Raw genomic sequence first — 114,584 nt, forward strand, 5'->3', positions numbered from 1 at the left:
AAGTGACTCGATCTCATATATTTGGATTTAAATATTTCAGGATTTGTTTCTGATTTTTAAAGGCTCTTTTCAAATCAAAAAGAACTGTAGGGGAAGCAAGGGTCCATGGTGGCGTATCCGGAATTGAATTTTCTTTGATATCTTCGAATTCAAAGTCAGTTTCATGCATAGAAGATTTTATGCGAAATCCAAAAGGTTTGATTTGTTTTGGTTTATTCTCATATGAATCAAAGTATTTGGGCTTAAAAATAATTTTAGGAGCAGGGTTGGATTTGTTGGCAGTCACCCTTAAAGCGTAATGAAAGCTTTTCTCGGCGTGTGTAAAGAGAGGGTTCGTTTGTCTCAACATACAAGCTTTCAACAGGCGATGTTCTAAATGCACCGAGAGCAATACGAAGACTTTGATTATGGATGGTATCTAACATTTGTAAATAAGATTTTCTTGCCGAACCATAAACAACGCAACCGTAATCTAACTTGGATCGAATCAAAGCTCTATACAGTCTTAATAAAACCTGGCGATCGGCTCCCCAATCAGAATTTGCAATTACCTTTAAGAGATTCAATGATTACAATCATTTGGCTTTCAAATATTTTATATGTGGTATAAAAGAAAGCTTTTTATCAAAGATAACACAAAAAAAAGTTTGCTTCGTCAACAACAGGTATTTTGGTACCATTTAGGAAAAGCTCAGGGTCACAGTGTTGTTTCCGTATTTGACAAAAGTGGACACACTGAGGTTTATACTTGAAAAATGTAAAACCATTATTCATGGCCCAAATTTGAACTTTATTCAAACACTGCTGTAACTGGCGTTCAACTGTACGCATATTTTTCGAACGATAACAAATCAAAAAATCATCGACATATAATGAGCAATCTGTCCCTCGTAACAAACATTTCACAACATTACTGATTTTAATGCTAAAAAGTGTAACAGATAAAATAGAACCTTGCGGAACGCCCTCTTCCTGCTCAAAAGAGTCAGAAAGGGTAGAACCAACACGAACTTTAAAAGTGCGATCTGATAAGAACTCGGAGATAAATAGTGGAAGACTACCTTTTAAACCTAAGTCGTCAAGGTCCTTCATAACCATATTTCCATGTGGTATTATAAGCCTTTTCTAAATCGAAAAAGACAGATACAAGATGTTCTTTCTTGACAAATGCATCACGAATAAAATTTTCCAGTCGAACAAGGTGATCAGTTGTGCTACGCTGTTTGCGAAAACCAATTTGAAAGTTTGTTATAAGGCCTTGAGATTCTAAATACCAAACTAATCTAGAATTAATCATACGTTCTCATGTTTTACATAAGCAATTAGTTAGAGAGATCGGTCTATAATTACTGGGATCGGTGTTATCTTTCCCAGGTTTCGTTATGGGGATAATTATAGCTTCTCTTCAAGAATCTGGAAAAATTCTAGTTTTCCACGTGATGTTGTAAATTTCGAGGAGGAGCTCCAATGATTCTGGCGGTAAATGTTTTAAAAGTTGATAGTGGATTTGGTCAGGACCAGCTGCAGTATCGTGGCATTTCTCAAGAGAGTCAAGTAATTCTGTAAGTGAAAAAGGTTTATTATAATCTTCATCATTATTTGAACTAAAATGTAAAAGGTTATTTTCTTCAGTTGATTTAACGTTTTGGAAAAGGCGATCATAATTATTTGATGAAGAGTTTTTTGAAAAATTATCACCAAGAGTGTTTGCAATATCTTCTTTTGTGGATGCTATCGACTGATCCGATTTGGTTAAATGACCAAAGTTTGAGGATTGTCTTTTATCACTTATTTTGCGAATCATATCCCAAACTGTTTTAACTGATGATCTGGAATTTAGTTTAGAAACATATGATTGCCAGGACTTTCTCTTTGCTTGTTTAATTGTTCTGCGCGCTTTTGCTCTCAAAATTTTAACTGATTGTAGATTTTCCTTAGTTGGCCTTATATAACTTCTTTTAATCGCAGCTCTACGTTTTCTAACAGCGGTCTTATAATCGTCATCATACCACGGTTTATTTTTATGTTTACCATTCTTTGAAGTTTTCGGAATAGACTTGTCAGCAATATCGGATAAAATAACAGAAAACCGATCAACAGGATCATAAAAATTTGTGAAATTCTCTAGAGTCAAATCATTTTTACACAGAGTCTGAAATTGCTTCCAATCGGCTTTATTAAATTTAAGATATGAAGGGTTGTCTGAAGGCGGTTTAGAAGAAGTATTTGAAATAACAATTGAAAAATGGTCACTGCCGTGCAAGTCATCTAGTACTTTCCATTCAAAATCGAGAAAAATGTTTGACTGACAAATTGTCAGATCAAGTGAAGAAAGGTTACCTATTGCAGGATGAAGATATGTTTTTGATTTATCGTTGAATAAACAGAGGGCATTTCTTTCAATAAATGTTTCAATAATTTGACCTCTAGTGTTGCTGTCAGAACAGCCCCAAAACTCATGATGACCATTAAAATCCCCCATAAGGAAAAAGCGCTGTGGTAATTGTTTTATAAGATGGTCCAGATCTTCAAGATAAAGTTTGAACTTAAGGTATATATATCGAGCAAAAAGTAATCGGTCGATGCAATGTAACATTTAATGCAACTGATTGAATATTAGAATTTAGAACAAATTTTCTATGTGGACATGTATTATTTATAATAGATGTCCCACCAGAAGCTCTTTCTGCATTAGAATTAATAAAGTTATACACTGAATGATTTTTTAAAGATATATTGTCGGTTTCCTTTAAAAATGTTTCACTAAGGCACATAAGTGAAGGATTATATTTTGACAAGATGAGCAGAACTTCATTAAAATTAGCTTTAAGTCCACGACAATTCCATTGAATAATTTTACTGGACATTTAGATATTGTTTAAAATGGTAACAAAAAATGAACGACTGGAAATTTGAACAATAGATTAGTGCTGCATTGACTCGGAAGGTTGGACCCTTTTGATTTTTCCTTCCTTTGTGCTAGTTACACTGGGCGGGGAATGTCGTTAAGACTTCCCGCCAAACGTTACCCTGTAGAACATTGTTATGGCGCCCAGTCAAGTGTCGCCTCGCCGACTGTCGCCCCGACAAACATCGCCCTGCCGAACGTTGTCCCGCCAAATGTGCCTCGCTGAATGTTGCTCCACCAAACGTTTCCCCGCCGGCTATCGCCCTGCTGAATGTCTCTCTGCCAAACGTCGCCCTACTAAACGTTACATTTGTATGAAAATGATTATTAGCCTGATTTTTTTTTCTTCACTAATTTAAAGTTGGTCAAATTTGATGTATTTTTATTGTTTTATAACATTATTATATATGAATTATAATAACTGCCCTTTAATATGAAATTTATTTAAAAAGCTGAGTATTCTGTTTGAAATAACGTTTTAATCCTCCATATTCTCTTGTTGAATTTCAGTATTCCTCAAGGAGGGCCCTCGAATTCCCACCCTTACCTGTACCAAACTCTAGTACTCTAGTCTTCACATAAATTCTAAATATTTAAATAAACAAGCAGTTTTCTTTTCATATTTTTTCATTCCAACGTGTTTTTTTTCTTACGGAAACTCCTGTTCGGGTTTTCATTTATTTCTATACTACAAAATATCTACGTTTAGTGTAGATGTCAACTTTGAGTGAGCGATTTCTTCACAAACTGACATACTACTCCCAAAACAGAAACATGATAAGATTTGTAAAGACATTATTTCACTTTTGTTTGTTTTAATCATGGAGCTCAATTACATCTTTATAGCCATTCAAACGTGCTAAATCAGCTGACACATGAAACTATTAGTGGAGATAGCTAAGTTATTTATTATTTGGTTCCGGTGAAATTTGTACTGATAAAACTAAAAACAAGGTTTAATATCTGAGAGGTAAAGCCACATTCCAAACACGCAGCCTTCCTACGCCGTAATCCATAGTTCGCGGACGTGCATACAATTAGCACACATGTACGCGCGCGCGCGCACACACGTACACACACACACAAACAAACACACAGGAGGACAGAACGACAAAAAAAGGAACACAGTGGGATACAGCCTTGTAACGGTCAGTGGCAAATCCGCCATTGGAGAGCTTAAACATGTTTATGGTGCGCCTAACGTCACTCTTAACCCCTACCGTGTTCAAAAGTCACAGGACATTGTAAATAAAAGTTATTCCCTCCATATAAATCCCTAACACATGCAATGGCAACAAAATGCATGGTATGTAAAACACAAAAATGCAAACCTTTAGAACCAAAAACGCATGTACTCAAGGCATTTAGAAGACAGAACATCAAGAGAAACACCCTTAAGGTCCCGATGACACAGGCCAGAAGACAGATATTAGAGTATCTCAGCAACGTTAATTTAAACAAATGTGTTCAACCTTGTATCTTACTTGAAAGATTAACCTGTGCAAAGATTGGTTGCATTCCTCGTACTGTGTATATTTCCATCTGATATGCCGAATTATTTTTGTCTTTAGAATGGCAGTTATGTATTATGTACCGCAGTAGGTCGAACATTTTAGGGGAATTGACCAATTAGTTGCAAAGAAACTGAAAAATACCTAGACGTATACGTCTTGTTCCTGTGCAAATTAGTTTCGGTTTGAAAAGTGCGCTTGATTACAATAGAAGAGAAAACGCTTATAAACTTAAAGAAAAGTCTACAAAAAATCATCAGTGTTAAATAAAATATTGATGATACCCGATACACTTACTGATAGTTCTGATACGCTTACATATAACGTCATTTTGAATGTTTAGGCGTAAAAAAATGTTTGTTTCTAGTATCAAGACCTACCCTACACTTTTGGCCCGACCCTGAATGTTTTTATGGCCTTAGACCGTTTTTTCAACTTTGATAAAATAACAATACATTAATACGATAGTTAGATTTATGAAATAAACATAAAACCTGATGCATGGTGGTATTACGTAAATAATATTTCTGTGAAATGTGTTAATGTTCTAAAACTCCTTACCTGTAGGCATCGTGTTTTAGTAAATAAGTGTCTTTTAGGCAACTAAATTTCTCTGTGAAAATAAGTCCTAAATATATCAAAATGTTGTGACCTGATTTAAACCGGAAAACGTGGCTCTAAAAGAGATCGATCTGGTAACGCTCACGCAGTCTATACACGAAGCCGCCTTTTCTTAGAAGAACCAGTACTTGCCTCATAGTTAGATGGGAAAATTCCAGTCCGTTACTAGGAATCTAACCCAAGACCTCTGGATTGACAGTCAAAGTGTGTTACCACTTTACCACAGGGATGCTTTATCTTTGTTTTACTTATATGTTTATGATAACATCTGTGTTATGTAATGTTTTATGATATTAGATAGGTTGTTACGTGAACTTTTCATAAATTATAAGAGTAATTAATTAGTTATTCCAGCCTTTTAAAACATAATATTTAAGTCTAATAATAGTTTATTGTTTTCGTTATCAAGGCATATGCGCAATCACTGCAATGATATGAAGAAGTTGAATAACATATACTTATGGGCAACAAACTGTAGCAACATCAGCAAACGGCCCGCTATATAACATGTTTCAGACTGTTATTTTGAACACATGTGAGCCTGATTCTATTTGTTTTCAGACTGTTCTAAATAAATTAGGATATTAAGCAGACATAAAAATATATAAAGATAGACAGATAATGTTTTGCCAAAAAAAGATAATGACAACGCGATTGGTAACACTGATAGATGCTCCCTGTAACTACTGTAGCAGAAGGAACTTTAAGGGGACCCCTTCGTCGATATTAAATGATATTAAAGGTATACTTACTTCATGCGTTTTAAAGTACAACAAAGATGTAAACATATAAATATAATGTGAAATAATCTAACGATATGAACAAAATGTTGATAACGATAACCTTCATTTACCTTAAGGGCAATGTCAGACCTATTTCATCATGAGCGTCTTTTACTCTATTTTGATAGCTGGTTTCAAGAGCTCTTCCAGCTACAGTGAAAATTGTATGAACTGTAATGTAACGTGTTTTTATTTTAGATCTTATCTAATCCGTGTTTCGCGTTACAAGTGGATTATATTTGACTGCATTGACTAAGCAAATATATTGCTTTGAAATGTGATGAAATATAAACCTATTTTCACATACACGACTTTGTCTCCTTTTCATATGGTGGGTGTGTATTTTGTATTTTTGGTGGTATATATGCACACCCATGTCTTGTTTCAAATGCTTTTATTATAAGGCTCCGGTTACTTGTATTTCATAATCTCCCGTACATAAAGGGAAATAATGTCTTGATTATATCAGTGGTTAAAAGCAGGCAGTGAATACTCAAATAAAAAAGTAAACCTCTGAAAAGAACTTGAAATAAATAAAGAAAAGGCGTCTTAACAACAATTTGTAAACTTTTTTTAGATCATTATGTTAATCGGACACAAACGGATTCTGATATAATCTGAGGTTCATCATCGCATCATATTTGAGATATAGGTTTAACAGCTGAACTATATCTACCCTGATTAAGATGTTTGAAAGAAAAATCGTATAAAATATACAAATAATTACTGTGAGTTTACAACAAAAGTAATCTGGTTCATATTCGTACTTTAAAGATATTACAATACTTTTAATCAAATATATAGTACACTACCCGTAATTTAGTTGTCTTGTAGACCGTGTTCAATGACAAATCTTGTTTTTTGAGCATGCCTCTTGTATATTCATAGAATCGGACTTGATGTTTCTCATTACTTCTTGTCTTATATTTTTGTGGAACTAATGATTTCCAGATTATTTAATAAAAATGCAAGGACTTTGGCTTACCTTATTGAAAATGGATTTCAATTTCAACAACATATCTCTTTTATGCTTCGTCAATGCCTGCTAATCTTTATCCTGTATCATATTCTCCGTGTCGATGTCCATGTTAAAAACAGATGATTCTGAGAATGAACACTTACTTATATTTAGGTAACATAAAACCACTAATTTTGTATTGCAGGTTTTAATTATCTACTATAAGGCGTAATGTGGCAAGCTGTAAATAAATTACTATGGGTCTGTCCGGATAAAACATGAAACTATCCGAGCGAACGATAAAAATAAACATTTTGTTATCGTCCAATCGCATGTGAGACAATTTTCAACTCCTGATTTTAATCTGTGTTAATTTGAATTTATATGTTCTTGAATTTTATCATTGATAAAATTTGAATATTGTTAATTATTAAATAAAACGGGCACATATATTTTATCATAATTATTAAAAGGTTTAACCTGACAACAATAGAAGATTTCGACATAATGTATCTTAACAAGTGAAATTATATGTGTCTCTGAGTTGTATTTTTACTAGCTTTATGGATAAAATTTTATTAAAACTTTGACAATACCAATCGCACATCTGTGAAAACATGACAAAAGGCTCCGAAGTGTTGTTATGTTCTATTTATAATACTCGAGTAATGATGCTTTATAATATTATGAGATACCGATATTCAATTTGCAAACAAACTTATTTAGTCAAAGTATTTTTATTGTTTCAAAATATGTCTCAGTTAATTTTACATAAGTCTACTGTACATCGTGAACATTATTGCCACCAAGAGCATTGCCGATAACAACAAATGCCGTTTTTATTTTCAATAAAATCGACAAACGCATAAGCACGGAACTAGTGTGATGTAAGTCTGATCAGTTGGTCCAGTCTGGGTAATTCGAATTCAAACGTGCTTCCTAATTTTACTATAGGCAGTTACTTTGTCTATTGCATTACTGAAGTCCTTTAAAGTAATTTTGCATTATGTTTCAAATTTTGCTTTAATATAAAAGTTTTCTTTCGTTACTGTAGGCAAAAGATCATCAAACATTTTCTCAGGTGTACTTGAAAGATAGGTAGGATTGTCGCCTTTGTTATTATTTTCCATATTGTCTGGCTGACAAGTCGTTCCATTAACCCTTAACAACAAGTTTACAAGATATTAGATTTTATACATTTTGTTTGACTGGTTGCGCTTCAGAACTATTGCTGAACAAGAGAGAGTTAATGTTTCTTGGGAAGTCTCAGACGAACCGATACCAACACCAGAATTAGAGCAATTGCTCTTTAATTGTCTTGCAAAATTGTTTTGATGCAAACATCATGGTCCAAAGCTAAACATTTATCAAATAACTATAGACAAAATGTGCGCATCTTACTTGATTTAGGGTCTCAACGTACATCACAGCACGATTACCGCAATATCTTTACATTGAGAAGAAATGCAAACAAGAAAGAAAACTTGTAACCTGTGAAACTGAAAAGAGTAAACTGCTCAAAACCAAATTCCGCGCAGATTGGTCTACAGCTAAAGGACGGAGAAGACATGATCCTTACTGCAAACATTGTGCTAAACATTGCCGTAGAAAGGATGTAATCCTGAGATACCGGAAGTTTGTCCAGTAAAACCTTTGGGTAGCACTGGCCGGAATGTTTGACGAATGCGCATTAAGACCATCCCATACAATAAAGCACTAATGAAGGAAAACAAAACGTTTAATGTGAAATCAAGTCAAAAGTGACTGAAGCGGGGACAAATAAAACAAACGAACAAACAATTTGTTTTTCGACAAAATATAACCAGGTAAATCATAATTTATTTATTTATTTGAGTTTTACGGCGCACGAACACAGTATAGGTTACATGGCGCCAAAACAAGACTACAAATTTTGGTTTCACATCTCATTTACATCGAAATAAAAACATGAGGTACATGTATGGAATCAAAATTTGCATACTTGCTGGAATCACAGAGTTACAGCAAAACCAAGTGTTAAGACCCTATTAGTCGCCTCTTACGATCATGCAAGGGTAAGGCAGTGGTTCCAATTCTTTTCATACATAAATCGTCCCAGAACCACATGGGGCAGGTAAATCATAATGTATATCCGTTCAGTTCGTCTCTTGAAATTGACTTTGAACGATTTTTGTCTCCTCCAAGTAACAGGACTTACCCTAAGATTTATTGAAAACTGAAAGGCGAAAAGGTCGATCCAGTTTTTACAACTTAAAAGGAATTTCACGGAACTAAAAATTATGACACGTGTGCAAAGAAATAATTATAAAGATATCTTCAGCTCTAGTGCAGCAAACAAAAGGCAGAACTTATAATCACAACTTGGATTACACACATATAAAGAAGGAGTGTTACGTTGAAAATGACGTTTAGAACACGCATACTTATACGTGTGGACCAGATTTCCAATGTTACTACACGGAAATAGTAAATTTACTCATTTGATCATTGAAAAGGAAGCAAAAATTGATCGCTGCATAGTGGTGCTTTATAGACATTGAATTTGATTCGACAAAAGTATTCCATTTCTTACGGCAGATCGACGGTTAGAAAAGTATTAAATCAGAGCTTGACATGTCGTCAGACTGAAGGTCCTTGCCATTAATGGCTCAATTTCCACAAACACGAGTCACAGAATCGCCTCCTACTGCACACTCGGGAATAAACTATCTTGGTCCATTATATGTTAGGGGGGCAAAAGCAAACAGAAAAGTATTTTAAGCTTATTCAAGTGCTTGGTTATCCGAGCCTTACACCTAGAGCTACCAGTAGTACCCAGCATGACAACCGTTGCCTCTCTGAACTGTCTGAGAAGATTCATTTTAAGCAAAAGAACACCTATTGATATAGTTTTTGACAATGGAAAGTACTTCAAATTAGCCAAAAAAGCAACTAATTAGTCTGGAGAAATATTGAAAAGAGTTTTGAAATTTAAAATTATTCTACGAGTCTAGGAATTGGATATGTATCATCGAACAGTTGGTTTTATGAACGCTTAGTGAGTATTGTAAAGAAATCCCTCAGCAAATTGACCAGAAGAAGGTTACTGAGTAAATACTAGTTAAACGCAGAAGTTAAAGAAGCTGAAGCTGTGGTCAGTTGCAGACCCCTAGTCTATATTGGAGATGACATCAATTCAAATCTCGCGATAACACCAAGCACTTTATTTGCCTTAATCCTAAATCTAATCAATCTCTAATGAACCTATGAGAAAGGAACTCATTTGGTACTTTAACAACGAAAAGCTCAATCAAATGCTACTCGGCTAATAGTAGGATTGTTATATGATAAGTCTGGCACATAATTTCGCTTGTTTGACACTTCTGGAATTTAGGTTCGATTTTAGAAACCTACCCACTAATTTGCATAATCTGAAATGCATATGTCCCAGTTGAACTTTGTATAGATGTTTGGATGAAAATCAAACAAGTGACTATTCGTGCGAGTCACTGGCGGATACAACAAAATTATTCTCGATTGAATTGAGAGAGAGAGAGAGAGAGAGAGAGAGAGAGAGAGACAGACAGAGACAGAGCTTCACCTGCAAAAACATGTTTGACAAAAAGCTCGCCCAATTTCTAAGAAAATGGTGGAAAAAAGTTTAGTCCTTCTGTGAGCATTTTAGTGTTGATTAAAAATAACCTCCCACGAGTATGTTAGGCAAAAATTAATCTTCGGTGTTAATGCATATATTCATTTCGCAAAAGATAGGCGACCACTAGGTCGTCCATTATGCTTGTAATACCCGATAGAATCAAAAAATTCACAGCGTATATCATGTCGACAAGTAGCAACGCATTAAAGAATGTATAAAAATTGTATAAAATACTAGAGTGCGAAGTGTTTTCAATGGAAATTACCTATATATTAACATGTATATGATGTTCAGAAGGAAATATGTATATTGTGTAACAGAATTTAAAAGTTTATTATAAATAGAAATGATATGGAGCAGACGGATCTATGATAATCATGTTTTTTTTTCTGCGGCGGGACGGTGGCATATGCGAAAAATTATTTAAAGTGTAGTTATATTTACAGTAGTATTATATTAGCAGTAATATTTGCAGTGCTTTGTCCTTTAAAAGCTTGAATTTCACGTACAAATCAATGATTAGTGTTTCAGATAATCTAACCTTCCTCCTTAGTAATTGTAATGTAAGCTTTTCTGTGTCATTTAGTGCTTTGGTACTCTTAGATGAAAAATATATACCTCAATTACCAAGAAAAGTGACTTACGTTTCTTATTTCTTATTGCAACACGTTTTGTTGTTTGTTGTTTTATTTTGTTGTTGTTGTTGTTGTTGTTGTTTTCACAAAGCACAGGAATTTGAAGAATCGTGTTTATAAAATACATCAAACGGATAAATTTTGGAACTGAAAACAATTGTGAACCTGAATGCATTCGTCGTAGCAAGTTGGTGCAGCATCTCAGACATACTCTGATGTATCCGATAATGACCGCTCGTTTTAACACGAACAACATCCCGCTCCCACCCCAAACACATTATAGTCTGTCAACTCGTCTATGAGAACATTCACCTCGGCCGTGATCAAACTTTCGATTGCTCGATCGGAAGTTTAGCGCTCTACCTAATGATCTGTTGGGGGCTTCCATCTTTGTTTTTTGCCTGTGTTGAAGTATTTTTATGTTTATGAATAACCTTTGTCTCATTTAGGAACAATTTAAAAAGATAAAATATAAGTAATACTATGATATTTGTTTTATTGAATATTTGTGTTAGTTCAATGAATTACAATTCGAAATACATACTACAACAGAGTTAAAATATATTTCATACTGGGCACGACTTGTTGAAGCAATATATATATATCGTTTTTTCTACGATATGGCAGATAAATGTAAAATGTTTTTACAGTTAGGTTACTTGCTTACAAAAGAAACGAACTGAAAGTTATAAGATATATACAGCGTGTGCACTAAACTGGCGATCTGCAATCAATACGTCAGTTACAGCTAGAATATATAAAATTGTTCCTTTTTATTCACTTTTAAGGCAGACAACGATTGAACTTTGGCGGCAGCAAAATAAGCACTACCGTGCAGTGATATATGGGTGTTTTTTATTCCATATAGTCTAGTGCTTACTGTCAATTATTACATCACAGTTATCCACAGTGAACAGGTGTATTAACCTTTTACCTCCTAACCACAATATCAAAGTACACACGAATCGTCATGAATGTCTACAATTTCATAAAACAATTGTCATTTGATGCTAGTTAAAGCTTTAAGTTTTGTAATATTTTAGGAAAATGAGGGATCTATAGAATTTTCAATGCATACTGACATTCACTAATCATACTGTGACAGTATTAATCAAATTATATAATATCAAAACAGCAAATCCTTAACTTGCAATATCTCGGCTCATGACAAATTTATACTAATTTGAACTTCCTGTGTTGTCTGAAGCTGCAAGAGAACAGAAGCAAACTAAAACATTAACATTCTGACGTCATTCTGTTCATGTCAGATTATGAAATTTCAATTTTCAAACTTTTAACAATGAATACGGCCCTAAGCCTGTGTGCATCAACACTTCATTTGTTGATGGACCTTTTGTCTTCTGAATTATAAGATGTATTTCCGCTATTACCTTCTGACGCTATTCGTTTCTCATTGAATATTACACGGTAAACAGACTTTACTTTTTGCAGTGGTGTATCACAAGTATCTGAAATGTATCACGCTTTAATAAGAAATTAAAATTTGTATATCACATCAAATAGCTGGCATATGTATTTCGAAGCGTATCATAAACTTTTTTCAATTTAGTTATTTCTTTGTCTTTCTTTGTAAGGGAAATACTTTTTCATATCTGAAAATTTCAATCATATTATCAACTAAGTATCACGTATCAAACACTTTGAAAGTTGCAAACAAAGTTATTCTTTCCTTATTCTGTTTCATGAGCAGTAAATGATATTTCAATGTTCCATACCTAATCTGTCCTCTGGTGGACAATGGTCTTGACCTAGAACTTCCTGTTTAGACTCTGTGAGAATCTTCATTAATTCTCCAGGAGTTAAAATCCCTTCATCCTCCGTAAGTAGTGAACCTAAAGAAATATATTTGGTCTATAGTACACATTCATTCAACGATAACATTTGTTCAGCTAAATCTTTATACCTCTTTCGTTTGCCAAGTTAAAAATATAAGACGGCAATTAATTAAGAAAAATAAAATATTTTCACATGTGAATCTTAACAAGGAATGCAGTTAACTAAAAGGTATGTGATCACTGAATATAATGCATATATAAATTTGACATACCGCATATAATTGTAGCTAAAGGATAACCTTCACATAAAGTTGCATTTTTTCCACGTTAACTTTGTTTTCTGAAGTGAAATATTTGTTTTCTTGTTTAAACAAGTCCTCTACAGTTTCTAATTCTACGCTGTTGTTCCGAGCATCCTTATCATGTGATACATTGTCGTCATACTCGCTGACTGATACACCATCTGGACACTCAGTTGTCAGGTAAATTAACTTGAGAATAGAACGTTCAGCAAGAGGACCGAGAACTAATCTTCCATATGATTTCTGTAAACTGTTTACTTCATTGTTTGAACAAAATATGAGTTTAATCTTTGGACATTTTTCGTTCAGTTCATGAATAAAATATAAAAGGTAGTCTTTTAGGTCTGATTCAATGATTTTATCAACATTATCCAAGAAGATCATTATTTGCTTCTTGCAAGATTTAACACTTTCAATAACTGCATTTACAACTTGTCTAAACAGTCTTTCTTTGATTCACAGGACATATTAATATCACAACGTTTACATATATCACACACAATGCTTTCTTCAGGGAATTTACTTTTGAAATATGTCCATTTCGTATGTAAGCCGGTAAAGCTAAACAGATCATTGAACCATTTGTAATGTACGTACGACGAGGTGATATCATCCAGTTCAAAATCTTCATTTGACATGTAGCACCACTTTCATTCATATTCCGAAACAATTCGACGAGAAACCTTGACTTTCCAATCTTGTGCATCCTGTATATCCCGATCGTTTTGTATGTCTGTTATAATTCTCGGACCATTTTCATTTCGTTGTCTCTCCCTACAAAAGCCAGGTCCCAACTGACATCCAAATATTTGCTAGCGTCCGCGTCCATTCTATATTTGTAGCCTGTTTTTGTTACCAAACACGCAGAAATCAAGAATCATTTTCAAATGGCTACTTTGTAACAGGGACGTTGTGCTTAGTTCACGGATAAGATAAGCTTATCAGTTTTCGAAAACACGGGCATAATATGTGGTTCTTTATCACTTTGGATGAGTTGTCATTTTCTGATAACTACAAATACGTAATAAGTGAGTATTAGCTGGCAGATTTTGTAAATTTGATCACAATTCATTTGTACGGTGTATTTGCAGAATATGCTCTGACGTGGCAAAGGTTGTTTATTTTTTTGTTTTTTCATGGATGAAATTGTTCATAAATGATTGGAATAGCAGCTCTGTATATGTTTGTTATATTATATCCCTTAACATTTGCTAGAAATGATGCTAAACCCACACTTGCGTTTTTAATGGCCTTAAGTATATAAGCTAGTCTAAGATCAGTGTTTCCAGGGTGGTTATGTCAGTTGTGCCATGACTATCCGTTTGGTAGTAATATCAACTAATTCGTTATTCGTTGTTGACTTAGGAAAGAAGGCATGATCACTTGATGATTTATACCGTTTTATTTTCATTAAATGAGAACTGAAAAAAGGGCTGAAAACGCAAGTTATTGTGAAGGGCGGACCGCGGATACTGTATGTTTCACCAGTCTTTGACAGCTGGGGAATAAAAAATACCTCTCCAGTGGCGGTAGTTTTGTTCAGATTCAACAACTAGGAAACAATTATAAGAACAAAAGAGGAGCTTAAGCTGGCAGATTTTGCTCAGGCTCGTTTGTCGTTCATTTATGTACATAGAAAACTTGGTCCGAATCATCCATTTACATAGAATAGATTTTAAACAGTATTATGTTCCTAAATGAATAAAAGGGATGTGTGAAACAACAGGTTAAGCACAATATGCAGACGACACAAAGGTTGAATTTTGGCATACCATTTCAAATACAAATATGTCAACGTTTAAATGGTCAACTTATATTTAAGTATATCAAGAAGTTCTTGAATAATTACTTGAGCGAAGAAATACATATGTGGTTGAAGGAAATATGATATCCTTTCTTGAAGTAAAGCCAAATCATAACAAATTTTTCTTTCATACTGAATGTGAACGATATGGAACATAATGGAATACTAGTAGTTCTTACGAGCCAAGCGAACGTACTTTTTGTGATTATTCTAGGATATCCTTTAACTGAGGCAAGGTTATAACATTTTATTGCAAGCTGACTTTGGCTAGAAGGTAGTAGGCTATGTTGTATACTGGACTATATTTTGAGGGCGAAGCGAGCTAAATGTCTTTTGAGATCTTAGAATATATTTTCTTGGACTTACTGTCTTTATAACTGAGACCGGACTACATGTATTAGTTTATATATGTGGTGTAATTTTAAAATCTGCCAGCCTCACCCCTGATTTTCTAATTGTCATCGCCTTAAATATAGATATGAATAGTTTGATGGCTTCATGTCGTATATGAAATATGGCTGTGACCACAGGTTTGTGCAAACATCATACTAGGAGTCAGAACTATGGGCTGAAAACCAGAGGCCGAGCGGAAGAAAAAACACATATATTCGATCACAGCGGAATATTTCATACGCAAATAAAATGCTTTGAATGTTTTCAATATTAAACATGGCGATGGTCGACTCAGCTGTGTCGTGAATATAAGACTTGGTATTAATAGTAGCTAATGATACGTTACTCGTTATTTTGAAAAAAAAAAAACACTTTTGACCGAAGTACATAACACATGTGCGTAGTCATGTACATATTCATTAAAGCCGAAATGTCTATTAGAAAGTTTTGACGGTATACATATATTGCATATGAGTAATATTAAAGCAGTGATGCGGCATGTATCAGCTGTTATTTCTAAATGATTCACTTCAACTCGCATGGCGCATGTTAAAGAATAAAATCTGAAATATATGGTTTTATTTTAAAATGTATACACTATAGTACGAACATTATCATTGTATGATTTATATGATAATTTGAATTAAGTCAAAGTTTTTGTGGAGATGTTGTGTAAACCTAATTCTCTAGTAAAATGTTTGCGCATTTATTTATTTGTCGTATTAATAAGAAGATGAGAAATATGTATAATAAAACGTTCCTTTAATTTCTTTTGTCAGAAAGCAGAAGTACCTATCTCAGTTTCAACGCTCAAATCGGGAAACTGAGATATTATATTACTGCATTCCATGTAAAACTATAGAAAAGGTGGTTCACTTAATTTTTCAGGACTTGATTTTAATTGCCATTAGTACACTTAAGGTGGTTCGCGGGGTTCCTACGAAAATTTCGAAGTATGTGATATAAGACTGATATTAGGTCTGTATGTACTAACATCCCCTGTCTTTCCTTTGGAAAAAAAAGAAAATCGTTCCGAGTCCACATTTCCTTTGAAGAGCGCCACCTGGCGGCATATGTATTTTTCAAGGGGAAATCGCCGTTTTACTGTAATAATCTCATTAAGATTAATGTTAATTTTTTCAAACTCAGGAATATAGCTAAATTCAATGTTATTGTTTACATGTTGCGTTTTGTAAATTATTTCATTTGGAAAATGCTTAAATAAAGAGATATCCGTAGTAGGGGAGAGGAAAAATAGCGAAAATATTCAGTGTATTTCATGGCCGTTTAGCCGAAATAAAATAAAACGGAACGCACTTTCGACATGGTTCACTGTTGTACAATACAAAAAGTTTCGATTATAGAATTTTGGCGGCAAATTGGGATCATTCTTATTTGATGAAGATTTTATTCCAAAATCGAAGTATGGTATTCCAGTGCTGAATGTAATATAAAAAAAGTAACCACTATGATTTCATCTCGTGCATTTCTTTTGGTGTTTCAAAAATTTTAAAAGACGGATAAAACTAAGAAATAAATAAAACCACCATTTACACGTACTTTGAAATGTCTTCGCCAGAATGCTGAAAACAAAATATTTGACTAGTATTTAGTGTAAAAGTGCATTTTGACGCAGATGCGAATACTGCCAATTTCAGAAAAGCTCGCCATTTAAATGCTCACTTCCGCGATGTCTTTCTAATGACGTTTCTCCAACAATAACGATTTTTTCAAAATTAATTTCACCAGAAAATGATATTTCGGCCTGGTTAATAATGTTAACTTAAATTTAGTAGTATAACTTTAATTTGTATAAAGTCGTGTAAAATTATTATATGCATATTATTCTGATGGTAGAAAATCGAATTGACGGATGTAAAATATATTTCAGTTCATTAAAAAAATAAGCGCCAAATTCCTATTCTTCCTTCTAGTGAAGTTATCTAGAACAGACTCGCTGTTCAGTACATTTTCCCGGTAAACGATTAACAGCCCAAGTCCCGACAGCGTGTCAGTGGTCAGAGACGACTTTTCTAACCAAAACTATGCTCCTTTAGTTTAGAACAAACTATTCACAAACGGCTCGGAATATAAAGAAAGGTCTATATAAGTTGATAAACGTTACGAATCGGAGTCGGGGAGAAGAGCGGGGCTGACATTTTGGAAGGACTTGACTAGGCAGGACGAAATTTGTTATTCACAAATTAATAACATGAACTTATTTGTTGTATACAAAATTTGCATTCACTATACATTTTGTATGGAAAGACAAATGCGTTAATTTTCATAGAAAACAACTTTAGAGCAATAATATCAATGAGGACCCTTTCTGCGATATTGCACGCGTAATCTGACGTCCTTCACCAAAAAACATGAACAGAATGGTCACGTTCCAAACATTATTTCAGAATTGGACGCCAAAACTTTGAAAAAGAACATTTAATTATAGCTTTAACTATTTTTTTTCTGGTGTCAAAGATCACAGAGCACGACTGTATGAATTTTCACTGGAGTTAAAATATTTCAAACAAAAACCAGGAACTGTATTTCTATCGGAAGGCGAATTATAGTTGAACGTGGGCGGGCCTTTTTGACTGTTCTGTTATAGGAAGACGGAAATATTAATATCTTGACATTTATTTTGATTTTCTGATACTCCTAGAAAACAAATCAGTTATTTTTGTAGCAAGCTATCGTAAAATGTAAATATATTAAGAACTAAATGCTATATTTTTGTGCGTTCATATGGGTATGAACCACACTGGAAGGCCAAGTATCGCTTGTGCGATTCATGAATTTGCAGGAAGTCCCAATGTGCTTTATACCTGTACAAACGCACAGAAATTATTATTCAATTCTTAAGTAAAGTATACATATGTTCATGCGTGTTACAACAGAATTTATACAAATTACCTTGTAGTAAATACTCAAAAATGCCTATGAACTGATCAGACTGCTGAGGGCAAACTTTGACTTATGCACAATTTAAAAACAGACAAAATGATGGAGCTATTTCAACAGATTCTTATTTCATTTTTCATCTAAATTTACGATAAATTCTCTTTTAGATATTGCAGTTATAGGAAAATGTTGTAAGCGTTATATTGATTTCTAGACCAAAGTATTGTTTGCCATCTGTTGCATGTTTTTGATATCACAATCGACTTCCTTTCAAAACTTCAAACAATGTCCGTGAAATGAATCACACATTATTGGAAACAATAAAGTAAATAAAGGTACAGAGACAAAAGTCTTGTGACAGGTGTTAAGGCTGAAATATAAGATCTATATCACGAAACAATAATAAAGAAATTGTCCAGACGATATTAGTAATTAAATATTAACTGGTTCTGAGTATTTATTGCACAGATGAATAGATAGATAGATAGACAGATAATTTATTCAAACAAAAGGCAATATGCACATATGTATATCCTAGGTTTCTAAATTTGTTTCTGGTTCTTATTACATGTGTAAATGTTTAGTTCTGCTCAACTCGGGGCTAGAGGGCTTGCACTTCCACTACCGTCAATCAAACCGAACCTGCAACATTTTCATTTATGTCGTGTTGGGTGACCTGTGGTATTCCACTTTTTTATTTTAAAGAAATCGAGGTATTACCATATTTCAAACTTATTAAGGTGTAGGATGTATAATTATTCCGTGCGTTACATGCCATGAATATACTACCACTTTAGATTCCCTACAGTTTGTTAACTCAGCACCGGTAATAGTGATTAGAACATTCTACCTATTCCTCTGACCCGTGACATTCCGTGCAAATCATAGTTGTAAATACATGTACACTACTGACTAGTGCACAAATTAAATCCACTAGGGCTAATGCAGCTTAATATATTATGTTATTATTAAGTTTTATTTATTAATAACTCCCTTACATCTTTAAACGATATTTCAGCAAATAACTTTTTATTTACACTGCAGTAAGTTCTTTGATTTTTATGCCTCCGAAGGTAGACATATTAAAATCACACCGTCCGACCGTAACTTTGTAAATTCTTGTCCGGGCGGTAACTCTGCCATCCATGAAGGGATTTTGAAATAGCTTGGCATAAATATTTACCTTAATGACGTTTCATGCGTAAGACCCAGCTAGAGCCCTAGCTCCAAGATCAAGGTCACACTTAGAAGTCAAACGTTAATAGGGTCTGTTTCGTGTCCGGTATATAGCTCTGTCATCCATGAAGGGATTTTAAAACAAGTTGGCATAAATGTTTACCATAATGAGACAACGTGTCACGCACAAGACCCAGACCCCTAGCTCCAAGATCAAGGTCACACTTAGAAGTCAAGTCAAAGGTTAATAGGGTCTGTTTCGTGTCCGGTTTGTAACTCTGCTATTCATCAAGGGATTTCGAAATTACCTGGCATAAATATTCCCAATAACGAGGAAACATGTCCTGCACAAGATCCAGACCCCTAGCTCTAAGGTCAATGTTACATTTAGAGGTTAAAGGTTAACATAGTCGGTTTCTTGTCCGTTCCATAACTCTTCCTCGATGAAGAGATTTTAAAATTGCTTGGCATAAACGTTCCCTATATTAAGAAGACGTGTCAGACGCAAGACCAAGACCCTAGCTTCAAGGCCAAGGTCACACTTAGAAGTCAAATGTTAACATTATATGTTTCTTGTCCGATCAATAAATCTGCTATTCATCAAGGGATATTAAAATTTATTGTCACAATTGTTCCATATAATGAGTTGGTGTGTCATGCTCAAGACCCAGCCCCTAGCTTCAAGGTCAAGGTTACCTTTAGAGAACTTCTTTTATGTGGTCACAAAATGATTCATACCTAAACTATTCTGGCATTTTTGCGCAGATAAGTGTAGCATTCTTGAGCACACGGGGGCGTTTGTCACTAATAGTGACAGCTCTTGTTTGAGGTTCAATTTTAGTGTTTTGAGAGTTATGTATACTTGTAATTTTTCCTATAAAATGTTACGGTCAGTAGTGGCTGTTTGTCAAGTTACCGTAAATACGCACCACAAAATAACTGTACTCTTTTGTATTTCTATGATGGTAATTATACATTCTTTGCATGGAGAAAATGAGAAATAACAAGTATTTAGTTAAAATTGACAGTGACATATATAAGTCCATGACAATATGTTTAATGTCTAAATATATTATTAAATTAATGCAGCAGTATGCACGGTACTTCATGTATTTGGTGAGTTTAGACCGCACTTCCTTTCTACAGTGTAAGATAATTATTATTCTATTTATATAAAACTAACTGAGAAGAGAATGACTGAATAAGTTTGCAGATGAAGCTCTGAAAACACATTAATTCAAGGAGAGCCTAAATTGTCCCAGTACTTTTAGAATGATTTACACCAAGTTCATGTGGGAGGAATAAGTAGGTTAATAGGTCGTGGTGGGTCTTTAACAATTCAAGTAATTTCTTGAATACCGATGGTTCAAAAATACTATACCCTACTTATTAACGGTTAATGCGCATGCGATAATGTTACGCGCTGACAGACTTGTCATAGTGCACTACTGCGGGAAATATAAAGTGATAGTATTGGACTGGGAAATTCATGTCATGAATAATTTTGATTGATGTATTTTTTCTGCAATAAATTTTGGGAGATGAATGTAAGGGCATAGAAAGAAGGCGGCTTTATACTACCCTGATATATGATTTCTATGTAGAAATTAATGAATTAATAGTTTATATGACTGAAATTGAATGTTATACTATGGCAATGAGGATAACAAAGTCCAAATGTTAATTTATGAACATGTTCTTTTTGCTCTCGTTGATTCTCTTTGATTATGGGATAGATGACTTATGTTTATTTAGGAAATAATGCTTGGGAATTCGAAGTTGTTACAGACACGCTTGCTTATCCTTCCAAATTTTACCAGTGATGGACAATTGCCATTAAGAAGATCGTTCTTATGGTCAGTACCAGCTATAGTATATATGCATCCGAAATCATATGTGTATTTAGAATTTTAAATGCATTTAGATTTAAATATGTATTTACAATAACAAGTGCAAGTGGAGCAAGAAAAAACAATAAAATTTATAAATTTTTATCGAAATTTTGATAAAAGAGCAACAGCAATCTGCCGTCACAAATATTATTAGTCAAGGAGCAAGACAACAACATACTCATATGCTATGACATTATCTCTACACCCATACCCATTCCTGATCAGTTTTATATTGCTTCTACAGAGTTTTCAGCTGTTTTTTTTTAAATGTTACTCGGCCGAGTAACTGAGTATGCCACGCTACGCGCATGGTGGTCATTGTGTTCAGTAAGTATGTCTTTACTCGTCGATCGTTTAGCGGTAGCCATTGATACTGGAATACTAACACAGAGTACAATATAGATAGAGGATATAGGTCTTGCAGTGCTGCTTTAAATAATGGTATCTGGCAAGCTGAATGGAATATCTGTCTCAATGGCGCCCGCCCACCTATGGAAAATCAGGTGGCAACAGTGTTTGATTAAATATTTCAACGAGATTATTATGTTTCCAAGTAATACTCTGAACCGCTTTCAAAACGCCCCACTTATATAGAATTGTATGCATTATAAATAAGACACACACTACAAAAAATGAAAGTCACAAGATGACACAAAATTCGTAAAAGTAAGGAACTTTGCCTTAAATGCTGATCAAATCAGCGAATATTTTTCATCAAAATGGTTTTAAATGCATTTGTCATTAACTATTAAACATTAACATTGAATTTCAGGTGTAAACCAAAGGGCTCTCTTTACGGCTATTTCTTTATAGATTTGGAAAAACAGCGTAAAATTTTGAATCCTTTGAAATATTTTGCCAAAATAAAATATCATTTCATGTTAAATAAAATCAACCGTCCTGTAGAATGTTGTATTTCGAAATTTCTATTGTCGTAAATTAACCTCGTATCACTTAACTTTACTTACGCTACCGGTAGCCTTTTCGCAATAACTTTAAAACTACCTAAAAGTTCCAGGGAATTTAGAACAATGTATAAAATAACGTTTGATACAAAATGAACAATGAAATAAGGCTAAAATAGCAGATTTTATCACTAATCCGATGAAACCCTAGTTTTTTCAAAGTCGCAAATAGCCAATAATTATGCTACAGTAGTTACTAGCGCGAATGTTAACGGTTTTCATTAGAAATATTCTTGCAAATTTAAAATAAATTGAATCCTGATAGTACGTGACTGAAATACTGGAGATTTTTGAATACATGTATTCAAATATGCATAAGTCGAGCTTTAAACAAACTTTAAAATTGATAATTTTAATACACACACGACATCGTTTCACGAGACAGAATATCACGTGTCATGTGGTTGAAAATTTTATATTTCATAATGTCCAAAGATAATGATAACAATTTACATGTTTATTAAATGTACTGAGAACTAACTATATTGGTAGCAATCAAATAATTTTTTTTTAAATTAGGAATGTTGACTTTCACGTCATGAATTGTATTTATTGGAAATAATTGCAACTTTGCAAATCATCGGGGCTTCATCAAATAAAATACAAAAGGTTCAAATTACGGAAATGTTTTTTGTTAGTTAGTTTTCCTTCAAACAATGCCTGATACTCCTTTAACCGTCCTGAAACTTTCACGGAATTATCTTTGGACGACGGTAGTTGTAACATTATAGCGAAAAGACTACTGGTAGCGTTAGAGAATTTTTGTTAAGTGTATGCCCCGAGAACGCTTTACCTAACTTCATCATTTAGGCTCAGGTTCCCATGTAAAACGTCTGGATAAGGCGGACCATCTGACTGACATCCGGTCATATTTAAACTTGGCGGTGAAGAAACTTTTCAAGAAAGATAAATCTTCCCCTATACTTAATATGTACTTCATTACATTGAAAGCGCGACAAAGAATGCTGTTAAGAATTCTTCTGAAAGAAAGGAAATATATCGGTATATACCCCCTCCCCCTTCAGTTTTTATTGCATTTTTAGACTTTTTTTGTTTTTAATTTTTGAGGACCATGTGTACGCAACTGCGTTTTTTGCGTATAGGTAGCTACGCGCCTGACATGTATTAGTCAAAATAATTCGACGTTCGGATTGTTTTATATTTGTGACGGGAAATCTATGCGTCAAACTTTGAAGGACCAAAATAATGGAGGATAAATCACAGAACATGTAAAGTTATTGGTTTTATCGTTTGTGCATATTAGTGCATATTAGTGTGTCAGCACGGTAAACGTTAATCGTGTACAGTACATACATAGGTTTAAATCACCAGAAAATTCGTAATGTTGGATATTCTTTGATAATTTTTACACAAGTCAATGAGGAATTGAATCCCCTTTCGATGCATGTAAGTTTTATTTGAATTTATGGCCATTTCATGAAATAATCGGCACTTAAACTTATAGCATTTAAATCGTCAGGCAGCGATGAAAATTTCATCGGAAATTGTTCAATTATTTTGGTCTTTCAAGTGTTTGACGCGAGTAGGGATATTGCCCATTTGAAAAAAATATCTCGGTATTTCCTGATGATCACTTCAAATTAGTTGGACTAATATGTGTAGTGCCCTTCTGTTTCAAAAGGCACATAGTTCTGTTGCAGCTTGTTGCAAATAATAGAACATTTGGCTCTTGTTACATAGAGAATGGAAATCTATGACCATGCACACGATTTTGTAATAAAAAGTTTATTGCGCAGGCGCCACTCGATGCATTGCTATTTTAACTGATATTACTTTACTGAATATGCTTTCAGGTTACTATAATACAATAGCACTAAGTCTAGTTCAGTAAGTCATTTCTTCTACACATGAGTATCGGACCACAACGCACGCTGAGTGCGACTGGGTAAATCGCGTGCAGTCTTAGCACTTTTTATTTTTAGACTGCTTCAAAAATTGCTAAATGGTGCAGATAAACACGCAGCCAATTTTCATTAAACATATACGCATATACGCATTTCCTTTCCTGGGTATGAATTTACGCAACAATCGTCGGTACAAAATACAAAGTGATGCGGTCATTATAACTATACGTCCATCTGAGTCTGATTACTACTTCCAGTCTTCCATTTTATACATATATTTTCTCTCAAACTGTAGAATACCAAACCAAAGAATTAACATCGATAAGAAAAGATTCCATATGAAAAGATACATTATTTCATAGAAATCCGTCAAATGATTACTGCCTACTGAAAACATGTGGTATGCGATGTCATAAAAACTTTAGTCAAACAAAAAAAAAGTAGAGTTAAAAATAAGCTGTTAGTCGAACCCATCGACATAAATCTATTTGGAAGTTCTATGTCGACTTCAGTCTGGCATTACTGCAACTATGTACCCATGTTGTTTCTAGATTTCGAATTGTAGTAACCATCCATCGTGTGATCGCCCTTGTACTCGAGTGGTTAGTCGCTGACTTGAAATAACTGCAACCTGTGGGGGATGGGTTCGAGCCCTGCTACCGGCCATATCTCTTTATGTGAGAACGGTTGGTAGATTCTTACGGAGGACGGGAGCCTTGTACTGGTTCTTCCCAGCAGCGATGGTTAGGTAAACTGCCCACCCGAAATACAGGAAGAACTGTTGAAAACGGGCGTTAAACCCAAGAAAAAAAAAGATTTTTCCGTCGTGAGCAAGTTTCTTGGCAAGGAAACTTACTTAGTCATGAATCCCGAATCAAGTTTTAATTCCCTATTATATAAAGTTAAATGAAGGAGTCCAGCACTTATTTTTGTTTGGGTTTAACGTTGCATCGTCACATTTATACGTCATAATAATTATTATGGCGACTTTCCAGATTTGATGGCCCTGCCATGCATTATTTCGTCACGAGCGGACACCTGGGTAGAACCACCGACTTTCCATACGTAAGCCAGCTGAATGACTTCCTCACATGAAGAATTCAATGCCCCGGGTGAGACTCAAACCCACTTCGATAATGGGGATGGGATTTGAAGTTGGCGACCTTAACCACTCAGCGTTTGATTTCATGTACAACGGCTACAGGACCGAAAGTTGAATCGATGATTAGGTGTAAATACATGTTCAATGTACAAAAATAAATGATTCCAGTTGATTCAATTGCATGCTTACTAGATTCTCAAACACATAAAACTTGATTACCTTTATAACTTAAGTTACGTATATAAACAGCGCATTTATGTTTAAATCAAATATTGTATTTTCAACATGAAAAGTCCATGACCTAGCGACAGAAATACACATGTTGTTTAGGACATGTGTAATTTTACATGTATAAAGACATCTTTTGATCTTAAAACTTACATGCACCCGCTGACTAAATTTGCATTTTGTAGTGAGTGATTTTTTTTATGAATTTGTCACAAAGAAATGTTTATCAATTAAAGAAAATCTATTCTGTACCGTTCTGGATAGAGATTGTAAAAATGTTTGACTTGAAACTGATTCTGAGACACAGCTGAAAACTGCAATATCATTAGTTTTTAAAAACCGTAAATACATTGCATGACTGACTTTTCAGTTTATGTTTTGTTTAGACAATTAACGGGAAAACCCCAGATAATATTAAATCATATAAATGTACATAACTTGTCTCGCGTCTTGGGCGGAGTTTATGTAAATGACTGTTACAAAATTAGCCACTTACGATAAAAAATTCGATATCAGTCAGTCATTCCATGTGTATGGTGCAAACATTGAATCGGCGCACTATTCTGAAATTGGCAGTAAATTCGGATATTTCAGGACGGCAACTCACTGCAGACCTGGAACGCCTGTATAAATTACAGACCCCGGTATATACCGGATTCATGCAATTAGAATGAAAATTATCTTTAATATATATATTTTGTGACCATTGTAATACTAACCCTAACCTTTTGTCAGTATATTATACATATTATACACTAAATGCATGCTGTCGTACAATAATTTGCGTATTTTTGCCGTGCGCTCCGATTGATAATCAGTTCAGGACATGCGCAGAAGACCGCTCCAGCTATGACAGACTGCAATGAGCAACATCGCATAAAGAATGTCCGTGACATTGAGCGCAAAGTGAACAGAAGTTACGATATGCAAGCACCAAATGGGGATTTTACATTTATGCGTTTTGAAGCGCCTTGTCAGATTTTTCTGTTGATTTTATTTTCACAGTTTTGCATATCATGGATCACAAATGTATCATAATTAAAATGATTATAGTGAAGTCTACAAGCAACCACCGACTGGATATGTTCCTTAATGAATTACTGTGATCATTGCGTTGGAGATCCACGGCTTAAAAATGTACCATGAATTGATTACAGTGATGTCTTCATGCATTAAATTAGCTCTAAAAATGTTTCAAAAATGGATAAAACAATTTAGTAGATGCGTATTGGTTGCACGCAATGCTAATTAAGACGCCAGTATTCAGAAATGCATGTGAATGTAGACCCTGTTCTTGCAAACAGCTAGTCTAATAGAATTTGAGACAAGCTGAAATTTTAATACCCTGACAGAAACGGCAAGGGTGTTCGTGGTCATCATTTTTAAATGACATTTTACATAATAATATAAACCAAATAATTAGCGTCTTTAAGGAAATTGTTGAACTGACATTGAAGTATATTTCTAGATGATATACTTAGATTGTAAATTACTTAACACTGTAAATAATGTGAATCTAGTTAGTAAAAATATTTCATTTACGGTACTTTCATCATCCTGTGTATACAAAAATGTATCTTTAAAGGACATAATGAACAAAACGTTTGTGTGACGTTAACGCCATAAATGACGTATCAACGTCACAATATGTACATTACCAAAACAAATAAAAAGTAAATTTACAAAAAATCTGCCGTGAAATCCCCTATTTTTATTTTATTTTCTTGTTCAGAAATGATTAAAGAAGAATATATTTAAAAATCAAGAACTTTGACCGTTCCGTTTTAATTTATTTCGGCTAAACGGCCATGAAACACATTATATATTTTGGCCATTTCTCCCCACCCCTACTACGGACATCTCTTTATTTAAGCATTTTCTAAATGAAATAATTTACAAAATGCAACATGTAAACAATAACATTGAATTTAGCCATATTCCTGAGTTTGAAAAAATGTAATAACATTAATTTTAATGTGATTATTACAGAAAAACGGCATTTCACCTTGAAAAATACATGTGCCGCTAGGTGGCGCTCTTCAAAGGAAATGTGGACTCGGAAAGATTTTCTTTTTTCTCCAAATGAAAGACAGGAGATGTTAGTACATACAGACCTAATATCAGTCTTATATCTCATACTTAGAAATTTTCGTAGGAACCCCGCGAACACCTTAAATCAAACTGTCTCTTATATGTTGATTTTTTACTGTTTACAAATTTGACCTGATACGACAAGTCTTATAAAAACTGATCAAATTCTGAAAAAAACGTTACTTTGAAATTTTAGTCAATATGAACTTATTCAGAAATAATTGTGGAAAAATCTAGTCTTATTATGTTGTTTTGTCTATTTAATCTTAACACAAGACCAGTAATAGTTATCTTTTTATGACATTATTGTACTTAGGCATATTTCCAGGTGCTTTGTGGTCATGGAGTACATTCAACATCTCAGCCTTTGCCGGTGCAAGGGGCACGAGTGGTGTTGTACTTTTCATGTACCTCTCATATACAAACTCGATCAAATCGAGTTTGTTAATATTTCGCTTGATTACACTATCATCCTCAAATGAAATAAGCTTATAATCTGGATCAGTTATGCAACTTCAAAACAAACAAAAAAGCATATTAATATAAATGTGAAATGTATCAGCTAACACGTACAAAATTTACTTACTTCCATACTTACTCTAGTTCAGTAGTTTTTAAATCACATCTCACGATCACTAATCACAGACTTGGGACCGATCCATCTTTCGCATGTGAACCTTTAAACGTTTGCGAAAATTGGAATAATAAGCCAAGTTCTTTGACGATACCTTCGTATCATATCGAAAAAATGTCTGGCACTTTTTTATCTAAATCATTAGGTTATGCTTGTAACTTTATATATAAAGCGTACATATGGTTTACCTTTTAATTTAGTTCATCAAAGTATCAGTATACAACCCAACAGAAGAGTTATGTTAAGAAAAAAAATTGAAAAGATAAATAATTTAACTGCCAAAAACACAATGCGCCTTATGGACTTAGCAGTTACTTGATAAAGCGCATGAGACACAATTTGCTAAAAGACAAGTTAAAAGTCACAAATATGTACAAGAAAGCTTAGATAATTGATTTATGGCGATAGAAACATATCATATAGACTTACTCTTTTGTAACTTCTGGGTATGAAATATGAATATATTCAATCTTTTCGTTTTTCATAGTCTAAAAGTTAAACCGCTGTTAAGGGGTGTCTCCCGTGAATAGACACAACAAGCCGATCCTGCTATTAATTTGTTTTGTAGCGCTCTTTTACTCTAAGGATCTTATACATACACACACATATATAGAGAGACTACCCTTTATCATTTTATAAAAATATTTTTTGTGAATGTAGAAACAATCCGTTTCCTTACTAGATTTGACTTAGACTTGAAAACATAAAGCTTCTGTTTTTTAGAAAATAAAATGTGTATTTAATCGAAAACAAATGACGTACTATATTTTTCTAGATACGAAATGCTTTTTACATAATGAGGATAGGATATTCTGATGACATAATGAAGTTTTAGAGGAATATGAAACCATTGATTTTTGTTTGAATTACTTTTCTTCTATTTAAATTTGTAACCAGAACCAGAACCAGGAATGTTTAATACTATTATAGTTTGTTCCGTTGAAACTAATTGAGAGCTAAACTCCATAATATACAGTGAATATTGTTCTGGTAAGTTCATACATGTACTCAAATTTTATAGGACGCCGGTGATGCGTATTTTGCGTGACATTGAAAGTGAGATTACAAAGAAGGAGGAAGACAAATGCCGCAAATCTTTTGACTTACTCTACTGTGCAAGCAAACACAGATGCGACCCGCTTAAGTTTCACAATCTATGTGACTCAAAAGGTCCAACGGTCACTATACTTATCGGGACTCAAAATATGTTGTTTGGCGGTTACACAAGTCAGTCCTGGACTTCTGAGAAAGGCTCATTTAAAAGCGATAAAGATGCATTTCTTTTTTATAAAGAAGACAATGAAAGAAATAAAATAAAAATATTTGAAATAAGACCAGACTGTCATGAATGGGCAATATACTGCCATCGAAACAATGGTCCAACTTTCGGTGGAGGCCGTTTCGCAAATCATGATTTACTTACGTTTAAAGCAACTTGGTATGGGGAAATAAAATTAGAGAATAATGTTTTTCAATTAAATGGTAAAACAAACATTGGAAGCGTATACGAAGACAAAGCAGGCGATGTCGATCCCAAAGCAATCAACGGAGGACTGATGACTGTGTCTGACGTCTACGTGTACCAAGTTCAAGGTATGTTTTATGCATTTTGATACTGCTGATATCTATAAGTATCATTCATGCCAATTAATCACATGTACACATCTGCGAAATAGCAGTTGTACGTTTCCGACTGTTGAACATAGCTGTATTTGATTAAGAGTAACATTCGCTATATTCCGCCCGATTTGAACCGTAGTCATGATGTTTTGTTCTTAATTTCACCCAATTGCATCCGACATTTTTATTTAATTTTAAATCTTTCTAAGCCTTTAGAAGGTGCCGCGTTAAAACATAGCTATAAGGACGGTGATGCTTAGTAGTATTGGTAGCTATGATGATATATTGTTTCAGACGAGCCTGACAAAATGACAGATCAATTGAAAGTCGACATAGAGCAGCATGTAAGTGATAATAAGTACTAAACCGATTTTTAGCCCACCTGAGCATATAGTGCCCGAGGTGAGCTATTGTGATCACTCACCGACCGACGTTCATCCGGTGTCCGTCCGTTAACCATTTCTTAAAACGGCAACTCCTCTGATACTGTGTGAAGGTTGATGCAACTTGGCCTTGATGTACCTTGAACTGTCCTCTTCCAAACATGTTCAAACCGTTGGTTTGGTTGAGTACCAGACCTAAATATTGAAAACGACTTCTCTTTAACCGCTAGTCCGAGATATATATATATACATATATATATATGAAAATGTTGAACCAGTACGAATGTGTAGTACAATTCGAGCTCGTATATAAAGCAGCACCGAAACTAATCTTATTGGGTTAGTGGACTTGCTGTGGCATGTGCGTGTTCGTTTGTATTGCTAGACGCTTTGCCGTAATTGGTCTGGTATATTGTGGTGGTGATTTAGTTTGTATAAATTCTCTCTGCTGTATAATAACTTATAATGCGAACTTGTATCCTAGCGGATCTCACGTATGGTAAAGTCAATTGTTCTGAATATATTTATATCCCTTAATGCAAACTATCTCTATGTATTCAATGTATCCTCGAGATCCAGTTAACTTTCAGAGACAGAAAATATAGCTTCTCTGGTCCCAATCAGTTAAAAAGACTAAAATGTCACTACTGACACTACTGACACTATTCTTGGGTTAGTGGACTTACTGTGGCATGTGCGTGTTCGTTTGTACTGCTAGGCGCTTTGCAATTATTATGTATAAAGAAACAGTTCAATTAAACAGTGTTGGAAACGAACTTATAATTGTTTAATAAAAATGATATAATATATATGAGTTAAATTGAATATAAAGTAAATGTAATAGATTGACAAAATAAACAATAGGCAAAATGATAAAACACCACATACTTTCTGATTAAAGTATGAACAATTGCGTGGAAACTTTCCTTTACTTTTGACAAAAACGCAGATCAATTAAATTGAGAAAGGATTTAGAGATTAAAATCAACAAACTACTAGGAAAAGTGGTGTATCCATAGCAAATGACAAAAAAGAACATGTAGCACAATATCTAACCTGTAGTCAACAAAACCAATTATCAAAATCTGGTAATAACAACAACAAATGTAAAACAGACACAAAAACAGAAACAAAATGGAGGATTTATGAGTCTTCTAGCTAGTCTTGGAATACCTTTGGTTGCATTACTGTTAAGTGGTAAGGGTCAGGCACATGGCATACGGATTGATTCTCAGCGAAGACCGTATAAACGAATTCCTTTTGTACTAGTAAAGAAAGTAAAATTTCAAAGTACCAAAGGTACAAACTCAAAACTCATAGTTTTTCAGAATAAAGCAATTTCTAACTTTGAAATTTATCAATGAGTAAAACAATTGAAAATTATAAACTTTAGGGGTGTATTTAGTAGAAATAATTTACCAAAAGCACGATTAAAGTTAAATAATGAATGTGGAATAATTAATGTAGGTGATTCTATTGGACCTGGAACTCCTTGGTGCTTTACCTAAACGATATATATTTTGACCCATACGGATTGCCACATTCTCCCCCACCCCTCCAAAAACAATAATCAAACATATTCCAGGAGTAAAGTATAACAACATACAATATCAAGACAAAACAAGTGTATTGTGTGGATATTATTGTTTATTTTTCATAAAAATGTGACAAAACAGTATCGTTATATGATCTATTGTATAAAAAGTTTAAACATCAACGACCAAATAAAGAAAGAAGGCAGAATAAAACATATTTTAAACAAGTATAACTTCAAGAAAAGAACTTCTGATCTTGGTGATGATCGAACATACGACCTTCTGCATATTAAACGAACGCACTAACCACTGCTCCTGGTGTTTTAGATACCACGTTTTAGTACAAAACAGTATTTTATTCAACTCTATGACGAATTTGTCTCAGTGATGAGACAACTTTAGCATTGAACTCGACCTACTGTAAAGGTAAACTCTCTCAATTGTATCGATATTTAACCCGCGCTAGTTACACAAGCCTCCATGGTGTGATGAGAAAGACCGTTGGAAATGATTTTGTTGTCGCTGTGGTCCAGGGTTCGATTCCCATACGGGTGTCTGTTATTTTCTTGATTTGTTTTTAAGGTAGTTTAATTGCATATTATGGTTAATCTTCTAACAAATCCTCATTATATAGCTTATTTTGAATGTTTTCACAGTACCATGGGTATTGGGTCAGTAGATGTAAAAAATTGTGCCAACACCAAGGGTTGTTCATCGAATCAAAACCTGTTGTTAGTTGGTCAGCAGAGGTCAATTGAGGTTACAGGGGGCGTTCAGTTATGGTCAAAATTGCGCTCATACCGCCATGATCTATACTACTTATGTAATAAATTACCTATAATAATTATATCTATTGTATCAGCAAGTTGCAATTGAGTCATTCCAAAAGCGAACTCACATTCTACCAAACAAATATTTTGATGCGAGGGCATGAGCTAGCCTTAGGCCAAACTAAGCCCTTCGTCATGTGCTAACATATAAGCTGCTGTAAATGTTTGTGTTTGTTTGTGCGATGAACACTATAATGTAAGACTTCATGATTTATGTCTACGTCATACCCATTACTTACAAGTGGAATTGACTTAAAAGTGTCATTAAAAGTAAGCTTCATGTTAAGGGGCTCCCGTGGCCAAGTGGTTAAGGCCGCTTACTCCAAATTACTTGACCCTCACATGAAACCTGGCTTGGGTGTGGATTTCTCTCATGTGAGGACGCTATCCAGCTGGCTTCGGAAGCTCGGTTGTTCAACTTAGGCGCCCGACTGTTATGAAATTATTTCACACACATTTCTTCTTCTAAGACTGTTTAAATCATTCAGATTCGCCAAAAAAGTTGCCACCAGTAGGCCTGGTCCAGTTTTTCTACATGTACGTAGTGGAACCTTAACAATCTTTCTGACAAAAACTGATTGCCCGATTTTGATACCGTTTACCATGATTGTTCAGATACTTCTGCTATCTTAAAAACAGCTTCCCCGTATATCAAGGCCACTGGGGTCAGATACTGTAAAGTTTTATGGCATGGATCTCAATTTCACTGTCTCTCCTGAACTACGGCATTTAAGTAACTAAAAGTGCAAATTCCACAGGTCGACCGACACGACAAAATGAAAATGTTGCAGGCTCAGTTTGTTTGTGTCCGTTCGTGGACGGTAGAGAAAATGCATGCTATCGTCCATGCCCTCTTGCTACTTTCTAGAGACCGTACAAGAGTACTTTGATTTTTGGAAATATAATGGGTATTACAAATGAACCGGTATCAAGTGAAAATGTAAACAATGAATTTTTTGTCTATGAATTACATGAATTAATTAATTTTCTGTATTAGTCATAATGCTGTTTGACAGCAAATGCTAACGAGTGTCTAACGAGTTTGTGTGCTGTCAGGAGTGCCGATATTATATCTGTCTGATATCTAGAACCCCATATACATATTCAGACAGTATTTTTGATTTAATGACTCAAGCAATTTCGAGTAAATAATATTTGAATCTGCCATTCTGTCAAGCGGAAATTTGTTCCACAGACAGCTGCAAGAGCGTATTTGATGCCACTGAATACATGTGACCGCATCAGTACCTGCGTACAACTGTGCAACACAGAAATACATCCATCGAGATGCAAAAATCGTTCCCAACGATGTCTAAGTGGAGTTGTTAGTTAGAAAACTAGCAGTTTTTAATTTTGTGGAAATCATTTAAAAATCCTACAAGTGAAATAACAAAAATGTGCTGGTGATTTTAATTTTGTTATCATCATATATCAGGCTTTCAAGTGTACAATCACTGGTAGCAGAAACGAATTCATATATTTCATAGAACTTGATACTTATGTTAAAATGTCGTTGTGAATTGTGAAGATTCCAAATTCAAGATAGAACGTTCGAATGAATTAATTTGAAAATCTTTCTGTATGCATATTTAAATGCATGTCTGAAGAAGCATAAAAGTCAGATGTAGCATATCATGCTAATATTACTTAATGTCTGCGTACCTACATGGGTGTGTATATTGATTCATGTGAATTGATGAGTGAATTGCATACACGCCACGTTAAATGTTTCGTTTTGTTATGCATTAAATCTTTGATGTTAAATGTTCGTATTTCCTTAAAATAATGACGTTGACATAATAGCAATAAAAGATGTGTCATACAATAGCATTGTAAACAGTGTTGTAACAGAATCAATTAAATATGTCAGGAACAAACAGTCATATTAAATCTATTTGGTAATGCAGTGTCTGACAACATTATGTTATTTGTGCTGCTAATGTTTGAAGTTTAATATTTTTCTTTCAAATGAAAAGTTTTGTTACATTTTATGTGTTAAGCAGGGTAAAGTCACATATACTTGTACGACTGTATACCGTAAAATACTCGCCTATGTATAGCTCACAATATACCAAAACTGGTATGTGAATTCATGTGCGATATGATTTGCGTAGGTTGGATCTTTTTGATATCAAGCACTTCGTGTTCTCATGATCACAGTTAGATTCGCTCAATCACGCGCGCACGACATGGATGAGCGCGCACACATACTAACGCAAGCGCTCGCATTCACTCATATTTCATATTGAAGCATTAATAAATCATCTTGTAGATGCCCTGTCTTCATTTATCTTTCTATAAAAGTGTCAGTCTGAGGGAAGTTCTGCATGCGGTTTGCGATGTGTTGCTCTGGTTCGATTGGATATTCTCATTGCTTCCAGGGGCTCTTCTTATTCTTTTATAATGCATTTCTTATAGTTAAACATTAATTTTCAGATATTTTTAAGGTTAAAAATGCTTCCATGGTTAGATCCAAACATAAGGTGTGCTTGGCTATAAACTAGGCATGCATTCATATTTATTTCCAGGACATTCGCCTAAAAGCAAAAAAGGAAGACCTGCTAAAACTGAATGAATTACTCCATCATGATTACAACACAGATCATATAAACATCTTACTCCTTGGGGAAGTGCGTTCTGGAAAATCAAGTTTCTTCAATACCTTAGCAACAGTGCTACGCGAAGAAGTGACAAGTACAGCGTTGACTGGCCCAGAAAAGACAAGTGTGACGACTAGGGTAAGTGTCCGTTAAAAACAACTACCTTGCAACATGTTAGGCTTGAAATGTGCGAAATAGAAACAAAATCATTTCAAAAAAATTATAGCTAGATGCCCGGCTATGAATTAACAACATTTACAAAACTCCCAAAATATTAACTATATCCATTATATAGCATGATTTTAAAGACATTGGTGAATTAACTCTCATTTAATATCATAATATAGAATTTTCAAAGAGTTCCGCTCACGCTTTTTCTGCTTACTTAAGGTGAAACATTTACAGTCTATTACTAATATATACCGCATTTTGCTTTCTAGTTTATACTCGGTAAAAAATGACACTATGATATTTTAACGAAACATGCCGAAAAACCCATGTTTAAATAAGTAATAAAAGATGAAAACTATGTATAAAAAGATTCAAACACTAAGATGCCTTCAGTGTCCTTAGTTCGGCAGCTGGGTAACTAGAACATAATTTACTTGCTGGAAAAAAACTACAATCATTGTTATACTGTTGTATGTCACAAAGAATGCTTTCGATATCACTGCATTTAATGGAAACAATTATGGCCTTCCATTTCTATAATTTTGAGCAAACACATGCCACCAGATGCCGTTACAGAAACTGAAAGAAAATGCAAATACAATTTTTGATAATAATATTAACTACAGAATATACAAGTGTTAATTTAATGAATTTAGCTTGCATTTACTGACATATACTAGATACTGAGAAATAAGGGTCCGGTAATTTTGACATACAATTAATTTTTAAACGAGTGTGAAAGGGAATGGCGATCATTATGAACGTGCATTGAGTGATGTCAAAATGGAAATTACTCAAACGATATGTTTACTGTTTAGTTTTCATTTTTATTCTGATCCTGGGTTACTTATATTACTACTGCTCATAAAAACATCGCTAAGGCAAAGGTAGTATCACCCCAATATTTGAAAAGCGGGTGTAATGAAATTATCTAAATTACAAACTAATGTAACATTCAAAGATACTTTTGGAACAGAAAAATATGTGTATGTGTGTATTAAAACCAGAGTAAACACAAGCGATCATTGTTAGTCTTGTTCAGATGTGGTAATCTTCCGTAAAGTGTAGAAACAGGGCGATTTATTAGGGAGCAACCAGAGCAAAGATTGTTTATCTTGCAATAATCAGAAAATTGAAGATGACATGCACTTCCTGATTTAGTGTCCATTTTATAATGATATCAGAGTAGACACTTTCCATGACTTATTTTAAATTGATTATCATTAATATAATTTGTGACATGTTTAATAGAAGTCACTATAATAAAATATTTAAATATTACTTATAAACTGAACAAAATAAGTAACTTACTCTGTGTTTAGTGCAGATATACGTAAATATGAATTCTGACACGATCCGCAGCAATTGCTATATAAACATATAGCGAAATCGCCTATACATGAATCTACGATAAAATATGGTTGGCTGTTACATTTCACCCCCTATGTTTGTGACATAAGAAACTCTACTTCTGTTCCATTACATACGAATTATTTCAGGGCCAAACGGTTGAAAACAAAATTTTAAAAAACATAATTATGATAAAAAGTCATACTGACTTATATGTAGGACCGTAAAACACGTTTGATCCCTGCAAGCATATTCAGCTAGCTCAATTATGATTCAGCGGTCATAAATGTATGACATAAAGTATAACGTCATAATGATGTGACGTCATATAAAAGTTATGCTTGTAACTCGTAACACAGGGTCAACTTACCTAATTTGATTATTCTGTTCATAAATAATTTGCGAGCTGTTTGGTAACTAGTTTTATGAATACTTCTAAAAATTCTTATAACAAAGGAACAAATATCTATACGTTCCATTTGCTATGCAACACCTTCTAACCATGGGGGGAAATTGTAACTGCATATGATCCGAATGACGTATTACGCTGAAAATGTAGTACTTTAAAATACGAATGATTTGCATTGTTAGAATCGAAATAATAAATATGTTCCAATGATTTTATCAGTTAATAAAATATGGGCAGTCGTTCGGTTACGAATAATTAAACCACTCGTGCTACGCACTCGTGATTTAATTATTACGCATCCAAACTCCTGCCCATATTTTATTAACTGATAAAATATAGGAACACATTTATTATTTCTTAAATCAAAGGTCAAATTATTTTTATATGTATTGCAAGAGTATTTTAATGTAAATTTGTGTGGAAACTTTTATCGCTCTACGTTTACGGAAAACTGATGAAAGGGTTGATTTAATGTTGAAGGGATCATACACCAAAATCACATATTAATATCGAGTATGGCCACCTTGAGTATAGAGGACTGCCTGGCAAGTGTATTGATTTCGGCCTGTGGAATGTTGTTCCTCTCCTGAATTAAGGCTTGTGTTAGTTCATTGCCGTTAGAAGATGGAATAGGACGACGTCTAACACGCTGGTCCAAATTATCCCACAGGTATTCTATGGGATTCAGATCTGGGCTTTTGACGGGTCAGTTATTAATAAATGCAAAGTTACTCGTCTGGAGCAAATTCACAGTTTCTGTAGCTGCATGGCTTTTGACATTAACCTGTTTAAACAGAGTGATACTGGCAATATTTTAAAACAGTGGGATGACATGCCTCGCGAGAATCTTATCTAGGTAGCATTCTAATTCCCTTTGATCATGATGAGAGGTGTGCGATAACCACGCGCAATGCCTGTCCAGACCAAGACGGAACCTCCACCTCCAAAACGATCACGTTCAAGTATACAGCTGTCGGCATAACGTTCATTACTCCTACGGTATACTCGAACCCTGACATCACTTCGATGAATGTAAAATCTCGAATCGTCGGAGAAGAGAACGCTATTTCATTGTTGCCTTAACCAGCAATTGTTTGTACGTGTCCAATTAACACGATTTACGCAATGACGTCGCAACATAACACAGTCAACGTTAGGACGACGTCCACATAGACCACCATCGCGCAGACGATTGTGTACAGTTTGTCAGATATTCGGTTTCTATGTGTACCAGGGGTGTTAGCAGCAGTGGCAGAGGCAGTTTGGAAGCGATTACATAGGTGGGTGTTCATGATATAGCGGTATTGTCCAGTCCACGTCACGCGCTGACTTCCACTACGTGGTAAATATTCTGTACGCCCTGTTGCTTGGAAACGTTACCTAATGTTTTGAATAGCACGGCTAGAACTGCCAACAACCCTAGAAACCTTATTTGTCGCCATATTAAAATTGAGCATGCCAATGACATGTTCACGTAAATTTGCTGGACTTCTAGGCATATCAATAAGAAAGAAAACTGAATAGATTTCATTTTTTATTTCAACAACGTTTTGTGTTCGCTCGATGTCCGGCGTCCGTCGTCTGTCGTCTGTCTGTCCATGCGCGTAGCGTGGCATACTCGGTTACTCAGCTGAGTATCATTTAAGATCCAAAAATAAAAAATAAAAAGGTTAAAAACTCCATAGAAGCAATAAAAAACAGATCAGGAGTAGGTATGGAGGTATGGAGGTATGGACAATGTCATAGCATATGAGTATGCTGTTGTTTTGGTCCTTGACTTTGTTATATTTTTTATGACGGCAGACTGTTGTTGCTCTTTTATCAAAATGTCTAAATTTTGTTTTTTTTTTCTTGCTCTACTTGCTCTTGTTATTGTAAATACTTATTTAAATCTAGATATATTTAAAATTCTAAATACACATATGATTTCAGATGCATATATACTATAGCTGCTATTGACCATAAGAACAATCTTCCTAATGGCAATTGTCCATCACTAGTAAAATAACAATTGTGTCTGTAACAACTATGAATTCCCAAGTATTCTAACATGGCTCGATTTGATTTCCAGTTAAACAAAGGCGGAAATGTTGTGATTTATTGTTTAATTTACCACGGTTCAGATGCTTCAGTATTTAACCACTCGGGCTAACACCTTCGTGGTTCAATTCCTACGCATCTGAACTCTGAACCGTGGGAAATTAGACGATAAACCACTCGAAGGCCTTGATTATTTGTTAATTATTTCCTGTTTCGCTACGCTCAAACAAAAATAAATTATCTATCCCATAATCAAAGAGAATCAACGGGAGCAAAAAGAACAAATTCATAAATTAACATTTAGGCTTTGTTATCCGCATTGCCATAGTATAACACTCAACATCAGTCATATAAACTATCAGTTCATTAATTTCTACCTTATGAATATACTTTCTGGGCCATTATGCTAAGAGGCACCTACTCATCCCTACTGCACCCAGTCGTGGGAAGGGGGACTCTAGAGAAACAAAGTTTCAACACAGTCACCTTCTTATGCCCTGACACCCATTTCCCAAAATGTATTGCCAGAAAAATACATCAATCAAAATTATTTAACGCATGAAATAATTATACATACACCTCAATACCTTTTATTTGAAATACGGTAATACCTCGATTTCTTTAAACCAAGGATGCACAAATGTAATAAATGCTCATAACCACCATTTACGGTAAATTCTCTTTTAAATATTGCAGTTGAAGAATAATGTTGTAAGCATTATATTGATTTCTAGACCAAGATTATTTTAGCCATCTGTTGCATGTTTACAATGTTTACAAGTTGCATGTTGCATTTTAATATAACAGTCGTCCTTGCTACGAACATTGATTTTCTAAAACATGTATCTCTACATCCTTGGAAATCAAGTAAATAATGATACAGAGACAAAAGTCTTGTGACAGATGTTTAGGCTGAAATATAAAATCCAAGTTCACGAAACGATAATAAAGGAAATGTGTAGACGACATTAGTAATTAAATATTTGAACTTGAAGAATGAAATAAGAATCTATGGAAATAGCTTCATCATTTTTTTTCGGTTTTGAAATTGTGCATAAGTCAAAGATTGTCCTCAGCAGTCTAATCAGTTCCTAGGCAGTTTATAGTATTTATTGCAAGGTGATTTGCATATATTTCGTTGTAACACGTATGCACACATGTGTACTTTATTTAAGAACTGAATGCTATTTTCTGGGACTTCTTGCAAATTCATGAATCGCGCTAGCGATTCATTTGATTGATTGGCAAGAAGCCTTCCAGTGTGGTTCATGCCCATATAAACGCACAAAAATACCGTTCAATTTTACGACAGCTTGCTACAAAAATAACCGATTTACTTTCCAGGAGTATCAGAAAATCAAAATAAATGTCAAGATATCGATCTTTTAGTCACAGTAAAAAAGACCCGCCCACGTTCAACTATAATTCGCCTTCTGATAAAAATACAGTTCCTGGTTTTTATTTAAAATATGTTTAACTCCAGTGATAATTTATACAGTCATATCATTCAGCTGTGATCTTTGACGTCAGAAAAATTAGTTAAAGCTATAATTAAATGTTCTTTTTGAATGCTTTGGCGTCCAATTTTGAAAGAATGTTTGGAACGAGGCCATTTTATTCATATTTTTGGTGAAGGACGTCAGATTACGCGTGCAATCTCGCGGAAAGGACCGTCATTGATATTATTACTGCAATGTTTAACGCTTTTGTCTTTCCATAGTAAAATGTATAGTGAATGCAAATTTTGTGTACAACAAATAAGTTTGGAAAAAGAGCTCATGTTGCTTAATTTGTGAATAACTAATTTCGTCCTGAATAAATAAACAGCCTAGTTCAAGTCCTTCCAAATGCCAGCCCCACCCCTCTCACCGACCCCGATTTGTATCGTTCATCAACTTATATAGACCTTTCTTTACATTTCGAGCCGTTTGTGAATATTTTGTTCAAAACTGAGGAAGCATAGTTTTGGTGAGAAAAGTCACCAGAAGCCACCCTGCTTTCTCTAGGTTTGCTCTAAAGTTTCCACGGGGGAGGCTCCTCGGACCCAGCCGAAGGAGGGGATTCCTCTCCCCCACACTCTTCCCTTGAGTAACATCTAAACTGATCACGCTACGCCCCTGCTGTCTGTCAACATTTAGCTTTTTCATGAATTTTGGTCAGAATGGTAACCTTGATGAAATCTAGGCCAAGTTCCTAAATTGGTCATCTGGGGTCAAATACTAGGACATTAGTTCAAATCAAAGAAAAACATTGTGTATGAAATAAAGGCTGTATCATTCAATTGATCTTCATGAAATTTTGGTCGGAATGATTGCCTTGATAAAATCTAGGTCGAGTTTGAATATGGATTATCTGAGGTCAAAAAGTAGGTCACTAGGGCAAATTATAAAATCACCTTATGTATGCGATCGAGACTGTATTTTTCAGTTTTATTCTCATGAATTTTGGACAAAATGATTGCCTTAATAAAGTCTAGGTCGCATTTGAATATGGGTCATCTGGGATCAAAAAAGTAGGTCATTAGGTCAAATCAAAGAAAAACATTGTGTATGAGATTGAGGCTGTATTTTTCAATTGATCTTCATGAAATCTTAGTCAGAATGATTGCCTTGATAAAATCTAGGTCAAATTTGAATATGGGCTATCTGGGGTAAAAAACTAGGTCACTAGGTCAAATCAAAGAGAAACCTTTTGTATGCGATGGAAACTGTATGTTTCAATTGGTCTTCATGAAATGTGGTCAGAATAATTGCCTTGATAAAATCTAGGTCGGTTTGAATATGGGTTATCTTGGGTCAAAAAGTAGGTCACTAGGTCAAATCAAAGAGAAACCTCATGTATGTGATAGAGACTGTTTTTTTCAATTGATCTTCATGAAATTTGGTCAGAATGATTGGCTTGAAAAAAATAGGTCAAGTTAGAATATTTGTCATCTTGGGTCAAAAACTAGGTCACTAGGTCATATCTAAGAAAATACTTGTTTAAACTCATGATACCACATTTTTGGTCCAATCTTGGCCAGAATATTTGTTTCCATGAAATCACTAGGTCAAACAAGTTTACACTGTTATGGTATGCTTCTCAGGTAAGCGACTTAGGGCGATCTTGACCCTCCTGTTCTTATTGACAACAAAGTCTATAAAATCAGACTGAAAGGCTTGATTTTATAAACACATATCGTACTGGTCCATGCATGCACGAGGATATCGAGTTCAACGTTTTCTTTTTTGTGTAATGCGTACAGTCCAGTTATAATTGATTTTATGTGACACATAATTGTTCGCCCAAACATATACATGAAGGCCATTTGACATGTTGATTCCTTTTATAACATTAAACAAATATGTATAGGAATAGGAAGTTTCTTTTTTTTTTTTTTTGTTCAGTATATTTGCAATAATAAATATCTGACCCGGTAAAATCGCCAACTAATTGTGGTTGTTTCCAAAGTCGGGAATGCTGTTTAAACAAATAGATTTCATGGGAATTGAAATGCATTTGCTGTATATATTTTAAGTCGGTGCATTCTATGCTTCCAAAAGATCTTCTCACACATTTTATTATAAAAGGAAAGGAAATTGAACTATCAAGATATAATGTATGTAAGATACTAATATCAATATTCATTCATTCATTCATTCATTCATTCATTCATTTATTCATTCATTCATTCATTCATTCATTTAATGTCATACTTATTTAACGTTCGGGGTAATGCGATATTACAAAACTAATGTACATAGCAATGAAGAACCAGAAAGAAACAATTTCATCATGAATATACGCAATATTCGTATTATATCCACTGGTTGCTTAATCCCTGATTAATGACTAAGATATAAGGTCAACTCATAGAAAAAAAACATATTTTTATTGACCTCAAGGATGCACTTAACAGTTTCTACGTCCAAGAACTTAGTAAAAATAAAACATAAAACCATATATTTCTATCAGTCTTTCACATGCTCATGAACGCCCATTTTCCTGTGGTGCAATTTGTGATGATCTGTTTTATAATAATAGATCATTTTTAAGACAATTTGATAATAAACAATATGAAAACAGAAGCAAAAATAGGTTTATGGCCTCAAAATGGCAAACTTTTGTCCCTTTTTTTTTCTAACAATAGAGGCAAGTATTTCAGAAAATACGGAAAATAGTCCAGAAAAAGGATTTTGCTATGTATACATTGTATAAACATATCAGCAGTAGTTAGAAGCGTTAAAAGTATTTAGAAAGTTGAATATATACCCTTGTTGGATGTGTTGTATATCAAAATATCGGCGGCCATATTGGATTTTGGAGTTCGCAAGATTTTTCATGAATGATGGCCATTCCCCTACACTCACCAATACAAAACGTATTGTGATTCGTAAGAATAAACACAAAATCTTACTTTTTGAGATATATACAAGTTAGGTCGTATACTACAATTACTTTTTTTCAAAAATATGACACAAGTTCACGTTATTGCAGCTACATCGTTATGAATTAAAGACGAAATCTGGACATGCCATGCCAATCCAGGTCATAGATATCCGAGGGTTCACTGCAAACAGTGGATATGAACATGAAATCGATCAAATACTGAATGGGAATGTAAAACCAGGCTATGAAGTCAGTTTTGTTTTGATTTTATATTACTTTATTGAATTTATTATCAGACAAGTAGCTACAGGGAACAAAAATTACATTTCCTTGATGAACAAAGGGTTAAGGGTGTTCTACATGTTTGGATCAAAATTATTTCCGCTACTGAGTATATAGAATTTAATCAACCGTTCTTTTTCAAGGCACCATGTTATACTAAACAGATCTATATATCAATAAAAAGATAGGATTTATTGATTTATTTTTTTCTTTTTTTTTTTCTTTTGATCGATGTAAAAAATACTCTTAAGCAAATTTCAAAGGTTGGATCCTATGAAAAAAATACAATTTTGATGGCGTTATCAATAATATGTTCAGGTCTGTAAACCTCGTTTTGAGATATTTGCCACTGATGAAAGACCTAATTTTGAAACTTTTTCATGATGGCATTTGAATTTATCTTAAGTACAAACATTTATGTGCCCGCCCCCACCCGCCCCGGGTGCATTTAGATTTATCGTTTTCTGTAGGTCCGTCCGTCCGTCTGTTAGAAATATTGTCGTGCATATCTAAAAAGTATTTGACTTAAAGTCATGAAACATTATAGTGTTGACATTTAACATGTAAAGTTGTGCACCTGGCCCCGCTTTCACTAACGTTTTCAGCTCAAGATTTTCTCAGAACTTTGTGAGAATTGTCTCAGCTGAGAAATTTCTCAAGTTGCCTTTAAATAAACTTTTTCTCAAGTCTTGAGATTTTTCTCAGCTGATTTTAAGACATAAGCAGCGAAACATCCAAGGAGCCTCGTGAATCTTTCCAAGAGCACGAGTGTGTAGTTGGGGTAGTGATTTTATGGCTTTATTGAGACAAAATGAAGCGTTGAGAAATGTTCTCGGATAGTTGAACATAAACAACATGTACAGTTTCACGATATCAAACCGGAATCTACAATATACATGTTTTTACAAAGGCAGTGTATTTTCAATATTATAATTGATCAGCTTCATTAAGACATTTATGGCTTATTGTCACTTCTGAACCAATCAAATTGCATGTGTTTTACAAAATATGAGAGAGATAAGGTAAACACAAACATTATGTTGTTTTACACGAATCATGGAATTATTGCATAGTTGTATAGCATCTTGAACGTATGACAATTACATCGGGCATATGTCTAAGGAAATTAGTCTAAATAATGTGACCTCGGGTAGAGCGATTTTGCATTATGATATTTCACGTTGTCTGCCACTAGTGCCGGTCAAAAATATTTTGAGTACAATTATTAGGAGTATATGGAAATCAGATATGCGGCCGTAACTATACATTATTTTGTGATTCACATATTACTGCATCCGGTGTATTCATATCAATGATTGCAGGGACATAAATAGATGTGTATTCTTATATAACATATAATTAACAGTATCATTCCCATATTCGCATGACCGGAAAAACATGCTATTTTGCTATAATTTCAGACTGGCAGAATATTATATTAATGTTTACAAATAATTGAAAGTTATATTCATTATTTATAAAGAAACATAAGCTAACTTAGTATTTTGCATTTAGCATTTGGTAATAAGTATACAGCATAAAACATCTGTCATCAAGTATTAGGCATTTGGCAATTAACATGACACACACGCACATGCACGCACGCACGCACACAGGCTTTATACACAATTCAGTAATGTTCGAAATTTCAAGTGTACTGTCTGTCATATAAATGTTTGTTGCCATTCATGACATACTGGTGAAATCAATGTGAAACTGGCACCGACTACATCGGCGGCGTATATTGTATCGCCGAAAAGTCGCCATTTTGTTTCTTTGAGAAAAACTCTGAGACAGCTCAACCCTTGACTGAAGAAATCTGAGAAAAATCTCAGCGCGGAAGTTGAGATTTTACTGAGCGATTTTCAGTGAAATCCAATCTGAGAAAAATCTCAAGCTGAGAATCAAAGTTGAGATTTTTCTCAAAAATGAGCTGATTTTGATTAGAGAACGTTAGTGAAAACGGAGCCTGGGTTTTGTTTGGTGTGTTATTTGGTCAGGCCAGAGTTATGGCCATTGACAGTAAAAAATACGCATAAAGGGCTTAAATGTTTGTGTCGCGAATACCTCAAAAAGTATGACCAAGGGTCAATTGTTATATAATATGTAAAGTTGTTTACCTGGGTGTTAGTTTGGAGATGATACCTAAAAAATTCAAATTCGTCTTTGCAGTTGTTTTTTTCGGTGTGAAGTGATAGCTAAGTGCACCAGTTTACTAAATATATTAATGCTTTTCCTCCTTTCTATGCAATAATAGAAATATCTGATGTTTAAAAAAATATGACCTTCTAAAATATCTGAAGCAAAATGGACAACTTTTGAATTGACAGTTTTTCATTGATTTTGGAATTTTCCCAATTATAGTCTATAGTCTATATCAGAAGTCTCAACAGCTTAATAAATTCAGTATAGTAAAATGTAAATTTAGTCTAATGTAAGTTTGTGTAAACTAAGTTATTATCAGTGAGAACAAAAAATAACTTAAGCTAAAAAAGATGCTCCTTTCCCCTTACTTGTTTATCATTTGTATAGAGTTATTATCAAATTGTATTCTAAAAAAAACAATGATGTAAAAGCAATACATATCAATGATATCGAAGTTTAAAATGTTTTATTTGCTGACGAAGCCACGTTTATAACTGATGGATCAAGAAAGTCTTTTGAAACATTAATAAGTATATTAGACAATTTTAGAAATATTTCAGGTCTAAAACTAAATGAAAAAAGTGTAAAGTATTAAAAGCTGGTTCAATACGTAATACAAGTTTTAGATACTGTACAAATAAAAAAAAAATTAGATGGACATCAGATTCTGCGCAATCTCCTGGAATTACCTTTTATACAGATACACAAAAGTCACAATCTAAAAATTTAGAAACAAAAATTGAATCCTTTAAGAATTGCCTCAAACAGTGGCAGCATAGGAAACTGACGCTACTGGGAAAAGTCACAGTTATAAAAAGTTTTGCTCTACCAAAATTGATTTACTATTTATCTGTTTTACAAACCACACCAAAACAAACAATAAACAAATTAGGAAACATTTATCGTTCTATGCCATCAAAATGCTTCAGAAACACCTTAAAAACTGCTTTTTAAGAAATCTGCCGTTTTTATAATTTGATATATCTCTAAGTCATTTGCTCAAACACTAAAAGAGTATTTCGTACCAACCTGCGTTGTATAAATGCCCGCCACACCCCACCGCGTTGTAATTTGATTTAAGCGAAATCTAATATGGTGGCCTATCAATTTTCTTTTTGTTTTAGATTAGGTAGACATAACAAAAGGTATGTGCAGAGTTTGATTAAATTCTATTATGCGAAACTCGATAAAATAGCAGAAATACCAACTTAAAATTGACAAAAATATGTAAAAATAGCACTTGGGTCTGCTGAACAAGTATTCCTTTCTTTACAAAATCATTTTCTATTGATTTCTCTGAGCATGTTTCAAATAGATATATTGTTTTCCGTTATAAAAATGCTTAGATATCAAATTTATGCTGATTATTGTACTTTACTGAAATATATTTTAGAATTATAGAAATTTAAAAAAAAAATGTTAAAAATAGCACCTTATCTAGGGCAAATTAAATTGAAACAAAGCTGGTGACCTAGTATTTTTATTTCATTTTTCAATACAGCATAACATGATCATTTAATACAAAATATTTCATCAAAATCTATTATTGGGGAAAAAATACGAAACTGTAGCGAGCGTCATTAAGAGATGCACAAAAGTAAACGACAAAACATTTTTCTGTAGAACATGGTTCAACAAAGGCGTGTTATATCTCGAACATTTATATGATTTCCGGAAAAAACCAATTCAATACATATGAAGACGTTAAAAATTCGAATAGCCTTTCTGAACATGACTATCTCAAATACATGTTTTAAATAAAAAGTATACCTACAGAACTAAAAAAAATACAGATAGAAAAAGGGCAAATAAATTCCTATATGAACATCAAATAAAAACACTAACAAATAAAGCTGAAACGAAATGGGAGAATATTACTTCAAAAGCAAATTTAATACGGAAATCAATATATAGGAATATCTTTACAGCAACGATAGATAGTACATTTAGAAACTTCCAGTACAAATATACACAGAATAATAACGACAAATAAACTTCTACTAAAACAAGGCCTTATCGAATGAAACCTTTCTGTCAGATGCATGTTGAATCCATTGAACATCTTTTCTGGGAATGTCCACATATACAAACATTTTGGAGATATTTGAGAAAATTTCTTCAACAAAACGTAACGTACAATTAGAACTCACATATGAGATAATGGCGTTTTTAATTACGGAACCAGTTCTACAAAGTCAAGCTAAAAATACTATCATTTTAACAGCAAAATATTTTATTTACAAAAATAAAATCAATAAAACTATGCCAATTTTAGAACATTTCTTAAATTACTTGAAGATAAGATTGGAAACGGAAAAGTTAATAGCGTTACAACATGACAAATTAAATGAATATTACAATAAATGGAATGGATTGATTCCCTCTTCAAATAACTACATAATATAAAAGCTCTCCCCAAAATACTTTTAGATTAGCAAATGGCAGTTGGATACAAAAAGTAGATATACAACACTATATCTGCTGATATCACATATGTATACATATGTGTGAGTCATACTGAAGAATTGGGCAAAAATCGATTCTATTATCTTTCCTTGTTTATTGAGATCAACGCTATACCTTGTTGTCTCCCTTCGACCGTCTAGCTAAATATCGATCACTATCGGATATTTTTTTAGATCGTTATGGTTCGGCTATCTCCGCTTATCGTATCACGGGAGTTGCCGATCATAAAAAAACAAGGATTATAGATTAGAGATCTCCTGTAAAAACGTAGTGGGAAGGGTGATTTATTTTACACCAATTTTAAGTACCGGTAAAACAACAACAGCAAATATAGTCATCAACTTGGTTTAATTCTGTTTTTCAATAATGTAAAATACGGAACGGAAAAAAGAAGACACTACGTTATTTATTCTTTTATTTTGCATAGTCAAAGAGCTATAAAAAAAATGTTTTATACTTCTTTGGCATAGTATATGAAAATATGATCAACACTATATTATCTTCTTTATATTCTACATTAAAGAAACTGAGACATAAAAACAAATATAAATACACAAAATCGAGCATAACATACATGTACATGAAACTACTATTATCTTAAAAAATAGAAAGCAGGGAAAAAAATATATTTTTATTATTATTATTAATCATATTTAACTTGTTAAAATTAATTTTGCTATGTAATGAACATTTGAAAAACATATTGTCACACACTGATGAAAAATGAACAGAAAAACAAACTAACAAACATACTTGACAATGTAAAAGGTATCTTTTTATGACACCAGAGCCTGTTAATTGGAAGTGTGACCTATTTGCCCCCGAGCCAGTCATTGTGTAATAAAGTATGTGCGAATTATGACTTCTCAAGTTTCTCAAAAGGGACTGACTGACTGATTTAATAAATGTCAGATTTTTAAAATAAAAAGTGGAAAACCTAAGAATAAAACAAGCACACCATAGAAAAAAGTCTTTTAGAAAAGATTTAGGATAAAGTGACACTAATGTAGTGTAAAGGTTATTCATAATAACTATCACGAATATTTTTACTATATGAACAGGGGATTACAGATTTTTCATATCTTTTAGCGCGTGCTATACCTTCTTGAGATTAGCTGTGCATACATTCAGTTCACTTCAATTTCGATTTATTTCATAAATACAATGCCTACAGCAAATGAAAGCATTATATAATATGGAGCAGAGAAAGTACATAATAATTTTCAGGAGAGACAATAAACCAAAGAGCTATAAAAAAATTAAAAATGTATTTTATACTTCTTTGAATAAACTAATAAATTAATAAACGACAATTTTTCGCAATGTTGTCACAAAACTTCTATACTATAATATTTTCACTTTTAGGCGAACTTTTAACACGTGTTCTATATATCTATACTTTAATATCGAACAATTAACCTGTATTCAGGAAAAAATACTGTTAATCAAATACAAGTAAATACTCAATCACTGTCCCATTATCTTATGTATCTAACAACATTTGTACTTGAAAATGAAACAATATATTTATTGTGTATTTAAGTCTCGTTCATTAAACATGTTACAATTTTCAAAATGCTCTTACGCAGTCACCGAGAAGATTATTATCTGTGTAATAAAAAGACCTGATCGTCCCTAATCCCGTAATAAAAAGGTGTTGATAAGCAATAAACTTGCAAAAAGCTGTTAATTGGTAATAAACAACTATCGAAAAGCGCTTTAATATGGCTGTTTCAGGGGCTCCGAAAACAATTTACTCAAATGTTGCATTATATAAATTCTTTATAACATATTTATGGTTAAAACTTAAACTAAGGGGTATATATAAGTATAATTAAACGAATCTTTAAAATACGAGACAGTGGTTTAGAAAGAAATATATATAGTTGCAATGTGCATCATGTCTTATTTTTATTTTATTTATTAACATGATACGTCAGCATCTTTCTTTGTAACATTTATTTTGCGGTAAGCTTGTAATTCCCAAAAACTATGGTTCGCCTTAATATAACTGAAATTATTCCCGCACTATTATTATCACTTAATACTATGTTGTAACAATAATATTTTTTCTGTATCATCGGCAGCTAAACTTCGGGCGGGTTCGTGCGTTTCCGCACGCGTCCGGAAATACCACGGACACGGCAAATAAAGAAATAATACAAAAATCACCAACTTTTAAACGTCTAGGGAAGCAAGAAGACATTAAAATAATTTCAAAATAAAAACATATATAAAAAGTTTATTGTCTGTAGAATACTTCAATAGGATAATAAATATTCTCAATATATGAATAAAGCGGCTACAGGGAAAAGAATAAGATACGTATCACAGGTTTTTGCTTATTTTATTCAGTAACTATATGTCGTAAACAGAGACTGATAGTGATGTTTTTTAATCGCCAAGGGAAGCATTAATTCTTCATTTTAGATAAATAATTTTTATATCTTTGTAAAGAGAAAAGAATGACGAACACTTCAATAGGATAATAAATATTGTGTGTTCATTCTAATTAAAACAATATTTGTTCAAACTTTTTTTCCTTCTTTGTTTCTATTGGAAAATATCAACCAGATAAAAATCGATATCGCACTGCCAGGTGATTTCAAGGGGGATAATTTTACCGATAAGACGGCAAATTTTACCTAATTGTTGATCATGGTTTGTATGATTGCATGAGAGGTTGTTTGTATGAGAACGTGTATCTTTGAGGGTGGGTGTGAGATTGATGTGAGATTTCAAAAGAGATTTCCTGATGTACATTAAACAAATGATAGTGTATGAGCATCATGTTATATAAATGAAAAAAAAAATAGAAATAGACACATATTCGATATATAAAACTAGTTTGTAAAATTGTATATGCATTATGTAAACGTTATTATTATTGTCTGTATGATGTACATGAAGGGGAAAAATAAATAATAAAATTACTTAAGCTAAAAAGTGTAAACTTAAATATCTGAGGTAACCTTTCCTAATGTAAAATTTCTAGGTTAGTTTGTTTTAGCTTTATGCACTACAAAATTTCTAGCAGGGCCTCAGAACAACTTTTAACTGTCAATGTAAGCCATGAGAAAAAGTGCACATGTTGTATATCGAAAACAAAAGTAGGTCATATTTTATCTGCCTAATTAGTTGTTGGGAAAAAGACCTATTTAGGTTTTCTTTCACTTTTGACCACTATCTTATGTTGAAAGTTTATTGGTTAAATAATAGTTGTTCGCCTTAGATTTTGTTGGGTAGGTACCATCTCTAGTTAGTGTTGATTCTTTTATCTAGGGGTAGGAGAGGTGTTCAATTAGCCTGCCCACAGTTATGACCATTGACTAGCTCATAATATGCAAAATGGGCTTAAATGACTAATATCTTAAAATGTAGTAGACCTAGAATCCTGAAACCATGTAAGAATATCCTACAGTATGTGAAATTGTACATTTTGGATGTCCACCGCCCCCTCCTATGACTTCAGTTGTAACAAACGTATAGAACTTTCTAAATTAGATATCCGCCACACAGTTTCATATATTAGATTTAATATTTTCATTTTCATCCCTGCTTAGCTGTAATGAGAAAGGCATAATTTATACAACTGCATTTTATTTTTAACTTTCGTTGAATTAAGCACCTTATAACTTTTCTGCTCATACGTCAAAAGCTGTTAATTCTCATTTAACACATGCTCAGAAAACTAAAAACATCTATTTTTAAAGTGATAATTTGTAAATTAGTTTTTTCTTACAGGCTTTTATTTGTATATTAATCTTTGTAAATCTATTTTCTAATTATTACTTAGTTTGGCAAAAAATCTAAGCCAATAGGCAAGGAGTTTACATTAGCAGGAGGGCCGTACAAAATACATGTGGTATGTTTTGTTGTTGACGTAACACAAGTTGAAAGTCAACAACATTCAGCAATGGTTAAGAAGATTCGAGAAATGAAGGAAACAATTCGGAAAAGAGGTAAGTTAAATAAATCATTTTCAGTTCGTCAAATAAACATAAAGGAATACCTACAGAACAGCGCACGGAAGGTTCTGGATAATAAAATATTACGTATTACTAAGAATTGTTAATAGACGGAAGTGGATTCTACCATGAACGAACACAAAGTAAGAATCATACGATGGAAAACAAAATGATTATCCTGCACATCAAAAAGCATTATAAACCATAATATAAATCACCTGATTGTGTAAATTCATTATCGATTCTATCTACAATTTACAATTATTTACACTATAAATTAATATCAAGCTTAATGTACAGTCGTCAAATGCCAAAAAAATGAAAGTTGTAACCAAAAAAGTATGTGCTATATTAAACGACGACGTGTCAAGGAAACTTTTAGTATTGGTGACATTCAGTTCAAAAAGTCTGTAAAATTTAAATGACGAATTTGGGTTTAGCTCACCAGTCACTATTGGCAGGAGACTTTATTGATCGCCCTTTCGACCGACGTACCGTCCGTCCGTCTTCCGTCCACAATTTCTAGATGAACAAATGAGACCGTACATTTTGCAAGCAAAATTTGAACAAACTTGTATAAACTTGTATTGTCATGAACTCATTTCCTATTCTAAAAACTGGCCAGATCCCATCATTGTTTCAAGATTTATTGCCCCATAAACTCCAGAATAATTTTATTTTTTTGTGCGTCAACAATATCTATTCTTTGAACGATAGTTGGTTTCATTTGATGATTTTATTTTAACCAAACTAGCACTACCAACTTGTATCAACCATCATATCAAGATACCTTTCTTGAACTGGCCAGATTCCAATTATGGGTTCCAGATTTATGCCCTCCGGACCCCTCGCCCCCCTCCCCCTCCCCCTAGAAATACCGGCCCCCTATGCCGCTGTTTGATAGAAAATGCGGGCATTATCACCATGCAAGGGGTACACACCCCTACCGAAAATGGATCCACCATATTGCCGTGGTTGGCTGCTCCTTAAGCCGGAGAGGATTGACCTGGAATTTGAGTTGCCCACCATGGCACCCGTGGGATATGATGCGTACTTGTTTGCAATGTGCTCATCTTCTTCAGGCCGGTATTGTGGGTTGCCATACACATCTTTGCCACTAATTCGTGTAGGACGTTCCTGTCGTTCTGTATTGGCCCGATAACGATTCAATCGGCAAGTCATGCCCCGCCCTAGGAAATCTCACCATTTAACGTTAACGTAAACTATAGCTTATATCCAAACTGCATCTTTATGTTAAATTTTAGTAATTTCACAACACAGCACTTTGGAACAAAATACGGTTATCCACAAAACTCTGTCTTTACTCTGCTGTATAGTCACAAATAACTGTGCGCTCAATAAACTCCCATATACTTCACTACAATGTATTTAACAATAAATTTTCATAAAGTACTTCAATCTATGTTTCCTAGAAACGGGTGGCATGTTGCCAAACGATGGGTAGAGTAACAGTCCCTTGACTCCATGATTGTCTTTCTGCAATCACTGGTGATATGAACAAGATTGAAAAATTACCTGGTCGATTAATCACAACAGTATCCCTACAGTATAAGCGCTGGATATCCTCTCTGATTTCATGATCCCTTGATGGACTCCGCGGCGGGAGGGGTCTGCGATTTACGAATTTTAAACATTTATTATGGAAAACCAAAATAAAAAACGACCGCATACCGAAAACAGATTCTGACTCTGCACGGAAGGTGATAATCCTCAACCGACCATATGACACATCCAACAAGGCATTTCCTACCTCGATTTCATTTGATCCAACAACAGACTAACCATTCAAAATGTCAATCCCTTTCGCTACATTTATAATTGTGAAAAAACCATCTGAATGTTGGATGGTTGGTATTGCTGTTGTAGCCGAAATCAGTCAAAAACCAGCGAAGCTGGAGATCGCTTGTTGAATGTGTAGAAAGGCTTCACATTCACACGAAATTCCTTTCCGTACATTCATTTTACAAACCTGACCATGTAAGAGCTGCACACCGAACTTTTAAACACCTCAATGGGTCATTCGATGTACCCAGACCTTGCAGGGGTCTCGGAGACGGAGAATTTGCAGTCCTATCAGAACAACAATGACACTGCTGCTAGACGTATAAAAATCAATCGATTATGAAAAGAAATTCACACAAATACTATTATTCTTACATTAGATCACACACTTTTCTTCCATCAAATCGTAAAATTTGGATCCTCAAATCACAAAAGTACAACAAATATCCCAACTCCTCTTCAATTGCAATTATATCTTAATAAGTTTGGGGCACAATGATAAAAACTGCAAAGTGCTATAACACATGGCCCCAACATGCGGGCCGTAAGTGACATTCTCATGACCATACACAAGTATTCGACCAATGCGATTGTGTGAACCTTGCACGAGCCACATTCAGCCAAGACTCGACCACTAGATTTGCAAGACATGGAAAATTCGAAAAGGAGGTTTCTACAATTCATAAATCACACAGTGCATCTGGATTACCAGAAGCAGGAGACACAATGCCAATGCCAAATTTTACATCTCCAACACTCGTACAAACTTAATCAACAAAAACTAAATCAGTCACTACAAATCAACACAGTGCATTGATTCCTGAACTCAAACAGATTCATTGACTTCACACCAAAATCCAACTCCAAACTTCTGTACCAAATGAAAAGCCTACAGTACCAGCAAAACCGTTCATAGTCTCTCAACTTCAAAGGCAAGCTGCTAAACCAACACTGCCACCAGCTAACATAAAGTTCCAAAGTATTCATGCAACGCGTCGTCGTCACTACAAAACGTTTCATCAAACACTAATCACCGTGGGTTAGACCACAAACACCCAAACAAAAAATTGACTTGAAACTGATGGGTTTGGAAAGGGATCAAATGAAACCCATCAAACCCCATAAACGTTTCCCCCGCTCATGATATAACCGGATAACCAAGGGGAAGTGATTACTGAACCGCCATTATCAGGCCCCGTGCCCATTATAACCATCAACAAAGGATTGAAAATCAAAAGGTTCCCACCCTGAGTCAATCAACACTAATAATTTAAATTTCCAGTCTTTAATTTTTTTATTTAGCCTGTAAATGGAAAGTAAATTATCCAGAGGAATTAGCCGTGGACTAAAAGCAAAAGAAGGTAATGAAATTCTCCTACTCAATATCAAAAAATAATCCTTCACATATGTGCCTTGTAAACCATTTTAAAGGAAACGGACAAAATAGCATTCAAAAATTATTCAGTGTGTATAACTTCATAAAACAACAAACACTGATAGAGCTGTCGGAGTGACATCTATTAATATTAATAATGCAGTGTACCGCACAGACAACATAGTTCAAAAAACAAGAATCCGAATCAGTTGGCAATAAACGAAACCATACATCGACGGCGAATACAATCTGTTCGATTTACGAAACCTCCCAAATATAAACTAAATCAAGAAGAACATGAAGATCTTATATAACAATACCCACTAAGGAACCAATATTGCAATGAAGTGAGATTTAAAATTTCAACATGAAATCTGTGCTTTTCATACAGCAACACAATAGGACAAAATATATGAAACATATATTGAAAGAAATTGCCCTCATGTGTAATAATGAAATCAATCCCACACGTAAAATCAACACCTTCAACATTTAACATTTTCATCGACTTATATTGACAATTTTACAACCGAACATCTATCATGATTTTGAAAGAAAGTACTTGATGCTATATGCATTGTTAGAGTTGACCATTTTTCCAAGGGAAATGTATTTCAAAAAGCATCTAATCTTCCACGAGACCTACCCTACATAGTTTTCAAATTTAAAAAAGCTGACATGAATCAATTTGACACGCTAATGGTAAAAAAGATTTTACTTTGTTAAAATTTTACTAAATTTTATGATCCACTTGAGTCGTGTTTTTCCATTCATCAATTCCGAAAATATCTGGACAAGTGCCATTCCTAACCTACAAGAAAAGGTAACATAAAAATTAAGCCTAGTTATAAATATTATTGCAAAGACTGCAGTACGAAACAGTAGAGCGGCCAATAAAAAGTTCAATATACGGCCGACGCGAGGAGAAAACTTACATCAGTTAGTGGTATTCTTAGAGCCAAAGGCTCGCAGAACTATAAAACAATCACGAGAAAAAATCATGCATTCATGACGTTTATCAAAACTTAAATTAGACATCGGTTTAAAAAAAAGTCTGGTAAATGAATCGCAAAATAAGTGGAAAAGGAAAATCACAAATAGTATTCCCATCAAACAAAGACAGACCATTCCTATATCATCTAATTCAATTATGACAATGTATAGGCCTATCGTTGGCGGTGACACTTGGTAAAACTTTATTCAAAAAACTCATCATCAAACAATAATAGATAAAAGGTTATCAAAACATAAAAACGACTAAAGTAAATGCAAACCTTAAAATAAATTGTGATTCAAAAAATTATGAGAATATAATAAAACATTATTCAACACACATGACTTAGCTTGATCGCATTAGATAAATGACACTATACCGCACTGGTCCTGACCAAATTCAATTATGCAACTTTTAAAACATTTACCACAATAATCATTAGACCTCCTACTTAGAAAGTAAAATATAACCTAGGACAACTGGCATACTTAATCCAGATTTCCTTGTAGAGAAGCATAGTTTAATTCCAATACCAACAACCCGGTAAAGATAGCACTAACCCAGTAAATATAGACCGATAGGCACTATACCATACCAGTTTGTATAATAAAAACGCAAGAAACTTATTAACAACCTCTAGACTGGTGATTTTGTAACTATAAACTTCAAGGCCTAATAACAAATATACAAGCTGGTTTTCGCATCAGCTCATCACCACTTATCAACTATTTTCGACAGGAAAATAATATATACCGAAGCCAAAATAAAACAAAAGAGTCATATATTGTACAGAATTTTTACGATTAAGAACAAGCCTAAGACACTACAATTAAAACTTGTTATAAAGAATTATCTAAACGACATATGTTATAAAATGTCGAGGGAACCAACATTAAATTCGCAAAAGATATAACAGAACGTCAAATTTAAAGAACGAGTTTGTACAACCCTTTCCTGTACTCATTTTGTGCAGCGAACATGGATTCCACAAGTGTTCTATTTAATCTGTTCACACTTATAAAGCATCACAATTAATAATAATTGAAAAAGAAAGACACCATGGATAATTAGTTCATTAAATTATGATTACTTACCAAATAAGTTATCTTCAAAGAAAAAAAGCAACTAAAGAACTCCAAATACAGCAGTAGTTTTGAACAAAGTTCAAACTTGGTGGCCATTTGTGAAAATGATTTAAATATTTTCCAATCAAAAACACATTGAGTCCACAAATGTCAATTACTGAAACAACATTGTGTGACCCAGAGCTTTTATCAAAATGGTACAAAAATACCCGTTAGTGACGAATCAAAATAACTTGTAGTTATTTTATGTGGTATAAAAATGCTTTCATTTATACCACCCAAAAAATACCATACAATCCAAATGTTTTTGAAATCGATGAATCATATAAGGTAATTTCAAATACTGATTTGGGAGCATATCGCAAAGGTTTATGATAAGACAGTATAGATCATTGAATCGACCAAGCAAAAAAACGGTATGTGTTGTTTATGGTTCAGCCAGAAAAAACGATTAAATAAGATGCAGGATACAAATCATAATCAATGTCTTTCGTAATGTGCTCATGGCGCAGTTAGAACATCGCCTGTTGAAAGCTTGTAATGAAGAAGCAAACTAACCCACCCATTATACGAGACGTGAAAAACAGTCATTGCAATAAGCTCCTTAGGGTAGCTGCCAACAAATCCAACCCTTCACGATAAGAACAAAATTAAACCCAAATACCACGATTCTGTATGACAGAAAACCAAAACAAATTAAACCAATTTGGATTTCGCATTGTATAATTCTATGAAGGAAACATATTTTGAGGTTTCAGATGTATTGGAAAGAAAATTATAAGTTCTGAATACACACCATGGATTTCTTATTCTCCAACATTCTTTTTGATATTGAAAACCGTATTTGAAAAAGGGCTGAAAACAAACCCTTAAATATTCAAGTCCAAATAAAACTAAATCAAATCGGCCTTACAACGATCATTATCCTATATAACAGAAGGTTTCAAGGATGATATCAAAGTTGGATTTGCCGCCGTTAGCCAACCTGCAACAAGTCAAAATTACGTTTACCAAAAAACGCTACAATTTTTTCAGCAGAAGCAAAAGCAAAAGATTTGGCCCTTAATAAATTTCAGAATTTAATGAAGAAAAGTTATCATCTTTTCCGTACACACTTATTGTATTACAATCAATACACAACCGTAATAGAAGAAAATCCTCTCATTCAAAATATTCTTCTCAGTGTTCATTAACAAACTTTAAAAAAGTCCATCAATAATCTGTTGGATTCCTATTCATGTAAGGTAATTATGGAAATGAAGAGATGCTTATACTGTCAGCAAAAGAAAACACTTTCATTAAATCAATCTAAATTGAAATTGACTCATATACGATTTTAGAGTCAAAATCAACAAATACATTATAACTAAATGGCAGTCTCGTGAACAATTCCTCGTACAATAAACTTCGTGAAATAAACCTACTTAGAGAATGGCACCAAGGAAAATAGATCTGTTACGCATGGATGAGATGTTACTTTTTCGTTGACCTGATAGGTCATACTCGTTGACTCATTCGTAATATGCTGAACAATGAAGATCAACCAGAAAGTATAACCATGTCAAACACCACTTACTATAAAACATATTTTAATCGACTGTATAGACTTCGATCCACAGCGCAACACATACAACACATGTTGAACTCTAAAAGAGCTGTACGAGCAAAATTTCAGCCGACAAAATTTTGCAGTTTTTGAAAGAAATAGGTAAATCATAAAATCTGAACCTTATTTGATTATTAATCACCGCTTTTATACTTTTTAATGTTGCATTTGATATTATTAACACAAATTTATGTATTTTACGTTTTTACTTCAATGTTTTATTTATGCTTTGCAATTAACGTAATCCATTTAACATTTTCTCGGCGATATATGACCTTTTTGTGTCGATTCGCCGTAAAACCCAACTCATTCATTCATTCATTATTCCCCCTTGAAGAGCCAAAATGAGCTATTTTGACCTTGTCTGCACAATAGCAGTTCTATTTATGATTTGATTTTTACCAACTTGCACACAACTTGTATCACCATAAGATCTTGGTTCCTTTCTTGAACGGCCAGATTCCAGTACGGGTCCAGAGTTATGGCCCCTGAAAGGGCCAGAAATTAGCTATCTTGACCTTGTCTGCACAATAGCAGCTTCATTATGATTTGAATTAACCAAACTTGCACAAAAACTTGTGTCACCAAATAAGATTTTGGTTTTTCTTTGTTGAACCAACCAGATCCCATAATGGGTTCCAGAGTTATGACCCCTGAAAGGCCAAATTTAGCTTTTTGACATTGTCTGACAATAGCACTTCATTTATGATTTGATTTTAACCAAACTTGCACACAACTTGTATCATCACAAGAACTTGATTCTTTTTTCAACGCCAGTTTCCAATATAGGTTCCAGAGTTATGGCCCCTGATAGGACCAGAAATAAGCTATTTTGACCTTGTCCGCACAATTGCGCTTCATTTATGATTGAATTTAATCAAACTTGCACAAAACTTATGTCACCAAAGGTCTTGGTTCCTTCTTGAACCAATTCCATTATGGTTCCAGAGTTATGGCCCCTGAAAGGGCCAAAATAAAGCATTTTTGCCCTTACTGCACAATAGCAGTTTTATTTATGATTTGATTTTACCAAACTTGCCCACAACTTGTATCACCATAAAATCTTAGTTCCTTTCTTGAACTGGCCAGATTCCAGTACGGTTCCAGAGTTAGGGGCCCCTGAAAGGGCCAGAATTAGCTAGTTTGACCTTGTCTGCAAAATAGCAGCTTCATTTATGTTTTTGAATTTAACCAAACTTGCACAAACTTGTTCACCATAAAGATCTTTGGTCCTTTTTTTGAACCAACCAGACCCCAAATAATGGGTTCCAGAGTTATGGCCCCTAAAAAGGGCCAAAATAAGCTTTATTTGACCTTGTCTGCACAATAGCACTTCATTTATGATTTGATATTTAACCAAACTTGCACACAACTTGTATCCCCAAACAAGAACTTGGTTTCGTTCATCAACTGGACAGATTCCATTATAGGTTCCAGAGTTATGGCCCCTGATAGGACCATAATTAGCTATTTTGACCTTGTCTGCACAATTGCAGTTTTATTTATGATTTGATTTTTACCAAATTTGCACACAACTTGTATCACCATAAGATTTTGGGTTCCTTTCTTGAACTGGCCAGATTCCAGTACGGTTCCAGAGTTATGGCCCCTGAAAGGGCCAGAATTAGCTATCTGACCTTGTCTGCACAATAGCAGCTTCATTTATGATTTGAATTTAACCAAACTTGCACAAAACTTGTGTCACCATAAGATCTTGGTTTCTTTGTTGAACCAACCAGATCCCGTAATGGGTTCTAGAGTTATGACCCCTGAAAGGGCCAAAATTAGCTTTTTTGACATTGTCTGCACAATATCAATATATCTATACCTTGTAAGAATTTTTTTTTAATTTTGGTTAAATTCTTCCCTTTGTTGTTCCTGTCCCTTGGACTTAGATTTTTTTTTCTGAGGACTTAGATTTATTTTTAATTTCTTCTCTTTGTTGTTCCTGTCCTTCGGGCTTCATCAGTCCTAACCTCCTCTGATGTAATCCTTCAGGTATGAAACTACTTGTCTGATTTGAAAATAATTTTATTTGAAGTAACTTTAAGAAAATTTCAACTATATTTTCTCATAATTCTTTTGATTGATCTTGATTATGATTTTTTGACCTTCTTGTCCTTAAGTGCAATAATAACAGGTGAGCGATGGGCCATTTTGTTAAAACATTGTTGTCTAATTAGTACAATTTAGCCTTATATTGGTATAACGTTGATTTGGATGGTGAACACGAAATTTTTATACAAATCTCATATTTCATTGCATGACATAATAAATATTTTACTTTAGTTGTTACAAAATATTAATAATGTTAATAATGTTTCTTTACTAGCAGCGAATAAAATGTTAAATGATGATGTATCTCAATCTCCATATTTGCACATATACCTATACGGACAATCTTAAGAACGTCTAACCAATTATAAAGAAACATATCATTGCAATAAAGGAAACAAATAAAGTAATTCATACTAATTTCAACTAAAGATCTATTAACTCTGCATCCTAATATCAGTCGGCTTAAACTATGGTTTGCGTTTCATTTCTTGGCAATTTGCATACTGTCAGACCTGTTCTTTACTAGTCGGGTGGAATTAGTGCAAAAGCGATACAAGCGCACAACTTTCAGAAATCATTACCAGGCCATGGGAACATCAAAAGGGAAGCAAAGATAAAAGTAAACTTTATTCAAAATGACAGGCCCGCCCGCTTAGTTCAGTAAGGAGAGCGTTGGTCTACGGATCGCGGGGTCGCGAGTTCGATCCTCGGGCTGGGCGTATGTTCTCCGTGACGATTTGATAAAAGACATTGTGTCTGAATTCATTCGCCTTCCACCTCTGATAATTCATGTGGGGAAGTTGGCAGTTACTTGCGGAGAACAAGTTTGTACTGGTACAGAATCCAGGAGCACTGGTTAGTTTAACTGCCCGCCGTTGCATGACTGATACACTGTTGAAAAACGGCGTTAAACCCAAAACAAACAAACAAATCAAGATGACAGCCATTTCAAGTAGAAATTATTCATAGCTAATCAAACAAATGAGCGAAAGCCATCAAATCACTTAACTTTTGATGGCGTTAACTCGCTTGTATGTTGGTTTTCATCTCATTTCAGGCAGCCGTTGCTGTGCTTATAATAAAATCACTTAACTTTAGCAAGCTAAACTATCAAAAAATACGTTATTTCGTTGCACAGACTATTCAAATTAAGATGGCCGTCATTTTCAAAGTGACTACCTTAAATTCGATCCAACATGGACATATGGAAGAGGTATAAATTGCTATTAGCTATAACATACATCACCTTGTATTGATTTAAATATGTTTCAGAGGATTTTGCAGCTCATTTTTTATCAAAATGACCACCTGAAATAGGTCACATGTACAAATATTGATGAGCTACAATAGTTCAAAGATTCATTATATAAACTAAATGACATTTATTTAACTAAGTTACATCAATTTTCTAGAGAATGAAAAACTTAAGTTATTGATAAAACTAATATAGAAACCGTCATTTTCAAAATCGCCACCCGAAATAAGCATGTATAAGATATAGCTGTCAAAATATTCACTGCTGCAATAGAAATAATCTGATTGGGATTTAACTGTCCGTTTGTCAGTCCGTCCGTTCGTACAGTTTTTAGAAGAAGAGTAATAGCAGACTCGGTTTGATTGAGTCTGTTCATGAGAGGTAATGAAATGTGCAACACCTCTCACGCCACCTAGCATCAGCTTAAGCGGAACTCTATTACACATATGTTGAATGGACTCCATGATCCCAATGGACCAGAAAATATTACAACACTGAATCCAAGTACGGGGAGACTTGAGACATGGAGGGATTTTTTATAAAACTTGGCACAAAGGCACAAATGTTCACGACCATAAGACAAAGTGTCATGCACAAGAACCCGGTCCCTAGGTGTAAGGTCAATGTCACACTTAAAGGCCAATGGTCAGATACAAGAATGACTTTGTCCGGAGCATTTCTTCTTCATGCATGGAGGGATTTTGATGTAACATTGCACAATTGTACACCATCGTGAGACGGACTGTCATGCGACTGTTATGTCATGTAACTTTTTCATTACTAGTCGTAGGGAAAAATCGAGACCACCTTTTACAACATGCATGTTACATCCAATTTTGAGGTGTATTTTGACCTGTCTCTATCTGGTAAGGATTTTTGTGTGGACTTTTTATATTTTTGTTAAAGATTAACTCCCTTTACTTTGAATAACTTATACTGTAACTTTCTTTTATAATTTACCGTAGGAAAAAACCAAGACCACTTTTCTCTTCAACTAGATGTTACTTTAAAATTTTAGGTGTATTTTAAGGTATCTCTCCCTGGTAAGGGGCGATTTTTTGGAATTTAGAAAAACAAAAGAATTCAATAATTACTACACACCACAAAATTTTAAAATTCCATTTGCAAATCAGGTGCTACTGAAAAAGAAATTGCTAAGGGGCGCAATTTGCGACATTCTGGCACCTGTTACCGTTTCGCAACCCCCCACTTTAAATGACCAGTTTTTACTTCATTGTCTTCACCTTTAAACTTAAATCTAAAAACAACATTTCGGTATACATCGGGGGACAGATTCTGCGTTTTGAAAATGAAAACTTCTTGTTGTTAAAAAATTCCATCGAAAACCACACTCAGTATGTTTTCAAGACTTTTTTTTTGTTTAATAAAGTTTCCCCCGCCATTTTTTAAAACGTATTTAAAAGCCCTTTAAATAACATTTTTTAAAATTTTTGTTTTTTTTTCTTTGAAACAAACAATAACTCTCAATTTCCATTCAAAGGGGTTTTTAAATGGACAAATATTTATTTTTTTAAAAAGCAGAGTAAATAATGGAAAGGGAGAATCAAAAAAGAAATGAAACTGCTTTTCATTTAATAGAAAACCTTAAAAACTCATTGTACAAACAGTTATGAAATCTTTTCTTTTTTCAGAAGTAAAAGTTTTTTAAAGTTCATGTTTAAATGCGTATTGCATTTCGCTAAGTTGAAATTTTACGACCTCTCTTTTGGAATAATAGATGAAAGAAAGCTTTCAATCAAACAAAGTAAAAAAAAAGTCATTGCACCCCCCTTACTTTCTTTTTATCCTGGCAAAAATGATGACCAAAATATTCAGCCCTGAAATGAAATGACAAAAAAAAAAAAAAAAAAAATTTTTTTTAATTTAAAAAAGATATCTTTTCTTCTACCTGGGTTTTTATACTAAAAGATACTTCGATCATATATCCAGACAACAAATTAACCTCTATATCCAGTGAATACTAGATTTTGAATTTTTACGAGTGGCGTAATACTGCAACTGATATTAAATTGTCAAAAGTATCAAACTTAAGATATTCTGCATTGGCTTATTTAAAAACCACACAAAATAGACGAAAAAAGACGAAATACTTCATAAACATGTCAGTTTATCAAAATGTGATAAAGTAAAAATAGATGCACAGGAATGGAAACAAATGCCTTCTCAGTTCAAACTTCCGGGAGACAAAAGGAAGTAAAACTGTCTTATTATTTCGAAAAGATAAAAAAATCTAATAACGTCGTTGCATTTGTATAACCAGTATTTCAATCGCAAAGTATTGTTGACCACAGAGAATAATGTTTTCATTTTTGCCAGATCTACCTATCATTGGTATTGCTACAAAATTCGATGTCCTTTGTCCCAAAATCCATGAAAACGTTGAGAATGTTCAAAGAAGCGCAAAAGCTCTGGATGCGGTGAAGAGTACAGCAGAATATCTAGAAATTCAAGAAAACTGTGTGTTTCCCGTTGTAAACTACACAGATGATACAGATATCGACAAAGCAAAGGACATCCTGCTGTTGGATGCGCTGGACTGTATTGAGAAACGCGCAATGGATTATCTCCAGCAAGTTTTAGGTACATTTTATTATATACATATATTTTATATATAATAAGGGGGCGACAATTTGAACTTCTGTGTGTGTGTGTGTGTGTCGGAGGGGGGGGGGGGGTGACTTGGATTTTACTTGGAGCCAAGAATTGTTTTTAATTTCTATGAGTCAGATTTCGTTTTCAGAATTTGATGGTCAGAACATTTTTTTCACAGTAAACCAAAGTTAATTTCTTTTTCTGTCTCAAAATATATTTGTAATAATTTGTTATTTAAAAGATCAATAAGCACAACAAAGACGCACATTCTGTATTGAGTAATTTTCTCAAGTACACATAAAGTAGCTAAATGCAAGTCTCCTTGATTAAATATTTAAATAGGAAGCAGTTTGACCCAAATTATTATTCCTAATTTTGAGCATCGTCATTATACTTCAAAATAGTATATAAATCTGCTATTAATGTGCACATGTTTTTCATTCAGACCTAAACGATCATTGAGCCACATTGAACATATCCAGCCAAAATGGATGTTAAGGGACAAATTAGTGGGTTCGAAGCAAGCTGGTGCATTTTGATGTAAATTGATATATAATATGCCCGCTTTTGGAATAATTAATATAATATAGAAAATTTTGCGCATGCCCGGGCCTTCTGACGTTATAGGCAATTATGCTAATAACTACCACACACACACTTGTGTGGTTGTGGCTTATCTGATGTTAATAGTGTGCCTGTATAACCGAAAAAGAGGCCTAGAAATTGCCTTTGGACTAAAAATACATGATAAACATGATAGTATAGTCATTTTGACAGTTTATATTAGAATCGTATATATCTATGCGTAACTTTCATTTTCGATCGTATTCTTCTTTCTTAAAACATACCCTAATTTCCCTACCGAAACACAACCCTCAAAAAAAATACAATAAATAACTATTCTTTTTATAGGCGGTGCGAACTTTAAATTCAATTTTTGTTTTGCTGCCTGAAATGTAATAGATTATATAAATACACGTATTATTTTGGTATCAGTAATACGTAAGAACGTTTTCTAAAGTTCAGTTTTGACCATTTACCTGTCTGTGACCTTGAAATATCCTTGAAATGACTTTTGGATAATATAGTACCAAGCATATTTCTACAGTTAATCCATATATAAAGATTAGCATAGATGTTAAGTACTAACACACCTTGCCACCGGAGGTCACTTTTTAAAGATATATAGGCAGACTATATCAATTACGTCAAAAGCATAGAAATAATATTTTTTGATACTTTTATCAATTTTATTTACAAAATAAATAAACGCATTGAAACAATATTTAAACCAATTTAGGTGATTATATGAAAAAGTACGAGTGCACAGCGGCAGAGTTTATTTTTTGAATGTACTCATTTGACCTCATTATCTTGTCATGAGAACCCCTAGAAGGCGACAACCCCTTTAATATTTCATGTTTGGTTCAGAACACATATTTTATTCAGATATTGGCAGACAGACTATAATTTAAGCAAGAAAAATTGTATGATAAAGTTCACCTATATTTTTTAACAATAATTGCTTTTAGGTAAAACTAAAGATCATAACTGTCTAGTTCCAATACAAGGTACAAGCAGTCTGATGGGGGAAGCAAATATCTGTTGTCTGGTCTCTCTTGTATTCAGCTTAATATGATACTAGAGATATCACGTTTGCGAGCGCAGCTAGCAGAAAATTTCTTTTAAAATGCTCTGAGGTCTGAATTCTAGGTCTGAAAAATTAATGTTTGTCGCTTTTATGTTGGTGCTTTGGGTGCACCCCTGAATCAGTATACACAGTTTTATATGATCATATGTAAGTATGTATGTGTATGTATGTATGTATGTTTAGGGTGTAGGGGTTGTTGTTTTTTTTTGTTGTTTTTTTTCAAAGCTGGTGATGAGGCAGGGTGGGGGATACTATGGGACGGTAATCTCGTCCTGCAAAAGTTTGGTAATTTAAACGCTAAATTCTGCATTCTGCTGAGTTTTAAGAGAAAGAAATTTCTATCATAAACTGGTTTGACCAGTATTTTGCATTTTATTATGTGAAGAAATGTTTGTACTTAGTAGTATAGTAATTGTTTGTTTTAGGCCAATCTGACCCACCTGACCCCTTCCCCCTCTTTTAAAAAATTCAACACCGACCAATTCAAATTTAAAAAATCCAAAACCAACCAGTCTTAAAATACTAACCTGGTACCCTGAAAATCTTTGATGGACGTAAGGTTGAAGGATCAATCTGGCCTTATTTAACTATAGTCCCTTTGGGAGGGATGACTAATACCAACAATCAAAAACCACAGGTTTTAAACCCAATAAAAAGTTTAATACATATGAAAATGATGAGTTTACAAAATAAAATTATTGTTTAAAAGAAAAAAAATTTACTGATAATATAAATCCTCATTATGTTATAACAAAAAACGGGAGAAAATGATAATGGCTACCCGTTCGTCTTTTGGAAGAATGAAATCAAAGTTTGTTAAAAATACTATGGGCAGCAGGTAATTTGACATCCATAAAACAAAGTTACTTTTTTACCTAAAAAAGGTTTAACACTTCCAGGATATAACTATTGTGGGCCAGGAAATCATTTAGATAATGGACCTCCTATCAACGAACTAGACGCAGTATGTATGGACCATGACTTTTGCTATGACAACAGTGTAAAAAAAGTACATGTGACAAACAAATGCTTTCCAACTTAAATAACACTAGATCAAAAACATTTGGGGAAAAGATTGCAAAACATTTAGTTGTGAAACCTATAATTAAAACGAAATACAAACTTGGGCTGGGTCAAAAGTCAAAAAACGGGAAAAGGGGGTAGACTATACCCCCGGAATCAATGCAGAGCTGGTAACTCTGAGCTACCGCTGGAGTGATAAATTAGCAGAAGAATTACACAAACCAATTAAAAGAAAATTTAGGAGTGATTGTTAATGATATTGATGATACTTGGTCAGCTGATTTAGTTGACATGCAAGCTTTTTCAAAATATAATAAAGGAGTAAAGTACTTGTTAACCGTTTTTGATATATTCAGTAAATATGCTTGGGTTATTCCATTAAAGAATAAAACCGGAGAATATGTTACTGAAGCATTTGAAAAAATAATTATAAAAGGTAGAATTCAGGGACGAAAGTCCCCGAAGACTGCAAGGATTCCACAAAATTTATGGGTAGATGAAGGAAAAGAATTTTATAATAAAAAGTTTGAATCATTTTTGAATAAAAATAAAATTAACATGTATCATACATTTAATGAAGGAAAGGCCGTAGTAATCGAAAGATTTAATAGAAATTTAAAAAGAATAATGTGGAAATATTTTACAGCAAATAATACTTATACTTATTTAGATTATTTGCAGGATATGGTTGATAAATATAACAAAACAAAACACTCTAGTATCAAAATGACACCAACCAAAGCCAGTAAAAACTTAAATAAAGGTACTGTTTACTTTAACTTATATGGTAATTTAAAGATACCAAAGAGTAAAGCAAAATTTAAAATTGGTGATCGTGTTCGCTTAAGCAAACTGAAAAGACATTTTGAAAAAGGATATACACCAAACTGGACAGAGGAGATATTTATAATTCATGGAATTAATAATACAAATCCCAGAACATACACTATAAAAGATTTAAATGATGAAATAATTCAGGGTTCATTTTATGAACAAGAACTTTTACCTACTAGACAAGAAGTTTTTAGAATAGAAAAAGTTATCAGACGAGACTATAAGAAAAAACAAGCTTAAGTAAAATGGAAAGGTTACAACGAAAAATTTAATAGTTGGGTACCATTTAGCGAATTGGAAGAAATTTAATTTAAAAAAATATATTATATAAATGAGTCATAAAAATCTAATTTCTAATAATGGAATAGAAACAATAGATCAATTAATTATTCACCTAACTAAACTAGCTGCTGCTTACAGAAAAAGTTATAAATTTTGTGGAAGAGTAAATACAGGATTACAGATTACAGCAGGTATCTTTGGTTGTTCAGCTGCATTAGCACTTGTTCCAGCTATTCCTATATTTGTAGCAGTTGCTGGTGCTGTTCCATCAATAATTACTATATTTATAAATAGACTAAAAGTTGGCGACAAGAAATTTATTTTAAAAGCACATCATCACAAAATAACAACTAATAACAAAAGCACGGATTGCAGCTTTAGCTGTTCGTAACCCCAATGATCCTGGAAAAGAAGAAAAGAAAAAAGTTATTCAAGATATTTTTACAATACTGTTAGAAATGCAGAAAGAAAACAACTATTCAATGCCCTTTGAAACATATATGAAGGAATTTAAACTTAACGGATATAAAAGTAAAAAAGAAGAAGAGTTATATTAACTTTAACTTTAATTAAAGATTTTTTCTAAAATATTTTTATATAAATGAGAAAAATTATATCAGTCGAAGGTAATATTGCATCAGGAAAAAAGTACGTTTTTAGGTATTATTAAAGAATATATTTCCCAATTTAATATAATTCCAGAACCAATTCATGAATGGCAAAATGTTATGAACCCAAGCGGAAATTCATATAACCTTTTTGAACTTGCTGCTCAAGAACCTCTAAAATATTCATTTCCTTTTCAATTAGCAACTTTAAACAGCCACATAAAAATGTTAAATTCTGCTAAAAAATTTGATGGTGTTTCTTCTCTTGAACGATGTTATTTAACTAACAACAACGTTTTTACAAAACAATATCATGACAACGGTGTTATAAATGACCCCGAGTGGGCAGTATACAATCTTTTCTTAATTGATCATGTTATTAAAATACATGGAAAAAACCCAATTGATGCTTTTATTTATGTTAAAACCGATCCTAAAATATGTTTTCAAAGACTTCAAAAAAGAAACAGAACTGAAGAAAACAGAGTTGGTTTAGATTATTTAGAAAAACTACACAAATTACACGAAGAATGGTTAAACAGAATATCTCAAGAAGGTATTAAAATTTTAACAGTTGATAACAATTTAGAAAAAATCTTATTCAAAAGATATAGATAATATTACCTATTTTTTAAATGTTCTTTAGATGTGTTTTTTAAAGATTTTTTTCTATAAGTATATTATATATAGATGGTTAATAGAAAGGTAGATAGAATGATTATACCAAAATTATCTAGCACTTTAGGAGAAATAATGAATCCAGACAAAAATTCTTATAAAAAAGTTCTTAAAAGAAGAAATGTTATTAAATCAAAACTTAATCAAATAGTTAGCAATGAATATAAAAATCATGTCATTGATAAATTACAAAATGTTATAGATCCTTATCTATTAGAAAGGAATTTATTTGAATGGGAATGTGGTTGTCTATTAACTGAAGAAGAAAATACCGAAAGGTTATGTGATTGTCCCAGACCAAATAATTATCGAAACAATCCTAAATATGTTATTGTAACCGATTGTGATACTAATGAAGAAAAAACATATAAAAGCACTTACAAAGCATCCAAAGAATTTAGTATTAATGCTGGGTTAATAAAAATGTGTTGTGAAGGGATAAACCGAGTAAAATGTGGAATATCAAAAACTAATGGAAAAAGATATAAATTTAAATATTTTATTTCTTCTTAAACTTTATAGAGATCCACAAAACAATATTATAAGAAATTTGAAATTAAAATTGAATTTAGACAAGATCCAAAGAATCAATTATATTTAACTATAAACGACTCATTTGGTATTCTTAAATCCGAACTTAAAACTTTAAAAGGTATAAAAATAAACGTTTCTTTTAAAAATAACTTTTGTAAAAAAAAGTGCAACAGATACAATATATAAATCAGCTTATTTTCAATCAAAGGCTTTAGAAATTATTAATACAAATGAAATAAAAAAAACTTTACATCAAGCCTTTGATGAAATAATAAATAGAATTGGCAACTGGATTTCAGAAGGAAGTGGTTGGAGAACAGAGTCAGTTGATGCTCATTATATAAATAGATATAAGTATAGTCCATTGGCTGCTTCAAGTTATTTAGAGTTACCAAAACCGTTACAACATCCAATGAAAGGATTGATAAATATAAAGAATGATGATAATGAATGTTTTAGATGGTGTCATTTAGCTTATAAATTTCCTGTAACAAAACATTCTGAAAGAGTTTCAAATTATAAAAAAAACATATAAACGATCTTAATTATAAAGGAATAAAGTTTCCTGTTACATTAAATCAGATACCTAAAATAGAAGTTTTAAATGATATTTCATTTAATATATTTGGTTATGAAGAACCTACTGGAATTTATCCATTGTTCATATCAAAATATCAATACGAAGAACACTGCGATATGTTATTAATTAATAATAACAAAATAACACAGCGACAACATTATGTTTGGATAAAAGACTTTAATAGATTAATGAATAACAAAACAAAAAATACAAACAAGAAACATTTTTGTAGATCTTGCCTGCAACACTTTACCCAAGAAAGAATATTAAAAGAACATGTTGAAAATTGTTTAGCTATCAATGGTGTTCAAGGTGTTAAAATGCCACCAGAAGGTAGTAAAGTAGAATTTAAAAACTACCACAAACAATTAGAAGTACCCTTTGTTATCTATGCTGATTTTGAAGCAATAACTAAAAAAGTTTCAAGTACCCAACCAAACCCAGAATCTTCATTTACCGAAGAATATCAAAAACATATAGATTGTGGTTATGGTTACAAAGTTGTTTGTTGTTATGACGACAAATATACTAAACCAACACAGGTTTACAGAGGACCCAACGCGGTTTATAAATTTATAGAAAAAAATGCTCGAGGAAGAGGAATATTGTAAAGAAATATTTAAAGAGCACTTTAACAAAGAATTAAGAATGTCTAAAAAAGACGAAATTGTATTTAAAAAGCAGAAATCTTGCCACATCTGTGGAAAAGAATATAAGAAAAATGAAACACCAGTAAGAGATGAAAAACAAAGTTTTCCAAACGGACCAAAGGTCCGGGATCACTGTCATATAACTGGAAAATTCAGAGGAAGTGCTCATTCAGAGTGCAATATTAATTTTAGATTAACACATAAAATTCCTGTTATTTTTCATAATTTAAGAGGTTATGATTCCCACTTTATTATGCAACAAATAGGGAAATTCAAAAAAGAAATTAACGTCATTCCAAACAATATGGAAAAATACATGGCGTTTATGATTTCCAACTTAGTTTTCATTGACTCATTTCAATTTATGTCGCAGTCATTGGATAATTTATCAAAAAATAGCCCAGAATTTAAATATCTTCTGGAAGAATTTCCTAAAAATAAACTTAATTTATTAAAAACAAAAGGTGTTTATCCATATGATTACATGGATTCATTCAAAAAATTCAAAGAAACTAAATTACCATCAAAAGAAGAATTTTATTCAGTGTTAAATGAAACTAATATTTCTGATAATGAATACGAACATGCTAAAAATATCTGGAAAAAAATTAAAATAAAAACAATTGGAGATTACCATGATCTCAACCTAAAAACTGACGTACTGCTTCTAGCAGACGTATTTGAAAATTTTAGAAGGTTGTGTTTATCATATTATAAATTAAGATCCGTGCCATTATTTTAGTAGTCCCTGGGTTAGCCTTGGGATGCAATTCTTAAATGAGCCGGAATTCATTAGATTTATATAACTGATATCGATTTGTATTTATTTATATTGAAAAGGGTCCCTTAGAGGTGGAATAAGCTAAATTTTCGAACAGAAATACAAAGTACAAATAAAAAATATAAGAAAAATTTATAAATCCCAAAGAAAAAAGTAAATACATTTATGAACCTGACGCCAATAAACCTTTACGGTTGGGCATGTACGCGAACCTTTACCCTCTGGAAACTTTAAATTCATATCCAAAAACAATAAATGCAGAAATTTAATTTACAAAAGTAAAACTAATTTTATACTGAATGTGATTTGGATTTATTCCCAAAGAATTACTAATTCTGTTTCACAGCGATATCCTTTAAGCTCCAGAAAAAATTAAATACCAATGAATGTTATCTAATTACAGTAAAAAATATAAAGAAACATTTGAAATAGGAAAAAGCAATGTAAAGAATTGGTTCCGACTTGAAGAAAAAGACGAATTATGTAGTTCATTTATAGAAATCTTGAACTTGTATACAACAACTCGGTTTAAAAAGTAACCAAAATACATAGACGAATTAACTTTTGGCTGAAAGTCCCTGGATAAAAGAATATATTACTTTAATACTCAGAAAAGATCTGAGCAAAAAATTCATTTGAAAAAGACTTTTTAAGTTGATGAACACTCTGTATCGGTAAGACTATGGAAAATCTGCGCAAGAGGTTAATATTAAGCTGACCCAAGATGAAAATAATTTATTGAAGTATAAGCAAAACCTTCAATTGTAGTTCAACGATGTTTTAACAAGATTTTATTTGGTATTCATAGAATAAAAGAAAGTTTATTATTAATAGACCTTGTTCACGTCGGAATGTGCATTCTAGACTTATCAAAAATATTTAATGTAATGATTTCCATATAATTTACATTTAAAGAAAAGTAATGGAGATTCACAAAGTTTATTATTTTACTGACACAGACTCATTTGTGTTATGAAATTAAAAACTAAAGATGCTATAAAGATTTATAAAGCTAAAGAATTAATTGATAATATGATTACGAAAGTAATTCAAAATTTTGCTTCGGTAATAATAAAAAAAGTAATAGAAATTTAAAAGATGAAGCTGCCGGCATACCAATAGTTGAGTTTGTGGGGGGGGTTGGGGATTACGGAGTAAATTGTATTCAAATATTTATGAGTTGATTTCATGTGAGCATAAAGCTCAGATAATATTAAAAAATGAAAGGAATTAAAAAGAGTGTTGTTAAGAAGACATAGTTCATAAAGATTAACAAAGACACTTGTTAACTAACACAAGTATGCAATAAAATTAAAAGTTATAAGATCGAAAAAAAACAATGTTTCTAGTTATGTTATAATATAAAACATCCTTATCATGTTATGATGATAAAAGATATACCTCGAGGACGGGGTTACTAGCCTTGTGCTTATACATAAAATTTAAAGATTTTATACATCTTTTCACACTTTAGAAAGAAACATAGTTTCTTATTTTTAGGACATTTTTACGATGCAATTTTCACACTTAGAAAGAACATAGTTTCTTATTTTTAGGCATCTTTTACGATGTAATTTTTTTCACACTTTAGAAAGAACATAGTTTTTTATTTTTAGTGACATCTTTTACGATGTAATTTTTTCTTTGGGACACACTTCCTAATTTTTAGCTCCGGTTTAGAGAAACATAAGTTTCTGTTTTTATGATTGTTTTAGAGAAACAAAAGTTTCTACTTAAATAATAGAACCATAAATTGGTTAATTGAATATTTTTAACGTTCAAATAATTAATATAAATAACATCATTCATGTTAAATTTATTACATAATTAATAGAAATAGATCATTTTTACTGTTATTTTTAACATCATAACTTTGCAGAAGTATATATTCTTTGTTTTTTTAGTTGTAATTTTACCTTCTCCATTAACTAATTTAATTGCATCAACAAGAATAATTAAAATACAATTAAAATTAATTGTTACATTTGTATTACCATTTTGAACTAAAACCAGGACTAGACATTTACAGTTTTCCAGGAAATAATCCACTATCATTACTCGGTATAACATGTTTCAGAACAATGGAGGTTTTTCTATTATTTGTCTTTCTATTTTACCTGCTTTTTCTTTTAATTATTGAATATTCCCATTATATTAATTAATCCAGTTAAATAACAAAATGCAGTAATTAAAAATTAAAGTTTAATTAAGTTTTTAATTCAAAAGTTTACTTCCTTATAATTTATATATTCCTCCAATATGGAAATTTTGCCATAACCATCCGTCATAATAACAAATGATACTTTCTGTAGATGATGAATCGCATAAGGTTGAAATAACAAACATTGTCCCTTTCTGTTAAATAAAATTTAATTTTTTCTGATACACACATATATTGTCGTAAAAATGCGAGCTTTTTAAAAAACTTGGTGTTATATTTACGACTCCACCGGAAATTTCCTGTAAAACCATCTTGGCCATCCAACCTAAAAAGAAAAATGTTATAATTTTGCATTTTTCCAACTGATCCCCCTGAGCGACGTTTAAATAAAACTGATATATATTACATAATTCCTGCCTTTTGGCTGAAAACACATTTTTTATAGCACATCCGGGACAAGCTCGTTTATTATTCTTGTTTATGTTTATAAATCTCTATAATCTACGATATTTCCAGATTTCAATTAAATGCCCTAAAATAGCCCGCACCACTAATTAATTATATTTTCATATAAGTGAATAATATCCAGACCCACCGTGGCGATCAAAATACTTTTTTCATTTTTATATATGAACGTCCTTGAAAGGAATCTGGTTCTCCTTCATTAAAACCACTGTTTATTCAAAAAGAAACACTTCACGTTTTACTTTTTCCATTCAGATTTTTTTTTTATATCCTGTAAATTTATTTTCATGTTCAAGAATTAACTTCAGCTAAATCAGCAACTCGTTTTGTGAAGCAACTTCCAAAGCAACAAATGTCACCAACACCTGTTGTTTCTAGCTAATGTGTTTCCTGTTTTAAGAAAAAAAAAAAAAAAAAACATTTTTACTTCTGAAATTTTTTTCTGTATTATTATAACTTGCTTGGGTATTAGCAGTAATTGATTCTCCTTGTTTACTGATATTCAACTACAGAGTCCCAGAACATTTATTATTTTTTATTTTATCATTAAACATCGTTGATATCTTTTTGTAATATTTCTGTAAGTGTACTTAATTCCGCGTACTTAAATTATGAAGTGTGTCAACATACTAATCAAGATTCCGGAGTTGTTTTCTCTAAATTATTTTAGTTGATCATTAATTTGTGTTAATTGCTTTCTCCTTGGTTTATACTGTTTTTTCAAACTACAAGGTCCAGTTCATATTTAGCATTAAATTCATTAATATCTTCTTGTAATTTTTTTGTAATATTACTTAAGTCTGCATACTTTAAATATGACGGTTATCAACAGTACTAATAATCCAAATTCGAATTTGTTTTTTAAAGTCAACTATTTTTAGAATTCAGCTCTTTTTTACAAGTTTATCTAATGTTGTGTCATGATCATCATCACTCATTGTGAAGATGCTTTTCCAATTCCAGATTATATTCTGCAAATTTATTTGAAAATGTATCGAGTAAAACTGTGTTTTTTTTTGTAAAGGCTAGTATTTAGTTTATTTATTTCTCTGTTCTGATTTCTAACTGATACATATTTTGTAAACTTTTTTCTGACTTCAATAATCTTGTCTTTTAGTTCTCATGTTTAATCATACTATCTTTTTTAAATTCTTGAATTGAGTGAAATAAAATGTTTAAATTGACTTCGAAATACTTCTTTTAAAATGTTTTCGTCTGATTCTCTCAAGTTCTTTAATAGAAATCAACCATAGCTTTCATTTCATTTTTCAATTTTATCTTGTAATTGAACCTATTAATAATGAATTATTTTTAAATCATTTGTTAATTCTTCAATATCTATTACTTTCTGTTTCTTATGTCTGTTTTATTAATTTTAAATATCTTCAAGATTATAATCATCTATTATCACCTTGAACTTTTATAAAACATAAATCGTCTCGAAACTTGCATCGTTGGGTTTAACTGGATATCCTAGGATTTAATAAGGTTATTACAGTCTACTGCCAAGGTCTGCTCGTTTGCAGCTCAGTTCAGTGTGTTATCAGGATTTGATGAAGTATGAGTGTCGAGTCCCTTATTTCTGGAAGATATATTCCAGTGATCTCATTTAAGTTTTTTGAATTGTTTTTTAGTAGCATAATCACTTAAATCATTATCAAATTAACTTACTTATACTGTCCAGGTTGAGTAATTTGTTTACATCATTAAAAACTCCCATCTATATATTACCAGTAAAGTTTTCTCTAAAAACTTCCTTGGTTTGTCAATATATAAGAAATCATATTTTTGATTTGTTGCATTAAGCAAAAGAGTTAGGGTTTAACATATTGTTCATTAACAATCATATCATTTTCTCGTTTACTTGGACTAACAAAAAACCAATATAAGGTGAACAGTTATTCCGAAATATCTTTTGTGGTTTAATAATAAGACGCTTAAATAAATAACACAACAGTTTTATGACGTCCTTGAATGAATATTTTGTTAATTCATTCTGAACCTTTTTATCTTCACATACAAAATCATCAAAGTACTTACTACTTTTTGTTTTTTCTGATTCAGATTCTCACAAGTTCCAATTTGGTTGGAATCGGGCCGAATATTCCCAAGTATTTCATTGGATCTACTTTAATTTTTTTTTTGCACTTTGGCTTAAGTGTTAATTAAATCCTGATATTTAGATTGTTCTAGGTTTTTAGCATACAAGTATATATTATCATAATATATAAGAGGTTTTCGAAGTATATCATTAGTGTATTTGTTTTTCCAGATCAGAAGATCCACATATTAACATTCTAAAAACAATGAACCGCAAAAAGGATAATGTTGTTTAAAGTTATATGATTTATTTACTTTTTTGATCATAATTTGAATTTCCATATATAATAAGATTACATTATCTTACATTATTTTACATTATCTTACCATAATTATAGAAATGCATATCAAAAACTTAATGAAATAAAAAAAGAAAAAACTAGTCGGGCAAAAGATGAGGGCTCTAAGAAGAAATAATGATAGAAAAAAAAAAACATTAAAAAAGCTACAAATCGAGATATGTACACTGAAATTTATAAGCCAATTAACTGAAGGAATAGAAATTCAAAAGAAAAAATAATCAGTCAGTTAAAAGCATAACCTGAATTAAAGAGCAAATAGCGTTCCTTTTCCAAAACGTCTATCAGAAGAACTGACCCGGGTATTACTAAAGGAAAACAAGAAGAGAATCCAGAAAACCACAGCTTTAAAAACGACTCCCTATTTTCATTCGTAGATTGGGAAGAAAAACTTGTGGGGTTCCAGGCTGAAGATGAAAATAAGAGATAAGAGAAGAATTATGTGAAGAGAAAAGATTGGAAATAGCTGCAAAACCACTACTCAACCAGAAATAATTAATGACGAGAAAAAGAGCTTAGAAATTTATCATAAGGAGCGAATAATGATTAAAAAAAACAATAATTCTAGCGAAAAAAATGGAAGATGATCTGTAACTTATTTTCTAAAGAAATCAATGCCGAATATGTTGGATCCAACTGAGAAGATGAAATGAAGAATCCATGAATAATTGGGTGTAAAAACCAAAAGAAAAGGAAAATACGCCGGGGGTGTATTTTAGTTTAGGTTTGTTGTTGTTTTTGGGGGGGGCCCTACAGAGATTTAATGCTTTTCTGGATATAGTTGTTTTAGAAGATATAAATATTACCAAACCGTCTAAATATGTTACTTTTCATAACTACAGATGAATCTATCCTGATAAAATAAATAAAAACAAATTTAAATTACAATAGATGACGTTGCTGTAAATATAACAAAAAATTAAATGGGAAAATAGTTAACAAATCAAATAAAAAAAAATCCAAATAAAAGAAGAAGAAAAGAAATAAAACATACCCAAGACGAATTAATAAAGTACAAAGAACCCGTTAAAATATATTTCTGGTATGTCTTCTACATATGGGAACAAGGGAAAAGATAATTCATAATTCATATAAAGTTTCACCAATGGACATTATGCGTAATTTAATTTTTAACTTAAATAAAATTATAGTCAAAACAAATTAATTGCTAAGGATAGAATAACTGGAAAAGAATAATTAACACTAAAGCAGATAATATTTTAATTGATTTGATTAATAAAAGATATAATAACTATAACAAAACATTCATTCATTCAAGAAAAACAATTAAAAGAATTAACAGAAAAATCAGATTGCCTATCAATAAAAATCTATGAAATTTAAAAAAGTAATTAGGGGACAGGGTTATACGTTTTCCATGTAATCCAGAAGAATTGGTTAATGACTTGGAGTTAATTTGTGGTTTCGATTGATGGCTGGAAATAATCCGAAGAAACTAAAAAATGAGGGTAATAGGGTAGTAGATCAATTATTAACAATGAATTCACTCTTACCAGAACAAACATTGAAAATGTTAATAAAAAATAGTTTTCTGAATTTACACTTTTATTTTAAAGATATGTTTATTAATAATTATATAAATGGAACAAAAAATTGTATTAAGTTTCTGAAACAGTTAGAGATAATAAAAATACCTCCAAGTGATTTTACAACAATCAGATTTAGGTCGTTCTTTAAATGTTAAATAAAAATAAAACTTATGCTGATTTGGTTTGGATAGTAATTACACTATTACTTATTCTTCTCGCATAATATATAGTGATGATATGATAAATAAATAATTCGTTATAATAAAGGTAAGATTGGAAAGATTTATATTTACAAGGTTCTTACAGTACACTGAAATTAATAATTACATAAGGAAACATTATAAGTAATTATATTATGAATTTGATAAATCGGACCATGCTCCAATAAGTTTGGAATTTGATTTAAGTTAGTTTTAAGATTTTGATTTCAATTAAAAAGATAATTTTATGTTGGATTTAAGAAATGTCAAATTTTTATACATTGTTGATTTGAGAAAAAAGCCATTGAGAAATACTGAATGGGAACAACAGCACCAAATATAACTAACTCTGTGGATACAATTTATATTCATGTGTGATCATATTGATAATTCACATTGTTGAAGGTAATTTTTCAGTGGATATTATCTATGCTTAAAGTACTGCAGATTTTACCAAAGTCTTATCCGTTACAAAAGAACCACAAAGAGTTGGATATTCGAAATTAATAAAAATATTATAAATTCTAATAAGAATAATATTACAGATATATTATTAAATCATTAATTTTAATGAGGTCGAAACAAGTTTTACATTATTATTAAAAGAAATTAAATTAAAATTTAGTTTTATAATAATGTGCAAGAAAGTTATGATAAAAAATAAAGGAATATTTTCTTTAGTTTTATCTCACACGGGAAAAGGAAATCATACACGGCCAGGTATCTTTTGAGACACTTTTATAAACGAAATTGTTTCAAGTGGAATTTGCAACTCAATTACACAGCTGGAAAAAAAGCTCTGAAACAGCAGGAAAGCGCGCTAGAAAGTGGAAACAAAAAAGGTTGGAATGGACTAGAAATTTAGCTGCTAATAAAAATTGTTGAAAAATTTTAAAAAGAAACCTGCTCCGCAGTTGGTAATTTAAATGCGAAGGAATAACAAGAAAAGAATAACAGCAAAAATAATAAGAAGGAGGATATAAATATGAGAATAAATAGAAAATTGTCAGGATCGGGGACGCGTAAAAACGTATTAACAGATTAATTTATAAAAAAATAAAATAATATAAAATATATACATGTTTAGAACAAAACAATATTGTGGAAGGTAACGAACTAACTCCTATTCAATTAGATACAGCTTTTGATATCTGTCTTGGGAAATAATTATAAGCAAACAAAAAAAACGGATATCACTTTACAATTATGATAGAAGCTCATATTTTGATTGGTTTAAAATGGCTATATTGAGTCAGTTTTAAAGTTAATAACCTAGTTGATGTGCTAATTATGCCGACGGAAGATCTAATTGCTTAATTAATAAATGGCAGCCTTCATTAATGATCATTTAGTGGTTAAACAAAATGGAAAATTGTATATTTATTGTAATAATTTTTATACTCAAAGTAATAAATGTAAAAAATATAGTTGAATATCTAATGATTATCAGAATCAACTGGAACAATGAAATTTATCTATTTAGATACTACTGCGTTGCCGAAAGTAGGGATGACCAAGCTGGATATAAAAAGTTTGCTCTAGAAAGTTATCAATCCAGGTTGTAATGAAGGTAAATGCTAAAATTCCACAAAATAAGTATTTCATTTTGCCAGGTTTAGAAACTAAAATTTTACCATCCAAGACAAATTCAAATAACACTGCAGCTGACAGAAGATGATGAATTAAATTTTTATAGAGCTAATGCTGCTGGATGTCAGGTAGAAGTAATTGTAACAAAAATTAATTCTATGGGTTCCACGTTTAATTTCTAATGAATTTGGGTTTAAATCTAATTTATGAAGATTACAAAAGCAAGATGGTCATATCCTTCGGAAATGATAACACAATCACTGATACACAACAGACGAACATAAACTTTTAGAAATGAACAGCTGTGTAACAAAACCACAACATGATATGTTTATTTACAACGACCTATAAACAATGCACAAAGACAGAAACCGCATTTATTAGATACATTTAAAGCTAATGCAGCAGAAGATGTTTGTACATTGAATTCTAGACGACTTGAAGTGGTAATGGTGTTTTTTATCCGAAACAGAATACACAAGTAATCAAGAATATAATTGATGTAATTAAATTATTAGATACACAAAATAATACGACTACTGGAAGTCTGCTAAATATAATTCAGACTTTAATAATTTATTGGATTTGTTCATTTACTTGGAATAAGACAAGGAAGTAACATAGAAGAATCCTAAACACATTACATTAACAGCTAAATTAAATGTTCATATCCGACTGCAAATGTCCGTGTTTATGCAATTGTAATGTATGAAGAACAGTTGAATAAATACTATTGAAATGGAAGCTTGTATATGTTATAAATAAAAAAAAATTAAAATAAAATTTAAAATTAAAATAAACTTAATAAAGTATATATGTCATCAAATTATATAAATATAAGGTTAACCTAACAATGGTCAAAAGAAAAAACTTAGCAACAAGCATATAAAATAAAACTACTTCCATATAATTTTAGATTAAAATAGAACCAACTGCATGCAACTTTCCTTAACTTTTTAACAAAAACACAAATTCATCAAATTAAAAAAGTCATTAGAATAATAAGGGGTTAGAAATTACATTTCAAAAAAACAAATGTCCAGTCAAGGTCAAAATGGTGGCTTATTTTAGGACTTAAGCATGGTTTGTTAGACAAACAATTCTTCCAATGGCATCACAAATAGCTCCAAAAATATTAGACCCTCTCTAGCAACGGGGCCCCTCTCTGGTAGCCAGTACGTAGTATAGAAACGATTAGCATGGGAGTGGTAAGATTTTGGTAGCTAATGATAAGAGGAATATGAAAACACCAAATCTTACACCTAATCAAACAAGGCAACTAGTAGGGTCTGGAGTGATTAAATTAACACAAAAACAGAGACAAAATGGCGGCTTTTTGGGTATGCTGGCTGCTAGTCTAGGAATACCTTTGATTACATCTTTGTTAAGTGGGAAAGGATTACAGATTGATTCCCAACGGAGGTCGTACAGACGAATTCCTATAGTAAAAAAAAAATAAAATTTATAAACAAACCAATTTCTAACTTTGAAATTGAACAATGGGTTAAAAAATTAAAAATTAAAAATTTTAGGGGTGTATTTAGTAGAAATAATTTACCAAAATCAAAGTCGAATAATGAATGCGGAATTATAAATTTGGACGACTCTGTTGGACCTGGAACACATTGGGATTGTTACTTAAATACTTTGTACTTTGATCAAACCAGAGGTTTTCGGAAAAGTATTTTGTACTTTGATAAAACCAGAGGTTTTCTGAAAAGTACTTTGTACTTTGATCCATTTGGACTTCCTCCGCCGAAGGAGGTAATTGAATATATACCCGGAGTTAAGTATAACAACATACAATATCAAGACAAAACAAGTACACTTTGTGGTTATTATTGTTTATTTTTCATTAAAATGTTACAAAACAAAGTACCGTTGTATGATTTACTGTATAAAATACTAAAAGTTAACAATCAAAGAGTAAATGAACAAACAATTATAAATTATTTTAATTAATAAGGACATTTTCTTCCGGTTTTTTCTGTTTAATTGTTGTTTTTGATTTGAGTGGACCTTGGTTTTCATTTTATCCCTTCAACCTTACGTCCATCAAAGATAGAAACTGTGTTTCTCTTAAAGACTGGCTGGTTTTTGATTTTTTAAATTTGAATTGGCCGGTGTTGAATTTTTTAAAAGAGGGGGAAGGGGTCAGGTGGGTCAGACTGGCCTAAAACAAACAATTACTATACTACTGTACTTAACTGATTTTTCATTATATTATAAAGAGTTAAGAATTATAGTTATGAATATTGCTATTTATCGTTTACTCCAGGTTTAAGTTATATAATGTCAATTAGCATTGGAAAAAATAGTTTTGAGTAGGAATTGCGAAACCCTTGTAGGGGGTGGTATTATAGATGATTGTGAATATTTCAAAAGCCAAATGCTTAATTCTAGTAAGGTTTCGCCCCCCCCCCCCCCCCCCACCCCCATGTGTGTGTGTGGGTTTGGGTTTAACGTCTTTTTCAACAATTTTTCAGTCATATAAACGACGGTGTCTACTTGTAGCAGTGAGCACAATGCCCAACTTTATAGTGCTGCCTCACTGGAATATCACGCCGTAGACACGTGGCATGATACCCCGCCCAGTCACATTATACTGACACCGGGCTGACCAGTCCTAGCACTATCCCCTTAATGCTGAGCGCCAAGCGAGGAAGCTGCCAGTACCATTTTTTACGTCTTTGGTATGACGCGGCCGGGGATCGAACCCACGTCCTCCCGCACTCGAAGCGGACGCTCTACCACTAGGCTACCGAGGCGGTTCCCCCACCCCCGTCCCCAAGCATGTGTACACAGTATACATTACTGTTCATATATTGAAATTATCAGTATATCGTATCATTACACCATACAGATTTTATACTTTCAAACCATTCTTGCACTCTTTTTTTTTCGCACTAATGGAAGTAACGAAAATATATATTTAAAACTCGGACCTGGAGACAGTATTGTTTTTCAGTGACTTGGGAGCCTAGAAGTTCTTTTAATATGTTGAAGCAGGATTTTTTTTCAAGCAAATCCAATGTCACATTTTTTTTTCAGAAAAATTCCCAGCCAACAGTTCCCCCTCCCCCAACCTTTCTTGTTGCATTTATGTAATGCAAATTAAATAAACTAAAATCACTTAATTGACTGAGGCTGAAACAGTTTTTATTTTGATACATTTACCGTGATACAAGTGATATTAGTTTTATACTCATTACAGAATGGAAAACGTTACCATCAGTTTGGACCAGTCGTATTGATACACTCGAAACAGTGGTAAATATTTAAACTCAATAAATAAATTGGTAGTTAGAAACATAAAATTGCAGGAACAACGGAAGGAAAACATCTCACACATATAATGTAATAAAATACATATATTTTTGTTTAAAATGCATTAGTAAAATCAGCCAGTTTCCACTTTAATGTGATGTGAAGATTCGCATTGTTTGATCAAATTTCTGCTAAACTATTTGACTTCCAGCCCGTCCACGATTAGCAATGGTGTTTCAGTTAGTTACCAAACTTTCTACAAAGGCATTGAGTACCTGCGTACATGGTTCGTTAAATTTGATTTATAGTACACGAGCATTTCTATGATTAACATATTGTGCCTTTGTTGCCATTGAGCATGTAGGGATTAACCTGGTGGGACTAATTTTTATTTACAAGGTCTGTAACGTTGGAACATTGGATTAAAGAGAATTCCTATAGTTTTTTTCCCTTTCATGGAATTTTTTCAAATTCACATATATGATAGAAAAATCTGTGCTGAAAACAATGAACAAATAAAAACAATGGCTCACCAGGCTTGTTTTGTGGAAAATTGCTTTGAACACACCCACTGTTGCTGAAACTGCCAGCGATTTTTCAACAAGTTTCTACTTTTTTATAAATATCAATCAAAATATACATCAAGACAGCACAATAAGGTTTATTCTTTTTACAGATTTTATTATATACTAATTTGATATCATAGTCATATTTGTAATACTATATCCTTACAATAATGTGTACAAATGAAAAAAATATCTTGTTTCATATTGCCTTTTGTGAAGTTTTTTCAATGAAAATACCCATAGTGAAGAATTTTTTTTAAATTTTGAAAAATCTGTTTCATAGACTTTTTTCCTGTTTTTCTTGTGTATAAATGATTGTATTGTGAGCATAAAAATGGCTAAAAATGTATGGGTCACCATGCTAAATTTTATGTTTTAGACCGCTTGAATACAACACCTGTTCGGGCGAAAAATGGCGCGAGCATGACCAAATTGATTACATGTATATCAGCTAGAAGTTAAAAAAAGTTTTAAAAATTCTTAATTATTTCTATAATTGAATATTAAATCTGAAAAGAGATATTGTCTTATCAGTACTAAGTCAATTGTCTTGCATTATATGAACAACACTGTCTTTGTACTAAAATGCGATGTGAAAACACAAACACAAAAATGGCAAGATATCTGTCAGGCATGATACTTGTCAATACAAATAAACCAGTACCAACATTTGATTACTGATAAAACTTATCAAAAATGTTATTTCATTCAAGATTCCTCATGGCATATTTAAGATTGTCTGTGACATGATTCAACAAATGTTGACTTCACTTCAGTTTTCCATAGAAAGTGTCGGCTGCGCAGAAAGATGCGCATAAAAAACTATAGGAATTCCCTTTAAGAGTGAGGTTTGGTGCACCAATAACCGGTCAAACTCAGTGGTACTGACCGTTCCAAGGTGGCGCCCCAATATGTTTCTTTGAATGTTTGTTTCGTCTGTGTTGTCTATGTTTTATATTGTATATGTATTTTTGTGTGCATGTCTATCTTGCATGCATCTATACAACAAAATAGTTACACCAGATTAAAAAAAATCTTTAATGCTGTACTATAAGACTTTAAGCTGAGTTATTCAACTAAGCCGATTCAAAAGCAAGATGGAAATTTGACTTAGACACTTAACTTTGCATTTTTGTCCTGTGTAGCAATAGTTCTAGCTTACTTTATGTGTCATAATTGAAATTTGTCTTTAAAGAAAGTATGTCTAACGGCCTTGTAACAAACAGAAGAGCATCAGTATGCTATTAGGATGCCAAAGGTTCCAGGATCCGATGGCTGCTCGAATTCAATCAAATGGGTTGGAGACAGGTCATGGTTAGCACTTGTTACACAATGATAATATAGGGAGAAAAATTGTAACCGGGCTCGTAGCTCAGTCGGTAGAGCATCGTAACGGTTTTCAACAACCCCGGTACCGGTCTTGCTGTCCATGCTAATCATATGATATATGCATAGTGAATTAAATGTACTTAACAAAACGAAGGGAATGTATATCAGTAAGCACTTGTATTTCAGTCGAAAAATAAAGAAGAGCTGCTTAGCAAAATGGGGAATGTTGAAGAGGCTGTTCGTATCTTATGTGTTGGTAGACCAAACACTGGCAAGTCGAGTTTTATTGATTCCGTTATGTCTGCCCTGTTGGGTGAGATCTCTTGTCGGGCAACAGGAGGGTCAACGCAGTCAGCGAAAGGACAACGTAATGGCATCCCAGATACGAAAAAGGTTGTATAGATAAAAGACGTTTTTCTATACTGAACAGCAAAAGAAACTATCCAGATGTATAACTGTTATATTTTGAAATAAAAAAAAAATCAAATTTGAATTGTTTCTTCATACCAAACTTACACTTGAAGATCAACCGTGAAGTCAGTAGTCACACAATAGCCGTTTGAAAGGCTATATCTTCAGTTGCATTGTAATATCCAAATTTGGCGCTCATGCCAAATTTGATTCAGTCGTGCGGTACAACCAACAATATTTTTTAAACTTTATGCTGTTTTTTCGAGTTAGTCAATTATCAATATTTCCAATGACAATTAAATTTCACAAAGAAAATTGTTAATTACAGGCGCACGTGAATTTTGTGCAGAACGGCTATTGTGGGACTACTGACTTCACGGTTGATTGATTCTTTAAAATTTTACACGTGAAGTTCTTCAAGTGTAATGTGATATGAAAAACACAAGTGATTTATAAATTAAAGTATTATTTTTAAATAAAAAATACCCCAGTTATAAAACTGGATAATTTCTTTTGCTGTTCAGTAAATAATTCTTAAAATTTCGAAACTAATGAAAGACAATTTAAGAAAAACAAATGATTGAAGTATTGAGTAAATTCTTCTGTGAAATCCATACGTCTGTGTATCTACTTTTTTCTTAATGAAAATTGGCAAATCACCCTTTCCTACCTCCATACTGTGTGATTCGTTCACGTACTTAAGAAGCTGGAATGGCGAATTATCACTCTTTAAGAACTTGTGCAGCACAATGCGGGTAAAAAACACAAACATTTTTATGGTACCTGCTTTCAAGCACGTGCAAGACATAAATTATAATGTTAGTAATATTAAAACTTTATTTTACTTTAAAAGATGTGCACAGGTCACAAAGTTGGAGGAATATATGACGCGCAAATGTTTGAATTGAGTCTGATTGCTGCTTTCTCTTTTACAAATTTATTAATATACTCGTAACAAAATAACCAGAAAAAAATATCATAAGTAATTAATGACATAATAGACAAAAATATTGTTGAAAGTTTTATAGCAAGCTGTTTAAAACATTTGGAAAGTAGATCTCTCGGATGCACCGCGAACAAGGCAAACATTGAAAATTGCAGACACTGTTTGATTGAGTCTGTTCATGAGCGGTAATGGAAAATGCAACACTGCCCACCACAGTAACATTGATACCCTAGTCACACATACGGCGCGGATAGCTACGTCTAGCCACGAATAGAAGCGTAGAAATCCGTATCAATACGTACCTGAGCCGTACCTTAAGTACTAGTCCGTATCAATCCGTACCAATCCGTACGGGTCAAGTACGGATCAATACTGGTTTCAAAGTTTCTATCCGTGGCTAGACGTAGCTATCTGCGCCGTTTGTGTAACTGAGGTAATAGGCAAAACTACGGATTACTCTTGTACCTTAAATTAATTCTTTTATTCTATTTTCATGTTTAACGGTTACTCAACGTGTATTTTATGAACAGTGAAAATAGTTAATATTGCAATATCTACCTCTTTAAATGTGTGAGTATAGATGTTGCTGCTAGTTTAAATGCTGCAAAGTCATCAAGGTGCTACAATGAGCTATGTGGATATTTCCTTTTGTTGTTCATTTGTACATAATTTCGTTAACAAATTTTAAATTACAGTCACTGTTTGCCTGTGTAATCGAAATATATATTTATTAATTTTGGTGGAGAAAAGAGCAGAAATATAATGAACATTTAAGAATGTAAGAAATTGAAGTGTCTCTCTTCCCATTTTATCGAAATCTGTTATTTCAATTAGATGAAGTAATACGAATTTTACATGATTTTCCCCATATTGTTCCTTTACCTATGCAAACTATACATCTCAGACAGTGTTCATCCTCCACCACAAAGACTCGTGTGAAAGTTTAAAAGTTAAAGTAGTTAAAAGAAGCGAGTGAAAAGACAGTGAGCGAGTAAATATAATACTTTATAAATTGTCAACACACAGTAACTACAAAACAGAAACTGTAGTATTTTTCAAAGAAAAGAGTTAATGAACAAATATTTTAAGTACTTTATAAATAAAATATTTGCTACATAAAGATTCCTTAATACCGAAAATATAGGCTTTAAAACATCTTCGTCAAACTGAAATGCAAGAACAATTATTTAGCGCGTATCAGGTTGTCACAACTAACCATTAAGTTACATAAATCTAGATTGTGTTTTGTAAAAATTATGCTCCTGAGTTTAACTATCGATATTTATTTTACGAAGTTTATTTTGGTAGTTTAGGAGACATGGAATGGGCGCGAATGTAAGCCTTTAGATTTGTTGCCTCAAAATGTGACCCTGACCTTGGACGTTGTGACTCGAGTCATATGCTCTGCTTGTGGTCTTTATTGGGGTAAATAATGAATACTAATTTTATGAAAATCTTCCTCTTCCAAGTGGTTTAGAAGATATAAAGCTGACATGAGTTTAAGTTATCATACCCTTGACCTAAAAGTGCGGCCATAACCTTAGACCTAGTGATATTGGATGTTTCTCTGAACGTCGTCTTTATGACGTAAATAATTCATTCTAGTTGTATGAAAATCTTCAAAGTGGAGTGGGCATGAAATTAATTGACGATTGACCTCAAGGTGTGTCCTTGACCTTTGACCTAGTGGCATGGTTTGTGTGCATTGTCGAGCTCTGTCGAGCATTTATTCAATTTTCTCAAAAAGGTTGAAAAATTAATTGTGGAAAATTAAAGGTAATAATCTTTTCATTCCATGTCACTTTTTCCTGATGATTGTATCAAGCAAAATACACGAATGAAATTAATCAAATACTAGATTGAGCTCCGTTGTGCCACTCATCAAAATATTACATCTGGTCTCTTCTCGGTTAAAGTAATTTCGGACACACACTGAAACAAACGTACTCTAAATCTTTGGTAATACTTAAGGTATACGATGCCTAATAGTAATATTTACAAAATGGCATTTGCTTGGTCTATTCTTAAAGGTGGCCGTGTTTCGCAGTTTTGCAACTTTTAAACAACTTTTGCCTTGCCGTTTTTTATAAATTTTGTATAACTTATGGTATCTCCTTAAGCTCAAGTAGAGACAAATTTCAAAGTGATGGCCACTATCCAAAACGTTTGCAGGGAACTCATTTTAACATTAATTTTAATAAAATAAACATCAAACTATTGGTAAACAATTATAAAACACAAAAAAATGTCATTTTTTCTAGGGTGCCTCAAGTAAACGGATTTAATGAGACAGAATTCTAACTTCAACATTGAAAAAAATAAGGTGTTTCTGTTTTGAATGTTGCTAACTTTATTTAAAAATAGCCTTAGGGCAGACGTAGAAACTGTCTAAATTTCTTCCACGATATGTAATCTAAAGAGTGAAAGCAAAATAGAGATTTTTTTACCGCATGTAACTCAATATTTTTCAAGATGTGTAACTCTACCTCTTCTATTTAGTAGTAAATTTACTTTGAACAGCAAGAAATCGCTTATCAGTTTTATTTTCCATTTTGGTACAATAAATCAATTATAAGTCTTGAAAAAAGTAAAAACTGACTAGAAAAAAGGAAAATAAGGAAATAAAATTGGTCCCAGTAGGGCTTGAACCTATGCTTCCCCACTCCCCATACACACCCCGAGTAAAAGAAGGTTTATGGTAGGAATTGAATATTCTTGAAAAAGGAGGTACTCTATTACGCTTCTAATAACTTAAAATAAAAAAACATTAAAATTCTAAAACTAACTGAATGTTTAATTACGATTTCTGATTATTTTTGGCAAAATAAATTCAATACTTTATGACGTTATTATGAAACGCATTCATACCAATAACAACTATACATATTTTGAATACATTAAAATAAGTATGAGAAGTTTAGCAAAGTTGTATATACAATAGATCTAAGTTCCATTCATTCACAGCATTCGTATTGGGGTATAAAACGAATAAACTCAACAGACTAACTTGAAAAATAAATACATATAACAGAAAAGAAACAAACATGTCATACTTTATAAATAACTCATGGTAAGCTATCATTAAAAGTAAATGGGTGGAAATGGCAATAGTCATGTACACTGTCATTAAAACACGGTGGTACTGACGCCACGTCGATATATCATTTTGCGCCATATATCAGAATGGTGTTGCACGTAATAGACAAAGTCTGAATCAATAATTAGACACACAGAATAGTCTGCGCATTCCTAAATTCTTTCTCTTTCACAGGACGTATTATTTCCCAAGTTTTAATACCATTGAAATATTGTTACGTTGCCTTACGTTGACCTGCTATATTTGGTACCATACATACGCAACAAAAAAAGATTCTCTATTTCGTCCACTTGTTTACATAAAATGGGTATAAATATCAAAATGCAAAATAGCAGAATCTTACTTTGATATATTTCTATACTCCGAATTGGTGATACGTCTCGTAAAATAATTTACTAGGTCTTCAGCGTATAACCTCTACGTCGTGCTCGAATTAATTATAACACGCATTTACACACAAATATATATAAATAACACCTAATTACGGCAGTGAGTAAATTTAGTAATAGCTGCCATATTTTTACAAAAGTATCCATGTACATCTATTCAAAATGTTCCGATATATTTGCTTTAATTTCACCTTTAGCAAGATATAAATAAGACTTATGAGTGTTATTCAAACATAGTGTTGAAAGAACAACAACGTTTTCTCTTGAAACGTTTTTGCCTACACAAATATGAAGTTTACCATTGGCATCGTCTTCCTTTATGTAGACATTTTCCTTTCACAAACATGTATGTCTTAATCATATCGGATGGTTCAGACGGCCCCGGGTTTGAGATATGTCGTTCGTTCGGCAACTGTTTTGTCGACATTGGGAGGAGATCGGCGTTTAGGCATTGGACAGATTACAGCCATAGGAGATCGTCTTTCTGGGTTTGATTCATGTACATTGTGATTAATTAATAAACTACTTCCAAATGGTCGGCCTTGATGTTTTGGCATCTCTCCAGTCTGGGCAACTTGGTTATACAGATAATCTATTTTGACTGATGAAACAGTTAGACATGGCTGAAATTTTCCTGCCTGACATGCAGATTGTTACTATGCAAATTCTTGTACAAAATGTCCTCTGGTTCCCGCGTAGAAAACCCTGATCGATAAAATGCATGCCAGAAATTGGTTCCTTCAGTTCAGCTATCTGCAGATTTTGAGGCTTGCTCGTGTCTGTATGTACATGTTCATGAGGACTACGACTTGCATCAGCCTTATCCGACTGTCGCATTACTATTTCCGGCCTTGGTGGAATACAATTCATTGCCGTAGGGCCTTTCAAAGAATCACCCACTGATGTGACTATTTCTCTCCTCGGTTTAGCCACTGGCTGCTTAGATACATTGCTCTCGGAATGATAACAAGTTGGATATGATCTAGCTCTACGTAAATATTGATTGTCATATTTCGCCTGTCGACTACACATCAACTGAGTATCCGCTCTTGTATTTTGTTTCATAATTTGTGAACCATACGATGCACTGCTGACAGATGGTAATGAAGGAGATCGAATGTTTAACATTACAAATGAAACAGAATTATCAGGTGGTAATGTGCTATTAACGAATTGTTTACTAGTTTCAGTAGAACGGTTGGGCAGATAATTACCCAAAACAGTTGATTTGTAGCTAGATGGAGGCTCTTCATCAACATTTCCAGCATTCTGGTTATGATAGGGTGCTGTCCGCGCCTCTGAGAATCCTGGAAGACATGTATACGGAAGTGGACAGATCGAGTAATCATCATCTGAGGTCTGTTCACTTCTGGTTTCGGGAGTTTCTTTACTTTCATTCATCATCAATTCTTCAGTTTGTCTAAGATCAATATTTGCGAATTGCAAATTCACACTATTGGAATCACTGCTATCACTACCCTCAGAAACGGAATACCGAGTGACCAGTTTCTTGGCTTTTACGGGGTCGATAGGCGGACTGTTTTCCACGCCTTTGTGTGGTTCCACCAATTTATGGACTTTCAAAACAGATGATTGTTCCGCCGCGTCAAACTTTGTCATGGCAGCCAAATGTAAATTGAATAAGGCATATTAATTATCTACTTCTGCCAAAAAACATTATTGGTTGAATAAATCAGTTTTACCTCTTTCATAATATTTTTTAAACATTTATCATTGGTTAATTAAGTTTTATAAGAATCAGCTGACAAAGACGATTTTATTAGTTATAAATTATAAATTCTGAATGATACTCCTCGCCCTATTTATTAAAAATTTAAATGAGATTTGTCAGTGGATACAGCGCAGTAGACATTTCAGTCTAAAGGGCAAGCTCATTGACAGTGACGGATGTCAGTCTTGACGCACGTACATTAGATGTTTCAAACATTTCTGGAATTTTGTCTTGCTTAATCAAACCCTTAATAGTTAGGCTCTTGGTTTTCTGACTTCAAACAAGTTGTTGACTACCTTGATGTAATTATACCTTAGATTGACCCTAATCTTATGTTTTACTTGATATGATCTGGTATTTTTTCACTAATGTTAGTGCCTTTCTCAGCGGGGAGTGATTTTATTTACATATTCTTGTTTAACTTGTTGAAAATAGGAAGTGCAAGGTTGCCATGCCCTAAACGCGTTTGAACCAAACCCTTCTTTCCAAAACACAAAAGCTCAGGTTACGAGCTGGTGCAATTAACTCAAACTAGAAACGTTCATATTGTATCCTTTATAAATTATTTGATTTCACGATATCAAAATCACTTTCATCCTTTTCGCTATTAATCCTCATTATTTTATATAACCAAATACTAAGTAACGAATAGCTTAAATCATTTGCGTTATGATGAATAAATTCAGCATTATTCAAATTTATCTCCCATACAGAGTTGGCACTTCTTTTGGCTATTTCCACGTAAGCGAGAAAACAAGATTATGGTCATAAAGCAACAGATTTACCATTGGGAAGGATATAACTGATGCTATAATAATCCGATTCAATTCGACTACGCAAGTAATGCGGCAGCCAAAAATTATATATATTGGAACTATTAAATATGCCGCGTCTGCATTTGACGTCTCTCAATCAGTCTAAATGCCGAAAACTTATAGAAGGCCAGGTAAAATTCTACACTTTTAATATTAGAAACCCAGCAAACTAAAAACGAAAACACTGCTTTATAAAGCATCGATTGATATTACATGACTGTTATTTCAAACCATCTTCCAATGTACATTGAAGAGTTCAGACGGCATTGCATCGTAATATAGATATTTACTGTATTTGCAGTATTATCCGTACCAGCTGAAAATTCCTGAAAATATGATAGAAAGGACACATGTGTACCTATGCGATATGCCTGGAATGCACGAGAAAAATGGTGTACAGATAGATCAAATAATGAGTGTCATCAACGGACATGTCCCGAGTCGTCATAGCGTAAGAATAATTTTGCAATTTATATGAAATACAATGATGAATTTCCAGAAGAAAAGAACGCAGCATTCTCAAAACTCTGACATAAAGCAGTGTATGTCAAATATAAGCATCATTAACATGTACACAAAAATAGCATACAAAGTTAAACGTACAGACAAATGAGATGAAACGATAAAAACAAGCCGATAGTAAGGGACCGCCTATGAATGGTCAATTACAAAAACACCACTGAGTAATTTTAACTAGGTAATTTTGCACGCTTAATCCCTACCAAGTTACAGGATAGTGTCAGTAAAAATAAGTCGGTGTTGCTTGGTGAAATTTAGAAATGGAATAACTGAAGTAATGTAGGAGTGAGAAAAAATGACATAAACGTTCGATTACAGTACAAAACTTACATGTTTTCTTCCGCACACGTGTTTATAGATCCTCTCTGGGATTACCGACGAGAACTCGCTTTACGTCCAGAAACCCCAAACCAAGGATAGAATCCATTGCGTTTGTTTTTTCTTTGATGCATCAGACCACAAGGGCAATGACGTGCCAGAATGGGAAATGAATTGCATTCAGGAATTGAAGAGTTTGTTACATCAAAACGGTATTTAAAACACGTTATTTTTTTAACCTTTACAGCTGGTTGTTCAATAGGGTGACTGTTTTTAAGAGCTTATGAGGAATTATTGGGATTAACATTTAATTAATTCGAACATATGGAGACATACAGACACTTGCTTGTTTTTGTGAAGCTCAACAGATTTGAAACATTTGATTACGAAAATCGCAAAGGTGATGAAAACGAACAACTTGTGTTTAAACACCATTATGTTAACAGTCTAATCAATACAATTTCAATACAATACTTGTCACCGGCAGTAGCAATTAAAACTACTTACTTTTCCTTGAACATTTTGTTCTGTGTTAAAATTACTGTCACTGTAAAGATATTTAATTCTAGGAGTTCTATTAACTTTCTTACCGACGTATATGTCAAGAAATGTTTCAAACATCCGTCACTGTCAATGATCTGATGTCGTTTTGTACGTTTTCCATTTAGCCGGCCTACCGACTAGATAATTATAACTTTTCTCTTTGTACAATTTTTAATATATTTGCCAAATTCATGACTGGCTCCGAGTTTCTGTTTTTTGAAGGCATGGGGCATACTTATGTAGATATTTTGGAATTCCTTAGAAAGTATCTCAAATGCTACAAATCATCTACATTTGAATACATACAAGCTATAGTTAACTTTGATAGCTTTTTTATAAGTTTTACCATTATACCTTACCCCTGACCCAATGTACAGATAACTTCTCCCTTAAAATTGTTTTTTGCCTTTTCGAAAATCTAAATCTTCTGAACAGATTTTTTTTTTTATAAAAAACAAATCAACTTTATAACTCAGCACAAATTAGCTTTTTGGTATTTGGTATACAGCAACATATTCTTGCCTGCCGGACAGGAGTTTCAGGTGTTCTCACCAATGCTAAAAACTTGTTTTGTACTTCCAGAAGTAGTATTACTCTGAGACTCGTCCTGTACATGCCGTCATTCTTGTTACATTAATTTTGAATGAATGCACTTACTCATACGTTACTATAAGAAAAAAAGCTTATAAGCAAGTAATTAAAAGTAATTTATTTTATATTTTCACGACAGCAGTCTTTATTGAACTTGTACTAAGCGCTGTTATTATTTTTTATCCTTTTGATCAAAGAGTTCGTTCAGTGTTACCGTATAACAGAATTCGATTTGGGTCGGTTCTAGCGGAGTGATTTATCAGTGACTCAATAACATGACTTCTTCTGCTGAGTTGCCGACTATGCTTAGAAGGAATTATTTATGAATTCAAATGCATGACTCCTTAATCCGCTTATATATTTGATAACCCTTCATAACAGCATTCTAACGAACCGTATGATATCGCTCCATATTTGGATTCCGTGTTGTCATTATATTTACTTTTGCATCATGAAGTCCATTCAACGTTACGGTTAATAAATAAAGTTCCATTTAGGTATGTGCTAGGGGCGTGAAGGGAGTTACAAATTCGATTTTAAAGTTCAATGTAAATGAATGCTTACGTGTTAATATTTATTGTCATGCTCAACACCTAGAAACTAAATACCTCTGGATTTCTGCACCTGTACTGCCATTTATGATAATGTACGCGTAAACCTACGCATAAACGTGTACATGCATTCAAAACATCAAATGTAAGTACACATACAGCAAAATATCTTTAATGGTTTAATGTAAAAAATACTGAAGCTATATATATTCAGTATATAATTCTTCAATTTATGCATATTTATGTCTCTTCACCCCCCCCCCCCCCACCCCCACTCCCCACTCTTCGAAGAAGGAGGGGTATATGATGTCGGTCGGTCGGTTGGTCGGTATGTGGACCAATCCGTTTCCGGATGGTAACGCAAGAACGCTTGGGCCTAGGACCATTAAAGTTGATAGGGAGGTTGACAAACCAGCTGATGACCCCTATTGATTTTGAGATCAGTAGGCCAAAGAACAAGGTCACAGTGACCCGGAACAGTCAAATGATTTCTGGATGATAACTCAACAACGCTTAGGTCTAGGATCACGAAAGTTGATAGGGAAGTTTGTCATGACCGGCAGATGACCTCTATTGATTTTGAGGTCAGTAGGTCAAAGGTCAAGGTCACAGTGACCCGGAACAGTTAAACCGTTTCTTGACATTAACTTGAGAACGCTTGGGTCTAGGATCACAAAACCTGATAGGAAAGTTGATCATGATCAGCAGATGCCCTCTATTGATTTTGAGGTCAGTAGATCAAAGGTCAATGTCACAGTGAACCAGAACAGTTAAACGGTTTCCAGACGACAACTCAAGAACACTTGGGCCTAGGATGATGAAAGTTGATAGGGAAGTTGGTCATGACCAGCAGATGACCCCTATTGATTTTGAGACCAGAGGAGGTCAAGGTCACAGTGACCCAGAACAGTTTAACCTTTTTCCGGACGAAAACTTGAGAATGCTTGGGCCTATGATGGTGAAAGTTGATAGGGAGGTTAATTATGACCAGCAGCTGACAACTATTGATTTTGAGGTCAATAGGTCAAAGGTTAAGGTCACAGTGACCCAGAACAATATAACTTTTGTGTACAGTGACCAAATGATTTCTTTTCCTTGTGTAATTACTGAATGCATCAAGGGGGAGGGGGGGGGGGGTGTAGGCATTTCGTGTTCTACGAGCTCTTGTTAGTATTTACTGTTGTAACACTGTAGGCCACCACAGAGTCATGTCTTCTGTGTATTAGCCATCATTTATAAAATGAAATAAACATATTCCAATTCATTGTTCGAATAATGTTTGCAGATATACCATTCATTGCTGTGGTTACAAAGATCGATTTACTTAGCACAGAACTAAGAGCAGGCTGTCAGAACCCATACAGTAACCAGCGACTGACGGAATGCATGGTGAATATTGGAGAAAGGTTTGGAGTCAGGAGGAAACATGTATACCCGGTCAGAAATTACGTTCATGAAGATGCTGTAGAACCAGCTACAGATGCCCTTCTTCTTGGTAAACTGAAGTGTTTTTTTTTTCTCATCAGATTAAATCAAACATGTAATATATGAAATTGAATTCCCAAGTCACTTAAATGTAACTACGATTTACATATAGCATATGCTATTAGGAACTTGAAATAAATTTCATAGTAAAATTTGAACTTTCTACTTGTAGCTGTTTTCAAAGAAGTACTGAAACTGGCAACTGAAACCAAAACACAGCTTGACAAAGACGGCACTGTACTTGAATAAAGAATATATCAGTGAAGGAAAAACATAAACTTTCTGAAGGTACAATTGAAGGACGTCTCATCTTTGATAAGGTTAAAAGTACAGGACTGAGGTCAAGGTCACTGATACTAAACATATTTCAGAACATTACTCCACATGTTCTATTTTCAACCATACAATAAAATACACGATTGTCTCACTAAACTGGGATGCATTTTACTATATGTGTGTGATGTAAGGATACTCTGTGGTCATTTAAATGAAAGACAGATACAATTCAATGCAAAAATGTTGATTTCTTTTACTTTTTGCTTAGTTATGTACTGTAATATATGTCATATAAAATTCTGTTGACATTGAAGCTTACTTGTCTTAAAATGCTGATCAGGAATCATTAATAGTTTTTTTGGATATGGTCCTTGTAAAGAAAACCATACTTAAGTTTAAGTACATTGTTTGAATGTTTCACACATTATAAACAGAAGCCTAATATATATATAGGTTCATGTATGATAAAGATATTTCAGTGGTTTGTCACTTCATAAAAGCTATCTGAGAATACATAAGTTCTGGTTGTCGGTTGTAGCCGATTGGTCTGAGAGGAGAACAATAACACATTAAAGCTACATCACTCGCATACCAACCGACTACATGCCTTCCAAACGACGTGCACGTCACCAGTATCGAGGAAGTTTTGTTTTCTTTTTTGTTTGTTTGTTTGTTTTTATTTGTTTTTGTTCTTTTTTTAGGGTTTTTTTGTTTGTTTTATTTTTTGGTCCAGGTTTCGTTTTCTGTGGATATTTGCCTTTAGATTTTAAAGACTGTAACCTCATAAGTACCCCAAGTTATATTACGCGTCGGCCGCATTCATCACAAGTGGCTCTTTTCCGCCTGCAAGTGACCTGGAGAATGCTGGACCTTTGTGGCGTAGCTGAGATACCATACAACAGAAGCAACATGGTTACAACAGCCAACAGTGTTGGCACCGGCTATACATTGGCAGTAACAAGCACTGATGTTGTCATGGGTGTACTCCCAGCAAAAGTACTTCTTGGCATTTATATGCCTGCACTGTATTATACAGCGAAGTAAGCCTGGTGCTTGGGCGTGAACATCTTTTTCATATTCTCCTTCTGCACGCATGTGCTCCTGTGTTCCATGCTTGTATGGAAGTCCATCTGCCGCTGCTCGACAGTTGTCCTTTCTCAACTCCGGATATCAGGGCATTCCTGGTGGACTCAGCCTTCATCAACATTTCTCGGGCCAATTCCTTGTCATGCTCGTCAGTCCGTACAAGAGGTAGGCGGAACTTGATAAAGGCGCTCTCGATAGTTTTTCCGGACGGGTCAATATTTACCCCCAACGCCGTGCCAATTTGGTTGTTTCTAATCGATGTAGCTTATTGCAGAGTTGGAGCGGTCTTCTGCGCATGCCCGAACGTGATTATCTAATGTTGCGTACGGCAAAAATGTGCACATTATTGCATGTTCGCACGCATTAAGTGTATACTATGTATGATATACTGACTTAGAGTTTAGGGTTAGTATTACCATGGTTACAAAATGTATACATTTAAAGTACTTTTAGTTCAAATTGCTTCAATCCGGCATATACTCGAGTCTGTAATTTATACCGGCGCTCCAACTCTGCATTGAGTCACAGCCGTTTCTAATCCCGTACCGTACTTATACCGTTCATCCGTATTCGTAAACTATAGGTTTTGTGCGGAGAAAGGCGGAAACTTACACCGTTCTATGACATCGAAATACTTCAGAAACACGTTAAAATCCGCTTATTAAGAACTCTGCCGTTTAATAATATGATATATCTCTCAGTCATTTGCTCAAACACTGAACGAGTTTCCGTGGCATTTGTCGAGAAGCCTTTAACCTGTACTTTTCGAACTTAGTGGGATGATTGGCTAAATGGAGTGGATAACACCTTTTGCTTGTAAGATCAATATGTTAAAGGTAAAGGATGCGGCAGCCGAAATGATGAAATGATTTCTTCCTATAGAAATCCAGAAAAAATCTTTCTACAATCACACTTTCAGCAAGTTTATTCCAAATGTTTCTAAGGTGTGCGACCTTGGGCCATTTGATCCTCTTGTTAAATATCTCTGCCTTAAGCTGTGGATAAATACAGAATACTGTCAAGAGATTGGCTGAATATATATACCCTTGTTTGAAACAAAATTGATTACGTATTTCGTACCAACCTGCGTTGTATAAATGCCCGCCACACCTCACCTCGTTGTATTTTGATTTAAGCGAAATCTAATATGGTGACCTATCAATTTTCTTTTTGTTTTAGATTAGGTAGCCATAACCAAAGGTATGTGCAGAGTTTGATTTAATTCTGTTATGTGAAACTCGATAAAATAGCAGAAGTACCAACTTAAAATTGACAAGAATATGCAAAATTAGCTCTTGGGTGCCTATCAAGTATTCCTTTCTTTACAAAATCATTTGCTTTGATTTAACTAAGCATGCTTCAGATAGATATACTGTTTTCCGTTATAAAAATGCACAGATATCAAATTTATGCTGGCTATTGTATTTTACTGAAATATATTTAAGTAGTATAGAAATTTTGAAAAATGTTAAAAATAGCATCATATCTAGGGGCAAATAAAATTGAAACAAAGCTGGTGACCAAGTATTTTATTCCATTTTTCAATATATCATATCATGATCTTTTAATACAGAACATTTCATCAAAATCTATTCTTGGGAAAAAAATACGAAACTGTAGCGAGCGTCTTTAATAGCCGCTGTAAGTACGCGGTTGAGACATCCAATCATGTCAATCAGATCATGGTGGGGAACCTGATCGAAAAGTTTCCATTTTTCCATCAGACCATGATAGGCCTCAACCGCCCACCTTATCTTCGTCACTAAACGGGATTGGTTTGCTTCCTGTATGGTGTGCTGAGCCATACCAGCTTTCAGGAAAGATGGCATCTTGGGTGCTAGACCAAGGTCTTCGAAGACGTCAAGAAAATATCGATCGGTCTAGGATACAGACATCACCATTACGAAACCATTCTATTATGTCACTGTGAAGAAACAAAATGTGTTTGGTGATGCCAGCATCATTGTTCTTCCCGTCAGCATGGTATGGTCTAACAGAATCAAGGACATATCCGTCTTTGAAGACAATACTCATGAACTTGAGCAGTGGTCTATGTTTCTGCCCCGAGTAGGTCTTTCGCCCTAAAGAGTAGCTGCTGCTCTTTTCTATGTAATAATAATATGTCCCATAGCAAACAGAGATGATTTTTATAAATGAAAGACGCATATGCAGTCATATGCTCCTCGGCGGCTTCTCTGTTGAGATGGGTTACCCCTAGATAGTTCGGTACAAAGTACTTGTCCAGGTCTTTTGCCACAGCTTTGAAAGTTCTAGTGTCAACACTTTTCTTTTGGTTTTTATTCTGCACTGAAAAAATGTAAGTTACAGACATTTAAAATGAGTCCTAATGTGTGTTGCAGCCATTGGAAATATGTTAATTTTATTTAGAATAAAGAAGAACAGCTATTTAGTGTGTTGTAACCTAAAGATATCCAATGCCCATCTTTCTCTAACATATTGTTTATTTAGATATTTACTTCTGATGTAAAATGTCATTTCCAAATGTATTCAACTGCTCTAAATAAAATATATAAATTTTTTTTGTATGCAGAGCTACATTCATAATTAAATGTCATTAAATAATAGCCGATTGTTAAAAATAGTTTTTCAATAAATATAATTATAAAAGTAAGCACTATTTTAAACTAATGCATAATATTGTTAATGTACATGAATCTGTTAATTTTTTGTTTGCATGATCTATATGAAGTAATTGTTCATATTTGTTTTTGATCTAGTACACCATTTTAGAAAGAAAAAGATATTCTTTGAAAACATTTATATTTTCTTTATTTTTATCTTAATAGAAACGCACGCACACACGTACGCACGCACGTACACACACACATGCCAACATTGAAAGTTGATATCCCTTCTTATTTTTACTTACTTTTTTTCTATTTTATATATTTACGTACATTCAAACGAAAAACATTGATTGTAAACAATGTTGAGTTGTACTTGATTTTGTGTTTTATGCGTTTTTCAAATATTACCCATATTACTGACTTTTGTCATATTTTAGTATGTGATATCCTGGTAATGTATATTGCTGTAACATAACTAGTACATGCATTACCTTGGTATAAAACATAAAAACAACGGTGTAAATACCATACTAGTATGGTATCCCGACATTTGTACTAGTATATTGTTAAAGCACTACTGTCTCTATCGAAGTTATTTACAAACATAACGAATGTGTTAATATACACTTTTTTCTTAAGTTTCTTTCTTTCTTCAAACTTCATGTTTTTTTTTTCTCTAATTAAAATTTTTAGCCCCGACTAGTTCACCGGATGGGACTATAGGAATGCCTTTCATCCGTCTGTTCGTCTGTAAATTTGGATCTTGCAATAACTCGAAAAGTATTCAAGCTAGGTTCATAAAACTTGGTGTGTGCAAAGAGATTAATATGTAGATAATGCACGTATATGACTTATGCTTGTAGGTCATAGGTAAAGACCACAATTGAAGGTCAAATAAAAATAGTTTCCGCTCCATAACTTTTATATGCATTGATGGACTACATTACTACATAACTCCCATGATCAAACTATTTGTCGCGCACATAATCCTTGGTTGTTGGTCAAAGCTCAAAGTCACTATTGAAGATCAAGTAAAAATGTGTTTCCACTCCATAACTTTTATGTGCATTGATGGATTATATTAATACTGCACACAAATGTTTCCCATGATGAAACAATGTATCATTTACATGTTATATGCTTGTAGGTTTATGTCACTTTTGCAATTTGAGTAAAAATAGTTTTTGCCTCTTAGTCATAATACTGTTGTCACGAAACTGCATAAATACATGCTTTAATCAAATGGACCTATTGCGCGACAAGAACTTTGCTAAAAGTATTTCAAAATACGGATTTGACTAGAACTAGAAGTATACTAAGGAATCTCAATTTAATTTTATAAAATGTCAGTTATTTTCCTTTGCTAATACATGTTCCTTTATCAAGCCTCGCTTCCTCAATTCATGTGTTGTTTATCGACGTTATTTGCTATCTGCATAGTTATTTTGTAGTAAACTTAAACTGCATAAGTTGTTCAGGTCATAAACCGAAAACCTACACTTTCGATTTACTTAAATACATTTATAAGCAAACAAGAGTTTTCATAGTGTCGAATAAAACCACGAGCAAACGTAGTTGTGCAAACTCGGTAACCAGTGCTTATTTGAACAGTTTCTTACATACGATAAACCAGGTGCAAAATGTCAAATGCCCACTATAATCGTTTTGAGTTTGCAATTTAAATAGCCAAATCTGTAATTTGAAATAAAATTGAATATAAAGGAAACAAACCCAGTTTGCAGTCATTCTCTAAAAGATAGTGTCAATCTTCAAAAGAACATTTTTCTATAATGCAAACAGTTCTGCTATGCAAACCATTACAATTTTGTTCTCATTTTTTCCGCTTGTGAAAATACACTGAATATTGCTCATGTAGGTTGCAGAAATAATAAAGTCTCCTTACTTCTTTCTGTTGTTGTTTATATCAGTCCTTTCTTATGTCTTACTTATGATTTAGGATATTGTTATTTATTTTATGAAATATAGCTGACCAAATACATTATTTGCTATCTCTAATATATTTACGTTATGATTTGTTTATTGTTTTTGGACAACATCCAATAACGTTATCACAGACCCCATTGTCAGTCCACATATTTCCCCAAACGGAAATGTACAAATATATACTTGTCCAATAACGTTATCACATACCCCATTGTCTGTCCACATATATCCCCAAACAGAAATGTACAAATATATACTTGTCCAATAACGTTATCACATACCCCATTGTCTGTTCACATATTTCCCCAAACGGAAATGTACAAATATATACTTGTCCGGTAACGTTGTCACAGACCCCATTGTCTGTCCACCAATTTCCTCAAACGGAAATGTAAAAATATATACTTGTCCAATAACGTTGTCACAGACCCCATTGTCTGTCCACATATTTCCCCAAACGGAAATGTACAATTATATACTTGTCCAATATTGATATATATTTCATGCATGCACACATTCATAGGCAAACAAAACAAACAGAAAAAGAAGGACAAAACAAAACTGCGAGGTACCGCTCAGGGACGGCCGATTAGGATATGGTTGGTACCTAACCTCAAACATAGTAAAGGGAGAGTGAAACTTACATTGAATGAAAGAGAAGAACAAATTCAGCATCAATACATGATCCGAACTGTTTTCCTTTTAAGCGTCTTTATAAAGAAGAACATAGGTTTTGGATTAAAGAAAAGTTAGTTTTCAAATAGTTTAAGATTAAGGTAGTTCTGCACATTTGATAAACCAGATCTAGAAGTGATGTCGTAATGTAATTTATTCGGTAAAAGTTAGCCTGGGAAGCCGTTGATAATATTTGTGCTTTGTCAGAAGAAATCATACCTTATATTCATGCATTAAAGATATCACTTTATTTGCGCTAATTAGTGTTAATTGGCATTCATCGAGTTTCTGATATTATCAACGTCTGGGGAAATCTGAAGGAGTTTCCATGTAACTACTGATTATCGATTTTCTATAATTAGCCTAATTAACATGTGATATTTGCGCTTGTTTGAATCGAAAACGAGGCAATGCTGCCGAAATTTCGACAATTTTCGTAGATCACTAGGTCTGCATTAAAATAACATCTTGATAGCTATGACGCAAAGTTAAGTTTATACTGACATATTTAAAAGTTGTTACAACTTGCTGGAAAAGCTAAGGGAGGTACAAACTGGTATTTGACTATGGCCCGGAAATGTTCGGAAACCTTCGGAAATACACGATTCCGATCTGTTTTTTCCGTGAGAATTCCGTTTCTATTTTTAACCATGGATTATTGCTTTCAGAAGTTATCGTTCTTTATTAAACACCCGCATATTTCGGGTGTAATATAGGTGACGCTGCGGTCGGAAAACAGGTTTCCCCAGGCTGTCAATTTGCAGGTAGAAAAAAAAGTTAGAAACTGTCAGACTGGATTCCCAGGCTAGGTAAAAGTAGAATAAAGCCTGGATTCGGCGTACGGAAATCAAATTAATTTTAAACATTAATGACAACTTGCGAGTAAATTTACTGTTACTATGTATCTAAAGTCAAAATATGAAATAAAACATATCACACGTAAAATAGTTTAAAATAATGTCTTAATATTAGTGTGAAATATTCTGTTCACTTTAATCATGGTCAAATATCTCAAAAGTGAGCAGAAGGACCTATACATTTTATTTCACCACATTATAGACCATCTGTTTATTTACAACTGTAAGAAGATTCATCAAAATCTACTTTGTAAAAAAAATTCTATTTGCGAAAATATTTTGAGGTCCAAACTTTTCAGATCAGTCTAGCAAAAAACTCAAGCACACGACCCTTTCCTTTTCATTTGCTTAATTTTCTAGGTATATTCTGAAGTTTTAAAACGTCAGAGTTTAATCAAATTCTACATTGTGGAAAAAAATTCGATCCAAACGTGCAGAACTTCCTTAACTTAAGAAAAACTACAAGTTTTTTGTTTAAAAAAAAAGATCATTTACATTTGCACAGATTTGATACTGTATTTGGGCTAAGTTATATGTACAGTGGAGACATTTTTATCACTTCAATTCGTTCAAGTTTATTTCACTATCTTTCTATATTGAACTGCGAGATTTTTTGAAGTCTTAGCATTTTGAAAAATCAAGACAATTTCTGCTTTTTTTTTTTTTTTACTAATGCACTTATCCAACTTCCATAATTTTGCATTTTGTACCTGTATAATTTCCCTAAATAGGCATAAGGCGGCATTTAGGCAAAGCGCATTCACTTGATCCAGCAATCAATGAAACCGTTAAAGAATAATTTTGAAGGCCTTATCAAGCTTATTTTGGACTGAAATTGGTTTCTAAACACTAGCTATTGAATACTTGTGTATACAAATGTAGCAGTTTAGTCGCATATTGCCCATAGACGATCTACATTTGTATATTGCTTATGGCCAGTATATCATTAAGGTGAAACCACGCTGACCTTGAGACTGAAAACTGTGTCTAATCATTCCTCTCTTATTAAAAATATTTAAGAAGATTCTTTGGAGGCATAGAATACAACCAAGCAAATAATAGTAGACTCGTTTTGACAGAGTATGTTCATAAGAGGTAATGAATAGTGCTACACCCTTCACGCCCTTTAGCATCAGCCTATGCGGAATTCTACTGTACAGATATTGAGTCGGCTCCATCAGCCTAAAGGAATAGATAATATAAACAGATTAAAAGATATGGATAGATGTTTCGGAAGCACAGAACACAGTAAACAGTACATCTTATTTATATTCAAGATGTAAAAAATGGGCATCGGGAAGATAAATGGGCGGGGGAGTTCTGGCAAGTTTGAAAAAAAGCAAGAATGAATATTCAACAGAGAAAACACAGTCTCCCTAGACTCTAAACTGTAGACCCGCACAGTGCGTGCGCGTGTGCGTGTGTGCATGTGTGTGTGTGAAAAAAAGGTGCAATGCGCGCGCACACTCACAGACAAAGCATAACAAACAGACATAAGTAACAAACCAACACAGTGGGATACCGCTCATGGACGGCGAGGTGCAGGAAGAAAGTAATGTTCACCACCAACACCAGTACATAACAGTTACCTTCGTGGCCGAGTGATTTATGTCGCTGACTTCCGATCACTTGCCCTCACTAACGTTGGTTCGAGCCTCAAGTGAGGAAGACATCCAGCTGGCTTACGGGAGGTCGGTGGTTCTACCCAGATTCCCACCCGTGATAAAATAATTCACAGGGAGCCACCTGGGGTCTTCCTCTATCACAGAAAGTTGAAAGTCGTGATATGACCTATACTTGTGCTGGTGCAACGTTAATACCAACAATAACAATACTGAATGCCAACTAAATGCAACACTATCTTAACATTACCATCATGAATACACATGCTTTATTTAACATTCAAATAAGTCATAAAGCACCTTTAATCAGTTAAATTATGTTGTTTTAACAATCGGTTCATAAGTGAACGTACTATATGACCACCAGAAACATTGCGATTCTTGAATTTTTTCAAGAAGTCTCAATATGATTTATTCTCGTCAGAACGCACCATAAATAACATTCAGTCATATTTAAAGCAGTCTGCTATAAAAATAGTTATTTTCTTTCAATGAGTATCAGAAAATCAAACTAAATGCCAGGCTATTGATCTTAACAATATTTAGATAGAACAGTCAATTGTGATATTTGGAAATTGTTGTTGCTATTTTTAGACAGACGCCATTTTCGTATGCTTTTTGGCGTGCCATCTCGCGGTAAGGGCCTTCTTTGATACGATTACAACAATGTCGTTTACAGATATGAACAGAAACTTTTGTTTTTCTTTCCTAACAAACTACATAGAAAATGTAAATATTTGAATTTCACTTTGATCTTATATGCCACTGACTCAGGTTTCGATCATGATATGGCATGTAAGTGTTCTACAAGAAGTAAGCTAACATAAGCAATGCACTAAAGGTTTAACGATATATACAGTTTTACAACATTGGTGATCTAAAATAAAAATGTCAGAAACAACAATATAAAATATCTGAAAAACCAACACAAAGCTTAGTTCGTATTTGTACGAAATACCCGTTTGTCTATGCAGAATGATTCAACTTTAATCCAAAAATCTATTACCTATTGAACTTGGGTGACGGCAGAATAAACAAATAAATAGTCAATGTGTAGAGATATAGTGTTTGTTTACATATTTTTTTAGATCGGCAAGACAACATTCCATATCTTATTCCACCTATTGTTCATCATTGCAAGCGAACATGTGTTTTTACCTTATTACTCGTCTCAGCAATATTAAAGTACACTTGAATCGACATGATTATCTAAAATGTATGAAAACCATTTCTATTTGGTTTGTGTGTGTGTGTGTGTGCGTGCGTGCGAGCGTGCGTGTGTGTGTGTGTGTGTGTTTTCGGTGATCGGGGGCGGGCCGTAAACACGTGGCATGACACCCATCCAGTCATATTATACAGACACTTGGTTGACCAGTCCCAGAACTATCATTCTTAATGCACGACGCACCAGAAGCACGTTGGTAGTGGAGGATTTGAATAAGACTAAAACAAATTAAGCCAATACTTGTTGTTCTAATTTTATAACTGTTGCTTTATAAATGCATTTTTATCTTTTTGTATTGGTATTCTATGTTTTCTTCATTAATATGGCTGTCTTTTTTGTCAGTGGTTTTTTCCATATAATTGAAGACAAATAAGGAAACACTAGAATTTTCAAAACTGACACTCCGTGATCATACTGTGAACTTGAAACTATGTCCGTTAATCAGACTTAAAACGATACTACGGACCCTTGTGTTCGTGAAACAACATCTTATCTGTTGATGGACTTTTTGTTATAACTGTCAAGTATTTTCCTGTAGAAACTGTCAAAGGCGATTCTAAAACTACGACAGTATTTTCTTGTTATTTAATTTCTGGATTGTTTCCATTTAGCTTAGTAAGACATAGTTTGATGGTCGCTGCAAATAAATATTAATTCTTCAGCTTTCAAAATAGATTTCTGTTCTAACCTTCTAACGCAATTCTTTTCTCATTGACTAATACACGATAAATGGACTTTAATTTTTGCAGTGGTGTATCATAAATATCTGAAATGTAAAATAAAGCTAAATTTAAAAATTTTCATATAAACTCAATTGGTGTTAACTTGCAAACACAGTTATTCTCCTCTTGTTCACTTTCATAAACAGTAAAAGTTGTACCAATGTTTCGTACCTAATCTGCCCTCTGATGGACAATGATCTGGACCTAAAACTTCCTCCCTGGATTCTGTGAGAATCTCTATTAATTCTGCAGGAGTTAAGATCCCTTCATCCTCCGTAAGCAGCGAACCTAAAGAAGTATATTTGGTCTATGATACACATCTGTTAAACTATCACATTTGTTCAGCTAAATCTATAAACCTCTTCATTTGTCAATTAAAAAAAATAAGGCAGCAATACCGCATTGATGAATAATTAAAAAAAAATATTTTCACATGTGAATCTTAACAAAAATGCAGTTTTTTAAAAGATATGTCATCACTAGATATAATACAGATATTTTGACATACCGCATATGATTGCAGCTAAAGGATGACCTTCACATAAAGTTGCAATTTTTTCCATGTAAACTTTGTTTTCTAAATTAAAATATTTGTTTTCTCGTTTAAAACAGTTCTCTAAGGTTTCTTTTTTTCCACTGCTCTTCTGATAAGCCTCATTTTTTGTTATATCTCCGTCATACTCCGTGGTTGATGCGTCATCTGAACTTTCAGTTGTCAGGTAAATTAAGTTGAGAATAGAACGTTCATCAAGAGCACCGAGAACAAATCTTCCATATGATTTATGACAACAATGTGTTTCTTTGCTTGAACAAAATACAAGTTCAATCTTTGGACACTTTTCGTTCAGTTCATGAATAAAATATAAAAGGCAGTCCTTTTAGAAGATAATTATTTGCTTACTACAGAGTTTTAGACTTGCTATTGTTTCATTCATGCCTCAACTAAACAGTTTTTCTCCTGTTTTCCAGATATATTGTGAAAACAATGATTGCATTTACCACAAACGACATTTTCACATGGAAATTTACTGGTGAATCCAGTATACTCCGAATGCATGTCAGAATAGCGTAACAGATCATTGAACCATTTAAAATGAACGAACGACGATGTAATATCTTCTGTTTCAAAATCTTTCATTAGGCAAATAGATCCACTTTCCTTCATATCCTTATACAATTCTACAAGAAAACTTGACTTTCCAATTTTCCACATCCCTTATATCCCTACCGTTTTATATTCCTGTAATAATTGTTTGACCTTTTTCATGTCGTTTTCTCTCCCAAAGGTCCAGTCCAAGCTAACGTCCAAATTTTTACTAGCGTCCATCCCCATTCTATCTATTCTATAACGAGTGCGTGCACACAGCTATTGAATATAAGTGAGGTTTTTATTAAGTTTATGCATACGATAAGCTTATCAGCAGTGGCTAACACGAGAAACATAAGTGCTTTATCATCTTTATCAGTTTCAATAGTTTGTAATTTTATCCATATTACACCTGAACGATACAAATATGTGAAACGAGTACCACCAAGTATTATCTGCACTTTAGTTCAAATATAATCTATTACAACACATACCGTGTTCATAGCCATATCACAATCTTTATCTTGAATTTACGTCTCTGGCAAAAAGAAGCATATAACGGCAGCCTATTACAAATAGCATTAAAACGTGTATGTATTGACGGTTTTGTTTCTAAGGGACAAGCTATATATCCTGAAACAAATTTCATTTTAGTTTAGCACGTGTGTCCGGACAACATAGCATAGTTTTAAATGCTTGGCCTACTGACATAGAGGATTTTAGTTTCGAAATATCTTTTAACATCAGTTGCATACATGTAAGACCTGGAACTCACAAGTGAAAAATATCTTCATTAGAAGAAACACTAGTTCTATTTCATTTATTTTCAGCGGTTTCAACAAAACTTTACCCATCTTGCATTTCGTACCAGTGAAAAAAAATGATGTTTTTCACTATGAAATTACCCGCTATATTTCACTGTCATAATGATATATGTAATGCAAAAGGGTACAGAATAGAAGTATTAGAAGGTAGTTCTGCACATTTGATAAACTGGATGTAATAACGTAAAGTCATTTTCAAAATAACGTAGAATATAACCTGGACTTGATACACGTAGATAAAAAAAATTTTTTACGAATTAATGGCAACTAGTGACTAAAGATAAAATATGACATTAAAACGATTGACACTTAAAATAGTCCATAAGCATATCTTAAAGTCAGCATGTAGTGTGCGAATCTCTTTAATCATGGGCAAGTAGCCTAACTAAAGAACAGGCACACGGACCTCTACATCTTATTTCACCATAATATAGATTATGTGCTTCTGTATGAATGTGAGTTTAAAAATCTACATTGTAGAAAAAATTCTTTTAGCGAAAATGTTATTATTAAAGTAGTGATTTTCAAATAGCTACCCATTATGAAAACTAGTGTGACGTCCATTTTTTTCGATTCAGTCTGACAAAGTATCAAATGCATGACCCTATCTGTTTGATTTGCCGAATTGTCGAGGTTTATTCTAAAGTTTTGAAAAATCAGGGCTTAATAAAATTCCATATTGTAGAAAAAAATATTTGATCAGAACTTGCAGAACTACCTTAGTTATTTTATTTACGTACTGACTGAATTGCTATTTCTCAAGGCACTTGATTCACAAACTTTCCTCAGTTTCAAAATTTACATGTTTTTATCGTAATAATATTTTGTATTTGTTATCATAGTGCTCAGCCTATGACTTGAGGAATCGAATTTTATTGCAGTTGTCATTAAAGCTTATTGTAGGAATTTTGCATTTAAATACAAATAGGAAGGTAGAGGTCCCCTATTTTAAATCTGCTTGCACTCAATTCATCTTACGATCAACACGAGTAGAAATTTGCATATTCCTAAAATGCATTTAAAACAGATTTATTTTCAGCGCACAGGCCGGTAATGTTTTCACTGTTACTTCCTGTAAATATCTGGGTTGAAAGTCATTTAACAGCTGCTTAAAACTGTACGTTTTGTTTGGTGGATCAAAAATTCCAAATGTTTTCGAATGGAATTGATACTATTTTTAAGGGATATGCCGGTGCTCTGAGCTGTATTGTTAGACAGTATAACCTGTTGCGCTAGGTATGTTGATGCATACTTAACATCTTTGTGTTCATGTATCACTACTAAGTCCGTGTTCAGAAAGAAGTAATGTTGACATTGTAATTGCTGTTATTAGTTAAAGCTAATGCATGAATCAGAGAAAACATGTGATTTCATGTCAATTAAGATGGTTCTCAGATACATTTGGATACAAAATGAAGCATATGTTTGGCGATGTGGGGGTGAAATATTGTCATGTCATAGTCTGGGTAATACACATAGGCGTCGCTTCTAGTATTTAAGATGATGGTTGTACTGATTTTGTCTGTTAGATGTAAAGAGTGTTCAAAGCTTCAGCAGAAAAGAGTCAACAGCTAATAAAAAGAATCTTATATTGCTTCATTCAACATTATCATTATCAAATTGGTTGAATACAAATGATAACATTCTCGACACACCTTCGCTTGTTTGTTTTTCAACTTCTCAGTAAAACGGAAATTTAATATAATGGACCTGGCCTAACATAGCGGCATGGATAAAGCAGTCATTTGCCTGTTAAAAGCAGCCAGTTAGCTTTTGTTCTAATTTCAATTTGTTTTTAAACGGCAACATACTGATAGACTAAGTGTGGTTGCCCAATACAGCTTTCATTTATGCATTTCTATTGAAACAATTTAGAAATTTACACACTTCAAGATATACATCTTTTACTTGTTCTTTAATTTCTTTCTAAAGTTGGACCACATGGCTGCAAAATAACATCATTATATACATCTGTATATTCATATACGTTAAATGAAATATTTGAGTAGACTAATTCATGCGAGGATGACAATTAGTTTATATTCAGAGAAATGATAGTTCTACCAAGGTAGCCAAACAAAACAACCACGAAATAAATAAAATATCCTACATTTATTCATAAAACGACAAGGTGTTTATAAAAAAAAAACGAACCATATTTCTTTTTGAAAAAAAGTGAAGGCAATTGTCGGTCGAACAATAAATCTCTTTTACCTCTTAAGTAGCCTCAGAATAATGCGGAAACATATTGAATTAGTTATTGATTAATATTCTTTAACAGATCCGAATTTAAACATAACTTGCATTCTGTAGCGCCTCCCTGGCCAGTCCCTGCTCCCACGCATGGAGAAACATGGCGGTCCAACGCACTACTCGCGCGAAGTAATGAATAAAGTTTCATAGAAAACCGACAGAAAATACTCAGATAGTGCATATTCAGTATGAGAATACGCTCCAATGATTAAAGGTTCTATGCATGTAAAGATTTTTCTCCTAAGAAGTGCACATGTCCAGTTGATGTTCATGATGTTTTCAAGATATTTTAATTTAAACTGGAGGGACAGAAATTGTATGCGTTGAATACAGACTGTACAGATGTAGTTAAAAATCTAAATAAGGCCATGCCCAGAAAAAACAAATGCCGGACATGAATATGAAGACAATACGCGCAATTCCCCTTCAGATTGATTATGTATACAAAGATTAAATTGAATTTGGTGGAAACTGTAATAGTACTTGAGGGCACAATGTTCTGCTGTAGTCGTAATGTTTCAGAGTTCAAAAATGCCACACGTAAAAATATTCGGACATGGAATCTGCAAATGTCCATGATGATGACTTTGTATTTCTTATTCCATTTTAAATGGATTGAAACTGTAGAAAAAGTTGGATACACGAAGTACAGATAAAGTTGTAATATTTCAAAGTTCAAAAAGCATCAAAACCCATGAAAAAAACATAGGCCATGAAAATTCATTCAATTTTCATGTTTATCTCCTGTTAATAATGTATACAAAGTTTCATTTGAATCGGATAGACACTTTAGGAATTGAGTACACAATTATGTTCTAAGCAGTGGCTACCATGACGTATTGTTTCAGCCGCATGATTGGGTAAAAAAGGGAAATTATAGTCCCAATAACATGCGCCTGTCCACTTCCTGAACATGAATACCCAGTTCGTACTGCAATTTGCTGGAAGTTATTGCAATTTGCTGGAAATTGAGGCAAGAGAGGAGAACACAAGAAAATAAGACGAACGGATAGAGGAACAGTTCAAATACAAATAGTATAATTTATTTATGTTTGCCTGGTCTTCGACACCGGGAGCATTAAAATGTAACACCACATAGGTAAACTTGTGTATTGTGTTCTCTTTCTCTCTGGGATGGGACGTTTTGGCCTGTAAAGGCACACAAACAAAACCTTGATAAATGAAATTATCACATAGAAAAAAAAGCCATCGAGAATATATTTTCCAAGTGCAATTCAATAAATACAGCGTCGAAATACTTAAATATGATTTGGAAAGATGCATGAATACATGACAACATGAATGCAATAACAATTTCCTGTAAAGGCATAAAACAAAACCTTGATAAATACAAATATGAGAGAGGCAAAAATTCAGGCGACTTTCAAAAGAATCTAAATATACCAGCTTGAAGCAGTAATACTCGAAAGGAAAAGAATATTTACTAGCTGGATTTAAACTCCAAAGGACCTTCATCGTAGGGCAAATTGAAGGTCAGTGTCATCACAGTGTTAGTCCTAGTTCATCTTTGCCGCTTGCTGGTACATCTAATGAGGCTGATATTCTTATTAATGGTACTTTGACAAAATGTTTGATAAACACCTGTTCTATGATTTCTATCGTCCGTAAATCCTTCTTAAAAATTTAGATCCACTACCAGAGTTGTGTCAGCTTTCAGACTTTAGTTTGGACATTACTGGTGCAAAAGGTTCACAGATATCATATT

At 33.3% G+C, this 114,584-nt stretch overlaps 1 protein-coding gene across 1 annotated transcript; it reads left to right on the forward strand.

The window, feature by feature from the left end:
• The first annotated feature begins 29,223 nt into the window (after positions 1 to 29,223).
• LOC123551683 (uncharacterized) lies at positions 29,224 to 103,557 on the forward strand. Its single transcript, XM_053541144.1, has 12 exons — positions 29,224 to 29,791; positions 30,113 to 30,162; positions 35,095 to 35,304; positions 43,613 to 43,753; positions 52,194 to 52,359; positions 64,879 to 65,142; positions 84,355 to 84,410; positions 86,489 to 86,695; positions 93,994 to 94,143; positions 94,570 to 94,741; positions 97,500 to 97,709; positions 97,872 to 103,557. The coding sequence occupies exons 1-12, from the start codon at positions 29,230 to 29,232 to the stop codon at positions 97,946 to 97,948; spliced, it is 2,265 nt and encodes a 754-aa protein (XP_053397119.1). The 5' UTR covers positions 29,224 to 29,229; the 3' UTR covers positions 97,949 to 103,557.
• Positions 103,558 to 114,584: the final 11,027 nt, after the last annotated feature.

Source organism: Mercenaria mercenaria, chromosome 4, assembly GCF_021730395.1.
Source record: "Mercenaria mercenaria strain notata chromosome 4, MADL_Memer_1, whole genome shotgun sequence".
Lineage (NCBI taxonomy): Eukaryota > Metazoa > Mollusca > Bivalvia > Venerida > Veneridae > Mercenaria > Mercenaria mercenaria.

Bases quoted from the DNA above. Each gene is read 5' to 3' on its own strand.
- LOC123551683 (XM_053541144.1), top strand. From the start codon at position 29,230: ATGCGTATTTTGCGTGACATTGAAAGTGAGATTACAAAGAAGGAGGAA. The intron at 86,696-93,993 runs GTTGTATAGATA...CTGTATTTGCAG, and splicing joins GCATCCCAGATACGAAAAAG to TATTATCCGTACCAGCTGAA. The intron at 94,144-94,569 runs GTAAGAATAATT...ACGTGTTTATAG, and splicing joins ATGTCCCGAGTCGTCATAGC to ATCCTCTCTGGGATTACCGA.